We start from the raw sequence: 144,179 nt of genomic DNA on the forward strand, positions 1-144,179 counted from the left end.
ACTAGGCCCATCCACCACTGAGTACCCCTTGGGCATAATGGTTGAAAGCAAGGCAAAGTGGGTGCAGGCCTGAGCACACTGCCTGGCTTAAAAATGGCCCCTTGACCCACACCACATGGCCAGGCCCTACCTGTACCAGGCCTCAAGATGGCCCCCACCCACATGGCCAGGCCCCAACACCACCCCAAAAAGTCGAAAAACACTCAAAAATCACCACAATCCCATGCCATCCATGCCCTCAATGATGTTTAAATTCAAGACACCCCAGAGACAGACTAGGCCCATGCTCCACTGAGTAGCCCTGGGCATATAGATCGAAAGCAAGGCAAAGTGGGTACAGGCCTGAGCACACTGCCTGGCTTAAAAATGGCCCCTTGACCCCCACCACATGGCCAGGCGCTGCCTGTACCAGGCCTCAAGATGACCCCCACCCACATGTCCAGGCCCCAACACCACCCCAAAAAGTCGAAACACACTAAAAAATCACCACAATCCCATGCCATCCATGCCCTCAATGATGTTTAAATTCAAGACACCCCAGAGAAAGACTAGGCCCATGCACCACTGAGTACCCCTGGGCATAATGGTTGAAAGCAAGGCAAAGTGGGTGCAGGCCTGAGCACACTGTCTGGCTTAAAAATGGCCCCTTGGCCCCCACCACATGGCCAGGCCCTGCCTTTACCAGGCCTCAAGATGGCCCCCACCCACATGGCCAGGCCCCAACACCACCCCAAAAAGTCGAAAAACACTCAGAAATCACCACAATCCCATGCCATCCATGCCCTCAATGATGTTTAAATTCAAGACACCCCAGAGAAAGACTAGGCCCATGCACCACTGAGTACCCCTTGGGCATAATGGTTGAAAGCAAGGCAAAGTGGGTGCAGGCCTGAGCACACTGCCTGGCTTAAAAATCGCCCCTTGACCCCCACCACATGGCCAGGCCCTGCCTGTACCAGGCCTCAAGATGGCCCCCACCCACATGGCCAGGCCCCAACACCACCCCAAAAAGTCGAAAAACACTCAAAAATCACCACAATCCCATGCCATCCATGCCCTCAATGATGTTCAAATTCAAGACACCCCAGAGAAAAACTAGGCCCATGCACCACTGAGTAGCCCTGGGCATAATGGTTGAAAGCAAGGCAAAGTGGGTGCAGGACTGAGCACACTGCCTGGCTTAAAAATGGCCCCTTGACCCCCACCACATGGCCAGGCCCTGCCTGTGCCAGGCCTCAAGATGGCCCCCACCCACATGGCCAGGCCCCAACACCACCCCAAAAAGTCGAAAAACACTCAAAAATCACCGCAATCCCATGCCATCCATGCCCTCAATGATGTTTAAATTCAAGACACCCCACAGAAAGACTAGGCCCATGCACCACTCACTACACCTGGGCCTACTGGCTAGTGAGGCTTTACAGGAAACCTAAAATTAAAAAAAAAATCAACATATAACAGTGAGCTAAAGTTCCATGACATAAATGAGAATTAAGTTAAAAAACAAATCACAGAAACAGTTGTATCATGCACCCATGACTAACCCTGGGCCTACTGGATACTGTGGCTACCCACCACAATATATATTTTGTTAAAGTTGTGAAAAAAGTTTTAGAACTGTCGTTGCCTCAACTGCAATGCCCCAAACAAACAACACCAACTTACTTGTAAAATGTCAATGCCAAAAGTGATCCAAACTCCAAAGTCCAAAAACTCCTCAAATACAAATCCAGCAGCAGTCACAGAAAGTAATCCTTCCAGCTCAACAGCCAAGTGAAAAGTGACCAGTACATGCACAAAGCACTGGGAGGAGCCTGCTGGACAGGAACAGGAAGTTGGAGACTCTGAGGCACTTCCTTCCTCCCACCCCATCCCAAAAAATGGACTCCTGCACCAAAAAGTGCAGTCAAATGTCAATCTGAGGAGTTATTCTGATCAAAATCATCATTTTCAAAAGGTTCATGCTTCCTGCGGTGGATTTCTTGTGCGGAATTGCAATTTTTGCAATTTCAGAACGAGAGCTGTTCAAATCTCCCGCCGGAAGTCAGCTGCGCTCTGTCGCTTGCTTTTATGATGTACTTGCGTTGTCAAACTCTCGTCGTGCAAGAAGGCAAGCCGCGATAACGTAATTGTGTTCGAAAAACTCTCGCGCGATCACGCAGCAAGATCGAAAATGGCGCCGCACACGCAAAACCTAAAGAAAAACAACTCGGCGGACTCAGAATCACGGTAAGACAACGCCGGGCGCACAATATTGTTTTTTTCAAGCGCGACCAAGCAAAATAATTCGTAGCTTGTGAATTTGCGGATTATTGGGTATATTTGCGCAATTCCTAGATCGCGAAATCATCAAAAATCCGCAAATTCGCCCGCGAAACGGATTTTACGCCCATGCTTAGTGGCTGTATGAGTCCTTGAGCTCGGGTGACTGCTCAAAGTCTTTACGGCTACATTAGCTGTGGTGACTCTTCAGTGGCTTTGCGAGTCCATGAGTCTGGGTGACTCCTTGAAGCCTTTATGAGTCCATGTGCTCGGGCGACTCCTAAGACTCTTCATGAGTCCATAAGCTCGGGTGACTCCTCAGAGGCTTTACGAGTCCATGAGCTTGGAATCCATGAGCTCGGGTGACGAACCGGCTAAGCTAACTCCAATGTTTATCCCTCCCAGGGTTCTGTAAGCCCCTGCGAAGTGGGGGCTTAATAGTCAAGGAAAATGGGATTCTCAGGCAGGCCTGCAGTGAGAGGATGTGGCCTGGACTAAACGCTTGGCTCTGCGGTCTGCAGCAGGGTGGAAGGCAGCCACCCAAGTCAGCACCTTGAGCCCACGGTATGGTGGTGACAGTCAGTACCCAAGGCAGGGTGGCTGCAGGCCTGGTGTAGACTCTCTTGCTCCCGTCCTGGGTTTGGGATAAATAGCCAAGACCTGCCCTGGATGAAGGCCCGTCCCCTGGGGCGCTTAACTGGAACACGAGCCAGGGAGAGCTCAGAGAAGCCCTCAGCAGATTCCTCAGCCCAATCTCAAATGGCAGCGACTGTCGATGTCCTGCGCCACCTAGAAGGTACCGTCGGCAGGCCCCAGTGCAAGGCTTAGCATTCTCCTAAGAAATCAAGTACCACAAATTTTCCTGGGTGACTTTAATCTCTACTGGAACAATGCAAATGATAATGGTGTAGGATGTCTTAAAGCATTTCTGGCAGACCAGGACTTATTCCAATTCTGTGACAGTCCAACTCACAACAAGGGAGAGACACTGGACCTCATCATAGCAAAAACGAGCATCGTCTCATTAAAATCCATCACTCCTTGCGACTGGACTGACCATCACAGCATCTTCTTCTCCATCAATATCGAGGTTACTCGAAAAAGGAGTCAAGCATCAAAAACAAAACAATGGAAAAGGAACTTACAGAACATCAACTCCATCATCCTGGTAAACCGATGCAACTCAGCCCTGACCCCCACATCTGACATGGAGGATATCCATGACATCATAGCCTTTTACAATTCCACGATGCTTGAAATCTTGGACTCTACAGCACCCCTCCAAGAAAAAAATATTTCCAAACCTTTGTTCAATGACTCCTTGAGCTCGGAGCGATGCAAGCTAAGAGCTGCTGAACGATTATGGAAATAAGCACCCACCGACGTTAACCTACTGCATCTTAGAACATTAAGGAACTTATACAACAAGAAGATTCTAAAGGCCAAGGCAGACTTTTTCAGAACCCAGCTGAACCAAGCAATCAACCATCAAAAAAAACTCTTCGAAATCCTCAAGCAACAAGATCGCAACACGGCTAACTCTACGGATCTAAACGACCTGGATACACCATCCTGCGATGAGCTTGCTGACTTCTTCTGTGAAAAGATAAAGGCCATAGAGATCGACATCCAATCTAAGAAGGCCCTCCAACAGCCGGTGGCCCTTGATGCTAAGGGATTTTCACAACTCAAGGTCCTTTTCAGTTCTCCAGGGGAAGTCACAAAAAACAATGCCTCCTGGAACACCTTCGCGCCAGTCTCTGAACAATCTTTGAACAAAAAATCTATAACACTCTTCTAGCAATCAATCCCTCCAATCACTTCTCTGACCCCCTTCCTCCTGCCCTATTCAAAATTATAAAAACATCCATCCTACCACTATGGGCAAAAATTGTAAACGCCTCTCTAAGACAAGGCTCCATACCAGACTGTCTTAATATAGAGCAGGTTACACCTATACTAAAGAAATCTGATGCCATCCCATCAGATCTCAACAACTACCGCCCTATATTATCCAACATCCCCTCTTTGGCGAAACGGCTGGAGAAATGTGTACAAATATATTGAGAATTACAATGTCCCAGACAATCACCAATCTGTTTCCCGTTAAGGTCACAGAACAGAATCTGTACTCACCCACATATTGGATGACATACTAAAAATGCTTGACCGCAACAAATCCTGCCTAATGATACTTCTTGACTTATCCTCCGCCTTCGAAACGTTTAAACATGATAACCTAATGTCCCTATTGGAAGGAAGGATGGACCTCTCGGGCCCAGTGTTACATTGGTTCTCCTCCTTCCTTAATAACAGAACACAAAGAATCAATATGAAGAATTCTCTCTCAGCCCTCTGTGGTCAACATAGACATTCCCTAGGGCTCAGCTCTATTACCTATTCTTTTCAACCTACTAATGGAACCTCTGGCAAATGCATTGAATTCAGCAAATATCCTATATCACCTGTATGCGGACAACACCCAACTGTATTTGAAAATCTCCACTCCAGAAGACTTCATCTCCCTCAACGTTATTCTACAGAACACGCAAAGTTGGCTCACGAACAACCACCTCATGCTTAAATACAAAAAAACAGAATTAATTCTCATCTCCCCCCCCCAATCACACACCAAAGATAGAACAATGGTTGAAACACCTAACCTCCATTGACTGTGCTCCCCTCATCATTGACTCTACGAAATCCCTGGGATTCACGATAGACAAACACCTGAATATGCAGTCACACATCACTAATGCCAACAAGTGAGCCAATCACCAGATAAGTTCACTAAGGAAACTTAAACCCTTCCTCCCTCGGACCGACCTAAAAATGACAGTGCAAGCAGCCTTAGTGCTACCAAGATTAAACTATGGAAGCACCACTCTTTGCGGTCTCCTCAAATACAAGCTGGCTCCACTGAGGGCTTCTCTTAAAGCTGCAGCAAGATTGGTATCAGGATCTAAAAGAAAAAGACACATTTCTCTGACGTTGAAAGCGCTGAACTGGCTGCCCTATGAGGCTAGAATACAACAAAAGGTTGCATGCATTTCCTATAAAGCACTACAGATTTGGAACTCCTTACCTCTAGTGGTACGGGGAATCTCTTCCTTTACCGGCTTAAAAAAAGAAGTAAAAATACTCCTAATGAATAAATTCACGTCCTAAGACTTGACTCTATGCTGACATCGAGTCACCGATATGATCCTTGATCACTGGCTACCTTTTGTGGATTGAAAGAGAACATTATTTGTTTATTTCCTCAATACTGACCTAAGGCTCAATAACTGTATGTAACATAATGTTCTGTTGCCCTCTAGGATCATCATATGTTGTCCACTGGTCACCTATGTTATCTTATACTATTTACCTCTTTTGTAAGTAATGATGAATATCAAATGCGTTTATACGACCTCCTTTCGTATGTCTTCATAACTATATTCTGTAAAGCATAGAAAGCATCGCAATGGACCGCACACCGCTAGCCCCTCCTCCGGATCGCCCCTCGGGACTCTGGTACATGGAGTTCTTGAGTGGTTCACACCAGTGGGTGCAAGTAGGTACTTGTTGAACTGATGATCTCTAGACCCGATACATGTCCCGGGTTTTTGGATATCGCCCGAGACATGGCTCGGGTTTCGGGATAACTTCCCTCATCAGTAGAGAAAATAGTTAGGGGTGGAAGAGAAGGCCGCCAAACAACCGTCAATGGCCTCGATGCCCGAACCGGCACGCAGGTGCGTCGTCCAGGAGCCCGTCGGCTCAAAGCTCAAGGGAGCCAATTTGTAGAAACCATCGCAATGGACCGCACACCGCTAGCCCCTCCTCCGGATCGCCCCTCGGGACTCTGGTACATGGAGTTCTTGAGTGGTTCACCCCAGTGGGTGCAAGTAGGTACTTGTTGAACTGATGATCTCTAGACCCGATACATGTCCCGGGTTTTTGGATATCGCCCGAGACATGGCTCGGGTTTCGGGATAACTTCCCTCATCAGTAGAGAAAATAGTTAGGGGTGGAAGAGAAGGCCGCCAAACAACCGTCAATGGCCTCGATGCCCGACCCGGCACGCAGGTGCGTCGTTCAGGAGCCCGTCGGCTCAAAGCTCAAGGGAGCCAATTTGTAGAAACCATCGCAATGGACCGCACACCGCTAGCCCCTCCTCCAGATCGCCCCTCGGGACTCTGGTACATGGAGTTCTTGAGTGGTTCACCCCAGTGGGTGCAAGAAGGTACTTGTTGAACTGATGATCTCTAGACCCGATACATGTCCCGGGCTTTTGGATATCGCCCGAGACATGGCTCGGGTTTCGGGATAACTTCCCTCATCAGTAGAGAAAATAGTTAGGGGTGGAAGAGAAGGCCGCCAAACAACCGTCAATGGCCTCGATGCCCGAACCGGCACGCAGGTGCGTCGTCCAGGAGCCCGTCGGCTCAAAGCTCAAGAGAGCCAATTTGTAGAAACCATCGCAATGGACCGCACACCGCTAGCCCCTCCTCCGGATCGCCCCTCGGGACTCTGGTACATGGAGTTCTTGAGTGGTTCACCCCAGTGGGTGCAAGTAGGTACTTGTTGAACTGATGATCTCTAGACCCGATACATGTCCCGGGTTTTTGGATATCGCCCGAGACATGGCTCGGGTTTCGGGATAACTTCCCTCATCAGTAGAGAAAATAGTTAGGGGTGGAAGAGAAGGCCGCCAAACAACCGTCAATGGCCTCGATGCCCGAACCGGCACGCAGGTGCGTTGTCCAGGAGCCCGTCGGCTCAAAGCTCAAGGGAGCCAATTTGTAGAAACCATCGCAATGGACCGCACACCGCTAGCCCCTCCTCCGGATCGCCCCTCGGGACTCTGGTACATGGAGTTCTTGAGTGGTTCACCCCAGTGGGTGCAAGTAGGTACTTGTTGAACTGATGATCTCTAGACCCGATACATGTCCTGGGTTTTTGGATATCGCCCGAGACATGGCTCGGGTTTCGGGATAACTTCCCTCATCAGTAGAGAAAATAGTTAGGGGTGGTAGAGAAGGCCGCCAAACAACCGTCAATGGCCTCGATGCCCGAACCGGCACGCAGGTGCGTCGTCCAGGAGCCCGTCGGCTCAAAGCTCAAGGGAGCCAATTTGCAGAAACCATCGCAATGGACCGCACACCGCTAGCCCCTCCTCCGGATCGCCCCTCGGGACTCTGGTACATGGAGTTCTTGAGTGGTTCACCCCAGTGGGTGCAAGTAGGTACTTGTTGAACTGATGATCTCTAGACCCGATACATGTCCCGGGTTTTTGGATATCGCCCGAGACATGGCTCGGGTTTCGGGATAACTTCCCTCATCAGTAGAGAAAATAGTTAGGGGTGGAAGGGAAGGCCGCCAAACAACCGTCAATGGCCTCGATGCCCGAACCGGCACGCAGGTGCGTCGTCCAGGAGCCCGTCGGCTCAAAGCTCAAGGGAGCCAATTTGTAGAAACCATCGCAATGGACCGCACACCGCTAGCCCCTCCTCCGGATCGGCCCTCGGGACTCTGGTACATGGAGTTCTTGAGTGGTTCACCCCAGTGGGTGCAAGTAGGTACTTGTTGAACTGATGATCTCTAGACCCGATACATGTCCCGGGTTTTTGGATATCGCCCGAGACATGGCTCGGGGTTCGGGATAACTTCCCTCATCAGTAGAGAAAATAGTTAGGGGTGGAAGAGAAGGCCGCCAACCAACCGTCAATGGCCTCGATGCCCGAACCGGCACGCAGGTGCGTCGTCCAGGAGCCCGTCGGCTCAAAGCTCAAGGGAGCCAATTTGTAGAAACCATCGCAATGGACCGCACACCGCTAGCCCCTCCTCCGGATCGCCCGTCGGGACTCTGGTACATGGAGTTCTTGAGTGGTTCACCCCAGTGGGTGCAAGTAGGTACTTGTTGAACTGATGATCTCTAGACCCGATACATGTCCCGGGTTTTTGGATATCGCCCGAGACATGGCTCGGGTTTCGGGATAACTTCCCTCATCAGTAGAGAAAATAGTTAGGGGTGGAAGAGAAGGCCGCCAAACAACCGTCAATGGCCTCGATGCCCGAACCGGCACGCAGGTGCGTCGTCCAGGAGCCCGTCGGCTCAAAGCTCAAGGGAGCCAATTTGTAGAAACCATCGCAATGGACCGCACACCGCTAGCCCCTCCTCCGGATCGCCCCTCAGGACTCTGGTACATGGAGTTCTTGAGTGGTTCACCCCAGTGGGTGCAAGTAGGTACTTGTTGAACTGATGATCTCTAGACCCGATACATGTCCCGGGTTTTTGGATATCGCCCGAGACATGGCTCGGGTTTCGGGATAACTTCCCTCATCAGTAGAGAAAATAGTTAGGGGTGGAAGAGAAGGCCGCCAAACAACCGTCAATGGCCTCGATGCCCGAACCGGCACGCAGGTGCGTCGTCCAGGAGCCCGTCGGCTCAAAGCTCAAGGGAGCCAATTTGTAGAAACCATCGCAATGGACCGCACACCGCTAGCCCCTCCTCCGGATCGCCCCTCGGGACTCTGGTACATGGAGTTCTTGAGTGGTTCACCCCAGTGGGTGCAAGTAGGTACTTGTTGAACTGATGATCTCTAGACCCGATACATGTCCCGGGTTTTTGGATATCGCCCGAGACATGGCTCGGGTTTCGGGATAACTTCCCTCATCAGTAGAGAAAATAGTTAGGGGTGGAAGAGAAGGCCGCCAAACAACCGTCAATGGCCTCGATGCCCGAACCGGCACGCAGGTGCGTCGTCCAGGAGCCCGTCGGCTCAAAGCTCAAGGGAGCCAATTTGTAGAAACCATCGCAATGGACCGCACACCGCTAGCCCCTCCTCCGGATCGCCCCTCGGGACTCTGGTACATGGAGTTCTTGAGTGGTTCACCCCAGTGGGTGCAAGTAGGTACTTGTTGAACTGATGATCTCTAGACCCGATACATGTCCCGGGTTTTTGGATATCGCCCGAGACATGGCTCGGGTTTTGGGATAACTTCCCTCATCAGTAGAGAAAATAGTTAGGGGTGGAAGAGAAGGCCGCCAAACAACCGTCAATGGCCTCGATGCCCGAACCGGCACGCAGGTGCGTCGTCCAGGAGCCCGTCGGCTCAAAGCTCAAGGGAGCCAATTTGTAGAAACCATCGCAATGGACCGCACACCGCTAGCCCCTCCTCCGGATCGCCCCTCGGGACTCTGGTACATGGAGTTCTTGAGTGGTTCACCCCAGTGGGTGCAAGTAGGTACTTGTTGAACTGATGATCTCTAGACCCGATACATGTCCCGGGTTTTTGGATATCGCCCGAGACATGGCTCGGGTTTTGGGATAACTTCCCTCATCAGTAGAGAAAATAGTTAGGGGTGGAAGAGAAGGCCGCCAAACAACCGTCAATGGCCTCGATGCCCGAACCGGCACGCAGGTGCGTCGTCCAGGAGCCCGTCGGCTCAAAGCTCAAGGGAGCCAATTTGTAGAAACCATCGCAATGGACCGCACACCGCTAGCCCCTCCTCCGGATCGCCCCTCGGGACTCTGGTACATGGAGTTCTTGAGTGGTTCACCCCAGTGGGTGCAAGTAGGTACTTGTTGAACTGATGATCTCTAGACCCGATACATGTCCCGGGTTTTTGGATATCGCCCGAGACATGGCTCGGGTTTCGGGATAACTTCCCTTATCAGTAGAGAAAATAGTTAGGGGTGGAAGAGAAGGCCGCCAAACAACCGTCAATGGCCTCGATGCCCGAACCGGCACGCAGGTGCGTCGTCCAGGAGCCCGTCGGCTCAAAGCTCAAGGGAGCCAATTTGTAGAAACCATCGCAATGGACCGCACACCGCTAGCCCCTCCTCCGGATCGCCCCTCGGGACTCTGGTACATGGAGTTCTTGAGTGGTTCACCCCAGTGGGTGCAAGTAGGTACTTGTTGAACTGATGATCTCTAGACCCGATACATGTCCCGGGTTTTTGGATATCGCCCGAGACATTGCTCGGGTTTCGGGATAACTTCCCTCATCAGTAGAGAAAATAGTTAGGGGTGGAAGAGAAGGCCGCCAAACAACCGTCAAAGGTCCTCGACGCCGGAACCGAAGTCATCCCGAAACCTGAGCCATGTCTCGGGCGACATCCAAAAACCCGGGACATGGATCGGGTCTAGAGATCATCAGTCTTACAAGTACTTACTTGCACCCACTTGGGTGAACCACTCTTCTACACCAAGTACCAGAATCCCAAGGGGCGACCCGGAGGAGGGGCTAGCGGAGTGCGGTCCATTGCTTCTGTTTCTACAAAATGGCTCCCTTGAGCCTTGAGCCGACGGGCTCCTGGACTACGCACCTGCGTGCCGGTTTGGGCAACAAGGCCTTTGACGGTTGTTTGGCGGCCTTCTCTTCCACCCCTAAACCATTTCTCTACTGATGAGGGAAGTCATCCCGAAACCCGAGCCATGTCTCGGGCGACATCCAAAAACCCGGGACATGGATCGGGTCTAGAGATCATCAGTCTTACAAGTACTTACTTGCACCCACTTGGGTGAACCACTCTTCTACACCAAGTACCAGAATCCCAAGGGGCGACCCGGAGGAGGGGCTAGCGGAGTGCAGTCCATTGCTTCTGTTTCTACAAAATGGCTCCCTTGAGCCTTGAGCCGACGGGCTCCTGGACTACGCACCTGCGTGCTGGTTTGGGCAACAAGGCCTTTGACGGTTGTTTGGCGGCCTTCTCTTCCACCCCTAAACCATTTCTCTACTGATGAGGGAAGTCATCCCGAAACCCGAGCCATGTCTCGGGCGACATCCAAAAACCCGGGACATGGATCGGGTCTAGAGATCATCAGTCTTACAAGTACTTACTTGCACCCACTTGGGTGAACCACTCTTCTACACCAAGTACCAGAATCCCAAGGGGCGACCCGGAGGAGGGGCTAGCGGAGTGCGGTCCATTGCTTCTATATTCTGAAAAGCGCTCTGATACCCTCGTGGGTTACGTTCACGCTATATTAAACCTTATAAATAAATAAATAAAATAAATGAGCGGAGCCTGGCAAAGGGTAAGTGGCAGGCCTCTATGCCCGCTCCCCCCTCTTACAGCAGACAGGGAGGGAGGCTGTGGTTGCGCCCTCGGTCAGTACCCAGCAGGGTCCGAGCTCCATGCGCCGGCCCCTTTGTGCCACCAAACGGGTAGAGGGGGGAAATGGCTCAGCGGTCATGGACAGGGGGACTGCATGGGGATGGGTATGGTCCAGAGCATAGTTGGGCCTCTTTGGCGACTGTGGGCTGCTTGGGTGGAAACACCTGGCCGTGGCCCCGGTCGGAGCTTCTGAGCAACAGGACGTAAATGTAAATGTAAATTGATACTTGTATAGCGCACTACTCACCCACAAGGGTCTCAAGGTGCTTGTACAAATACCACTGTGGAACCCATCCTGGCTTTCCCTGTGAGGCGTCCACTCCTGGGCACCCCTAAGGTGGAGGCCAGGCATCCTTAGCGTTGTGGGGGCCGTTGTGGAGATTATGCAAGCTATTGCCCAGAGTTGCAGAGTGGGACTCCATGATTGGAATAGGCACCAAGGCGAGAATTATCAGGTCCGTGGAATTTTGAGCCCAAGACCCGCCAAGGCGGGGAATTGAACCCTGGTCCCGGGCTAGACCTCTGCATCAGGGTCTGCCGCTCTAACCATTGAGCCACACTTCTCCACGTGGCTCTGCAGGGTCAGGGAGCCAGCAGGCCAGGGTCTGGAAAAGGAAAGCAGGCAACATGCAGGCGTTGCTGACAGTGTTGGAATGTTGTAAAATCTCACCGGGTCGATTTCAGCATATTTCAGTGGGGCCCAACTCCTTGGCAGGCCACCCTGTGAAATGAGTGAATGGGCGCCATCTACTCATGTGTATACTCTAACTTGTGCCCCAGGTGCCAGCACATAATATTTATTTTTCAGTGTTTTTTCCAATACTTGTGCTGTTGCTTTCACTGTTCTGCTAAACACTGTATTAGCATTCCCATGTCTTTATCCAAAGAGTGTTAATGTAGCATAATGTGCAGATTATTTGGTTTTCCGCAGATTGAGAAGTAGCTGTTACCTTGTAGGTCATTGCTATTTAAAGCAGCCAAGCTACAGGTTAAGTGATAGCAGAGTTCTGGGGGCACTAAAATGACGATGTTGTAAGCAAGCAGCTGTGCACTGTAGCTGCTTTTTTAGTGGACTGCTCTTCTTTAAGTCTGCTTTTTAATATTTACTGCATGCTGTAAGGCTTTGAGGAAATATAACAGTGCAATAAAGCAGTATTACTGTTACAACCATTGAATTGGACAGGTTTTTTAAATGCAGTTTTACAGAGCGCGGACTTGACCCAAAGGTATTGGAGCACTTTATATCAGCACCAGTTAAATTACATAAGGTCACATTCAATCTTTATTATTATTATTTTTTTTTTTTAAGGACAGGGAGATTAAGTGATTTGCCCAGAATCAGAGGATGTTGAGGCGACGGTGAGACTCGAACCTGGTTCCACAGCTCCAAAGTCAGCAGCCCTGGCACATGCTATTTTACATACTAAAAACCCACCTGAGATTTTTCAGAGGGATTATACACTTCTTCAGAGGGAAGGATGCTTATTTAACCCCTTTGACGCTCATGATGAGAGTTACCCCTGTCGTACGCTCATGACGAGCTGAGCTCGTCATGTAACGCAGGTTTTTTTTAAACTCAGCGCACAGCGGGAAAACGGCCCGCGCGCATGAGGTTAAAATGATCGACGAGTTCGCAGATCAATAGTCAGGGACAATGGAATTATGTGGCAGGGGATGGTCAAATTATGCAGTAGGGTTGAGTAAATTACGCGGCAAGGAAAGGCAAATTATGTGGCTTTATGCAGCACATTTTGTGATAGTATTACTTCATTTTTTTGTCAATTTTAAACTTGTTAACACTGTTGTTAAATTAGATGCACCTCACTGCACCAGTTTAACACCCATATATAGCAATAAGCTACAAAAGGGTGCCCAGTCAACCTTTGCAGAAGACCTTCCACTGCGCAGCAACGTGTGGCGGCTGCGATTTTACTAACATTTGAAAGGTTTGAGCCAGCAACTAAATTTAAATTGTGTTAGAATCTGCAGAGTATGCAGCAGATGATGCATTATGTGACAATTTGAACAAATCTGCAATTATGCGAAAATCGCCGCGGCCTCACAATCGTTTAATTGCAGCGGCCCCGATGTTATTTAAAGACACAGACGCTTAGCATGGCAGTAAACACAAAGAAAGGACAGTGGCTAGATCCCATTTCTTTTGTCTTATTTTTGTGTTTGCTTACGTACTCGACGCATGCGCTTCAAAACGAGAGCAGGCGAGCGTGGCATTATGACGTTTGCCTGATCTGGGGACGTCTGTCGTTGCCCCGCCCCGTTCTCCGGAGCTGCGCTTGCGCAGTGTCAGTGTACTTTTGCTTGCTCGGGCAGTGCTGGTCGGAGCCGTGGTCCGGGCTCATGTGTTCGCCTCACCGGGGCAGGCATGGAGAAGACGGCCAACGTGCTGCTGCGGGTGCCCGGCCTGGCTCTGCTGGACCTGCTCTACCGCTGGGACGTGCACAGCTTCCCGGGGTCCCTGCGAGGCCAGCAACCGCCCCTGCTGCAGGCCAGGGCCGTCTGGGCACTCTACTACCTGGGTGAGGCGCTGTCATTGGGGGCGAGAGGGTTTACAACCCGGGGAGTGGAGGGCTGGCAGCACCTGTGAGACCTACCTGGGAGGAGGCATAGTAGCAGGTGTGACCTGCAGCTCTGATGACACCTACCCGTGAAGGGGCACCGTGCTTAGAGGGACCTGTTGCACTGATGACACCCACATGGGAAGGGGCCAGTGCCTAGATGGACCTGCAGTTCACTGATGACACCCGCCTGGGAAGGGGCACAGTGCCTAGAGGGACCTGCAGCACTGATGACACCTACCTGTGAATAGACATAGTACCTGGGGTGACCTGCAGCTCCGATGACACCTACCTGGGAAGAGGCATAGTCCCTGGAGGGAATTGTAACACTAGGGAGACATACCTGGGAAGAGACACTGTGCCTGGGGGGGCCTGTAGCACACGTGAGACCTGCCTGGGAGAATGCACAGTGCCTGGGGAGATCTGTGGCAATGAAGAGACCTACCAGGGAAGAGGCACAGCATCTGGGTAGACTTCTAGCACCAGGGACAGCTACCTCGGAAGAGGCACCGTGTTTGGGGAGACTTTTAGCTTTGGTGAAATCTACTAGAGAAGAAGCACAGTGCCTGGTGGACGTGCAGCAGCAATGAGATCTACCTGGGAAGAGGCACTGTGCCTGGAGAGATTTGGCGCACCAGCGAGATCTACCTGGGAAGGGGCATGGTTCCTAGGGTAACCTGTAGCCCCAGTGAAACCTACCTGTGAAGAGGCAAAGTACCTGGGGGGACTTGTAGCACTGATGCGATTTACCTGGGAAGAGTCATATGCCTGGGGACACCTGTAGCACCAGGAAGACCTATCTGGGAAGGGGCATACTAGCGGGTGAGACTTGTATCACTGATGCGATCTACCTGGGACGAGGCACTGTGCCTGGGGTGAATTGCTTCACCAATGAAACCTACCTGTGAAGAGACATAGTATCTGGGGAGATCTGTAGCATCTGTGAGACCTACATGGGATGAGTGCCTGGTGAGACTTGTAGCACTGGGAAGAGGCACAGTGCCTGGTAAGACTTGTAGCACCAGTAAGATCTACCTTGGGGAACGGGCATAGTACCTGGGTAGACTTATAGAGCCAAAGACCTATTGGGGATATAGGACAAGGTGGAGGAAAACTGTCGCCTCTGAAGATGCGGAGGAAACAGCTTATATCTGCAAAAAGGGATGAAGAGAATTTTCAATTGGGAGAGCAACAGCTGCTACTATAGAGAGGTATTTGCAAAGTGAGATGGGGAGTCCTCTTCAGAGGGGATGGGTTTGTGCTGCTTGGTGAGGGTGCTGTTTCTAAAAGAAAATGGGAACCTTGTAACTGGGGGGAACTGTAATTTACTACATGGGGCGAGGTTGCTTTTTAGGCTTGGGTTTTGACTGAACAATGCAGCAGCAACACATATATATTGCTATCAATATATACATTTGGTTTTGGGTCCATCTCTTTCACCTGTGCGGTTTTGTGTGGAAAGCCTTTTTCAGTCATTGGTTTGAAACTTTGTCAATCAGAATTTGACATGCCCCACTCGAGTTTTCATTTCTCACCTAATGTTATTGGCAGTTTGAATGTTTCCTTCCACCTCCACTCGCGTGATTGCATTGAATTTCATGAAGGAATACTTTACAACTACAACCCTCTTCCCGTTCCTGCTTGCTCCCTCCTCAGTCGAATTGTAATGTGCTATTGCTGCTTGCTTTAGCAAATTACACTACGATCTAGTGACTTTGCAAGTGCTTTTTTTTTGCAATACCGAGAGAGATCATATGATGCAATGTAGAGTGGAATCTATGTGAAGGGCACTCTTCTATGTGGGAAAGGGTACATCTATATTTGTGGGGGGGAAGAACATCTACCTGCGAGTGATACTATCTTTAAAGTGTGAGGGGGCATCTATCAGGTAGACGTGAAATCTTTTACAAGCAAAAGGGAGAGAAACCTTTACCTTTGGAGAACTGGATTTTCAACAAGGCCTGGCATGGCAGCATGTCCTGCCCTGCCGATGCAGTGTACTTAACATTTGTATACAAGCAGATGCAAAGACCCTGGAAATAAATACTGGATTTCTGATGAAATATTAGCAAGCTATTCAGAAGAAAGTTTAAGGGTTTACTGCATAGAATGATTTACTTTGGCCAGAAAATATACAAATACATTGACTGCAGATGGCTCCATCTGTCAACAAAATAGCAATTCCTAACCACCTCAAGTAAGGTCGTGTCCGTATTTATGTTGCACTATAATTTGCATGCCTACTAAAGGTTTTACTACAGATGTTTGAATTCCCACTTCAAATATAAACAATCAGACGTTTTGCTTTGTGCACATTATTTAGTTGTTTTGAACCCTGCTGGTCTGTCTGCAGTAACCAATAGGTTGAAGAGGAATTGTGTTGAAAATCGGTTGATAGAAATTGTTTTCTGGACGAAAACCTAATTTAAGTGGCACATCTGGAATGTTAGGCTTGGTGTTGTCCTATAGTATAAGTGTTTTGGTATTTTTAATCAAGAACTACACTGTATAGAAATGACACTGATATTGTAAGAGGGAATGCTCGTAGGCTGTAATTGGTCTTTGTAGGTTTAGTGGCATTTACAAAGGGTACTCGTTTAGAGTTTTGCTTAAAGTTGTAAGTGGAAAGAAGCCCCGATTGCTTTATGTGGAATGTCCACACTGTAATTAAAGTTTGAGCTCAATTCTGAATGATTTGAAGGGAAGTGTGCTTGACAGCTTGCTCTGTATTGGAAGGGACATGTGTGGAACTGCGTCTGTTGCTTGAGCGCTACATTCAGTTGCTAGGACTAGAATTTGTATTCATACCGGTTATAATATTTAGTTTAGTTATTTAAAGAATCAATTTAATGGACAGTCTGGGGCAATCACATGCTCCCTTCATATAACGATTTAGTGTAGAATAAAACATATACTCATGTTTCAATATTCACAGAAGATAATAAAAACTGTATCTCACTTGCCTCAAACTAGATTGATCTATTTTCTCTTTATTTAATTTAACAATACTAAGGTAAAATCGTCAGCAAATAAACATTAGAGAAAGAGGATATTTTGCACGGTGACGTATGATGAACTAAGTAGGAGTAACCAGTGTTTGGGAAGAACCACTCACATTTTCAATATTTTGTAATAAATCAGTGAGCAGAGAAATGCATTGTCGCACTTCAGTGTGGTGCACACCGATTGGAGATATCTGGAGCTGCAGACTACTTGAACTCTGCGACCATTAAAAAACAAAAATAAAAAGGTGCTCTGTTGCAACAGAGTAAATTATTTCTTAGCTTTTTAGGTCGAGCCTAGGAAACGCATGTGCTGTCTCTTTGAGACATGCTGTTTCACTCTGTGGGCTTACAGCCCACCCCTTGCCTTTTTCTTCAACCCTTCGATTGCTCTTCAAAAATGCTTGCTTGCTATTAGTTCTACTTCCTCTTTGTCCCACCTTGTTGTGTTTTGTTTCATCCCACGGTGACCCGCCCAATTTCTGGTATGTTTATGCTTCTGTGCTTGTTTCATTTTGGGGGCTATTTTTTTCTTCGTTTCCTGCTTGTGGTTGTCTGTGTCTGCACTCATCCCCGCCTCGCCACACGTCAGTCCTTGGTTGTGTTTGTTAATCCATCTCAGCCGAAGGGCAGGACAGAGTTTGGAAGTGTTGTTTTTGACTCCGTACAGAGTGAGTATAAACTTGTACGTCTGTTATTATTGCAAGTGCTTCACCCATTGGCTTTGCGCAACGTGATTAAATGCCATACCGCATCGATTCTGCAACCAAAATGTTTAAAAGCCCACTAAATGCCTGAGAAGTTTTCAACAGTTCTCCAATAGACAAAGGTACACTGGAAAGAAAATATTTAGCAACTGGTGGTGTCGCAGAGATCACTCTGGAAGCACAGCCTGTGGGCATTACGGGGGGGAGGTGTAGCGGCTCTATAACGGGGCAGTGGACTGATACGTACGCGCCGGAGCTGCCGACCATGGAACTGGAATCTGGTTTGAGCCTCTGCGTCGGCTCAACATCATGTGATTCTGGGCAAATCACTTAATCTTCCCTTGCATTAAAAACACATGAATGTGTATTGTAACTGGTGTAAACAAACAGGAGAGGGAAGGTAGAGTAGTTCAGAAGGATTTGTACTCCACAAGCTAATTCGTATAAACAAAAGGAATCCTCCTTGAAATGACAGGGAAGTGTTCACCACAGTGGTATGGGAGCACTTAGTGTTTCTTAAAATACCCCTCAGACACCAAAAGGCCCCTTGGTGTCATGCTTCGTCATAGGGGTCTTCGCACCCCTCTAGCGGGATGCGGCGTGCTGCGACCTACGACTACGCGGGAGCACTTTTAGTTTTTTGACTATATGTGGTGCATGTGAGTGGGTATGTTTATTATGTGAGTGGTGGGATTTAAGTGAAGTAGTTAAAAAGTACCTGGCTTGTGGGTGTAGTAGAACATTTTTTTATTCATGGCCCTGGGCTGGTACTATTAAAAGAAGTGAAGTGCGAGGTGTGTATTGTTGTGAATATGGACAACACCTCATGTGTGCGTCGACATGTTTCGGAGGCAAAGCTCCTTCTTCAGGACAGGGGCACAACTTCCCCACCTTACTCACGTTTCACTAATGGTTTACAGATGTATTAATGTGATTAACAAAAGTGAAGAAAAAACTATAAATATGTGCAGGTATATATAGGCTATTATGTGCCTACAGCAGTTCAGCTCAAGTAAGTGCAAATTGCATGACCTGAGGAAAAAAAAGAAAAGAAAATTATGGTCTCCCTTATCCAGGGTAGCTCAAACGGGTGCATTCACCTGGAACAAACCATCCAGCTTAATTAGCCCTTTGGAAAAAAAACACTTACAAGACATACAACATAGATAACCTATAAAAAATGCAGAGGTTTGAATCATACTTATGTAATTGTGCTTGCTTGCTTCATGAGCATTCAGAACGTCTGGGGGGGGTAACTGCTACTGTGCAGTCTAGATGGAAGACATGTAGGTTTCAAGGTGGGGCATTACTTACTTAAGCTGCCACAATAATCATGTTGTTACACATCATACTCACAAACTTTTTAACTACTTCACTTAAATCCCACCACTCACATAATAAACATACCCACTCACATGCACCACTATAGTCAAAAAACTAAAAGTGCTCCCGCGTAGTCGTAGGTCGCAGCACGCCGCATCCCGCTAGAGGGGTGCGAAGACCCCTATGATGAAGCATGACACCAAGGGGCCTTTTGGTGTGGGAGGGGTATTTTAAGAAACACTAAGTGCTCCCATACCACTGTGGTGAACACTTCCCTGTCATTTCAAGGAGGATTCTTTTTGTTTATAAGTATTTTAACTGGTGCTCATATAAAATGCTCCAATTCTTTCAGATCTAGTTCGCGCCACATACAACATCAAAAAAATGCAGATATGGGGGCCTGTTCCCATTAGTTTCACCACCGACAGCTCCAAATAACTTCCCCGGCATCTTCCAGACTTGCTGTAGGCTGCTTAATCCTCAGGTCTGTTTTTGATCCTACATTATAATTACTCTCAATATCTGCTTCAGGAAGTTATGAATTTCTTTTTTTATATGTAGCCAGTCAGACATCCGGGCCCTCCCTAACTTGAATGTTCGCTTCTCACTGTAATTCGGACAACACGTTTTACTCATTGACAAAAGGCACATCACAAGCACTCAGTGCAGATGGTACAGCAATAGCATGTTTATATTTTGTTGCAACTTGTCAGCTCCTCACTCACCTTTTTAGGTCTCGCCTGTTGTCGATGCGCATGCGCATCGAGCAAAGCGAGACTATTGCGAGTTATCCACACTTTATCTGCACTGCAAGGAATCGTGGCGATTCCTTGCAGTGCCCGTGAGTTTTAAGGTCAATGCGCATGCGCATTAAGCTTATGCGCATGCGCATTGACCTTAAAAGTCACGGGCGCGTGCACGTCCGTCTCCTAACAACACACACACACCCTCTCCCCCGCTCCGCCCCCTCCCGCCGTGTCGCATTTCTCTTTCTCCTCCCCCTCCCCTCTCTCCCCTCCGTCTCGGTTCACACACACCCTCTCCCCCGCTCCGCCCCCTCCCCGCCAACACCGCCTCGCGAGCTCGTCATTCCAAACCCGCCCTCCCCCGCCTGAGAACGGCATGGCACAGTGGTAAACAGAATACCCAGTAACACGTATTCATGCTCGGGCGGCACTTCCTCCATGTTCACCACCCAAACACATCCTGATGGGGCCCTTAACCAGAAGGCATCAACAATCTTTCCTTTCTGCTTCCAACGCCAATTGCACCTACAACGAATCCGGATCTTGCATAAGGTCCCCCCGCCCCTCCCCCTCTGCTCTCAATACCTCAATCCAGAGCGCCATTTAAGTCCGCCATAATAAGCCGTGCTGCGCTTACTGGGTCAAGGGAAAAAGCACAAAGATGCCTTGTTTGTTTCGCTCCGAGGGACAGGGAGCCGCCACAGAGACCAGAACCAGCGTCAGAGAAGGAAAGCCTTCCAGATCTTCAACCATGGTAGTCGATTCACCGATGCTGTACACACGTCCCTAACAACGTCATTTCAGGCGGACACCATCATACATGACAGCACCAAAACAAAAGAGAAGGCAGCATTCGTTGTCCCGCTAAGCACCACCTTTTGTCCGTCCAGGCAGCCGCTCAATGCAAACACCTCCCAGTGCCATGTAAAGCCACCCCCAACAACACAAAGGAAAACCCGGATATACAAGCAGAATCCACTGTGAGACACTGGCCTGCCCGCCCATGTGACACATCAGCAGCCCAACATCAAACAAACGCCAGAACACGTCAGACAGCCCACAGATGATTAAACACAACTGATTTATCTGCACGTCATGCAAGGCCATCGCAACATAACGCCCTTCGGCCCACACACACATCTATCTAACCCCAGTGCTTAATTCGATTATAAAAATTGAAAGTGTAACTCCAAAAGTTTTTCTTAAGAGATCGCTGCTTAATACCAAGGCTGCTTACTCTGGATTCTACCTCACGCCTCTTCCTTCCACTCCTGTGACGATCTCAATCGTGCAGGGTTTGCCATTTTTGCTTTCTTTGTTTTCTGCATTTCTGACTCCTGCTCTGGGTCAAAGTCTGATGACAGAACCTCAACCCCTCACCCTCAATCACTCACCCACACTCACCCTCACCCACCCTCACCCACCCTCACTCACCCTCACTCACCCTCACTCACCCTCACCCTCACTCACCCTCACTCACCCTCACCCTCACTCACCCTCACCCTCAACCCCTCACTCACCCTCACTCACCCTCACTCACCCTCAACCCCTCACCCTCACCCACCCTCAACCCCTCACCCACCCTCAACCCCTCACTCACCCTCAACCCCTCACTCACCCTCACTCACCCTCAACCCCTCACTCACCCTCACTCACCCTCAACTCCTCACCCACCCTCAACCCCTCACCCTCACTCACCCTCAACCCCTCACTCACCCTCACTCACCCTCAACCCCTCACTCACCCTCACTCACCCTCAACCCCTCACTCACCCTCACTCACCCTCACTCACCCTCACCCTCACTCACCCTCACTCACCCTCACCCACCCTCACCCTCTCACTCACCCTCACTCACCCTCAACCCCTCACCCTCACCCACCCTCAACCCCTCACCCACCCTCAACCCCTCACCCTCACTCACCCTCAACCCCTCACTCACCCTCACTCACCCTCAACCCCTCACTCACCCTCACTCACCCTCAACTCCTCACCCACCCTCAACCCCTCACCCTCACTCACCCTCAACCCCTCACTCACCCTCACTCACCCTCAACCCCTCACTCACCCTCACTCACCCTCAACCCCTCACTCACCCTCACCCTCAACCCCTCACTCCCCCTCACTCACCCTCACCCTCACTCACCCTCAACCCCTCACCCACCCTCAACCCCTCACCCACCCTCAACCCCTCACCCTCACTCACCCTCAACCCCTCACCCTCACTCACCCTCAACGCCTCACTCACCCTCACTCACCCTCAACCCCTCACTCACCCTCAACCCCTCACTCACCCTCACTCACCCTCACCCTCAACCCCTCACTCACCCTCACTCACCCTCAACCCCTCTCACCCTCACTCACCCTCAACCTCACCCTCACTCACCCTCACCCTCACCCTCAACCCCTCACTCCCCCTCACTCACCCTCACCCTCACTCACCCTCAACCCCTCACCCACCCTCAACCCCTCACTCACCCTCAACCCCTCACCCTCACTCACCCTCAACCCCTCACCCTCACTCACCCTCAACGCCTCACTCACCCTCACTCACCCTCAACCCCTCACTCACCCTCAACCCCTCACTCACCCTCACTCACCCTCACCCTCAACCCCTCACTCACCCTCACTCACCCTCAACCCCTCACCCTCACTCACCCTCAACCTCATGCTAAAGATTTACAAAAAAACCCATAAACAATTCTAAAAGCACTAACTCTAATGCTGCGAGACCTATTGCATTTCTAATGCTTGTTAAGAGTTCCGCTGCTGTGTGCTTAACTCTCCCCTGGCCTACATCTGGTAGATGCATAGTGCTGCGCAGGAGTAGTAAATCTGCGCTGGAGGTATGTGTGTCTTAGAAGGGTGCAGTACAGGATAGAGTAGTATATGTTTGATAAGTGCATGTACTGAGTGTGTGTAAGCCTGCATGGAATACGTTACATGAGATATAGAGCGATGCAGTGCATGTGCAAGGAAAGCATGTGCTGGGTGTATATGTGCCTGTCTGGAGTACAATATGAAGGGTGAAGTGTTGTGCAGCACGCACATGGTGAGTGTGTGTATTTGCAGATAGAACTCCCTGATACACTATAGAAAAGCTTCAGTACTGAACAATGTGCGAAGACTGCATGTTTGTGTGTCTCTGTAGCAGGGCCAATGTATGGATGTAACAGTGCTGGTTTGCAAATGTGCTGTGAATGTACACGAAGTGCAAGTGTGTCTGCAATGGTACATTACTTGAAGGACATGGTGAGTGTGTGTGTCTGTGTCTGTAGCAGGGACAATGCATGGATGTAACAGTGCTGGTCTGTAAACGTGCAGTGAATGTACACTGAGTGCAAGTTTGTCTGCAATGGTACATTACTTTTAGGACAGTGGATTACATGGATTGGGGAGTACAGGATCCCCTTACTCCTCCCCCACCCGCCCACTCACACAGAGGCCGATTTGTGTATTGCTCTATTCCTGTGATCTGAGTGGGACACACACTGGAGGAATGGAGGGAGAGACTCCCTTTAAATTTGAGAAGACTGCTTTTTGATTCATTGGTAGATCATAAGGAAGACCCCTGAACACATCTCAGGAAGGAGATGGGGCTGATAAGGGAATTATAAAGCATAGGCTGGGAGCCTGGGATGAACATTTCGATGCAAATATCACTGCGGCTGACATCCAGGTATGAACTCTGGTCGCTTCCATGAACGGTATTGCGGGTCAATCAGCTTGCTGTGAATGAAATGCGTTCAAGGGGAAAGAAGAAAAAGAGACGTACCTACTTTAAAATAATAAGACCTCAACATAAAACTTCAAAGACTCGGACCCTAAATTACATTTTGGTGTATGGAAATGGACGATAAGAAGGGGAGGTTGAGATGCCAAACTGTGTAATCTGATACGCAGTCAGACAGACTGTATGTGGAGGGGAAGCTCTGGAAGATATCTGCCTGTGGTACCAACTGGGGGCAGAGGCCTGCTAGTCTCCCTGCTGGGTCAGAGGACATCACATAGGGAAACCAAGACCCACTGGCCTGGAGACTTGAGCACCAGCACTTGCCTGCTGCTTGCCAAGACGAGTGCCCTGTGAGTAAGAGTAAGAGACTTGCCATACTCGTACAGCCACGTTGCAGTGACTTTGTATGCCAGAAGGGCCACAGGTAAAAGTTGCTACTAGGAGATCGCTGAGACTTTTAATCACAGTGGTAGAGGCGTTTTCACTCGGAGTCTGTGCCTGTTCTGTAAAGTAGCAACAAAAAGAAATACACTGTTCCCCAAGAGAGAGTGTTAAACTAAGTAACCAAGCGGAAAAAGCAGCAAGGGGGGGGAACAGTTCCCCTTTCGGAACTGAAACCCTCACAAACCCAGCAAGCTAGGTGTTGTGCTTCATCATATGGGTTTTGCTCCTCGTTTGACTGGTGCTGCAATGTCTAACGGGCACCCATAGAGGGGCTCTTTATCGGAGATCTTTTGTTCCTGCCAGTTGGTGCATGTGGGTATAGGGGCTTCAGGGAAAGCGTAGACGTGTGTGCAAGTGGTGAAGATTAAAAAAGGTTAGTGAATCCACGGCAATCTTTATTGGTGTGGTTCACCACCTTGCTAAAAACAGTGAGGCGAAGATACACGCTGGTGCAATGATCCAGCAGTGTGTGTTCTACCTAAAGGTCAACATGTTTCATGCTATGAGAGCAATTCGTCAGGACCTACAATGAAATAGTGCTACACAGTGGGGAAGGGGCGAATACTACCTTCCTCTTGAGGTAGGAGCGCAGGCCGGAAGGTCCTGCTCTGTCTAGGTCGGACTTAAGAAAGAGCGACAAAAAGGGATAAGAGTTAACCTCAGTGTGCGCTGTGGTCAGTGAAGGTCACCACAGCTCGGTTACAGTGTATAACACAGTGAACATGGGGTAGGGAAATACCCACTCTGTTCAGTCTAATAAAATTAGTAAAGTAATTAAAGGTTAAAAATTGCATAGGCAATTGGTACGAATAAATTTTAGGTTACTGTAAATGGTGACATCAATCGAAAAAGATAAACTGTTACTAGATAATCTCACCCTATTAAGGCCCAGAAATGGCGTCACCGGTCTTCTCTAGTGTGCTGGCACCAAGGTGGAAGGTACCTTAATGGGAAGGGGAGATAAGATCAGAGTCAGGGTCAATGGCTATGCTGATTAGTAGCTGTGTGCAAACTGCAACAAAGGGGCATCATTATGTTCGCCCCGGTTGCGAAAAACCAACCCTACATTGCTCATGTGGAAGGTATCAGAGGGTACGTCTCATGAGATGCTCTCTGAGCGGTCCCGGATAGCAGTAGAGGACCCGTGCGTGACCAAGCAGATCCAAGGGGACTGCCGGGGGCCGCACACTGAACTCATGGTGCAAACGCTCCAGATCGATGCATCCTAAGGACGTGACTACCATGTACTCACGGAACAATAGAAGGTGGCATGTCGCGTTCGTGAAGCACCTAGAGTGCCACCCTCGTATATGTGCGGCGCAGGTATGGCAGCAGCACCAGTGTTACAAGCCAAAACCCCCCACGGAGGGCCCTCTTACCTGTTCGTTGTCCAGACCACACCGAATAACCTACCCGCACGTCAGGGTCAGGAAGAAGCCGGGGCTGTGTGCCATTCGATTTCCGAGTCTTAAAGCTGTTCGCGCAGGAGCTCCCGTGACCCCTTGTCACGTGGAAGGGGTGTGTGTGTGTGTGTGTGTGTGTGTGTGTGTGTGTGTGTGTGTGTGTGCGCGCGCGCGTGCGCGTGTGAGGACTGCGCGGATCTGGAGGCGAGGCCGGCATGGCGATGCTCCGATGTAACGTCAATCTGCGCTAAGAATGAATGCGGCGGCCATATTGTAGTGTGTATGGTGCCGCTGGGGAAGTCATCAGTAGCCTCAACCAAATTACAAAACCACAATGACTCTATGCGAAGGTGGCTTCTCGGAAAGAGAATGCCATTACATATGACATTACCAGGGAAGGGTAATAGATGCCTAACAGAATGTGTAGGTTCTAAGTTAATGAGGTTGGTACGTGGGACCGCAGAAAAAATGGCGGTCATTGCAACAGGGGGACAAGGGTCTACTCAGCGGGCCAAGGGGAGACGGGCAATTCTTATGGAAGTAAGCCTGTCTACGGAAGTAGTGGCTTATCTCTGCCTGTTGGATGAGGTGGGATAAGTGTCCAGGATGTGCAGGGACAGCAGTGGGCCAGGTCTCAAGGGCCAACGTCAGTCGTGGGTATCAAGTAAGGGACGCCCCTCTTTGGGGATGGAGAGAGGTCCCTGTAGCATCGGCACAGACTACTTTGCCCTAAGTCAAGAGATGCACATCTGCACTAATAACCACAATGGTGCAACCAGAGGAGGATGTAAAACATTCAGGTCCTAGTTAAACAACTCCAGGGGTTAGTCATTAAGGCCATTGGTATCAGTGGCTAAACGGTGGACCCACCTCTGCTCTATCCTGAAGAGCGCCTGTTGAGTTGTCTGTTGATGTGCTTACAGTACCGTCCACCGAATGCTATCTGCTGAGTGATTCATTTCCATACAATGGTTGTAGAGCTTTGTGTGTGTTTTGTGGCACATATGTTGCTCCTGTGTTCAGTGATACGCAACTTGACCTGCCTCATGGTTATGCCTACATATCTCTTCCCGCACGGGCACGTGAGTTGATAAACACACCTAGATGTGTTGCAGTTGATGTGTCGCTTGTGGCGCCACGTAAAGGTGTCAGAGAGTATTAACTCCTTACTAGGGCTGGTTAGGTTGCATACAGAGTAACCGCCACAGGGAAAGTGACCTATTCTGTAAAGTACCACAGCAACCTTGTATGCCACGAGGGGCTGCCGGTACCAACTTTGCCAAGAAGTTTTGGGCAGTTGCCTGAGGAAAAGACTGAGGCTGGGTTCGCTGGATCGAGCCCGCACATTGAGAGAGCTGCCCCTGACTGACTTCTGAGGACTGCATCCTCGCTGGGCTCTAGTCGGGCCCTGAAGGAAGGATTCCCCCACCCTCGCTTGGGAAGTTCGACTTACGGGAACATTCTGGTAGCTTGTGCCGCAGGGTCCTTTTATTTCCCGATTTCTCTGAGCAGGATCAGAAGTTGTGGGTGCTTGTGCTGAGTGCACTTGCTGCAACACTGAATGCTTCTGTGCTGCAGGAGCACGTAAGACTTGAGCTGGGTCTGTTGGGCCCCGGGAACTAGCTGCTAATCGTGCTGCGTCACCATTCACGCTTTTGACTAATTCCTAAAGAGTCAAAGGGGAACTCTTGAGTATGGTCTAATAGTGAGCATTCCCTGGATGTGGCCACCAGGGAATGGGAAATAGCCCTGAGCACTTTATAAGTAAGAGGGTGGGACATAGATTTACCTGACCACTACCAGAGCCCTGACCTCTAGGGGATTGTGTTGTTGCTCGTGCATATTGATATTCCTTTGCATGTGTAGAGTTAGAAATACAATACGACTTTTTTTTATAAAAACATTGATTTATGTCAAGTCAAGTCAAAACATTTATATAGCGCACTACATACCCAGAGGGTTTCAAGGCGCTTAGGAAGGGGAGGAGGATTATTTGTCAAATATCCACGTTTTAAGCTGCTTTCTGAACGCTAGGTGATTCTGGGTGAGGCGAAGGTAAGCTGGGAGTGAGTTCCATGTTTTGGCAGCCAGGTATGAGAAGGATCTGCCTCCCATGGAGGTCTTGTTGATGCGAGGTACAGTGGCGAAGGCTTGGCTGGAAGAGCGAAGTTGGCGGGAGGGGGTATAAAAGGACAGTCGAGAGTTGAGGCACTCTGGTCCGATGTCGTAGAGTGATTTGTGTGCGTGGGTAAGCAGTCGGAAAGTAATCCTCTTATTGACGGGTAGCCAGTGGAGGTCTTTAAGGTGACCAGAGATGTGTTCGTTGCGTGGGATGTCTAGTATGAGCCTGGCTGAGGCGTTTTGGATTCGTTGTAGTTTCTTCTGGAGTTTTGCGGTAGTACCTGCGTAGAGGGTGTTTCCGTAGTCCAGTCGGCTCGTGACCAGAGCGTGGGTGACTGTTTTCCTTGTTTCGGAGGGGATCCAGCGAAATGTTTTTCTGAGCATGCGAAGAATGTTAAAGCAGGAAGAGGATACGGCGCTGACTTGTCTGTTCATTGAGAGTGAAGAATCCAGGATGACGCCTAGGTTCCGTGCGTGGTCTGTCGGGATGGGTGCTTTTCCGAGGGCTTCCGGCCACCAAGAGTCGTCCCATGCAGAGGGGGATTTACCTAAGATGAGGACTTCTGTTTTGTCTGAGTTCAGTTTCAGACGGCTTTGTTTCATCCATTCGGCGACTTCTTTCATTCCCTCGTGTAGGTTAGTTTTGGCGGTGCTGGGGTCCTTGGTGAGAGATAGGATCAGTTGAGTGTCATCCGCGTAAGAGATGATGTTGAGGTTGTGTTGGCGGGCGATGGCCGCGAGGGGGCTCATGTATACGTTGAAAAGGGTGGGACTGAGTGAGGATCCTTGTGGTACGCCGCAGATGATTTCAGAGGCCTCGGACTTGAATGGTGGGAGGCGGACTCTCTGGGTTCTTCCGGTGAGGAACGAGGTGATCCATTCCAGTGCCTTTCCTTGGATTCCGATGTTTCTGAGGCGTTGTAAAAGGGTGCTGTGGCAGACTGTGTCGAAGGCTGCAGAGAGGTCGAGGAGGATGAGGGCGACTGTGTCTCCATTGTCCAGTAGAGTTCGAATGTCGTCTGTTGCTGCGATGAGGGCGGTCTCAGTGCTGTGTTTGGCTCGGAAGCCAGATTGTGAGGGGTCGAGTGATTTGTTGGCTTCGAGGAAGGTGGCGAGCTGGTTGTTGACAGCTTTCTCGATGACTTTGGCCGGGAATGGAAGAAGCGAGATGGGGCGGTAGTTTTTGAGTTCGGTGGGGTCTGCTGTTGGTTTTTTCAGAAGGGCGGTGAGTTCAGCGTGTTTCCAGTCTTCTGGGAAGGTAGCGGAGTTGAAGGAGCAGTTGATGACGTCTCGGAGGTGCGGAGCTATGACGGAGTCTGCTTTGTTGAAGATGTGGTGAGGGCATGGGTCTGTGGGGGATCCAGAGTGGATGGAATTCATCAGGCGGATGGTGTCCTCAGTGGAGATTGGGTTCCAGGCGTTAAGGGTGTTAACGGGGGGAAGATGGTCAGCTGATGGTAGGGTGGGTTGGCTTCCGGGTTGGTTGTCAAAGCTGTTGTGGATGTCAGCAATCTTGTTGTGGAAAAAAGAGGCTAGGGAATCGCAGAGGGTTTGAGAGGGGGTGATGTCGTTGGAGTTGGCCGAGGGGTTGGAAAATTCCTTGACAATGTTGAAAAGTTCCTTGCTGTTGTGGGCGTTGTTGTCAAGTCGATCTTTGAATGCTGTTTTCTTGGCTTTTCGGATCAGTTGGTGGTGAGTACGGATGTTTGTACTGTGTGCACTCTGAGTTAATTGTAGTTGTGTTCACTCACCTGTACCTACACTCACCCCCTCTGTCCCTTGAGGTAGCCTTTGACTTCTCGTCCTCAGTGATAGTTGTGAGTCAAATGCAGAAGGGGTACTTGGCCCTTATGCTCAGGATCATTAGTAGGTCTGGCTCAAGACAGGATTAAACTTCCTCAACCACCACAGTTGGGCCCTGTTGCCCTTGCATGCACCATGGCCCCCTGAAAAGGGTTCTGACACAACTTCTTAATGTTCGTTATAGCAGACATCCATCACAATTTCCCCCCTTGGATCAAACCTGATTTCCTTTAGCCTTCCATTTATTAAAAACAGCGTGATTTACTTTGAATTTTTTGGAAATAGTTCTCACTACACCAGATAAAAATCCATGCACAAGCTTTAGTTGTCTGCACCGTCTCCCTTCACCCAGTGCAGGATTGAAAAGTGAACGCTTGGTGGGTTAATGTGGTAATCCCCTAATGACCGAAGATCATTGGGGGCTAAATTAGGCCATTGGGTGCATTTTTGCAGCACAACTTACCAGAAATAATCTGTAATGCCTTAGATCTTTCATAACTTGATTGTGGGGCACTTGTATGATATTCAAATTCTCCTCGAGGTGATCAGTGAGCTGGGCCTATCCCCCAGAAGGGGTTTGGCAGTGGGTGGATCAAGCCTGTGGTCCTCTGCTATGTAGCCTGAAAATTCACGGAAAATGACGCGAAGGCTGGATTTGATATGTCCTTTGTCCACAATAATTGATTTTATAAGTCAAAGGGGGTTTAAAAAGTCAAAGGTACTCAAGATAATTATTCTACCAGCTCAGGATATATCACAGTAGACAGAAGCATTAGTTTTCTGCAGGGGTAAGTTGTGCAAGTGATTGGAAACACAGCAGATAAACATTTGTGCTGCATCCGTAAAGCAGTGCCAGTCATAATGTTTATGCTATTAAAAATGATACCAGTTTTAATTACTATCCAAATGTATAATGTACATTGTTACTGTGCAGTCAAGTTATTAGCTCCTGAAAAGTTGCCAAGTCACCATTTGCCGGGTCTAAGCATTTCAAGATATTCAGTGGGCATCTAATAAACAATATGCTGCTCATTACTACAGCTGGCTAGGAGCGCTGCTCCGATTCACCAGATTCTGTTTCGTATCCTGGCTAGCCTCTTAGATTCCATGTTGCTATGCCAGTGTTTCTATTGCACGTGCATCCTCTGCACCTCCACTCACCCTTGAATGTATCTTGATGTCCTTCACCCTCCCCTCCTCTTTCCCGCCTTCATTACCTATCTACTTCCCCCAGCTCCTTCCCCCCTTCCCTGAATCTTTCGCCTTGCTAGCTTTTCCCCTTTCGTATTTGTGCTTATTGTTTATCTCGACCATACAAGTAACCATGTTGCCATGCTCTAATAACTGTGTAACCTTTGTAACGATGTAAGCTGTAACTATGATCTGATGCTCATGAAAAGCGTTCTGATACCTCCGGGTCTAGCCAGCGCTATAAAACATTTTAAATAAATAAAATAAATACTGGTTTCTACTCGGCTAAGCGCGCGGAAGCGCGTTCTCGCCAGAGACCTTTTGTCGGCGTGTCTGCTTTCCAGGAGACAATCCTGGCCGCGCGCATCTCCTTGGAGGCGATTTAAAACTGCCATGCGCACAAGTACGAGCGCTCAATTGACTTTGTTGCAAGTTTCTTGCAATGCGCGTTTAGAGTGCGGCAATGCGCATTTAGAGTGCGGTTAAACGTGTAACTTTCAGTTTCTTTTAAGCAGCGTGTTTGATGGCATGATCGAAAATGCGGTGAATGTTAGCGAAGCCTACATGCAGGTGGTCGCTTTATTTAGGCTCTCAGGAGCTAAGCAACTACTGTCAAAGACTCCTTTCTTTCTCAAACGTTTGTAGTTCTTTGGCGGGTGAAATTGTCAATTTTAGCAGGAAATTTGAGTATTTCTTTTATTTTGAACTAAGTCTATTTTTTTTGAATTGTCAGCCGTATATTCGAATCTTATGACAACTAGACATTGAGGTAGGTGCATGCCACGTTTAACAAACTAGTGTTGGTCTCTGTTGTACTTCACTGTATTCACGTGCGAAACCAGGAATAGGATAGTGGAGGAATTGCATTGGAACAGACCACCGAGTTGAAAGTTGGTTACTTGAATTAATTGACAGGCTGCAGGTTACGAGTTCTGATCCTCTCCCTCTATTTTATGTACTTCAGAAGGTCGGTACATTGGGTATAAAAATGGAAAATAGTAGCACCAGTTATACTAGACGAGGGCTGTATAAAATACACACTATTATTTGCATGTGTCTGGCGCTGCAGCTCGGAGCCTACGTGACTAAAAATAGAGTGCTCCTCTTTCCCCTCTACACTAATGATCGAAAATGCTCCATATCGTAAGGTGTTCACATGCATGTGCATACACAGAGAGACACACACACAAACACACACGAGCGCCCACGCACGCACGCACCCACACATACAGAGAACCCACCCCCGCCGTCGCATACACACACACACACACACGCGCACACACACACACACACACACGTGCACCAAGCGCCCGCCCCCCCCCCGGGCCCACTTACCGCCACTCCGGACTTCAGCCGCCACCGCGGGGCTCTCCCTCGGGCATGGGAGCCCCGCGTCACCAGCACTGCTTCTCTCAGTGGGCGCGTGCACGGGCTTCCAAAGCCGGAAGTCCCGCCCCTCGGAAAGTTTCGGTTTCGCTCACGTCTGAATCGCTGGGGGCGTGTGGTGAGTACCCTTCGTTTAGAACGTGCTCTTCGCCAAGGATATCGTTGCTCTTATCAAAGCTTGTTGATATTTACTTTTTGAGGCACCATGAGTTTAACTTGCCAGAACCCCTTGCATTTCTTGTTTTTGGGGAGGTTTAAACGATGAACTGGCCACAGTTGATTTGGGGATACCCGAGATCTCTGCAGAAGGCACTGAACCCCACCCCAGGCTGCCGTGTTTGGCACTTTGAATCTGACAGCCACGCTTCAGTTGTTTTTGTTCAACTGTACAAAGCTGTCTGGCATGACACTGCTCTCTTTAAATATAAATATGCATTTTTCTGAAGAGGAATTTGAGACTGTGGAGATTTTAAGGGCTCTAGATTTGGGAAGATCAGGAAACTGGCTTGCCCAAGATCACACAGTTTGTTCAAGTGGCGCTTCCGAAATTTCACCAGGTATCACCTGGTTCCACAAATGTATCCAAATGTCACATCTTTCCCCGTGAGGCTTGTTTACCCAGACACATGGCCTATCCTTGTCTGAACCCCCAGACGCTCCGAGTCTTACCATGTGCGACTGTCACATGCGAGCGGCCTCGCGTTCTTTCACAGGGTGACCGGCTTCTATTTATGGGAGCGTTAAGTGCCGCTAACACCCCTGACCTGCAGACCCCTGAACATAAGACGCCCAGGCTGGGCATAAGAAACGGGGGCAGGGAAGGGTCACGCTGGGATGGGTATTTGTGTGGCGAGGTCCTGGCCCCAGTCCGTCCTTGAAGAAACGCAGAGACGGAGGGCAGCTGGCATTTGAGGATTCTCAAGGTTTAATTGAAGGTTGGCAGGGCTGGGGCAGAGTCATGCACAGACTGGCACACCAGTTATTTATAGTGCTTAGAAACTATGCTGGTGGCACTAAGTGCTGGTCCTAGCAACCTTTGACCAAACCTCATGTTTGATTGCGAATGTGGTTTTTGCCACATTTTCCGCATAATTATTTTTAATCACTTTTGTTGAGAAAATTCTTTAATTGCATGGGCAGGGTGCCTCAAAACACGAGAACCACGAGACGGCAAGCAGTGGGCAACTGTACACCAAACAAATGGCTATGCGCTTCAGCACGTGCGTCTGTGCACGTAACACGCACACAGGTGCATCAAATAGTCTATCCAAGACCAGCCAATATCCAGTATAAACCATAAACTGCATAAAGTAGCATCTGTTATTTACAGCGCTTAGTAAACAGCACAAGTGTGGTATATAGTGCTATGCAAAACAAGGAGTTATAATTATCTCTAAATGCATTGGTCTACTCCACGTACAGGCCACTCTGCGAGATAACCGACCTCTAAACCATGCCAAAAATACCAGCCACCCACCAATCCCAGAACCGAGGCGAAGCTATTGGCAATGTAAATGACAATGCCATTTATTGATGATTTAAAAAAAAAAGTAATGAGCAATGCCAATAGCTCTACCTTTAATGATGCCGAGACCATTGCATTGTAAATGCTTGTTGGTTTACCTACAGACATTACTTTATCCCCACGCACGTGCGCAGTTCATGTTTTTTTTAAAGATCTATCTTCTATTTCTCCTTGGATGCTTTGTCTGTTTGACTCTGGTCTTTCGTGTTACATTTGTGGAAGGTTTAGCTCGGAGCCACAGTGCCCTTTTTAACCTTGCAGAAGCAGTGGGAGTGCGTGCAGCTGATCAGTACTTACCAGAGCAGCGTGGCGCCTGGGCTGTTGTTCACAGCTTGGGAGCAGCAGTGTCTTGGCAGGGGTTGGCATGTATGTGACTTTGCCCTAGTCTTCTCTATCTGTGACCATTGGATGAACCCACATAAGAGGTTGGTTCTTGGACATCTACGTGGTCTTTCCAGTTGACTGCATACTCTGAATCATTGAAGAAGCAGGTTTTTCCTGTTACAACTTGTTGTTTGCAAAGGGCTCTGTTGTCATAAAGTGTGCCGGGCTGTGCAAACCTGCATGACTAACCCTGCAGGAAGCAGATTTGTAGCTTGTGGGCAGGTGAAAGGAAGGAGTCCAGTCTTCCGGTAAGAGTAGCACACATGGGTGGTTTTGTATTGAGCTCGGAAGGAATGTGACTTAAAGGTGAAAAGCGATACCTCAGAGCCTCAACTGGAGGTAGAGCAGAGCAGCCATTCTTTTAAGAATTTCTGCTAGAGCAGAGCCTTATCACCCATTCAGGGTCCGTATTACAGAAACCATTTTTCCCCCTCTACCAAAGATCAGTAAATCTATTCCTGATCTGTTTTCCTAATCAATCCAGGTGATTGGAACTTTGTTTTAAGATACCTGGGGCCGTATTACCGATGTCTGCACTAATTGTTGCTGTGCTCCAGGGTATGCACCCGACGCATTACAGAGGACCGGTCTGTTATACCGTCGTGATGTTGGCGCAGACTTTGAACTCTGTGTTTCTGTGCGCATATTGTATTGACTCACATAATATTTTGGCGCACAGCGACAATTAGCGCTGGTGCAGTCATCGGTAATACGGCCCCTGCAACGCAAGTGACAGACCCAGCGGGTCAAGTACGCCCTCTGCGCTCTAGCTAAGCGCGCATCTCACGATGGCCTCTGATGCTGCCACTGAACGCATGAAGGAAGTGGTCATCTCTTAAACTTCATAATGCATTGCATGGCGGCTCGGTCAGCGCCCTGTTTGTGGCTTCCAACCACTCATTTCCTTAAAAAGATCAGTGTATTGGGCTTGAAATAAATGTACTTAAACTTTAAGGGACATTTCTTCAGCTGCTGTGCGCATACTGAGCCCACATTAATTCCTGGTCTTTCTGACCCCGCCCCCACCCAAAGGCGCTTAACAGATTTAGCTAGTTATATCTGCAAATGACAAGCACACAGTCGACCTACATGCATGTTTTTAAAATGTGTGTTTTGTGTGGTTTACATATCTCATACTAGGCTGACGGAGAGCCCAATATTGGAACATAAAAATAAATCTGCTTTTGTGGGTCTGAAATGCTATAGCTAACCAATATTATGAGACATGGAAGTAAACAAATGAAAAAGTAAACCCAAAACATACACTACATTTGTAAACAAAAAGCTATAAAATGGGGCAGCACGTACGTCTTGTCTGAAGATGGAGAGGGCAAAACGTAGGAAGAGCGGAAGCTGCATCACACTGCGCACCTCAGATCGGTGACGTGAACGTTGTGCAGCTGAAGCATTGTAGAGACACTTAAAGCCTCAAATAACTACCCCTGAATTACATTTTTTGAAACTCTCTACATTAAAATGCTGTAAGTGTAGAACATTTGGAATACATTGTACCTTTCTGCTCTCTTGCGGTTGTTGCTGACAGCTGCTATGTCTGAGCTGGTGTCCTTGTAGGCCCCAGTTTCGCATAATCAGTCAAGCCCTGCGTGAGATTCGCATCAGTGATTGTTATTTCATTAAAACACATACTAATAATGTAGTTTCCCTTAAAGCAACACTAATTTATAAGTGATGCCAACACACAATTGATGGCCTTGCATAAGGTTCACTCTGATGTCTATGCAACAGGCTGATGACTGCACCTTCATAAGTTAGTTTTTAGAACCTCTTCGTAAAGCTCTTGCCTAGAACATTATTCTGCACGTTTCTTGCCCTAGGGGTGTCCAATCTACCCTGGGTGTACCTGCCACACACACAGCAGTATTTTCATGATTGGATTGAGGCGCAGCCATCATAGCACTCTCTCTTTTTATCAGCTAATATCTTTCTTTCCAGCCTCACTAGACAGAGGAGTTACTTATTGTTGGGCAGAACCCAAAAACTGTCAGTAGATAACTTCAGAACACATAAATGATTCAAGTATAAGGAACAACATTTTTCATGACATCCCCATCACTCCTATGTAATGTTTAGCTCTTGGTTTCCTCTTTGTTAAAGTGTATTTCTTTTTCTTTGCATTGTGTCGGCTGGATTAGAGATTTGTAGTGATCATGAACTCTAGTGGTGGTTGGAACTCGCGTAATGGCGCAGAGTTACAGAAAAAATCTGCGAAATTCCACAAAATTCTGCCAACGAGCTGAAAATATGCTGCACGTTCTGCAATGTAGCACGGGCAGCACTGAAAATCCGCATGAATGGCACCAAGCTCACTTGTAAGCTCGCATTCTGGATCCTCTTGTTCTTGCGAGGCGCAAATGGCAGAATAATTCTGCCACCCACTGATTGGTGGAATTTAGCTGGAATTTCGGGTTGCAAGTGTAACGTGGAGTTATTGAAATTCTGCCCAGGCCTAATAGATTCCTGTCCTGGGTATTGAGTTTTCCATGCAGTACTTCACAAAACTTTAAATCTCACTATCTTTATCTTGAAAAAAATATTTTTTTTCTTATTCTTCAATTTTTCAGATGACATTCTGCAATGCATGAATGCTTTATGTATGTTTGTGTTCTATAGATTTAAACAATTTCTTAATGCGTCAAACTAGAATTTTAGAGGCAGGTGATCTTCAGCCAGTTTCTGAACATATGCTGAGATCCTTACAAAAATAAATCCCCATTTTTTTCATTCGGTACAGAAATGGCTCCGCTCTCACTAATGCAGGGCAGAGATTTGGTGAGTTTCCCATGACTATTGAAACCCGCAGCACTCTTGCAGTCCTTAATTCCGGGATAGCACCCTAGAATCCATATCTGAGCAGACCCACTGGTGTGTACGTTTACATTTTCACTATGGAATTCCCACTTTTCAACGTTTGTTTCACATAAATATCATATTCTGCAGTCCGCTAATGACAAAGACTGACATCTCGATGCTCTGCGCTCGGATATAGTGTTTGCTCTACTTAAGCATTATCACTGACCTTCATGTGATATGCCCATGATAGCAAGCTCCACGTCGAGTTACGGGTGGCTGTGATTTGGTATGGTGGTTCCTTTGCTGCATCCACTGCTAACCTTGAATTTATTAAAGACTGAGGCCCGTTTGCTGTTACTCCTCTTGTAACTCCTCAAATCCACATACCTGTCTGGCCCCTAAAGAAGGGTGCCTGTGTGTACCTTCTATTCATACCCGTTTCCACAGACCTGTCCTTCTCAGATGGTGCCGCATCTCTTTTTCTACCCACTGAAATAGCTATTCACTTGTCTAAGCATAGATATAGATGAAAATTTATTTGTACCTGGTTTTAAATCTTCTGTCTTTCCAAATATTGATAATGTGTTAATCTGTAGCGATGCAAGAGTGTTGCTTTTGCTACTTTAAGACTGTTTTTCGATGGGTTATTAATATGTTGACACTCGTTTCTTTTCAGGTCATGTGATGTGTGTGGTGTTGCTCATGCTCCCTGTTCGATACCTGGTGAAGTTGTACGTGTATCTCCTTACTTTAATGCTTCTGTACGTTGGGCACCAAACATCAAGGTGAGTTTTTCAAGCCGTCAGCACATTTTGATCTTTCAGTCTGTGAAACTCTTGCCCATTGAGTCTGAGGTCGTGTTTTGTATTTTGTATTCTCTTTTCTTTTTTACATTTCTTTATTGTTTTTTCACAAAACCTAAGAGTAAAACAGCCAACAAAATGGGCCCAAACCCTTACATTTTCGCCTGGGTTGGAGTGACAGATACGAGGCAGTCCTCTGTACCCCAATTTCCTGCAAAACGAACCGGAGATCTTGAGCATAGTGTAGTTAACGTACAATAAAGTCACGTTTGGATTAGTTCCTCAGGTGACACTATGTCTCAGTTATAGGAAATAATAAAGTTGTTAGCGTTCACAGGTTGTTAGGATTACAACAATTCAGTATACACTAATCATTCCTGGTGTCCGTTCCCTTCTCAGGTCATCTTTGGTCATTGTTCGCATCCAGTTTTGTTATATATGTGTCCCAGATGGTGTGAACTGGCCCCCCTTCACCCAAGAGTCAGGCCTTGGTAATGGCATCTGATTCTGCCGTAACCCAATTCAACAAATTCCCTTAGCCAGAGCTTTGTTTCTGGCACAACACTGGCCTTCCAGGACATTGCTATCTGCTGCTTAAAAAGCACCAGGGCCAACTCAATGAGCCTACAGATAGATCCGTCTTCTTTTGTTTTGGGTCTTATACACAGAAGGTAAGTAAGTAAGTTTATTTGCATAGTTAATAAAACCCATTGCAATACAAAAACCAAGTCAAAACAATTCTGCATACAATATTAAAAAGATATTTAATAATTTACATCTTTTTTTCTTTTTAAAACCAATACTGTAACTTGATAACATTCCACTGGCCAAGCAGTTTTTTGATTCAGCTCATGCTGTTAGTGGTCGAGTTATTTAGTTAAAGTCCACTACTTCCCGTCACTCCTTCTGCCAGAGATCAATAACGGTGCTTCTAAATATTTAGAGTACTTAAACTGTTTAATCAAGTGCTTTAGTGCCAAGCCCAGTGGGAACAAGTAAAAGGACTGTCCTCATTTGAGCTTCCATGATAGAATTGCTGTTTTATTTGGATGCTGTCCTGTACTAGATTGATTCTGGTGCTGGCATTTTCTTTTCCACTACCCTCATGAACTTCCCCCGGCTGCAGTTCAACTGTGGGTCATTCGGGGCAAAACAGGCAAGGACTGCTTGTCTTCTGGAGCGTACCTCTCGTTGATTGAAATGGCGTTTTAGCAGTAGTTTTCGTTCTTCCAAGAGTTCTTTACAGGCAGATAACAGATGCAGCAGGTCTTCTGGGACTGAGCCGCATAAGCGGCAGGAGGAGCCCTTCTTCTCCTTTTGCCAATGCGTAAAATACTGAATGCAGGGTAACAGGCCAAGTCTGTACTTCAGGAACTTCATTTTAGTAGTTTTGGTGTAACCCAAGTCAAGATAATTCTGAGCTGCTGACATGGAGTACGTGTTCAGGGTCATCCACTCTTGACCTTTTCGAGAGGGATGCCTTGTCCTCGACCCACTAGAGGTATTTGACTGTTTTCCAGACCAATTTTTTTTGAGTGTTAAGTTATTTATTGAAGTATCCCAGAGTTGGTTTAGGCCAGTATTGGCCAGACTGCTTTTGAGGTATTTGGCAGCTAGTGAGGCGTCTTTTTGCTGTATCTCCTACTATAGATATTCATTTAGAGTTCCTTGGTTGGATTTCCGCACTTTGTCCCTGGTGATTATGTACACCCCCTGTCTTGCCAAAGACTGTTTCTAAATACCAAACTCTAGCCGGTTTTGCTCTGGTAAAGTTTGTTTGGGCAAACCAAGAATAACCCTGTGTGCAGCTACAACTGTGTTGTCAAGAGTTTTTGCATATCTTCCTTTCTGAGCTTCACTTATGTAGGTAATTGTTGGCAGAAGTTTGGCACGTATCACTTTTGCCAAGGGCAGGAGTGACGGACCAGTTAATTTGCTGTTTAATACTTACCCAGAAGGCATTATTTTGGGGTGAGGATTTTTATACGATCTACTAATTCTGAGAGAAACACTGCCATTTCCCTCCACGCTTGTCAAAGTATCTGGTAGTATGTGTGAGGAAGAAAGGGGTATCCCCGACTAGAGTTCCTAATTCGGGATAGGTATAAATTTTGGAAGAAAAGTAATTAGGAACTGGTTTAAAGAGGTGGGCAAAGACGGACAATTGACAGCAGGAACTATCAAAGTACAAGAAGTGTAATGCAAAATTGTGACTTATTTTATTTTATTCAAATATTATTCTAATACAAAACATCATTATTTTATTATAAATAGTTGTCATGTGCATATCTCCACTATATATGTGACTTATCAATCTACATATATACACATATTATTGCATTTTATGCATATTTAAGAGTAGTTCATTTATACTAGAGAGTGGAGTAGTGTATTGTTTCAGCACACTGTACATAAAAACATGGCTAGGTATGTCATCTACGCGCGTTTCGGCTGAGGGCCTTCATCAGGGAGCCATGTGAGTATCCAAATGGACCTGTATTATTTGACTGATTTTCATGGGCCTTGTGTAAAATAAATTAATGCTTCGATATTATTGAGCTGTAGAGATGGTCTTGTTAAATTACAGGATTTACGCGTTTCAGGCGCAGGGGAAATATTACGTCGGTAGCCTGTAGGGTGGGCTCATAAATTCTTTGGCTGGGAGTCTTTTGGACGTTTCTTGTTTTATTGACAATCTTTAAGTTGCGTCCACTGTATTTTGTAGTTGGGGGTCTGTAGACTTCTAGTGGCGCTGACAGTCTTTAGACCGTGTCCACTCTGTCTTCACTGGGGGTCTATGGACTTCTATAATTTAGTTGGCTGTCATGTTGTAGTCAATGCGAGGACAATCTGATAGTTGTCTCTCATTCGTATTCCGATCGTGGGGTCTGTCGGCATCTAACCCGGAGATGCCAAGGGTCCAAGCCTTGGCCCCTCCGGGTTAGATGCCGACAGACAACTATCAGATTGTCCTCGCATTGACTACAACATGACAAAAGACTCCCAGCCAAAGAATTTATGAGCCCACCCTACAGGCTACCGACGTAATATTTCCCCAGCGCCTGAAACGCGTAAATCCTGTAATTTAACAAGACCATCTCTACAGCTCAATAATATCGAAGCACTAATTTATTTTACACAAGGCCCATGAAAATCAGTCAAATAATACAGGTCCATTTGGATACTCACATGGCTCCCTGATGAAGGCCCTCAGCCGAAACGCGCATAGATGACATACCTAGCCATGTTTTTATGTACAGTGTGCTGAAACAATACACTACTCCACTCTCTAGTATAAATGAACTACTCTTAAATATGTATAAAATGCAATAATATGTGTATATATGTAGATTGATAAGTCACATATATAGTGGAGATATGCACATGACAACTATTTATAATAAAATAATGATGTTTTGTATTAGAATAATATTTGAATAAAATAAAATAAAAGTCACAATTTTGCATTACACTTCTTGTACTTTGATAGTTCCTGCTGTCAATTGTCCGTCTTTGCCCACCTCTTTAAACCAGTTCCTAATTAAAGTATCTGGTAGTACCACACTATGCGGTAGAAACCGGCATCCTGAGGGAGACATCTCGGTCACTTAGATGAAGCCCCTGGAAACATACAGTGAATGTGCCTCATTGTCTGAGAAGTCCGGTGTGAGTAATTGAATTGTGTATTGCAGAATCATTGATTTCTAGGGACTTCCTTTGCTTGATGATTAGCACCCAACAATTTCTTATCTGTCAGTTCAGTTCCAAGATCTGCTGCCCACTTAGCTTTAGCCGGCACTTCTGTTGCTTTTCTCGTGTGTTAGTATAATTTGTAATGACAGTGATGTTTTTGGCTCCACATGTCCCTGCGCCCAGAGGGTGGTGATGGCTTGGTGTATATTATTGTATTCTAAGAATTGGCCCACCGGTATCCCATCCGTGCCTCAGGTCACACTGTCTTTCTGACATACAGTTTCCATGTCTGGTGCTTTTAAGCAAAAGCTGGATCAGGACTGGTTTTGGCATTGGTAGGGTACGCTCAGCAAATGATGCTCCTCAGTACCTGTCGCAACCATCGTGATTAGCTTGTTGGTGAGTTTTCTACATCGTCTCCACACAAAGGTCCAGTGGCCATGTAGTATCGTGAGGCTATTATCCTCATATTTACAGGTATTGCCTGGGCCAGACTGTAGGTGAATTTTACTCCTGCTTCCAGTCTGCAACAACACCGATTGCATCAAGTGACATGTGACATCTGGCAATACATGCTTCCCTGTGCATGCCAAAGATGTTGATCCACTGCCTGTCAATCCAGTCTTCACCATAGGTAATGTTTTGTTAAAATGAGGGAAGGCAGCAAAGACATTCACCCACATGGTGAAGTGTTTTTCTGTGTCTTCCTTTTTTATCTGGGCAGGCTGTGTGTGATAGGTTGCTGTTGTCTTTCACCTGTAATGGATGTGGCAGTAGTATTTTTATGGCATGTTTTTGAAGCCTTGTTGAAATAAGTATTTTATATAACTTGAACCTAAAAGTACTGTTTGTTTTTAGTTGTAAAGGGGTAATTAATAAATATACATATTTAGACATTCGAAATATTTCACCTTTTTCATATTTTTTCATAAGTTGTGTTAGTGTTAATGCTTGCACTGCTGTCCCAGTGATTGCCCATGTGCGGTACATGCTGGACTCCAATGCTTGAGGGGGGTACATTTGAGCCTATTTTCAGTAGTGCTTCTGTAGTGGATGCCGGTGTAATTTTCATGAATGGCAATTGCCTTAATCTTTTGTGGGTGTCTTTTAGTATTTGCACTGCCTCCTAAAGCCCCCTCCTTAAATGTCCTTTAACCACACCTACAGACTAGTAGATAGTCCCCATTTTCCAGCAACTCAGACTTGTCCCTCTCACATTTACTACAAAAAGGTTTCTCAATGTTCTAATTTGTCTACACCCTTGATGGAGAAATCTGCCCTTAAGAGCTAGGACAGGCGTAGCTCACTGGACAGAGATTGTGAATAGGAAGCTTCGGTGTAGATCTCTTGGTGGATATCTGTGAACAGCATTTGCGTGTACATAAAGTAGTACTAATGGAGTGCTATTTCCCGTACTCGCACATTCTTTTGTGAGTTGGCCTGTATCTTTTGCTTTGTGGTGCTGGTAAATAAAGTCTGTATTTTTAAGCTATATTAGACTTTTGCTCTGCATTTCTCCATGGTAACCTTCTGTTCTTCTTTCCACCTATTTAGGGATTACATCAGGCAAGAAATGGAGTCCGAGTATCATGGGGCTGTATACAGTGATAGCATCGCACTTCACCGCATCCTCACAGCGCTGACAGGTGAGATGGCGACCTAGGGGACTTTGTGTAATAACTTGGAATTCTCATATTGGCAGCAAAGTATTCTGTTCTTCATTTGAGGGGGTCAGTAAAAAAGAATGATAGTTTAATCGAATGTTCAAATGTAAGGTATCTTTCACTATAGTGTGATTGAAAACTGCACAATATAAAACTCGCCTGATTAGCAAAACAATCTATTTATTTTAGGTGGGTAGATAATGAAATAATATAACGGGAAAGGAATTTTCTGTGGTCCTATACAGAACATTACAGCAAAAACAATGGTGTGCAGTCATTATTTATTGTATTTATATACGTGATTTGTAGAGCACATGGCTACCTAAAAAGTTTTTCCAGTGCCAACCTCCTCACTAAACAAAGGCAGCCAAGGATAACTGTTAAAGAACCGGTGGAAACATCCATGTTTGGAGCAATTTTCAGAAAGCTGTCAGCGGTTTGAAGACGCTTCAGTGATTTGTGGCAAGGTGTTCTACAACTTTGGACCCAGATACGCAAATGCCAAACACCTTGACAGGAAATCTTGATTCTAGGAACCACTGCCAGGTCCTGATGGCTAGAGCCGAGCAAGATTTTGGGTGTATACCAAGACACCAATGATCTCCGATACATTGGCCCTGGTTTGCAAAGACACTTCTTCATATAGCATAAGGCTTTGAATTGAACCCAACATTCAGTTGGCATCCAGTTAAGAGTATTTAACATACTGAATCTGGGTGGGTGAAGAAGCCGAGCTGCCACATTTTGTACGGTCTGAAGCCATTTATGCAGCGATTTTGCAGCACCCTTGTATAAGACATTGCTATAGTCCAGTCTGGAGATTACCAGAGCATGGACTACAGTTCTTTGAGTGTGGACAAGGAGGCATATCAAGATGTCCCTTAACCACTTTAGGATGCCTAAGCAAGTGCCAGCTATTTTAAGAATCTCGTGGCTCATAGACAACGTATCATTGAGCCATACACCCAGATTGTTTTACCACATGAACAGGTGAAGGAGTGATACTCATAGTTGATGGCCACAGACCAGGACCGCATGGGTGAGGGTGGTTGCCCAGCAGCAAAACCTCCATCTTGTCCCCATTAAGGTTTAGTGATAAGAAAGTAAAGAGGTTGAGGTCCTATTGAGAGTGAGGAATGGAAGCACATGGGTTTTTGTGCCTCATGGGAATGTGACGTAGAAGAATTGTCAGATTGTGCATGTGTGAAATGGCAGAAAGCCTGTTTCAATCTTGGGACATTAATTGTGGAGAGTCTTAGGCAAGAGAAGAAGAAGAGTTTTATGCAAATTGTTATGTTCTACAGATTGTTTATGGTGCGCTAATCGCCGTGAGGGTATTCAGGCGCCTTGAAGGTGGGTAGGCGGTGGTCTCCTTGGAGATTATTTGATAAGCTAGGTCTCTTGCGGAACTCAACAAGTGATTAAGAGACTCTTGTGTGCTGTAGGAGATCATTACATGCTTTGGGTTAGATGCATGAGAATGTGCGACCTCCTGCTCTCCTGTTGTGTGTGCGGGGTATGTGCGACAGTTGGAGTCTGGCTGAGCAGAGGTGTCTGAATGGTTGGGGGAAGTGTATATGGCTGTTGAGATAGGCAGGACTATTTTGTTTAGTGCTTTGTATGTGTGAGGAATTTGAATGAGTGTGTTTTGTGTATGGGGAGCTAGTGGAGTTTCCTGAGGCGTGGTGTAATGTGGATGCTGTGCTGTAAGTAACTCACCACCCCTTGTTGTAAATATTTTTGTCCACCCTAAGCGTGGAAGGGTATTCTCAGATGTGAGACCCTTGCTCATTGCACCATCAGGATTCAAGCAAACCGGGCCGAAGACGGCTGTAATGCCAGAAACCGGTCCCCGGGAGCTTGTTTCCTTCCCAGTGTAAGAATTGGCTTCTGTAGTTTGGTTTGCCCTGTTCCCATCATGCACTGGGACAGGAGCAGACTAATTTGCATACAGCCAGGTTCTGAAACTGGGATGGTGCAGTGAGCTAAAAAACGGTGTTGGATCTAGCCCTGATCTCTTGACTGGGTGAGAGCTTTCTGCTTAATTCAGAGACTCTGTCCCTCACCACCCCTTGTTGTAAATATTTTTGTCCACCCTAAGCGTGGAAGGGTATTCTCAGATGTGAGACCCTTGCTCATTGCACCATCAGGATTCAAGCAAACCGGGCCGAAGACGGCTGTAATGCCAGAAACCGGTCCCCGGGAGCTTGTTTCCTTCCCAGTGTAAGAATTGGCTTCTGTAGTTTGGTTTGCCCTGTTCCCATCATGCACTGGGACAGGAGCAGACTAATTGGCATACAGCCAGGTTCTGAAACTGGGATGGTGCAGTGAGCTAAAAAACGGTGTTGGATCTAGCCCTGATCTCTTGACTGGGTGAGAGCTTTCTGCTTAATTCAGAGACTCTGTCCCTCACCACCCCTTGTTGTAAATATTTTTGTCCACCCTAAGCGTGGAAGGGTATTCTCAGATGTGAGACCCTTGCTCATTGCACCATCAGGATTCAAGCAAACCGGGCCGAAGACGGCTGTAATGCCAGAAACCGGTCCCCGGGAGCTTGTTTCCTTCCCAGTGTAAGAATTGGCTTCTGTAGTTTGGTTTGCCCTGTTCCCATCATGCACTGGGACAGGAGCAGACTAATTTGCATACAGCCAGGTTCTGAAACTGGGATGGTGCAGTGAGCTAAAAAACGGTGTTGGATCTAGCCCTGATCTCTTGACTGGGTGAGAGCTTTCTGCTTAATTCAGAGACTCTGTCCCTCACCACCCCTTGTTGTAAATATTTTTGTCCACCCTAAGCGTGGAAGGGTATTCTCAGATGTGAGACCCTTGCTCATTGCACCATCAGGATTCAAGCAAACCGGGCCGAAGACGGCTGTAATGCCAGAAACCGGTCCCCGGGAGCTTGTTTCCTTCCCAGTGTAAGAATTGGCTTCTGTAGTTTGGTTTGCCCTGTTCCCATCATGCACTGGGACCGGAGCAGACTAATTTGCATACAGCCAGGTTCTGAAACTGGGATGGTGCAGTGAGCTAAAAAACGGTGTTGGATCTAGCCCTGATCTCTTGACTGGGTGAGAGCTTTCTGCTTAATTCAGAGACTCTGTCCCTCACCACCCCTTGTTGTAAATATTTTTGTCCACCCTAAGCGTGGAAGGGTATTCTCAGATGTGAGACCCTTGCTCATTGCACCATCAGGATTCAAGCAAACCGGGCCGAAGACGGCTGTAATGCCAGAAACCGGTCCCCGGGAGCTTGTTTCCTTCCCAGTGTAAGAATTGGCTTCTGTAGTTTGGTTTGCCCTGTTCCCATCATGCACTGGGACAGGAGCAGACTAATTTGCATACAGCCAGGTTCTGAAACTGGGATGGTGCAGTGAGCTAAAAAACGGTGTTGGATCTAGCCCTGATCTCTTGACTGGGTGAGAGCTTTCTGCTTAATTCAGAGACTCTGTCCCTCACCACCCCTTGTTGTAAATATTTTTGTCCACCCTAAGCGTGGAAGGGTATTCTCAGATGTGAGACCCTTGCTCATTGCACCATCAGGATTCAAGCAAACCGGGCCGAAGACGGCTGTAATGCCAGAAACCGGTCCCCGGGAGCTTGTTTCCTTCCCAGTGTAAGAATTGGCTTCTGTAGTTTGGTTTGCCCTGTTCCCATCATGCACTGGGACAGGAGCAGACTAATTGGCATACAGCCAGGTTCTGAAACTGGGATGGTGCAGTGAGCTAAAAAACGGTGTTGGATCTAGCCCTGATCTCTTGACTGGGTGAGAGCTTTCTGCTTAATTCAGAGACTCTGTCCCTCACCACCCCTTGTTGTAAATATTTTTGTCCACCCTAAGCGTGGAAGGGTATTCTCAGATGTGAGACCCTTGCTCATTGCACCATCAGGATTCAAGCAAACCGGGCCGAAGACGGCTGTAATGCCAGAAACCGGTCCCCGGGAGCTTGTTTCCTTCCCAGTGTAAGAATTGGCTTCTGTAGTTTGGTTTGCCCTGTTCCCATCATGCACTGGGACAGGAGCAGACTAATTTGCATACAGCCAGGTTCTGAAACTGGGATGGTGCAGTGAGCTAAAAAACGGTGTTGGATCTAGCCCTGATCTCTTGACTGGGTGAGAGCTTTCTGCTTAATTCAGAGACTCTGTCCCTCACCACCCCTTGTTGTAAATATTTTTGTCCACCCTAAGCGTGGAAGGGTATTCTCAGATGTGAGACCCTTGCTCATTGCACCATCAGGATTCAAGCAAACCGGGCCGAAGACGGCTGTAATGCCAGAAACCGGTCCCCGGGAGCTTGTTTCCTTCCCAGTGTAAGAATTGGCTTCTGTAGTTTGGTTTGCCCTGTTCCCATCATGCACTGGGACAGGAGCAGACTAATTTGCATACAGCCAGGTTCTGAAACTGGGATGGTGCAGTGAGCTAAAAAACGGTGTTGGATCTAGCCCTGATCTCTTGACTGGGTGAGAGCTTTCTGCTTAATTCAGAGACTCTGTCCCTCACCACCCCTTGTTGTAAATATTTTTGTCCACCCTAAGCGTGGAAGGGTATTCTCAGATGTGAGACCCTTGCTCATTGCACCATCAGGATTCAAGCAAACCGGGCCGAAGACGGCTGTAATGCCAGAAACCGGTCCCCGGGAGCTTGTTTCCTTCCCAGTGTAAGAATTGGCTTCTGTAGTTTGGTTTGCCCTGTTCCCATCATGCACTGGGACAGGAGCAGACTAATTTGCATACAGCCAGGTTCTGAAACTGGGATGGTGCAGTGAGCTAAAAAACGGTGTTGGATCTAGCCCTGATCTCTTGACTGGGTGAGAGCTTTCTGCTTAATTCAGAGACTCTGTCCCTCACCACCCCTTGTTGTAAATATTTTTGTCCACCCTAAGCGTGGAAGGGTATTCTCAGATGTGAGACCCTTGCTCATTGCACCATCAGGATTCAAGCAAACCGGGCCGAAGACGGCTGTAATGCCAGAAACCGGTCCCCGGGAGCTTGTTTCCTTCCCAGTGTAAGAATTGGCTTCTGTAGTTTGGTTTGCCCTGTTCCCATCATGCACTGGGACAGGAGCAGACTAATTTGCATACAGCCAGGTTCTGAAACTGGGATGGTGCAGTGAGCTAAAAAACGGTGTTGGATCTAGCCCTGATCTCTTGACTGGGTGAGAGCTTTCTGCTTAATTCAGAGACTCTGTCCCTCACCACCCCTTGTTGTAAATATTTTTGTCCACCCTAAGCGTGGAAGGGTATTCTCAGATGTGAGACCCTTGCTCATTGCACCATCAGGATTCAAGCAAACCGGGCCGAAGACGGCTGTAATGCCAGAAACCGGTCCCCGGGAGCTTGTTTCCTTCCCAGTGTAAGAATTGGCTTCTGTAGTTTGGTTTGCCCTGTTCCCATCATGCACTGGGACAGGAGCAGACTAATTTGCATACAGCCAGGTTCTGAAACTGGGATGGTGCAGTGAGCTAAAAAACGGTGTTGGATCTAGCCCTGATCTCTTGACTGGGTGAGAGCTTTCTGCTTAATTCAGAGACTCTGTCCCTCACCACCCCTTGTTGTAAATATTTTTGTCCACCCTAAGCGTGGAAGGGTATTCTCAGATGTGAGACCCTTGCTCATTGCACCATCAGGATTCAAGCAAACCGGGCCGAAGACGGCTGTAATGCCAGAAACCGGTCCCCGGGAGCTTGTTTCCTTCCCAGTGTAAGAATTGGCTTCTGTAGTTTGGTTTGCCCTGTTCCCATCATGCACTGGGACAGGAGCAGACTAATTTGCATACAGCCAGGTTCTGAAACTGGGATGGTGCAGTGAGCTAAAAAACGGTGTTGGATCTAGCCCTGATCTCTTGACTGGGTGAGAGCTTTCTGCTTAATTCAGAGACTCTGTCCCTCACCACCCCTTGTTGTAAATATGTGCTGTAAGTCAAGGCTGAGTCTGGCCACTGCATTCTGGGCAGTGTGGAGTCTGTTCAGGAGTTGTTTGATGATTCCAGTGTATAGTGTGTTGCCATAGTCAAGTCAGCTGGTTATGAGGGCCTGTGTGACCATTATTCTGTTGTTATCTGGTCGCCGCTTGAAGATTTTTGACGGCATCCTCAGGATATGGAGGCAGGTTGTGCAAACTGAGATGATGTGGGTCATCATGTTGAGCTTGTTTCTTGCTTGGGCAGTAGGGGATGGTGTGGGACCTAAGTCTGCCAGCCACCAAGTGGAATCCCACCATGAGGTCGTCTTACTGAAAATCACTACTTCGGTCTTGTCCGAGTTCAAATTGAAGGAGTTGGACTTTATCCAGGTGGCCACTCCGGTCATGCTGGCCGAGAAGTTGATTCTTGTTCTGGTTGTTTGTGAGGGACAATATTAGTTGCGTATCATCTGTGTAGGAGAGTATGTTGATTCAGTGCGTACTAATGATAGTGGCCAGTGGAGTCATTTAGATGTTAAACAGAGACAGGCTTAGTGAAGATCCTTGGACTCCACAGATGGGGCTCCTGGCTTCCAAAGTGTAAGGTGGCATGTGGACTTTTAGGGGTTCAACCGGTTAGGTACGAGCACGTCCAGGTGAGTGCGCGTCCTTGGATGGCGTTCTCTTACAGTCTTCTGAACAGGGCGGAGTGGAAGATTGGAGATCGTGTTGAAAGCCGCTGAGAGGTTGAGCAGTATGGAGTCCGCTCTTTCCCCTCTGTCAATGATCATCCTCCTGTATTCTTTTGGTGCGATGAGGGCTATCATGGTGCTATGTTTGGGTCTTTAGGAGTGTGTTGACTGCTGCATGTTTCCAGGCTTCTGGGAAGGTAGAGATGGAGGTGTTTAGGATGCAGGCGAGAGTTTTGCTGATCAACAAGGCCCAATTTTGCCGATGTGGTGGGGGACCTGGTCCACCGGGGCCCCAGAGTGTATGGTTCTTATGATGGTAGCCATCTCTCTGTGGTAATTGGGTTCCATGTGGTCATGGCATTTTCTGTGTCTAGATGGAAGACCGGTGGCTGGTGGCGAGGCTGCTGGCGTTTGGTTGCGGGTCGAAATGGTTGTAGATAGTTGCGATTTTGTTACTGAAATCACATAGGACTTGAATGGGTGTGATGTAGGCGGTGGCTGCTGGGGCGGTGAAGTCCTCGATGATTGCAAAGATCTCCTTGTTGCTGTTGGAGGGCCTTCTTCTTTGTTTCTCTGATTAGTTGGTGGTGCAAATTTGTAGGTGATCTTGTCCGATTTATTTCTGGTTAAGACTTCATTTTTGTTCCAGTTGTTTCAGTATCTCTTTGTTGATTGGAGTTCCTCTATGTACTAGTTAGCCTGCTTTCAAGCCATTGTAGGAAACTGGGTTCTTGTAGCAGTCTCCCCCTTCCCCCCTGACTTTTTGCCTGGTATCTGTCAGGCCTCCGCTAGTCTTACCATAGTCTGGCGGGGCGATCTCGCAGAGATGACATGAGCATTCACCACTGTCCCTGGTAGAGGCTGACCCTGACAAGGATGTAGATGAAACCGGGGGAAGATGCCCAGAAAACAAAGGATGGGTGGTGGACAGAATGGAAAGGTGACCTCTGGTGCCTTGTTACCCCTGGAGAGATGCCACCTGGAATGGGAGAGCAGGGAAGGGTTATCACCAATGAAACATACACACCCTCACTCTCTTCCTGAACACAATCTAAACATTCATCAGCATAATCACCTTGTGAAAGGCACTCAGGAATATCATAGCAAGGTCAGCAGGCCATCAACATAGACTGTAAAGCATATAGCGCTCCTGCGCGTGGACCACCAGAAAACAAGCAAGCACTCCTGCGCCCAGTAACTTGGAAGCCCAGCAAGCGCTCTTGCTCATGGAATAGTCAAGGAATCAAACAAAGTAAATTAGCGCTCCTGTGCATGAAAGGACAAGAAAACCAAGCAAGTGCTCCTGCTCTATGAAAACCCCAAAATTAAACTAGCGCTCCTGCGCATGGAAGGACAAGAAAACCAGGCAAGTGCTCCTGCGCTATGATTACCCCCAAAAGTAAATTAGTGCTCCTGCGCATAGAAGGACAAGACAAAGTAAGCGCTCCTGCTCATGAAAACCCTCAAAGTATCTTTAGCGCTCCTGTGCACCCTGGCACCCAGCAAGCATTCAGGTGAGAGGAGTCCAAGAGTAGCCAAGCGATCCTGCTCTGATCTCTAGGTCGCGAGGTCCGACCACAGAGAGTAGCAGGAAGAATAGGAATAGCAAAGTACCTTTTTGAAGCCGAGCGTGAGTCTCAGTCTGGAAAGTCACTGAAGCGGAGGTTCGGAAACGTCCTGAGCCGAAGGCATTAATCCAAAGCACGGACGCAACTGAAACCGCGCTGGTTATGCGGATTTCCCGGATGTGCCGTGATTAAGGTGACATCCCCTACCTTATAGAGAGGTTCGGTCTGACTGCGGCTATCTGCCTTTTCTTTTTGGTCTCCTTTGCTTTAGCCAATTCAAAACATGCTTGTTGCCAGAGATAACAAAGGAGGGCATGATAGGCCTAGACTGAAGGAAAAGGACTTTCTTGTGGCTTCTCCCAGGGAACTGTGTGTGGATGGCCCCCAAGGAGACAAAAAAAGGTGACATGCCTATGGCGGAATGCTTGCTGTTGTTGTAGGCGTATTCCACCATCCACAGGACCTCCGACCATTCCTTCTCTACCGACAACAAGAAGCAGCGAAGGTATTGTTCCATGGTCTGGTTCGTCCTCTCTGCCCGGCCATCAGTCTTGGGGTGGTAAGCAGACGATAAGCGCACTTCCATGTCCATAGTGCCACAGACATTGTTCCAGAACTTAGACACAAATTGGAAGCCTCTGTCCGTGATCACCACAGATAGGATGCCGTGCATCCTGACTATGTTATACATGAAGACCACATCCAACTTGGCCGCTGAGGGTCGTTTCTTCAGAGGTACGAAATGTGCCATTTTGGTAAGGTGATCCACAATGGTAAGGATAGTGGTATATCCTTCATGGGTCCTTGGTAACTCAACAACCAAGTCCATGTAGACGGTGTGCCAGGGATACGGTGGTACAGGGATAGGATGTAGCAGTCCTACCGAAGGCTGAGCAGTGTTTTTTCCCTGAGCGCAAACAGCACATCGATTTTATGTAGGTGTGAACATCAGTACCCATTGAGTGCCACCAGAAATGTCGTTGTAGCAGGTCTAGGGTTTTAGCATGTCCTGGGTGGTCGGACAGCTCGTGGTCAGGACACATAGAAAGTGCTTATTGTCGGTGTTCCATCGTCGGTAGGTAGAAGCGGTCTCCCTTGTATAGGTATCCGTTCTGTGCGGTGATACCCTCGAGCTCCCCTATCCATGACGCGGTGTCTTTCTGTTCTAAGTCGTCATGGAGACGAGAGAGAAAGGCCGATGTAAGGACCACCCCTTGAAAACAGTGTTCAGGAATTATGGGCGTGGACTCGGCCACCGGCGTGGTCTCCACTGTTTCCTCAAGCCGGGACAACGCGTCGGCCTTGGCGTTTTCTCTGCAGGGTCAGTAAGTGATGAGAAAGGAGTATTTGTTGAAGAACAGAGTCCAACGTAACTGCCTGGAGGTGAGTGCTCGAGCTGAACGAAGGAACTGCAGGTTAGATGGTCACTGGGTGCTTAGCGTCCTTCATATAATGCAGCTACTCCTCAAACGTGGCTTTGATGGCTAAACAGTTCACGGTCTGATATAATGTAATTATGTTCTGCTGGTAGCAATTTCCTTGAGTAGAAGGCCACTGGGTGCAATATGCCTGTTTCTGCGTTTCTCTAAGAGAGCACACCCCCCAGGGCATCTTGTGAGGCATCGGCCTCCACTATGAATGGCTGTTTGGCCTCGGGTGTACCAGAATGGGTGCCGTGGTGAACCTTGTTTTCAGTTCTCGGAAGGCTTGTTCGGCCGTGTGGTCCCACTGGAACTGGGCTCATTTCCGTAAAAACCGGGTGATGGGAGTGACCAAGGCGGAGAAATCCACAATGAAGCGGCGATAGTAATTTGCAAATCCTAGGAACCTCTGGATGTGTTTCACAGAGCTGGGAGATGGACATTGCAGTATCGCCTCCACTTTTTTGTTATCCATTTGCATACCCGCAGGGGTGATAATGTGTCCCAGGAATTCAACGGAAGTGGTGTGGAAAACTCTTTTCTAGTTTCACGTACAATCCATGCTGTTGTAGTCGTTGTAGGATGGTGCGTACATGATGAAAGTGCTCGGGTATGTTTTTAGGAAAAAATCAGGATGTCGTCTATGTAGACTACGCAAAACAGATCAGCACTCCCTCAGCACTTCATCGATGAAGTACTGGAAAGCAGCTGGAGTGTTGCAGAGTCCGAAAGGCATGACCTGGTACTCGAAGAGGCCGTATTTGGTTCAGAAAGCGGTCTTCCATTCGTCATCCTTCCGGACTCTGACGAGGTGGTAAGCTCTGCACAGGTCCAACTTAGTATATATAAGTTGGCGTCCTTCACCTGGTCCAGCAGATTGGATATCAAGGGCAAGGGGTATCGATTTAAAAATTTTTTTTTTTTTTTTTTTACCGTAATGTCATTCATTGCCCTAAAATCGATGCACGTTCATAGATCCCCCTCCTTCTTAGCCACGAAGAAGAGAGGAGATGACACAGGCGATCTGGAATTGCGTATAAACCCATTAATCGGGTATTTGTCTAGGTAGTTGTAAGGGAATAAATACGGCTACAAGCAAGCGTGGAGCCTGGTATTATATCGATCCTGCAGTCAAAGCTGCGATGCGGAGGAAGTGTGTTCGCTCCTTTTTTGTTGAACACGGTTGCAAAGTCCGAGTAGTCTTCGGGCACTTCTCCTTGGGAGATCATGCCCATTCCAGTCAGGGGTAAGGCATGGGCATGTACCTCCATGGTGCCCAGGGTGTTTGTCTGTAGGTAACAAGATGCAGAACAGTGAGCCGAATCAAGTGACATAAACCTCGATGCCCAATCAATACGGGGATTGTGATACCCCAACCAAGGAAGGCCTAATATCAACCGAAACTGGGGTGCATCGATCACGTCGAAAGCGATGACTTCAGTGTTGTCGTTATCAAACGTCATCCTCAAGTCCTCAGTCTGAAAGCTGATAAGACCATATGTATGTCCGTGCCATCCACTGCTTTTACTGTTTCGGGCTTCTCCTTTTGTACCGTGGCCATACCCAGATCCGTCATGTATTAAGTGTCAATGAAATTACCGGTGGCTCGTGAGTCGATAAGTGCTGTCACCTGTCATCTCTGGCCTGAAAGAGTGTCTAGTGTGACGTTCACACCCAAATGACGGTTGTTGACACACAGGGAAGGGGTCGGGGTTTTGAAATGCGAAGAACCCAGTATGCGGACCCCAAAGTCTACTGGGTTTCCTTGTTTCCCGGTCTGTCTCCTTTGGTGATTGGAAGTGCAAACGGTTTCCTCCCTCTTGGTCCGTTTGGTTTTACTGGGCATTCTCGGACGAAGTTCCCACTTTTACCACACTACAACCACTGGTTCTGTTTCCTTCTCTTTTCCCGTTCTTCCCTGGAAAGGGGCCCCCGGAAACCGCCGATCTGCATCGGTTCAGGGGTTTCAGGAGACGAAGCTGCTTCCTCAGTGTTTCTTTCTTTGTACGCTAGGAGTCGGGAGTCACTTCCTTTGATTTTCTCGGTCTTGTGCTCTTGCACACGGAAATTGAGCTTAACGACCAGATCAATAAAGGGACCAATTTCATCTGGGGGTTCCGGTATCTGAGAAAGCAGATTCTTAAGCTCATCACATAGGCTTCAGTAGAATACGGACATCTTTTTGGTTTCTTGCCAATGTGCTTCGATGACCAACCTACTGAACACAGTGATGTAGTGTAGCAGGTCTGAGTTGCCCTGTCTCAGACCAAGGAGTACGTTGTCCACTGCTTGCAAACATCTTTCACATGGTCTCCTTGAACACCGGCAGGTTGTACAGCATGGGGTCATCGTTCTCCACCAAAGATATGGACCACTGGAAAGCATCACCATCCAAGTAGGATAGTATGAACACTACCTTGGATGCATCATGTGGAAAGGCTGATGCTCGGGCCATGAAGTGTAAGTGAAACTGATTCAGGAAGACACTGTATTTGGTGCTATCCCCATAAAAGAGCTCTGGTGGTGCTAACTGTACAGTGTGAGGTGCTATCACCTATATGGGTGCGACATGGGAGGCATGTGAGGCAGGACTACCAGGATTAAACAAAGGTGGCCTGAATAGCCCTTCCTGCCTAACCCTCATGGAAGGAGACGGACCCCCAGGCCCTGTGATACCGCCTACCACCTGGTTCCATAACAAACACTGTTATGTCCTGCCGCTGGCTAAGGTTTTCTGCTTGCATGCTAGTAAGCATGGCCGCTATGTCCTGGAGGGTGATCTCAGAATCGCTCATGTCACCCGGGCAAGATAATCGACTTGGGCTTTGGATTCTGTCAGGACCCCGCTAGTCTTACTGTAGTCTGGCGGGGCAATCTCGCAGAGATGACATGAGCATCCACCACCATCTCCACCTACCCCTGGTAAAGGCTGACACTAACAAGGATATAGATGAAACCGGGGGAAGATGCCAAGAAAACAAAGGATGGGTGGTGGACAGAATGGAAAGGTGACCTCTGGTTCCTTGTTACCCCTGGAGAGATGCCACCTGGAATGGGGGAGCAGGGAAGGGTTATTACCAATGAAACATACACACCCTCACTCTCTTCCTGAACACAATCTAAAGATTCATCAGCATAATCACCTTGTGAAAGGCACTCAGGAATATCATAGCAAGGTCAGCAGGCCATCAACGTAGACTGTAAAGCATATATCGCTCCTACGTGTGGACCACCAGAAAACAAGCAAGCGCTTTTGTGCACAGTAAACCTGGAAGCCCAGCAAGTGCTCTTGCTCATGGAATAGTCAAGGAAACAAACAAAGTAACTTAGCGCTCCTGTGCATGAAAGGACAAGAAAACCAAGCAAGTGCTCCTGCACTATGAAAACCCCCAAAAGTAAATTAGCGCTTTTGCGCATGGAAGGACAAGACAAGTAAGCGCTCCTGCGCATGAAAACCCCCAAAGTATCTTTAGCACTCCTGCGCACCCTGGCACCCAGCAAGCTTTCAGATGAGAGGAGTCCAAGAGTAACTTAGCGTTCCTGCTCTGATCTCTAGGTCCGACCACAGAGAGTAGCAGGAAGAATAGGAATAGCAAAGTACCTTTTTGAAGCAGAGACGCGCCGAGCGCGAGTCTCAGTCTGGAAAGTCACTGAAGCGGGGGTTCAGGAACGTCTTGAGCCGAAGGCATTAATCAAAGCACGGACGCAACGGGAACTGCGCTGGTTATGCGGATTTCCCGGATGCGCCGTGATTAAGGCGACTTCAGCTACCGGTTCCTGGAAGCTAGATCGCTGACCTTATTCCCCACACCAAGGGCGGATTCTGCAATCGTTTGGGGATTCGGGGAGCCGGAACCGTGACAGTATCAGATTGAACTTTGAAAGTGTACTGGGTCCCTGCTAACCAGGCCGCCAGTGTTCCTTCCCTAAAAACTGTGCCATTGTGTTCATACCGAATGCAACTATCTTTTAGCACGCTCTAAGTTCCTAGTAAATGTTATCAAGGGCCTGAGATACTAGAGAGGGTTCCTAAGTTTAGCAAAACGAATAGTGCATACCTTAGTGACCTCTCACCAAACACATGCAAGACTGCCACTGCAGGCTGCTTGTTTTGATGCAGATAAAAGTGAATATATGATATGTCACACATCCCTATGTGCTATGTCCCCTAACACTGCATGTAGTTTTCGTAAGCCACCCCTACAGCAAACCTTCCAACCCACATTGATTCCAGTGTAGGATTTATTAATACATGCAATCGGAGGGCACCTTAGATGTGTCCCCTGAAAACCTACCAGCCTCTGGTGTTGGCTGACTTGTCTCTATCAGTCTGCCACAGGTGACAGCTTTCTGACGTCCTAGGGTGAGAGCCTTTTGCTCATAGGAGTTCAGGAACAAAGCCTGCACATGTGGAGGGCGTCTCACCTCATCCCAGAGTATACCCTGCTGATTAGCCTTTCTGTGTTGGCTAACTTGAAAGAAGCTGCCACCTCTGAAGTGCGATTCTGGCTCCCCTCACAGGAGAGGAAGCTGACCCCCTTTGTCCAGGTCCCTTTGGCACCTGGACAAGTTGGAAAATCAAGTATGCGTGCCACCCCCAGGCTAGTACCACCCCTAAGGTGGTCTAAATTGAGGTGGACAAGATGTTTCAGAGGTAGCCGTCTTTGTGTTTTCAACCTTAAGCCTTCTTGGACAGGGTTATGCCAACTTCCCACAAGAAGTGATCATATAGGGGGGGCGTAGTGACCCGAATGGTCAGTAGACCGTTGGCTACTACCTAAGGCTGCAAAATTTAGTATTTAGGAGAGCGCCTGGCACCAGGGTAGCAGATCCTGATGACCAAAGAAGAGAGAGGACACCGAAGAGCCACAAAAGTAGTGAAGAGAGAAGAAGCAGCTCACCTGGTACCAGCCCATCCAGCCTGTCTGCGTCCCTCATTGAAAACTGCTCCACAGTTGACACTTCTTGCAGCTGTTGACTCCAGAAACTTGGAATGACTGCTTGCCTTCGATAAAGAACCAAGACTTGCTTTGGACCAGCGGAACTGTTCCCTGCATCTTGCAGCAACTCCAAAGAAAGGACTCTGAGGCCTCCAGAACCACCAAAACCCGACAACTGCACCCGTCTCTCCAACCAGAGTGTAAGTGGGCCAGTGGTGCCAGCCAGGTCCACTAGCCCTCCAGAGTCCATTGTGGTTTCACCCCTCTTGGACATTCCGTCGCTTGAAGCCTCTGTACGCAGGCCCCCTCTACCGCAACTGCTCCGGTAAAGAAAAACTTGATACCTAAGGACACCTCTCCACCCTGAGCCGTGAAAAAGAGCAGCAAAAGTGCCCCTCGTTCCCGAGCATCGTGAGGCGTGAGCCCCTCTGTTAGTTCAGCCCAACTGGCCTCCCAGTCAAGGTCCACATCCTCTTTTTACTGCGACTGTTCTCCATAGAATGGGTACCTAATGCTGTTTACACCCTCTGCAACAGGCTGCACTCGTGCCGCTCATGGTGTTCTGCTGCCGCTGTACCACACCCTCCTTAACTGCTGGAAAAGGGTCCCATAAGTCGCTGTACTATATCTATTGCAGAATTTGTTCTTCCTTCCATAGGATAACATTTCAGAACTCCGAAATTGCCCTGTGTCCACTTTCTGAGCTGAAAAGAATTCCTATTTAAAAACGTACTTATGATTTTTCTCAGATGCCTAAACCTATACAAAAATACTTGCCATTTTTTATAAATTGGTGTGGCTCTCCTTGAGTCGTGTGCGTCATTTATTGGTCACTGTGTTTATTTGCAGATGTCTTGCACTCCTCTAAGTTAAGCCTAAGGCTTGTTAGAATAGAAAAATATGCTTCTGTATTGTTCACGTAGAGTTAGCATTCGCAGCACCATTTTATGTACAACCTCCATTTTAAGTCAAAAGCAAAACTAATCATTTGCCATTTCCAAGAAACGGCCTTCCCCAGGTTATGTTTCTCCAAAGCTGAGTTCTGATTTGTTAATGAATACACTGCTCCTATTAACGCATGTCTTGCTTGTTAGATGTACACCTTCTCCCACTTGTCTAGCGGCGGGTACAGGCACAATGACTTGAGTAAAAGATAATGCCCCCGGCCTTAGAATCGAAAATTACTCCTTTGTAATTTACTGTCCAGCTGCAGCTGCAGCTGCTTGGAAAATTCCATGGTGGGTGTGCTTTCATTGGTTTCGAGGTGTACATAATGTATTGTTATGCTTGCTGATGTCAGTCCCTCTGCAGCACTTCTAAGTGATTAGGCAGACCGGGCTCCACTCTGAGTGTGTTAGAATAAACAAGTATTGGTTTGTATTCTCTACTGTCTGACCGACTCTTCAATTAGTTAGGAAGGCTGATAGGTGGTTGTGAGTGACCCGGGTGACCCTATTTGGGCCATTTCCTTCAGGCTGCCCACATTCATTTTTGTTAGGCACGGGCAGATTAACCCTTTCGATGCTGATGACGAGCTCAGCTCGTCATCACCCACGGGTGTCGTGTGCTGATGACGAGCTGAGCTCGTCATGAACAATGGGGTACACTATGGGCCAGCACAGGAGGGGAAAACGCCCAGCAGCCATGTGGTTAAGTGATTTGCCTAGAATCACAGGATGTTTATCTGTTAGGGGGTAGTGTGGTCACACTACCCCCTAACAGATAAACATCCTGTGATTCTAGGCAAATCACTTAATCTGCCCGTGCCTAACAAAAATGAATGTGTGTCCTCATGTAACTTAACTGGTCCTATGTTAAGCGCTCTGATACTCCATTCGGGTCAAGTTCGCGCTATATAAAACTCTGCAAAAAAAAAAAAAGACCCTGTCCACTCATAAGGGAACCCCTGGACTCTTTACACAATATATCAGATTGTTGATATATCACATAAAGAGCCAACTTCCTACAGTCATTCCTTGCCTTCAGCAGCCACCTTTTCCACACGGGCCATATATGAATGAAGACTGCTTGAGTCACACAAGTTCCTTGCCTAGTTGATTTCCTAATAATGTTCTGATGCTATAGCTAGTCTTGACCGGACACTGGACAATAAAGCATTTTTGCTCAGTCTCTATACCTCTCCAGCATTTTATCTTGTCGCTCGTGAGCATTATACATTTTGCCCACCAGTAGTTTTGCTTGGCTGCCTCATCTTGTGTGCAGACCTGAGGGATGAATCATATGAGGCTTGTTTGGGTTTTGCTTTCTTCACGAGTAAGAGTGTACATACTTTGATAAAACTATTTCTCTTTCCGGGTTTGCAGGTCAAGTAATCATGAGCACACTCTGTTCCCTCTTGATGAAGACTAGACATGCATGGCTCTTCTCAGCGCCCATGCTCCCTCTGATAGCGCGTCTCTGTGGCATCCCCCTTCAAACTCTCCCAGTGGTGAATACCTTTGCCACCATCCTCACCAGTCTGGAGGTGTTGTATGTGGTGGCGGTCAACTTGTTTGTGCCGTTGAAGCTTGCCAAGACTGCATGCATGGAGGTGATGCAGGTAAGGCATTTACTCTGGAGCTTGTTCACTGCGTTCCTACTGGCTCTGCCTGTCTGGACCTGCATTGCCCCTTGCCCTGCCACTATTGAAAGGAGAAAGTTGTCATGTGTTCCAGGTTGTCCTTCTCTGTGTCTAGCATGACACCTGGCCATTTTACTGCACAACAGGGACTGTGTAATTGTAAAATTGAAGGCTGTTATTCAATAACATTTTTGAGTCCCTTTGAATTTGAAGATTGTTGTCAAGTGCAGACTGCAAAAAATATGGATAGATATTAATGTGGTCATGAATACCCACACATGGAAGACTTGATGTCTTTCCCTCCCCACACACCTTTGCCTAAAAAGACTTGTAGTATTGCTTTTGTAGATGGAATGGGGCTGCATTTCCCAACGTGTTTTTTGCAGAGATAGTAACAACAATTAAATAACCAAATAAAAATCTCACTTTGTGGGACTAGGTTTTGAGAGTTCTGTAAGCAGCTATGCCATGTTCTGCTTCATGCTCCCCACCACTTATTGTTGGTTGTGCTACTCTGTGCCCATCTTTCTGCTTCCTTATTACTTTGTTAAATTATGCCATTCCTGGCCTTCCATTCTGTGCCATGCCAACAGTTCTGATGGTCGCTTCATGCTCTCTCTGCTGCATCATACACCGTGCTCATCTGAAAGTAGTTTTTTCTATGGCTGATGTGTTTTTGTATGGTCTGGTGTGTAACCAAGGTTTCCTCTTTGCAGGTGCTGGAAGTGTACAGACTGGTAGCTTTGGGAATGATGCTCTGGACCCACTTGGCTGTCCCCCTTCTTTTCCTAGTGTTCTGGCTGGTGTTGTACACCTTTCAGGTCTACTTCTTCCTGACGTCGCGCAACAGCAAGCTCACCCAGCAGGGACTGCTCTTCATCTTCCTGAACAGGTATCAAGCTGCCATAGCAAAAAAGAGGGCAAAGAGCACATCTGTGCATTAGTAAGGGCTGACCTTGTGCATGGAATGTATTAACTTTGACTACCGCCTCTGGTGCTGCATGCGTTTTGTAGAAGATTATTTTGGGAAAGGAAGTGGGGTCTTATGAAGCAAGCTTCTTTTAGTATTTAGTGAACTGATTCAATCCATGAGTCTTCGCATTTTAGGCTAGAACAATAATGAGCAGGCCTGCGACAGGAAACACTGCTCCCTATGTTGGTTCGTAAAGCTTCGTACGTTTGCATTCTATTCACAGGCGTTTGCCATGCCCATATGTGGAGTGGAGTGAAGCCATTCTCATCCTCTCTGAATCTCAGATTTGTCTACTTATAACTTTAATGAAACTTTTTGTTTTGGTATATTGTCATCGTGTTTTTCAGCACTTTCTCTCCGCTATCCCCACAGGTGTTCGTCATAGTGTTGGTTTCATAGAAATGACCATCTTATTTATTAGCTTAAATTTTTTTCTTTGGCTACAAAAGGCAAATTACTCTAAATGAGAAATAATTTTGTCTATAGTAGGTGGGAACACTCGCAAATTATGTATGTATTAATTTTTAATGTACCATTGAAATGTAAAAGCATACATTAACAAACACAGGTGTGTAGGTAGACTATAAAGCAAACAATGCTAAAATGTTCACAAATGTATTGGGTTTATTTTTAGTTTAGTGCTGTGCATGGCTTCAAACTTGTCAGCAAGAAGAAGGGAAATCTCTTGATCGAGGATTACGATTTCAACAATTACTTTCCAGTTTCCATGTGAATGGTTTGATTTGATGGATAAAATACTCAAGATGATGGACGGAATGTTGCACAATGGCAAAACATTCACCCCCAGTCACAGATCTGGGTATGCTCAGACGTGAGTCCCGTGCTCTCCATGCCACTGGAATCAAGCTATCCTGGTTGATGAGGGCTGAAAGCCCGAAACCGGTCCTAGGATGCTTGTTTCTAGTCCAGGGGGACCTGGCCTGGCAGTTCGGGCTGGACTGTTCCCATGTGGCACAGGGTCAAGACTGATTTGCATATGGCTGGGTTCAAACTGGAATGGCGAGCAAAAAAACGATGGATTTAGGCCCAGATCTCTGTACTGGGGTGAATGTATGACATTGTTCTGCATTCTGTCCATCTACTGTTGTTTTTGCATTTGTTTTTTGATTTGATGATGTCACCATTGAAGATTGAACTACCCCTTGCGTATGGTCCCAAATGATTAAACTATCATCTACTTCATAGATCACGTGAAATCACAAATTAGTGATGTGGTTAAAAATATCATTTTCCAACAACCAATACTTTGAAAAAAAAATTACCACTTCCTCAAAGCAACCATTGAATAGAACTAATCTGTGCTGGGTAATGATGCAGCTGGATTGCTCCAAATACATTTACAAGTAACAAAACGTGACCCACTAAGAGACTGGAAGAGTGTTTGACTGAAGTCCAACCTGTGTGCGTCTCAGGGTCACTCCGTATCGCTTTTGAGAAGAAACCTTGAGTGGGCTTCCTGGCCTGGACACATATGTCTCATACAGATTACCTTGCCGGAAACTGCACAGACACTTTTGGTGCCCGTCTGAGAGCACGCAGTATTGGCACTCTTATGGCACTCTTTAGCATTAAGGGTGTTGACACACTGGTGCCTGCCAATTATGTGTTTCTCTCTCTTTTTTTTTTTTTTACTTTGAGCACTTGTGATCCTTCTTCAGAGTCTTAACTTTGATGCATTACACCTCAGGTTCTACAAGCACATTGAGTAACCAGATCTATTGCATCTCCAGCAGGGTCATGCTTACGCAGCTTCACTTGACGCCAGGAATGTCTAAAATTCTGGTCACCATCTACATAGACTGTGTAGATATTTCTCTGTGCCAATCCGTTACAGCCAGAGCTGGGAATCTTGCTAGGGTGCCTCCTGCCCAGAGTGGGCTAAGCCATTCCTTCAAAGACCTCTTATTAGTGACCCGACAACTGTCATGGAGGTTATACTTAGAGATTCAGCAGAATTTCGCATTCCTATATTTAAAAAAAAAAGATTTTGGAAATGCCATTGGCTTGTTCCTTCCTTGAACCCGCTATGGGCCTATCCCTTGCTCTTCCTATCACTAAAAACATTTCAAGCAAATGCACCAGAGCCTGATGCCATTTTTCTACAGGTTAATCATTCCTTTTCTGATACTGAAGAGGATCGCTTCTTTCACTTCGTGGTTTTCAGACCAAGAGTCATCACACATTTGTCATAGAAAAGTAATTGTGTGATTTCTCCCTCTGGGGATCCATCAAACTTCTAAACGCCTACTTGCCCAGAGATGAAGAAAAGCCCTTCGGCTTGTGAGTAAAACTGTACGGTGCCCTACGAAATAATAAGCATCGTCTGCTATGCGGCTGACTTATGGTCTGATTTCGAGTTTGGTGGATGGGCAGGCTGTCACAAACATGATGGATATCCTGTCCACGGTATTACAACTGTAATAAAATATTTTTTTGTATTAAGGCTGATAGGGTATCCGTCATGTCTGTGACAGAGTACCCATTTACTAAACTATAAATCAGCCCGTTGGTTGCTATAAGTACCCGCAGGGTCTTCCATGCCAAGATACTCTTGGTTATGACTCTGAGCTGTGAAGCTAGATGCCCAGTTCACGGTGCCAGGGCTTCCTTTCTAAGGCACTTCTCCATGTTGATGCCAGGCTATTGAACAAGAGCAAAAGAAAACGCAGAAGTGGAGTACTTGGATTAATGAGTTTGGAAGCCTCATACAGTAGATTCTCATCTCCTACTGGCACCAGCTTCAACTGCATTGATCTATCTGGCAAAGATCCCATAAGAATCAGAAGTACGGCCATTGGAAATAGCTGATCAGTCTCACGCCACTGAAAAGCAATAACTCTCACCCTAGCCTTCTAATATGAAACATACTGGCTGAGGAAATCAGTAGCAATCACCATCCTTTTTTAGACCGTTTCAAAAATTATCTTGCATGATTCCACTTTTAGTTTTTAGTGGACCACTAAACATGCCACCCCAAATGAAGTCCAGGCGCAGTTGTCCAAACCAGCTTCTAAGGTGCACTTACTGTTCGAGGCAGATAACCTGCTTGAAAGAGTACCCACATTTCAAAATGGCAAAGGAATAGATTCATATTAAATCTTAGTACCAAGAAATCCAGGGGAAGAACTTGGATCTATTCTCCTTTTGAGAACCGTGATCAAAAAGACAAATGCTTGAACAATGTCTCTACTGTTTTTTCTGCACACTGGATCAATTTTTATCTTGATAGCTGTGAGAAGTTGGCCCGATATGCAACGTTCGCTATTCTAGCGACCGCTATGTATCGTTCCAACGACCCTTATGGTGTTTGGTTGTAAGTCAACCTATAGACCAGCTATCCTAGTAGCGTGGATACGAGCAGTCTAAGGCTAAAGACTCGAGAGGGCGCGTTAAGCCAGCTGTTTACCACACATGTACCCCTTGAACACCCAGTGAAAGGACACCACACAAGTGTTATGAAAATAAACAGTATATTTATTAAGAATCACAACAGCCCTGTACTCTTTATGAGGACAGGGTACTAAGCACAAACCAAATCTCTTTAGCAAATACTTCAAGTGCACAGTTAAAACAAGTGTCCGAGGACACGGAAAGGTTAAGGTCTCGGGCGGACCCGATAAGGCAAGTTGGAAGCGAGGGACTCGGGACCCTAGAGTAAAGAGGCTATGCAGGCACCGAAATGCCGAGTTACCTAGCCACGAGGGCTGCGGCTGCACAAGTCTTACAGGCGTCGGGGTCTTCGCTGACGAGCCAGGAGCCGGAAGAAAAGGAGTTGCTGGCCGGCGACCAGTGATGAATAGTTCGTAGAGATCCAAGCCTGGATCGGAGATTGATGAAACCTGAAAGCAGAGGGGACCAAGTTCGTACTACTAGCCAGTAGTCAGAGGGTACCAGGAAGGCACCGGTTGGCCGTCACCTCGACCAGGTGAGTGGGCGACGCTAGGCTCTGCAGTCTCACGGACCAGGAGGCGTTGTCGGCGACCACGGTGGAGGTGCGAGCTGTCCCACGAAGGATGATGCTGTCGGCGTCGCTGGGCCCAGGAAGGGGCAACAAGCCTTGGCAAATCTCAGGGCCACGTGGTCAAGTCAAGTCATAAAATTTGTATAGCGCACTACATACCCAGAGGGTTTCAAGGCGCTTAGGAAGGGGAGGAGGATTATTTATCAAATATCCACGTTTTAAGCAGCTTTCTGAACGCCAGGTGGTTCTGAGTGAGGCGAAGGTAAGCGGGGAGTGAGTTCCATGTTTTAGCAGCCAGGTATGAAAAGGATCTGCCTCCCATGGTGGTCTTGTTGATGCGAGGTACAGTGGCGAAGGCTTGGCTGGAAGAGCGGAGTTGGCGGGAGGGGGTGTAGAAGGACAGTCGAGAGTTGAGGCAATCTGGTCCTATGTCGTAGAGTGATTTGTGTGCGTGGGTAAGCAGTCGGAAAGTGATCCTCTTATTGACGGGTAGCCAGTGGAGGTCTTTAAGGTGACCAGAGATGTGTTCGTTGCGTGGGATGTCTAATATGAGCCTGGCTGAGGCGTTTTGTATTCGTTGTAGTTTCTTCTGGAGTTTAGCGGTGGTACCTGCGTAGAGGGTGTTTCCGTAGTCCAGTCGGCTCGTTACTAGAGCGTGGGTGACTGTTTTCCTTGTTTCGGAGGGGATCCAGCGAAATGTTTTTCTGAGCATGCGAAGAATGTTAAAGCAGGAAGAGGATACGGCGTTGACTTGTCTGTTCATTGAGAGTGAAGAATCCAGGATGACGCCAAGGTTCCGTGCGTGGTCTGTCGGGATGGGTGCTTTTCCGAGGGCTTCCGGCCACCAGGAGTCGTCCCATGCAGAGGGGGATGTACCTAAGATGAGGACTTCTGTTTTGTCTGAGTTCAGTTTCAGACGGCTTTGTTTCATCCATTCGGCGACTTCTTTCATTCCTTCGTGTAAGTTAGTTTTGGCGGTGCTGGGGTCCTTGGTGAGAGAGAGGATCAGTTGAGTGTCATCCGCGTAAGAGATGATGTTGAGGTTGTGTTGGCGGGCGATGGCCGCGAGGGGGCTCATGTATACGTTGAAGAGGGTGGGACTGAGTGAGGATCCTTGAGGTACGCCGCAGATGACTTCAGATGCCTCGGACTTGAATGGTGGGAGGCGGACTCTCTGGGTTCTTCCGGTGAGGAACGAGGTGATCCAATCGAGTGCTTTTCCTTGGATTCCGGTGTTTCTGAGGCGTTGTAGAAGGGTGCTGTGGCAGACTGTGTCGAATGCTGCAGAGAGGTCGAGGAGGATGAGGGCGACTGTGTCACCATTGTCCAGTAGAGTTCGATTGTCGTCTGTTGCTGCGATGAGGGCGGTCTCGGTGCTGTGTTTGGCTCGGAAGCCAGATTGTGAGGGGTCGAGGGATTTGTTGGCTTCGAGGAAGGCGGCGAGCTGGTTGTTGACGGCTTTCTCGATGACTTTGGCCGGGAATGGAAGAAGCGAGATGGGGCGGTAGTTTTTGAGTTCGGTGGGGTCTGCTGTAGGTTTTTTCAGAAGGGCGGTGAGTTCCGCGTGTTTCCAGACTTCTGGGAAGGTGGCGGAGTTGAAGGAGCAGTTGATGACGTCTCGGAGGTGCGGTGCTATGACGGAGTCTGCTTTGTTGAAGATGTGGTGAGGGCAAGGGTCTGTGGGGGATCCAGAGTGGATGGAATTCATCAGGCGAATGGTGTCCTCAGTGGAGATTGGGTTCCAGGCGTTAAGGGTGTTTACGGGGGGAAGATGGTCAGCAGATGGTAGGGTGGGTTGGCTTCCGGGTTGGTTGTCAAAGCTGTTGTGGATGTCAGCAATCTTGTTGTGGAAAAACGAGGCTAGGGAGTTGCAGAGGGTTTGAGAGGGGGTGATGTCGTTGGAGTTGGCCGAGGGGTTGGAAAATTCCTTGACGATGTTGAAAAGTTCCTTGCTGTTGTGGGCGTTGTTGTCAAGTCGATCCTTGAATGCTGTTTTCTTGGCTTTTCGGATCAGTTGGTGGTGAGTGCGGGTGGCGCTTTTGAAGGCGTCCTTGTTGCTGGTGGATGGGTCTTTTTTCCAGGCCTTTTCAAGGGAGCGGCATAGTTTCTTGGATTTCTTGAGATCATCGTTGAACCATGAGGCCTTCTTGTTGCCAGGTTTGCTTTGACGTTTTTTCAGTGGTGCTAAGGTGTCGGCGGTGTTGGATAACCACAGGGTGAAGTTGGCGGCGGCTTCGTTTGCGTTAGAAGAGTGGGCTGGGGAGTTTAGAAGGAGCGATGCGGAGATCTGGTCCGTGGTGATTTTGTTCCAGTTTCTTAGCAGAGTTGGTTGGAGGTGGTTGGTGGGTTTTGGTTTGTTGTAGGTGAAGTGAACGCAGCTGTGGTCAGTCCAGAGGAGATCCGTAGTGTGGTTGAAGGAGACATGATTGCTGGAGGTGAAGATGGGGTCGAGTGTATGACCTGCAATGTGGGTGGGGGAAGTGACCAGTTGTTTAAGTCCAAGGTTGGCGAGGTTGTCCAAGAGGGTGGCGGTGTTGCGGTCGTTGATCTTTTCAAGGTGAAAGTTGAGGTCTCCCAGAAGGATGTAGTCTTTGGAGGGGAGCGCGTGTGGGGTGATGAAGTCCGTGATGTCTTCACTGAATTTTGCGCGGGGTCCTGGTGGCCTGTAGAGGAGGGTGCCTCTGAGAGTTGTCTTGGGGTCGATGTGGATCTGGAAGTGAAGGTGTTCGGAGTTGGCGAGGTTGGCGTCAGAGCTGGTAGAGATGCGGATGGATTTCTTATGGACGATGGCTATTCCTCCTCCTGTGTGGTCGGTGCGGTCCTTGCGTGTGATCTTATAGTCAACAGGGATAGCGATGGTGATGTCTGGGGCGGAGGAAGCGTTCATCCATGTTTCCGTTAGGAAGGCGACGTCTGGAGAGATGGTGTCTAGTAGGTTCCAAAGGTCAATGGCGTGCCTGTGGACCGATCGGGTGTTGAGAAGGATGCATTGTAGGTGGTTGGGGTCGGGAGTCTGTGGTGTGGTCGTAGCGGTGATGTTGTCGGTGCTGCAGAATTTGCAGGAGTGGCATGAGAATGGGCCATGGGTGCGACCAGGAGCGGCTTGGACGCAGTTGGGAGCGCGACCGGGGTTAAGGGCTAGGAGAGTGGCGGCATCGTAGGTAATTCGGGAGGGCAGGGGAGCGCGAGGGGCAGGGGGTCTGGCGCTGGGCGCGGTCCAGGCGCGGACGGGCGTAGACGGGCTTACCTTTGGCGCACCTTCGGCGTGGCCGTAGCGCGTGGACGCTGCGCGTGGGACCATCTGCCATAAATGGACAGTGGAGGGGGCGGAGCGTGGGAGGGTCAGCAGGGAGGCGGGATCAGAGAGGCGGGTCAGGGGAGAGCAAAGCACCAAATGGCGGGATGAAAGTGAAAACAAACAGCGAAGGCACGAAACAATGCTCGCCAACAAGCTATCAGGGGCACTTAAATCCTGCACAATGTGTACACTTCAAGCGCTATCCACAGAGCAACCAACCTTGGAAGCGTTACACAACACAGATGTAAAGAGAAAATACACAGCGCTAATTCAGTGAGCACAGTTGCGATTCCTAAGCGCTACACGCTAATGATATACAAAGTGTAATAAGACTAGTGAAAGAAGCACAGAGCGTGAGGCAGATGATATAAATGCAGTTTCAAAGGCTCTGCAGGAGCGAGAGCTTCAAAGCGCGACTATGCACAGAGCGCGAGGCAGCTGATACAATTAGGTTTCTAAAGCGCTTCCAAAATGAGGGCTTCAAAGCGCTGCTATGCCGTCTGAGGCTACGATACCAGGTGCAGTCGGGAGGTCGAGGGTGAAAGAGGCTTCAGCTGCGGGCTGTAAGGGCTGCAGATAGATCGAGCAGGGAGCGTGGGGGAGCAGCCGTTCCGGACAGAATCCAGGCGGTTACAGCTGGGCTTGGGCTGAGGGGAGTCAGCTATTCGTGTGTGGGAGGGTCAGCAGGGAGGCGGGATCAGAGAGGCGGGTCAGGGGAGAGCAAAGCACCAAATGGCGGGATGAAAGTGAAAACAAACAGCGAAGGCACGAAACAATGCTCGCCAACAAGCTATCAGGGGCACTTAAATCCTGCACAATGTGTACACTTCAAGCGCTATCCACAGAGCAACCAACCTTGGAAGCGTTACACAACACAGATGTAAAGAGAAAATACACAGCGCTAATTCAGTGAGCACAGTTGCGATTCCTAAGCGCTACACGCTAATGATATACAAAGTGTAATAAGACTAGTGAAAGAAGCACAGAGCGTGAGGCAGATGATATAAATGCAGTTTCAAAGGCTCTGCAGGAGCGAGAGCTTCAAAGCGCGACTATGCACAGAGCGCGAGGCAGCTGATACAATTAGGTTTCTAAAGCGCTTCCAAAATGAGGGCTTCAAAGCGCTGCTATGCCGTCTGAGGCTACGATACCAGGTGCAGTCGGGAGGTCGAGGGTGAAAGAGGCTTCAGCTGCGGGCTGTAAGGGCTGCAGATAGATCGAGCAGGGAGCGTGGGGGAGCAGCCGTTCCGGACAGAATGGCGTCTTGAGTGGACCAGCAGGGTCCGGGGTGCTTCTCGAAAAGATGGAAGCAAGGGCCAGTCTGGAGCAACCAGACCAGCAGTGATGTTTGTCGGTCGTCGTCAAGGAAGGACACAAGCCAGCGGCTAGTGACCAGACAACGTGCTGAGCAGCGAGCAGAAGGGCCCCACGCAGATCGTGGAGATACTGGGAGACTGCACTTCGGAGCTGGAGCGGCTCAGGGTCGGGGCTTCTCGGACCCCAGAGCACTCACCAGAGAGTTACCTCGATGGTCGTGCTGGTTTTAAGAGCGTGCAGGTTCTGATGATGGCCGGTCCCTCGAGGTCTCGTCGCACCCACAGATCACAGCTGAGCTGATGACGTGGGTAGAGGTCAGAGGTGCCAGGGAAGCCGGTTCTCGTCGAGCTGGGCCGTCGGATTCCTTGAGGAAGGACTTACAGCAAACCGCAGAGTTCTTAGATGGTGCCCGCTGATTCAGGGTGACTACTCCTTAGTCACAAGGGAGAAATCTTGAGAAGAGTCTTGAAGTCCTTTCGTAGAAAGTATTCTTGATTCAAAGATGATCTAATTTGGAAGGGTCCCCGCTCCGGCCTTTATCCTAAAGGAAGGGGTGGGTACATGACTAGGTCCTGCCCTAAGGGTGGGACCAGGAAGGGGGGTAGTTACACCCCTCTCCCCTGCCGGACTTTCCCCAGGCCAGGGCTGTCGCCCCTGGAACTGGTTCTAACCGGCAGATGCGTAGTGAGCACCGGGGTGCCACTCCGCAGTCACCTTCTCGCAAAAGCCCTACCTACCCAGAATACACAAACCCTGTCTGGGACGGTGCGAACACCGCCCTCGACAGGAAACCCTTTGTCCAAGCGCTCCTCGCTGGAAGGACTCCCAGCAGCAGGAGGTCAGACTCGTGTCTGTGGTGGCAGCATCCATTTTGTGGAGCTGAGGCTTTCGTTAACTTTAACCGGGGTTCACAGTTACGTACATGTCGTGTCCCTCTAGAAGGGCGGAATGCTAACCCCGTCACCAGGGTTGGTGAGAGGGCAGCACCCCGATTCGTATGACACCTTACTCGACATGTCTTGATAACGCGACACCGTAGTTACCGATGTGGCACGCGTTATCATGGAACAGCCATTGGGTCTTGATTCCGCAAGCTGCAACCGGGCTCGGCTCGGGCCAGAACCTAGTTCACACGAGCCCATGCACTCTGCCTTCAGGATTGTCAAGGCCTGCCTTAGGAGTGACTGATAGGAACTCGAGTGTCCATTGTATGGTTAGATATAGGGCTACTATATCTAAAGCAAAGTGTGATTACACGACTTCGCCCCAGCTGTCATGCAGCCAGTTGTGTCAAATTTAGGAGGCCAGCCAGGGGTGGCATAATACATGCTGCAGCCCCTGACGGCCCTGGGTACACCTATGCCCTGAGTTACAGGGTCTGATAAGGTGGCCCAGTACCAATTGGAAATGTACCTAGGGTACATGGAATCCATTTTAAAGAGAGAGCAGTAGGCCTGGGGTCCTGATTGGCAGGGCCCCAGGTCGACTATGTCCAAAACCAGCTAAAACACAGGGCAAAAAGTTGGGGGCAACCATAGTCAGGATGTACCTTCCTACAATAGCCTTCATATATATATCATATTCATATTTCCATATTCTCATCTCAGAGGAATATTTGAAGTCCTTCAGGTTTGTGGTGAACAACTCATATCTTTTTTTTCCTTCTCACGCATTTTTCATGGCGGTAGTAGGCTAACTGTGGAAGATAAATCTCTAGATCTATCCTTACCGTATGACACTGTTTAAATCTCCAAATAAACTGTGGCAAACCCACTTGTCTCCCAGTGCTGAGAATACAGTTCTTGGGAACTGTTTCAGTCGTGGATGCTCTTAACTGTTTTATTTGGAGGGGGCTAAGCTCTATTTTTGAGATTTGACTACTGCAGCCAGGAAAAGATTGATGCCCACTGTAGTTTTATCATACCACATGTGTGACTGCACGTACGACTGCTCCAAGAACGTTTGAAAAATTAATAGTGTTGTAGTTTGGGAGACTCCCGACATTGACCTCCAACAGGAGAGCGATTATAGTTCATAGACTGGTGAAGATTGTGTCCCTTGTTGAGTGAATAAGTGAAATGGACGACCTGTTGATCCGATACCTGGTTCGAGAAGCAAAGTACTTGGCATTTGAACATGCTAGCACTGAAGGCTTTCAGTGAAGCCATCAAATCCTTGTTGACAAACGAAGTTCTCCTTGTGAGACACAGGTCCCTCCCAGTTTACCACCTAAACTGATCTCGTGGCTAACCAATTTGCCACTGAACTCTACCTCGCAGATGCAATAATGAGATCTAGCTCAGAAGAAATCTGCGCACACTCCAGGGATATCTCCATAAAAAACATTCAAACTGAATTGCCACTGAGGGTGTACATCGTTATTAACAAAAAAACAATATGTACAACAAAATTAGGATGGATCACAAAATTGAAGTTGAAAATGGGGATCAGAAAGGACATCAGATTACTTGCCCTTAGTCATCCTTTTTCATATTTTAATCAATGTGATTTGCTTACCCACTGTGAGCAACACCTTGCATGGCATCAAGCAGTTGTTCACTTTCCTTCAAGTCCTCCTTTACAGCATTGACCACTGAATACATGTGTATTTATTGTAATGCAACTACTGCACTATTGACAAAGTTAAGGAATGCATTTAATTTATTTAGGCCATGGGTGTATTTTACATGAAGTTTCTCAGACTTCATACCAAGGGAACACTTTTTGTTTTTTGTCAAAGTTCCAGCTCAGCATTTTTTCCCATCGTGTTTCATGTACAAGCAGAGTATCCCCTTAGTCAGCTGCCCTCAGCCTGTCAGATTCTCTCTGGCCTTCAAGTACAAGAGTTGTGCCACAACTACTGATTTGCCAGGCCTCATTGGTTGCCACAAAGTCGTAGAGCTGAACACATTATGGGAACGATACAAATAAAATATCACATATTCAGCCCGGGCCATTAAGCAGTTGTATCTTTTTCCCATTTCACAGCACTTCTGTATTTATCTGTGATTGAATTTCAGACTGCAGGTGGAGGGAATTTGGAGACTGTGGCATAGTCTATGATAATGGTGAGAACGTAGCCCAGGCCAGAGGATGTGACCATCCTGAGGTCCACACAGCTAAATATCCTCCCTCATAGCCTATCAATATTTTACATCAAAATCTGATTCTTCTCAATTATTCTTATACATTTATTCACAACAGTGACATTGAACCAAAAGATTTTCTATTGTCTTTATTTTTTGCATACCTTCAGGTATTTTAGATCATTTCAATTTTCCATATTCTTATTTTATATATATATTTTTTCCCTTTTGTTCATTCAAAGTACGAAAAAGATACACAATCATTACAATCAATATTCTGTAAACAAATCTATACAATAGAAAAACAGAAAACCCTTGGATTAGCTTCATTAAATACACACATACCATACCCATTCACACACAAACGCTCACAGAACCTCATGCAACTTGCATCTGTACACAGTAGTTGTTACAAGTGAACAAATATTAAAGGTCAGAGCACAAGGCTCAACACAGGGTCGACAAGCGTTTTGGTGGTGTAGGATGGCTTAGACTACCTTCATCAGGACCTTTTCAGATACCCGCATATAATTTACAACTCCCAGGGGACCTTAAGTACACACAAAGAAATAAAAAAGGTCTGACTGTTGGCATAGTAGGTTAAAGCATTAATTGAGGACTTCGCGCATGAATCTCATTGTTGGGCGCCATGTCTCCACAAACCAACACCTCATCTGGTGTCTCTTCCATACTTTATCTCCCAGATGCTACACTGTCAGTTCTATCTCAGTTTATTCATTTAAGACGTTTTCTATAGGGCTGGCCAGACCCAGGGGTATCGGAGCGCTTTAGAGTAGGTACATAACCTATAATCGTCAGATACAAAATAGAAGAGCGACATCAACAGACTAGCGCCAAAATAAAGAGCAACACATTGTAGTGCAGGACATGGTTGCCTTCAGGGTTCTTTGGAGTCTTAGGGCTGGGGCAGAGCTCGATGCTTGCTATCTGCCCCATGCTATCTACTTCCTAGGGAGCTGTTGAGGAACAGGGTTTTGAGTTGGCTTTTGAATTCTACAAAGGAGGGAATGGTTCTGATGTGAGGGGGAATGGAGTTCGAAATTTTAAGAGCGCTTCTGGTGAAAGATCGATCCGCAGTTTTTTTCTTCTAGTTTTAGGTGGGATGAGTAGGAGGGAGTTTTAGCTTCTCAGGTTCCTGGACTGGCCGGCTTTTATGAGTTTTTTTCGCCAGGTACTCCGGTTTGCCAGTGTGAAGGGCTTTATGGGTGAGGCAGGCTGTTCTGAAGCTAATCTGCATTTCGACTGGAAGCCACTTAAATTCCTTGAGTGAAGGGTAGATATGATCGAATTTCTTGATACCGGTGATCATTCTGGCGGCCGCATGTAACATTGTTTTGATGGGAGCCAGATGTGATTTTGGAATTCCTGCGAGGACTGCATTCCCATAGTCCAGTCTTGACAGTACCAGAGAATGGGTGGCCTGTTTGAGATAATTTGTCGGAATTTAGGGTTTTATTTTCTTCAGTAGTCTGAGGTTAAGGAACGTACTTTTGGCCGCATTCTTAATATTTCTCATCATGTTCAGTTTTGGGTCTAGGGTGATGCCTAGAGATTTGACAGAGTCTGCTAGAGTGAGATTCCCGTTGAGCGCATCGATGGCCTTTAACCATTCTGCGATTTGGGGGTTATCTTCCTTATTCGAGATGAGGAGTGTCTCAGTCTTATCAGTATCTAGTTTCAGATGGTTGTTTGTCAGCCAGCGTTGAACATCTTTCAGGACATCATTAAGTCTTTGTATGTCTTTGAGAGAGTTAGTTTCCAGATAGATCTGAGTATCATCCGCGTAGAGATGGAAGCGGAAGTTGGCTTTTCTGAGAAGTTTGGAGAGAGGTTCCATGTAGATGTTATAGAGTTTAGGTGAGAGCACCGAGCCTTGAGGGACGCCTTTGTTGACTTGCTGGAGTTCGAAAATGAAGTTTTAGATTTTTATTTTTGTGTGCGGTTTTGAAGAAAGGAGGAGAAGCGTCTGAGGACTACCTCGCCAAGACCAGCTCTTACTTGGAGAGCCCTTATGAGAAGTTTGTGATCAACAGTATCAAATGCTGCCGCGAAGGTCAAGGAGAATGAAGAGGCAGCATTGGCCAGAGTCTACTGATCTATGTATATCATCCATTATGTTGAGAATCGCAGTTTCTGTGCTCTGAAGCCAGACTGGCGGGGATCCAGGAGGTTTATGTTGTCCAGATGCTGGGTTAGTTGAGGTAGTACGCTTCTTTCTAGTCTTTTTGAGAGAAGGGGAAGGTTTGAAACAGGTCTAAAATTCTTCAGATCTGTCACATCCAGGCCGGGTTTTTTCAACAGGGTTGTGAATTGACCCAGTCAGGAACCACTCCGTTTTTCAGGGAGCTATTTATGATCATGTTCCAAATCTGTGCAAAGGCGTGCTACATTTTTTCAGTCTGTAGGGAAGGAATGGGGTCTAGGACATTAGCTGAGGGTTTGAAGGTGGAGATCAACGTGATTATCTCAGTTTCTTGAACTGGGCGGAAACTAAGCCAGGAATTTGGAGTGGAACCAGGAGAAAGATCAGGTGACCCAGCCGCGATGTTCTTCATGAGGTGCTTGTTGTTGACGTCCAGTGAGAGTTCGATTTTTGTGATCTTGTCGTTGACTAAGTTGTCGCATAGTTCTTTGGACGCCTGCACAGAGGACGACACCGGCTTGGAGGTTTGTTGTCTGATAATGCTATAGAGCTCCCTGGGTCTGTTTTTGGCACTATCCAGCGCTGAGCATAGAAGGCTGGATTTCTTGTTTTTGATGTGGTTATTGTACTTCCTACGGGCTGATTTGAGTTGATCGCGGAGGATGGAGGTTGGGTTATTTCTCCACTTTCTTTCTTTGGCTCTTAGTTTTCTCCTTTCGGAGTTGAGGTCGAAGTTGAACCATGATCTGGATGGGATGGCTCGGCTCTTTTTAGGCTTTAGGGGAGCTACTTTGTCAAGCATGGATACTAGCTTGGCATTGTAAGAAACTGTGAGTTCGTTAGTGGAGAGGTGGTTATTGGTGTCGGGGAGAAGTGAGCTTATCTGTTCTTCGAGAACCCCCAAGGGAACCTGATAGAAGTTTCTCAGCCATTTGGGGGGGTCTTGCAGAGGTGATTGGGAGAGAGTAAGTTGGTTGATATGAAATAGGATCATGTGGTGGTCTGACCAGTCGACGGGGAGTATGTGATTGATAGTGATTGTGTTTCTTTGAGCAATGATGGCATCCAAGGTGGCTCCTTTGTAGTGCTTCTCCTCTGTGCAGCACTGGATTAGATTGTTATCACAGAGGAGACTGGATAGCGACTGGATTAGCGGGTTGTTGGTCTCATTCCACCGTAGGTTTAGGTCGCCAAGAATTAGATTATTGGTATCACTGAGTGCACCCTAAGCTATCAGATCGGATAGTTGTTCTCCGAATGCGGCGGTTTTACCTGGAGGATGATAGAGAAGGTGACAAAGTAAAGAACCATTATCTTTGTTCTTGATGATGTATGAGAGACATTCAAATGTGTTGTAGTCGTATGCATTTATTTCCGTGATGACCATGTTATCTTTGTGGATGATAGCAACCCCTCCCCCTTGCTAGTCTTTTCTGTCTTTGTTGATGAGGGAGAAGCCCGGGGGTACAAGCATGTCTAAGCAGGGTGGGGATAGCTCATTGAGCCAGGTCTCCGTGAGGAACGCAATATCAATGTCATGCGAGAGGATGGCCTCTGGTAGTTCAGTTGCATGCAAAGAGGCCGACGTGCAATTGATCAGTAAGCAATTGGTGAAAATCTTTGTTGCTGGCTTTCTTTTCTTTGGGCGCCCTAGGTATGGTGGTAAGGACAGGCGGTCTCGAGGGTTTTGTGCAGGGAAGGTCTTTTCGGAGACCTGTGATTACTTGGATTTTGGATTTAGGGGAGTCAAAGGGGGGGGGGGGTCGTAAGAAGAGGCTAGAATGGCTGCTTCGTTGTCGGACGTGGCTGCTTCTGTACTAGTGGGTCTTGAGGTCAGGGGTTTTGTATCTGTATTTGAGCGATTCTGAGTCCTAAATGGAAGTACTGCGATTCTTGAGGCTTTTTGCGGCCAGGGTTCCGTTACCCTTCTAGGGGGTCTCTGAGGCTGAGTTTCAAGTGTTTCTGAGGGCCAGGAGGAGCTCTTGTGGCTATTGGTGTTGGCAGTGGGGTGAACCCAGGGAGGAGATTGCTGGGATCTGTGTGCTTTACCTAGGTTGGAGAGGATTTCTGTTAGGCCCCGGGAGATCGTGTCTATCTGGTTTTCAAGTGACGAGAGTCGCTGCGCCATAGTGATGTGGGAGGGGGTAACGGCATCTAGGGATTCGTCTTGTGTGGTGTAGGTCGGGTTGAGGGAGTGTTGTCTCTTATTTGTTGTGTAGGACAGGTTGCCCCTTTTTGAAATCATGGGAGGGAGGTTGATTGGGTCATGGAATGAATTAAGAGTATCTGAGATCTGTGAGGCAACTAGTGAGGTTAGGGGTCACTGTCGGCGGGGCTTGTTCGTGAGGTTGCAGAGGGTGGGGAATTTGTGTTTTCCTTAGGGAGTTGCGGAATATGCTTGGTAGGGGTACTGTGTTGAGTGGAGGCTCGGGGGAGCTGTGCGGTGGGGGCATGTGGTGGTGTGGATTGAGTTTCCTGTTGTGGCCGATTAGCTGTTGGCAGGAGGGATCGAAGTGAGGTGAAGAGGGAGTCCAAAGCTTCAAGGTTGGCTGTAGCTGTAGGCGAGCGTTGGGTTGAGGCGAGGCAGGTGGGGGAGAGCGGATTGAAGTGAGGGGAAGAGGGAGTCAAAAGCTTCAAGGTTCTCATTGTTTGCGTGAATGAGGACAGTGCTGTTAGTGTAGATGGTCACGGATGTGATCCCTCTTCTAGACGAGCGATTAGGGAGCAGGGATGTTAATTTGCAGCTGTGTGGTATGGATGTGGTTTTGGCGATATAAAGTTGCGTTCTGAGCGTGGAGATACAGTCTTCTGGTCTGTCCGTGTGGAAAATTAGGTCCATCTTAATCGGACCTTTGGAAGAGGAGTGGTAGATGTATGTAAATAGGGTTTCTCTGTGTTGTCGGATTAGTTTCTGTTTGAAGTTTCGTCTCATTTTAGCAGAGAGGGGGGAAGTTAAAAGTGTATGAGTTCGGGCTATGGGGTTTTAGGTGTGTAGGTAGGGATTGGGTGGGTGGGTTGGCGAGTCCGGAGCCAAAGTTGGGGGTACTGTGTGCAGGGGGGAATAACGTCACTGAAAGGGAGTATGCAGGAGGTGGAGAGACAGGTAAAGCAAATCAGCCGAGAGTGAGTTGGATGTTGGGTTAAAGGTTACCGTAGGTGTCTGATTTAGGCCTGTTATGAGTTATAGTCGGGACTCCGGTGGTCGTGTGACGCCATCTAAGGCCGGGGAGGGTCCTGAGGGGGGTAGTATTTCCGAGTAGGTCTAGTGTTCTAATTTCAGGAATCATCTTTGTGCATGGAGCGGGTCGGTGGTATCTACTTGTGCAGGGCCCTTGCTGTAAACTTAAGAGTTGGTCTGAGGGTCGGTATCGATATCGAGTGCCTCTGCTCAGGGAAGAGGTGATGTAAAGGTGAGGTGCAGCGTTCTACTGCACAACCGGCCACCTTAACCCAGGGCACCTGAATGTTTGGTGCACACTCCTCTTTTCAGCACCATCGGAACTGTCATAACTCTCCCCTCCAAGCACAAGGCATCTGGCTCAAGCGCAAAACCTGACCACTCGGTGTGGTTCTCCTGTAATGCCCTACTCCACCGGTTCTTTGACCTTTGGACTTCTATGGACTGCCAATGAAAAACAAATGTAAGACGGGGGCCCCCACCTAAGCAATGTCTACGATTTGAGCCTCAAAATACACAAAAATTCATAAATATGTATACATAAAACAAATACTCTCATATTGACATTTTATTTAATTCACAAATTAAAAAAAGTGAAAATCAAAATATCTGAAAGAGACTTGTTGGTGATAGATTCCTTACCTTAGAATATCCCCAGGCGTCAGACTGGATCCGGAAAGCTTTCATCAGCAGTACCCCTGCTCGACGGATGGTGGCGTTGTGTGGCTCCGTGTCAGTCGGTGGCGTCGTAGGCGCCGAGATGACGTCACAGAGACTACTTAGGCGCCACCCATGTGCGCTGACCTCAGTTCTTTCTTTTTCTGCATCAGCAACACAGATCCTGTTAGAGCACATACCCTAGTCACTTTTTGACTATACTTTTGAGACTTTTGTCTCCCTTTTTTGAATCTTTGACTCCTGGTGCCACGTAGGGATGCCTGGGTTTAAATCCTGCGGCGGCCTTTCGCCGTACAATGTCGGTGGACGACCCCCATTGGCGTCTGTCTCTACTGTCCTGGTCATGTTCTGACTGCCTGGCCATGGCTCCGAAGGCCTTACGGGAGTGGTCCCGTAAGCTGCTGGAGACCCGGCAGTCTTCTCAGCGCCGTTCAAGGTCCAGGGGTCGATCAAGGGCTCGATCGCGTAGCCATCATCATCGCTCCTCAGGGTCGAATTCTTCACTCTCTGAATTGGGTAAGATACGTCACAAGAAGAAGTCGAAGAAGCGTTTCCACTCTCCGACGTCCCCTCCCCCCTCGTCGGTCTCCAGACGCAGATGAGGGGGCCGGGGATTCCACCGCGTGGCTCCTTTGGAACCTGTGAGTCCCGCGGCCTACCCACCTTATCCGGTTCCGTCTGCGACTACTGCCCAGGTGCAAGCTTTTCGTGCAGCCATGGACCTCCTCTTCAGGCCTCGGGCTCCCACCGGCGTGCCTTTGGGACCCGCGGTCCCAGTTGAGGGCCCTCCCTTGCCGCCGCCGGCTCCAGCGCCGCAGAGACCTCTGCCGGCTTCCCGCGGCTCCGATCCTGGTGCCGCAGTTAGTTCAGTTTGGAACTCTCTCCCTCTCCCTCTTCGAGACAATAGCAACCGTATGTCCTTTAGAAAGGCTTTGAAAACTCACTTGTTTGCCAAGACCTGCTGAACTACCCTGAGCTCGCCTTAAGCAATCAGTCACAAGCGCTGCGAGGCCTCCGGGTAGATCTGCGCTATACAAGTGTAATTTTTCATTTCATTTCAGTTTGTTCCACCACCGCCTTTGCCTGGTTTTCTGGACAATTTTGCCCCTAATTGGGACCCTAATTGGGACAGTTTTAGTAAGGATGATCCACCAGCTCCTGGGCCTAATTGCCTCCTGCATCTTGCTAGTGCAACATGCTAGATGGCATATGCGGGCTCTGCAGTGGGACCTGAAGTTCCAGTGGGCGCACAGCATCAGGGCAACCTGTCCCATCACGTCCAGATCTCTGAGGGCACTGCACGACAATTGCAGTGGTGGCCCACAAATTGCGATTGGGTCAATGGCAGATCCCTCTCCCTTCCCCAACTGGAGCACACAGTGGTGACGGATACGTCCCTCCTGAGATGGGGCGGCCACATGGGAGAGGCGGAGATCAGAGGCCTCTGGTCTCTGGGGGAGTTCCGGCTCCATATCAACCTTTTGGAGCTTCGGGCGATCCGACTTGCACTGAAAGCATTCCTTCCCTCTGTCCGGGGAAGTGTAGTGCAGGTGTTCACGGACAACACCACTGCCATGTGGTACTGCAACAAACAGAGCAGGGTGGGGTCGTGGACCCTATGTCAGGAGGCTCTCCGCCTCTAGACATGGCTGGAACATCAAGGCATTACCTTGGTGGTTCAACACCTTGCAGGTTCTCTGAACGCCAGGGCGGACGAACTCAGCCGCCGGTGCATGATGGATCACAAATTGCATCTGAACTCTGACGTGGCGCATGGTCTCTTTCTGCAGTGGGGAGAGCCTTGGTTAGATCTTTTCGCCACGTTGAAATTTCCAAGGCGTCACTCGCTCTGCGACGCTTTTTATCACGAGTGGAGCTGCAGTCTGTTGTACCCCTTTCCCCTTATACCACTTCTGCCTAGAGTGCTGAAGAAGATTCGGCGCGACCAGGCCCAAGTCATCCTTGTGGCTCTGGATTGGGCACGTAGATACTGGTATCCCGAGCTACTCAGCATGGCGATCGATCCCCCGATCTGACTGCCTCTACGTGAGGATCTTCTGTCGCAGCAGCAGGGGGCGGTGCTCCACCCGCACCTGCCCAGTGTCCACCTCTATGCGTGGAGATTGAGCTGCGACAGTTGACCGCTTTCGACCTTCCTTCTGAAGTCTGTGATATTATTCTGGCAGCCAGGCGTCCCTCCACTAAGACGGTATATGCCTGCAGGTGGAACAAATTTGTGGCATGGTGCACAGCAAAGGCTGTGGATCCCCTTTCTGCCCCTCTTTCCAAGGACCTTCTGTACCTTCTCTCTTTGGCCCATCGGGGCTCGGCTCTGGGCACTATCAACGGTTATTTCTCGGCCATTTCCACCTTTCTGCGGCTTCCAGATCAGCCTTCTCTTGTTAAATCCCCGGTTGTTAATCGCTTCCTGAAAGGCATTACACACACGTTTCCTCCCGTGCCTTTCATAATGCCTCAATGGGTCTTAAATCTTGTCTTGACCTATCTGATGTGCGCTCCCTTTGAGCTACTTCATAACTGTCCCTTACGTCTTCTCACTCTAAAGAAGGCTTTCCTGGTAGCTATCACCACTGCCAGAAAAGCTCCAGGCTCTGTCTTCTAAACCTCCTTTTCTCTCTGTACATCCAGACAAAGTGGTTTTAAGGACGCGTCCTTCTTTCTTGCCAAAGGTTGTCACGCCCTTCCACATCGGGCAGACCATCACTTTGCCCACCTTCTTTCCACCTCCGCATCCTTCAACAGACAAAGAGAGGCTCCACCATCTGGACCCAAAACGCTTGCTCTCGTTCTATCTGAAGCTCACGCAACAGTTCCGGGTGGATGACAAAAAAGGTCAGATCGTGCACAAACGGACCATCTCTCGGTGGGTCGTTCTGTGCCTCAAAGCATGTTACTCATTGTGTAAGAAGGAGCCTCCTTTGGCGATGCGTGCCCATTCTACCCTGACACGGTGTTACCTTGCAGGACATCTGTCAGGCAGCTACGTGGACCTCACTGCACACATTTACCAAGCATTATTGCCTTGACAGTCAAGTCTGGAGAGACTGCTTCTTTGGCCGTTCTGTTCTCCTTGACTTTCTGATGTGATCTTGTTCGCAGACCCACCACCGGGGTTGGTATTGCTGGGGTATCTATTGTAAGGTAAGGAATCTATCACTAACATGTCTCTTTCAGATGCACAAGTTTCTTATTTGTGCAACAATATATCTGTTAGAGACATTAGTTAGTAATAGATTCCTTACTGCCTCACCCATCCTCCCCATTCTGCGAACTGATTTCTTGGGTTAAAGTCATCCCTTTCAGGGCCCTAGTTTCATGGCACCAGTGGTAAGTTTCTTGCATGGCTCTGCGTCCCTAGCGCGGAAAGTTGTGTACAGAACTGATGTTAGCTCGCATGGGTGGCGCCTAAGTAGTCTCCGTGATGTCATCTCGGTACCTACGACGCCAGCGATGAACGCGGAGCCGTACGATGCCACCTTCCGACGCACACATGTACTGCAGACGTAAACTTTCCGGATCCAGTCTGACGCCTGGGGATATTCTGAGGTAAGGAATCTATCACTAACTAATGTCTCTTACAGATGTATCGTTACACAAGTAAGTAACGTGCTTTAATGGGAAGGCTGCAGCTTTTCAAAATTGTTTTATTTCTAAAAGAGAAAGCAGTATGCTAGACTCCAACATCAAATTCATGTTCTTGCTGCTAACGCAGGCCCTCTTTTTGTCGGTACAAACTAGAACTGCTTCAGTTGAGGCTGCCAGCCGTCCATACTAGATTCATTTTGCAGTACTTGCATGTTAAAGATTTCAATTTAATTTTTGCTTCCAATTCTGAATTCCTTCACCTTTAGAGAGTGTTTTGAACGTTCATTGTTCGATGTTTCTTGTGTATTTGTGTGTGTGTATATGTATGTATCTGTGTGTGTGTATATGTTAGAAATAGAATCTCTGGTTGGCTAAGGCTTGCACCAAAGCCAGGCAGAGACCACCACTGTAGTTAGGGCAAGGGAGTTACACCCCAAAGATAACCCCTGCTCACCCCCTTGCTAGCTTGGCTCGAGCGGTCAGGCTTATCCCGGAGGCAATGTGTAAAGCATTTGCGCACGCACACAACAGCAACAACATCCCAGGCACACTACAAAAGGAACTCCACACAAGGTTATATCAAAAATACCCTTTGTGTTCTCAAAACACATTAGAATAGTAATCGCATTTTGTACACAGTGCCAACTAGCATTGGGCAATATTTACAAGGGATTATGTACACCTGACAGGGCCACATGGACCACTATCAGAACCATCACAAGGTGAACTTGGTAAAAGTAAAATAGGTCATAAAACGTACAACCAGTAAACCGTGGTAATCACTGTACTTTGCATCAGTCTGTGACATAAACTACTTTATGCACAGTATCCCACAAGTCTAAATACATTAGACCCTAACCACCTAAGTATAAATCACACTAGGGGCGTAAATCACACAGGGAAGTATAATCTCCCCAACACAAACCAAAAGAGGTAAACAACCTCATAATCATAAACCATATTTAGAGGTATCAAATAGGGTGGCTACGTTGGCGCAGAAAAAGGTCAGGTCGTGCACAAACGGACGATTCTGTACACAATACATTTCCTAGCATCAAAATCACATTAGCACATAAATTACATTAGGGCCTGACGCCCTATGAATGTAATAATGCCCCTGGCCAACTGGCAATCTCAAAAAGGGGCTCAAATGCCCTATGTCCACAAAGTCAGGGCTGCTTCCTAGGCAGCGAAAGTCAAATGTGCGCCACTGCTCAAAATCTAAACGTTGCAGCTGCCCACTACTTGCTGGGCAGCTGAGAAGGATAACAGAAGAAGAATAACAGGGCGGCCTTAGCGATGCAGCTGGCACTAAGTGCTGCGCAGCTGGGGAAGCCTGGCACCTCTGTGCCACTTCTGTCCCTCTCAGGGACTCTCTCCAGCATTGCGCCTAAACGGTGCAGCTGCCCACTACTTGCTGGGCAGCTGTAGAAGATAGAATGCGGCATGGGCTCTCACTGGTCCTCAACCACTGGCGCGTTAAATGAGGTGTCCCTGGGAGCCACTCAGGCTCTGAAAGTAATGGGGCCCAAAAAAATGTGGAATCCACTCGGGCTCTAGAAATCAAATATGCGGGCCGTTGGAACCATCTGGTTCTGAAAATAACTCTGCCCCCGTGGAGCACACTGGATCAGTAGATACTCATGCCACCAAATAATGAAGACGCACTTGCCCCCACACTGGGGCACGGAACAAGGGGCCAGGGGCCCCTCTGGCCCTCTATAATAGAAGCAGGGGCCCCCCTGGTCTCTTGATGTGCCATGGGTAGCAAAGGTAGGGCGGCCCGCTCTCTGGTGGGACCGCTCCGGGTCAGTGCCTCAACCGGCGCCACCCCGCCCCCCTCGAGCCCTCAGTCACCGGCTCTGGGGGCAGGACTCTGGTCTCCTCTCGCAGGGGACTCCTCCCTCTGAATGCGGCGGGGGCAGGCACCGGCAATGTGCCTCTGGCCCCCTCCGCCGGATTCCTCAATGATGGCAGCATGCGCCACGCTTCACCCGGTCCCCCGTCTCGGGTCCGGGATTTCAGGATTGAGCCAGCAAGGCTCCAGGCTGCCTCCTTCTCCTGCGGGGCTTCCCATCGCTCATGCGAGCCCCGCAACTCTTGCTCCTTCTTCCGGCCCCGCCCAGGTCACAGGCAGACTTGCCTGACTTCCGGGCGGCCGTGGCTGGGCAGCGAGACTCGGCAGCAACTTCCCCGGGGTAAAAATGAGAGGTAGGCTCCCTCTTTACATGACAAATAGCAACCGGTATGGGCACCCGCTCCATCCATTAAAAATGAAGACGCAGGGTGGGCACCTGATCGAGTAAATACACTCAAGCGGACATAATGCAGGATGGGCCCCTGCACAATCAAAGTGAAAAGGAGCGGGGTGGGCACCCGCAAGAGCGCATAAGGCAGGTGGGAATCCCTACGCTGGGGATTCCCTCTAAAAGTGCTGCAGCATCAGCACTGCGCCGCCCGCACGCTTTCCTGGGTGAAAAATAAAAGAAAGGCAGCACAGAGCTTCCAGGGCGCAAAAGGGGGCTGCCAAAGTCTTTCCAAGGTCCAGGAAATAACAAGCAAGGTAACAGGGTCCCAGACAAAGAGTCCTCCAGGCATCCAGGGGCAGGACACAGGGAAGCGGCAGCGGGGATGTTTCAAAATAAAAACCCAGACATCACGCAACCTCCGCAGAAACCGATGGTAGAGGTCAGAAGCACCTTGACTAATCAATACATGAAACCTGAAAAGCTCTATGAAAGGGAAATATGCAAATGGTGGGAGGGTACCTGTCTTCAAAGTTATATAGAGGTACAACAAGTCCCAAGAGGTCTGCGTATTTTTACTGTCCTGGCATATGAAAACCCGGACCCCCTGTTGCTGGAGGCAAAACATTGGTACAGAATCTGAAGTAACTGAAGGAGAACAGTCAGGTGAAGAATTAGCAGGCCCCTCTGGAACATCAATGAAGACCCCTTTTCAGCAGGAATTCAACATCATCAGACAGAATTGCCTGAGGGGCGGGAAGAACAAACCCCCAGAAGAGGCCGGCAAACCAGAAGGGGCGGTTGGAAGGGGAAGAGCAAAACCAACAACGACGAGAGTAACAAGGAGCAAAAGAAGAGCCAGATGGTAGAAGAACAAGACCATCTGACCATATTGAATCTCTCGAATAAAGTTCTAACACCCTGTGAAGAGTCTGTACTCAAGCTAGGACTCACCTTTTGCCCAAACGATCGCATGGAATATACCCAAACAAGAATAGACTTATTCAAATTCATACGCAAAATGAAATTACACAGATACCATAAGATTAAACCTACTCCAAAGGAAATAAAGCTCCTAAATATCAGTCAAAGACAAATGGTTCTTTTAAATGTAAATGATTTAACAGCATTAGAACTACTAGAAAGTCTACAATGAGAAAGTTCCATGGAAAGTCCTGCAACCCCCACCTCATTGACTCAGAGACTATCCAGAGTTGAGATTGAGCAACAGGCGCCGAGCAGTGGTTTGAAACCAACCTCCAAATTCCTACCACAGATGCCCTCGGATGCCATAGACACCTTCTCGGATTTGATCACCCATGAAGCACGGATAGTAATTCTCCTTAAAAGCATGTCAGAAATGATGAAATTCTGGTGCTGAACACTGCCAGACAAATATAAACCAGACAGGCGCTAAACCATACTCTTGTTCTTTCATCGGAACCAAAACCACGAAAATCAGAGGACCGAAAAGAGTTGCAGGACAACCAGTGGGAGAGCTAACGGATGCTGTCTTCAAGTCTTGTGGAGGTTGCAAAGTTGTAAATGTGCATAACGCTGTAGGACTGACTATGGTGCTTTACCGGGTATTTAAGGATCTTTAAAACTGGGAAGTACATGCACAACAGCCGAGAACCTGGGATAGGGTAGAGGTACATGTCGGTCAGATACCTTCAGTGGAAAAGGTATGGAATCCCTTGGAACTTATTGAAACGTTACATCTATGTGAGCAGGTGAAAAGGACGAGGGTGCAAGAGAGGGTACTCCCCATAAACTTTCCTGTGTTGTTTAGGAGTTTTGAGGGTTATTAGGGCATTTATAAGGTGGTACTGGGGATGTCCGAAGAAAACTCACTCAGCTATTCAATGATATTTTCCAGAGAAGGGCGCGCAGTGATTGTCCCTGTTCTCAGCCTCAAGTATACAAGGTTCTGCCTCTGCAGGAAGCCAGTGATTGACCCATGCAGGAGCTAAATAAAGTTTTTTATACAACTACTTTTAGGGGTTAATTGAGAATGTACACTGAACGAGTCTTTTGTCTAATTCATGAGAAAAATAATTTTGCTTCACCTAATAAGACCATAAAAATCCTGATAATAAAAGTTGAAGTAACACCTGAGCCCTCATCATTGTGTCCGATTGTGATGCAGGGATACTGCACAAAAATCTGAGAAGTACACGTTAAGTTTCCTGAAATGGGGACTAACTGGCTAGACCTGGCAAAGTCTGGTTCTTTTTCTATGGTTCTTCAGCCCACACCTCCCCTCCGATCCCTTGGACAAATCTTCTGACATTATCGGACTGCTCAAGAGCAGGCAGAAGAGGTTAACCCGAGGAGCAGGGACATAGGATTTGGGTTGGTGAGGGCTAGTTAAGGTCTTTTCTCTAGTGGGTGTTGGCCAGGGCCAGGCTGTACATCTGCCACTTCTCAGATACCTCCTGCGGATCAGCATCTTGTGAAACTGGACCCCGTTTCTTAACCTTGGGATCATTCGCTCTGGAGTTTCTGCCCGGCCTGTATTGTCTCAGGGCAGTATCCCTCAGGAGTTAGTGTGCTTCTGCGACACAGCCACATGTAATGAGGGCCCTAGTGTAAGAGACAACTATGGCTGAAATACAAAGCCTTTTAAGTCATCATTTTCATAAATACTAGGGATCAGGAATCACACTGCCTGATCTAGCCTGATGATGGAATAAAGCTGAACACTTTTTGCAGGGATTGTATAGGGGTGTCTGTGTGCTGTGCATTTGTTGATCTGTGTTCTGTTTATGGTCCATTGAGATTTACTGCCGTTTATTCTCTTTTTCTATTTTCCAGTGTTGCTGAGTGCTGCGCTACGCCTTACTCCCTCATTGGACTGACCTTTACTGTCTCCTACCTTGCTCTGGGCTTGCTCAATCTCTGCAAGTTTTACCTGGTGGGTTTTAGTGCCTTCCAGAATGGCAATGTGATGCACAGGTGAGTGCGCTCTCATCAGGCATTCTTCACTCCTCGTCCCACCATTCACTCCCATTGGAAACCCGTTCTTCCAGAAGTGCTGCGCGTATTGGTTTCGGTATTTGCTTTTGCACACTGTCTTTCAAGCGGTGTTGTTTCGCTGTCTGTTCTGGCATTGAAGTATGGGTTCCTTGTCTCTTGGTGCTTTTGGTGTTGCTGATACAGGAGGGTGCGTCTCGGATATACAGCCTTGAGTTGCTGAGTTGGCTTAGCTGCCTTGACATGGACCCCCGTATGTTCGCTTCGGCTACCCCTAGGATTGGAAAGAGACGCACACAGTGGCAACAGCATAGGAAGAAGCAGAAACTGCCAGTGCCGCTGATGGTTGTTCCATGCAGCTGTTCCTCTGAACCATGTTTAATAGGCCTGGACAGCTTCTCGTTCATGAGCATGGTCCTTTTAGTAGTAGTACTATACATACACACGTGTGCGTATCCATGCTGTGCTTGTCAGCGCCAAAGTTCACATTTTTGTATCTATACAATTCTCTGTTGTGCACTGAGTGTAATGTGTTTGTAATTAACTGATTAGTTAGATATCAGTATTTTATGCTGATTAGGTTCAGTGCAAGCAATTTAATTTTTTTTCTGAATGAATATCTTGAGGCGTAATCTTTTGGAGCGTGATGAAAGGAGACTGGTAGTCATTGTATGTTGTTTGGGTGGGTATTTAGAAGTATATGGCATAATCTTCTCTGGGGTTTGCGGTACTCCTTTCTACTGTGTGAATAGTTTAGTTTGTCCGAGCTATGGATGTGCTGTGTGCCTGGGAACTAAAGGGCTGTGGAGTCTGTGTATGGGAAAGCCATTCCTGTTGTTTATCAGTAAAAGATGGAGAGACGGGGATTCTCTTCTGTGGGTGAAACCCTGGAGTGTTTGGGTAAAGTGAGTGCTTGATGTGTGACTCTGGCCATTCTCTGAGGGTAGTTGGGTGTCGGTGCACACTGTAAGCATACATGTACTGTCATGGGTTAACGGGTGAACTTGGTATTGGGTTGTTAGCAATAGATAAGCAAGACTGCTCTTCCCTGGTCTAATGCTGTGGTCCTTAACCTTTTGACACCTGTGGGCCCCCGCTTAATCATTTCTGCATCCAGAAGATCCAACTGAAATTAGATCTGGAGGCCCCCACGGAGTCATTACTGAGTGCCGGGGACAAATATATAAAAAACACTTTTAATAGGCAGGTTGGATCGTTTCTAAAATCAACTGAGGCCACTGATCATCGGTACTATATTCTGTTTGATTCGCTGCGCTCACGAATCAATCTAAGGAAAACCGCCTCCATGCAAGTAACAAATAGATGGATGTATTTGTATTCAGTGTTTATAATGAGTGACCCATAATGTAGGATCCTTCCATCTACAGGGGAGTCACAGAAGGGGTGACCCTGCTGCTTCTGGCCCTCCAGACTGGACTGCTCGATCTTCAGGTTCTCCAGCGAACCTTCCTCCTCAGCATCATCCTGTTCATCGTCGTGACGTCAACCTTGCAGTCCATGATTGAAATCACGGACCCCATCGTGCTGTCACTGGGCGCGTCTCGCAACAGGTAAAACATAAACATTTCCTCAAAATGAGGGCAGTGAAGAGGGAGCAGGAGATCACCCACTTGCTTAATGCAGGAAGATGTAGTAAGGCCTTCAGGTGGGGGGTAGGACCTCGCGAGGAAACGGAAGCAAGGATGTCTAGGTGTAAAACAAGGAGGAAGTCCTGAATGGGTGATCTGGTAATCTATTATCACTGGTCTTACACAGAATGAGTAAAACCCTCTCCAGAGTGCATCTAAGAGAGCATCCCTTAGTCTATCCAGCTGTGAAAGCAGCCTCTCCTCTAGATGAACAGTCTAGCTATGTTACAAGTGGACAGTACAGCTAAGAGGGGAGAAGAATGTACTGCACCTTTCTGCATGTTCAGTGTTTAGGGTCTCTGAGACTGTGCAGTAGTATTGAATGTAAATTTGAGGCCTGCCATTCCTGTAGGTTGGCCCAGTTATGCTTGGAAGGAAAGGATTCACATAGGTTGTGACTGCATTTTATGTGTTTCTTTTTACTGCCCCTGTCTTCATTTTAAAGGGTCTAAAAGATAACTGATCTAGTGTCCCACCTTTTGGTTTTTCCCCCAGGAGTCCTTGGAAGCATATCCGTGGCGTTAGTATGTGTCTCTTCCTGTTGATTTTCCCCTCGTTTATGGCATACAAAATATCCCGCTTCTTCCACATGGATTTCTGGTTGCTTATTCTGGTCTCCAGCTGCATGCTTACCTCCCTGCAGGTGAGGCTATTGTCCATACCTTAACTATTGTAGTTGGTTACCACTATCTGGATGCTTATTTACGCTGATTTCATTCTATTATGTCAATGTTTGTTTTTGATTCTAACATTTGCCTCCAGCCTAGAGTGACACGCTTCTCGTCTGTTCCTTGAAGATGAGTATTTGTCTTTTTTATGGACTTGTCTTTGAAGGATTAAAGTGTGCTGGAGACTCTTATTGGAGCTGAACTCTCTGAATCCTGGTCCTTGGAGTTTGAGCTCTGAGAATCTCTTATCTTTGGTGTCAGCCAGAGCGCTGTATGTTCAATAGTCAAGATCCTATTAATGTTTGCCAACTCTTCCTGCAGGTGATGGGAACCATCTTTATCTACGCCCTGTTCATGGTCGAGCTGTTCCAGGACAACCCCTTGGAGAAGATGGACGAGATCATTTATTACGTCAACGCTGTGAGCAGGGTGCTGGAGTTCCTGGTGGCCGTCTGTGTGGTTGGATATGGCACATGGGAGTCCCTTTTTGGTGAATGGAGCTGGATGGGCGCCTCGGTCATTATCATACACTCCTACTTGAACGTCTGGCTGCGGGCCCAGTCAGGCTGGAAGAGTTTTCTGCTGCGGAGGGAAGCTGCCAAAAAGATCAACTCTCTTCCTAATGCCACCAAAGAGCAGCTGTTTGCTCACAACGACGTGTGTGCAATCTGCTTTCAGGTAACCACAGCATCTTGTAAAGCAGCTCCTCTTGACCCCAACAGACCCTCAATCAGTAAGTGTAAAGCGCAGATTGTCACCTGTGAGGGTATCCAGGTACTGGGTTGGTAGGCTCAGTGGAAAAGCCAGGTTTTGAGTCTCTTCCTGAAGTCCGCTATTAAGGCTGATGTTCGGAGGTGGGGGAGGGCGTTCCAGGACTTAGCGGCAAGGTAGAAGAAGGAACAGCCTCCTCTGTGGCTGTGTAGCATACTTTATAGAATTAATTTAAAACTTGTAAGCTGTATTTGTTTTTAATTGCTTTTAACATATATTTTGTGTTGCAGGTAGTGGTACAGTTTTCCCTGAGTTGGTCCTTAGTTACTTTTGTTGCTCTTCATACTTCCTCAGAGACCACCCATCCGTGAATCCGCGACCTGCTCTAATTTTGATTAAGGGTAGATATTTGAGACGTGAGCAACAATTGTAGGGAGATTGACGCCGATGCTCCCAATATTAACCATCTGGCATTTGTGTCATCACATCTTTTTTTCTTCTACCGATCCTGTCACAATTCAGGAATATATAATTTGATCTAAACATTATTTCAGTCCCACTCCTGGTTCCACCGGTGGTTGGTAAATAGAACATGTTGCTGTCACCTTTTGATATCCCAGCTCTGTGTAAACTGGCTTGCATTAACCACTGGCTGGGGCTAATTTTAGAAATGTTGCTGTTTCGAGTGCAGCTACGTTAAACCTGCCAATGTATACCTCATTTGTTGGTAGCATTAATCAGTATCCCACCCTTAGTAGAGTAAATGGCTAGGAAATCCTTGTCCATGTAAATTGAAAGAGGATTGTTGTGTTGTGTAGCTTTGAAGACATAATATCCTTGGGCTAAGACATCTGAAGTTCCTATTACCTGAGACCTCCGGTTCTGTTTCACTTCAAAGTGGGATTATACACTTTTCTCCTTTAATATTGGGAGACTAACGGCTTTCTGTTATTTTAATGATCTGGGGAAATATAGGCTGCCTTTACCTGCTGGACCTTGGGAATTTTGTTTATGTCAATCTGTCTCTCCTGTCCACAAGGATGCAGTTCTTCATTGCTATGACACTTTTATTTATTTAGTTTTTATTTGGCACACAGGTCATAGACATTTGGTTACTCTGTTTTTTCATGCCTGGTGTGTAAAAGCTTTCCACATGAATATAAAAGTCACTGAATCTTGAAGCTTCATGATGCCTCCTCATGTGCACCATGATGGTTGATATGGTTATCAAGAAATTAGATGCTTTACATGAATTAAATTGCCCAGACAGAGGCACGCATTTGAATTACAAGAGCTGTGATATGTAGTACCAGGTAGAACATGTGGAAAGGAAGCTGGTGCATCTCAGTCGTGAGTCTCAGGCAGTTAAAGATCACGAGGACGGTCTAATTTTATGAGTTACCACATACCACCATACCCGTTCTTGATAATCCTCCAACAGAATCTGATCTAAATGTGTTAGAAACCACCCCTTTCTCTAAGATCCTGTGACATCTTCTAAGAATAAAGTCATTTCAACGTTATAATTAGAAATTTGGGGTTCTCAAGTAAATATGCTCCCACTCCCTCACTCAAGCTTACATCTTACGGCATTTGTTCAAATAAAGCCAACTCTTCTTCCTGTCGGGAAGTGGGTCAGTGGATGATTGCAGCAGTGTTTTACAATTTAGAAATGGTTTATTGCTGTCATTGTTGGGCTTCTGGATGCCAGTGATGGAATCACTTTATTTGTCTGAGATCCTGTTGCTTTTGTGAGAGTTGGGGGGGGGGGGTTGTAGAGGGATGCAAGGCTCTCTCAGGGAACTTGATTTTCTGTAATATCTTTTTGAACTTGTGTATCACTCTTTTGTTGGAGTTTGTCTTAAGTGTACCAAGGTGGTGAAAGTTGGTCTCTGTTGGTTTCTTTTTTTCTTTTTAACTGAAAGGATCTTTTTGATCAATGGTTCAATAATTATTGTGAAAGGGATGATGGTATGGGCATCTTAAGTAGGCGTGGAGAGGGTAAAGTTTGAAACAGACCACAGGGAGTTTTTAAGTTTGCTGTGATTATGGATGGTTTAGGTTAACTTTTATACGATGGCCCAAGACCCACAGGTTGTGTTCATGTTGCTAATGGGAACCAACATACACTGGGATTAACCAGATGGTCAGACCAATGTAGGGGGATTGTAGTGCCACAGAGCAAGGAAGGGCAAACTTGGCCAGGTCAAGATTATCGCATAGTTATTGGACTCTGTGATACATGAAGATAGATTAATTTGATGCGATGCCAGTCACTGCACTTCCTTTGTGGTTCAGTCTCTGAGATAGGTGTTGTTGAAGTGAGAGATGGTGAAATTGAGAACCTAGGAATTCATTCCTTGATGTGGCTAGTTTATGAATGGGGATGAAATGTAATTTTGAAGAAAATTAGTGGGAGGTTAATCTGTTAGCCAGTTGGGGGATGAGGCAGATGGAGGTAGCAAAACCTTCAGTGATTGGAAAGGGGATACTTTTTAATGTAAAAGCTACCTCAAATGAAGATGTTGATGGAGGTATTACTGCAAGTGACGTATAGTCTTGGTACTGATGGCAAAGTACTGAAATTGCCATAATCAAGCTGATCTGGACATGTATTTGATGGTGGCCAGTTAATCCTCCTTCACACATGTAACTTTACTAGTTACCTCAGGATCTTATTGCTAAGCTAGTTGCATTTCTGTTTGTCTGACTGTCATATGCTATGTGAGATCCTCACCCCTGGTTTGGACATCCGATGTTCTTACCTGTCTAAGTCTCACTATTGTGTTGAACACAGAACTCTTGGTGTACACGTATTGTTACGTCTTGTCATACATTCTGTTGGAGTTTAAAATCAAACTTAGTATGTTAAACTAACAATGCTTGGATTGCTACTACATACCACCGCCTTTTAATCCGGAAAGGTGGGGATGCTCCTGAACAGTAACATTGTGGATAGAATTATTTTATTTGTGTCTAACACAAGATTGCAACTGTATCTTCAGAGAATGTTGTTCACGCTTCCTGAAGGAAAGACCTTCATGTTTCTGCACTCACCTCGTTCACACAAGTTATTTAAGGCCACTGTTCAGACATTCACTTTATCTGCTCAATAGAAAAATACCTGTAATCTTATTTGGGTTTGATATTTTGGAAGCTAGCTACATCTTAAGAATTCTAGAACTGTCTAATGCTGTGGCCCTTAATCATTTCTGGAACCAGAAGACCCCCACGAATCAATGTTGGAATCCGGAGATTCCCTCAGAGCCATTACTAGAAGCCAAGGACAAATATTGAAAGAAAAAAAAAATACATGTTCGGGGAATGTGAACTGTAGATCACATGCTTTGCATACTCCTGCCATTTAGTGTTTGGTACGGATGTTTGCAAGTTGTTTATCTTTGAAGAAGTCTTTTCCAGTCACAAGGTAGGTGACTCCTCCTTTCAGTGATAGTGTGCATGGCCATCAACTCCATTGTTAGATTGTTTTCCCGCAGAGGGTGAGAACGGAGTTAGTAAGTAAAGAATAGAGTTGTCCATGCGTATGTATGTAGAATAAGATGTACAGTTACAGGTACCCGGAGAGGCGGGTGGGCGCATGTGAATCTACAGCTGTACATGCGAAGAACAGATGTTAACTGGGTGGGTAACATCCTTTCGAGGCATGTGAGCTGTAGATCACATGGCTTGCATAGATTATACAGCAATATTCTTCCAAAGCGGTAGCTAACCTGTAGCTGTTGGAGTTGTCGGAAACAGTGTTTTAAGTACTGCCTGGCCCACATTAGCTTGTTGACTCGCTAACACATCTACACAATTGTGTTTGGTGAATGTGTGTGGTGTAGACTATGTTTCAGCTTTACAAATGTCAACTATGGGGATGTTTCCCAAGAAAGCCATAGGAGCCCCATTTTGCGAGTGGCATGCGTTCTAGGGGGTATAGTTAAAGTTATTTTTCCTTTTGCATAACAAGTTTGAATGCATTTAACAATCCACATGGCATGACTTGGATTTGGGATTGCCCTTGTGTGGTGGTGCAAAAGCAACAAAAAGTTGTTTGCTTTTACAAAAGGATTTTGTTCTTTCAATGTAATATAAAAGGGCACTTCTTTCAATGTAATATAAAAGGGCACTTCTGACATCGAAGGTGTGTAGAGCTTGTTCTGCCATTGAATCAGGTTGAGGAAAGAATACTGGTAATTCAACCAACTGATTTATATGAAAGGCAGAACCTACCTTACGTAGAAACTTTGGCTTAGTACAAAGAACTACTTTGTCTCTGTGAAGTTGGAAAAAAGGTTTTTCTATGGTTAGTACATGTAGTTCACCGACTCTCCTCGGTGATGTGATTGCAATGAGGAAAGCAGTCTTCCAGGAGACTCATATTTATACATGGGTTCAAAAGGTGGCCCCATTAATCTTGTGGGGACTGTGTTAGGATCCACACTGGGGCAGGTGGAAGTCTTGGTTATACAATTCTCTTAAGTCCTTCCATGAAAGCTTTGATTACTGGCACTCTGAAAAGTGATAAATGTTGCCTATTTTGTAAATACCCAGCTATTGCAGCGAGATGTAGTCTGATAGAAGTGTATGCCAATCCTTATCGAAGTGTATGCCAATCCTGAGTGTAACAGGTAACAAATATTTTGTATTGAAGCATCAAGAGGATTTATGTTGTTGTTATTGCAATAGATAACAAAACTTTTCCAATTAGCTGCATAACAGGCTCTTGTAGTAGGCCTTTGGGCCTCTCTGATAATGTTCATACAGTCTGGTGGTAGATTTAGATAACCAACTCTATGATTTCAGGAGCCAGATCGCGAGTTTAAGTTATTTGGGATTTGCGTATCTGATTTCTCCATGGCTCTGTATGAGGAGACTGGATATGAGGTGTAGCTTTTGATGTGGAACTAGTGAGCGCTCCAACAGGGTTGTGAACCACGGTTGACGGGCCCATGTGGGAGATACTAGGATCAGTGTGAGGGATGTTTGTCTGAGTTTCCGAACCACTAATGGAATGAGTGGGAGAGGCGGAAAAGCGTAGGCAAATATCCCTGAGTAGTTTATCCATAGTGCATTGCCTTTGGAGAGTGGGTGTGGGTACATGGAGGGGAAGTTTGGGCATTTTGCGTTTTGGTGTGGGGTAAAAAGATCTATTTGAGGGATTCCCCAACTTTGAAAGTATGGTAGGAGAAATCGAGGATGGAGTTCCATTCGTGTATTTGCTGTTCTGTCTGCTGAGAAGATCAGCAATCTGATTGTTCACTCCTGGGATGTGTTCCGCTATGAGATAGATTTTGTAGAGAATGGCCCACCTTCAAATGTCTTGGCCAGTTGAAGTGTGCCCCCCTCCCCCCTGTTTTTGTATGTAATGCGTAGCGGTCATGTTGTTGGTACAAACTAGGACAGTTTTGCCGACCAGGTGAGTCTGAAGTGCTTTGAGCGCCTGAAACACTGTTAGCAGCTCTAGATGGTTTATGTGGAGAGTTGTTTGCTGTTGACTCCACAGGCCTTGCACTCTGTGGTGTCGAAGATGAGGCCCCCAGCCAGTGAGGGATGCATCCGCTGTTAGCATTGTCTGTGGAACTGTGTCTATGAAGGGCCTTCTTTTTGTTACATTTTGTCTGTTCCACCACTGCAGAGAGTGATGACTACGCCACTTACCAACACTAGATCGGTTAACAGACCCCGCGATTGGTTCCACTGACTCGACAAGCATTCTTGTAGGGGACGCATTTGAAGCCTGGTATGGGGAAAGATCATGATGCAAGATGCCATCATTTCCAGTAGTTGCATATACACTTGAGCTCTTGGCTCCCATGCTGTCTCCGGCCAAGTCTTCTCTGAAGAGGTCCGGAACGAAACTTGTGCGCTGGCTGTGCCTGTCGTGACGTCAAACCAGACGGTCGCAATGCGTTTCTTCCATCAGAAAGTCCTAGACGCATCACAGTCCTGTTCGCTGTGCTCTGGAGACAAGCACAGGTTGCACACTTCGTGTGAGTCGGTGCGCAGAAACTTTACGTGGCACCGAGGGCAGAATTTAAATGGAGTCCATTCCATCTACTATGAGGCGGACTGACGCGGCTAGGCCCGACGGCCTTCCACAAGCTACCCTATAGAAAGAAGGTTTTTTCAGTAAATATGATATGCAGAGAATGGATTACGCAACTGTAAACAGTACCTTTGAGTGTAAGTCCCTTACACACCAAGGGAATCTGGAAAAACTGTGTCGGACCGGAGCGCAGTTATTTTTTGTCCGAACTTGTTGGCAGTAAAAAACCATCTAACAATGGAGTCGAGGCTCATGCACACTATCACCGAAAGGAGGAGTCGCCTACCTTGTGACTGGAAAAGACTTCTTTGAAGAAAAATAACTTGCAAACATCTGGACCCAACACTAGATGGCAGGAGTATGCAAAGCATGTGAATCTACAGCTGTACATGCCAAGAACAGATGTTCACTGGGTAAGTAACATTATCCTTTAATAAGAAGGTTGGAACATTTCTAAAAGCAGTTGAGGCCACTCATCATCCTTACTCTATTTAGTTTGATGTGCTACTCCCACAAATCCATCTATAGATACTAATTTCATTTTTGGGCTCCATATTCAAATTCCTTCACATTTACAGCGTTCTAAAATTTTCAGTTGTACGTTTTGCTTCTTTATTTATATAAACTTTATGAATCTTTTAATATTTAATTTTCTAAGCAGTTGCTGTCCTCGTCAGTAGGCTTTGCTGACCACAGGTTTAGAACCACTGGTCTAATGCACCTGCACTCCATAAACTTAGCTTTTCTGGGCCAGTTTAGAGACCACATTCTACAATGTCTTTGGTTCTTAAATGTATTTGGCAATCTCAGTCGAAGATGCCTCTTTATCAGATTTGGCGACAAATGTCTTGACAAACTCTGTACTGGGAGTCACCGAAGTGCTTATGCTGAAGCCTTATTATAAGATGGGGAAACTTCAATGGTTTGTTTTTTCTCAAATGAGAACGAGTGCTCTCTGATTTTGGGTAGTATGATTGAGTCAGTGTTTCTGCTTTTGTCTTTCATTTCTCTTATTCTGACATACGTTCTGTATAGTATTGGCTTCTTTTTTGTGCAGGTGACTTTTCCCTGAGCATTCTTAATTGGGTGATCTTTCGTTACAGTAGTCTCATTTTTAGTTTATGGTTTAAGCAACTGTTTTTCTACAATTCCTATTTTACGTAGTATCTGTTCTGTTCATTCAGAGAAGTGTTTCAAGTTCCTGTTCCGGGTCCTAGTGTTCTCTGGCAGTTTCTTGTGTTTAGCGTCATGCTGTAGTAATTTTACTTGCACTTTGTTTGGAGCTGGTCATTTCCCTAGCTGGCCCCTGGTTTGATAATTTTGCCTAACACTGCTGGACATGTCTGCCACATTTTCTCCCAGGATGGTCTTTCTGTCTTATTCGTTTGAAAATAAAGTGTATTGTAGTTTTAACGTTTGAAGACAGGGTGGGGGGGTGGGTGTCCTTCAGGAGGAGGTTGCTCCTCTGTGTACGGTGTGTGTTATCGGATGGATGGATGGATGAATGTGTAAGTTATTAAATGAGTCCTTTGTAGAGTGCCCTACTGCAGGTTGCTGCCTATTGTTCTGAGATGCGTTTTACCCCCTCGCGCATTTTCAAGCTTGAAGACCATCAACTTTGTCTTTTGATTGACGATGGCATAGATTCTACCCCTGATTACCAGCTATTTGTAAAATGGTAGGTCTAGTTTGTTGTAGAACATGTATTGCATCATTGGTTTATTGTGACTTTTTACCCTTTCTAACTTCCATTGTCTCCTATACAACTGCCAGCACTGATGACTGTCTAAATGTGTGATTTTGTTTTAAAGAGCAAACTGAGTTCCTTTTTATATTCTATTTTGTCTCCCATCTGATGATTTTTGCTAAACATGCTTTGAGGCAGAGCTTTATCCTCTCTGCACAGCCAACGTACAAAACTACTTTTGTGTTCTCACTTTCTGACCCATGAAATCAAGGTATGCCTGTGTTTCTTGACTTCCATCAGGAGCTGACAATATTTTTGTGCTTTTCTCTTGCAGGAAATGAGTGTTGCGGTGATCACTACCTGTGGACACTTTTTCCATGCCGGCTGTCTCCGCAAGTGGCTGTATGTTCAAGATACGTGTCCCATGTGTCATCAGCAGGTCAATCCGCCGTCCCCCGAGAGAGGCCATGGAGAGTCCAATGGAGATGAGGAAAGAGAGGAGCAAGCAAGAGGGCAAGAAGCCAGTGGGGCTGAACCTGCAATTGGGAAGGCGGGCGCTTCACCCCAAGACACTGAGGGACCACCTCATGCAGCTGAAAATGTAGAGCCTTCTCCAGAAACTGGTGAGGAGATGGACATCCTGGAGTGGAACGATGCTGCAGCCGCTGCCGTACCGGAAATAAATCCCCCTAATCGTGGAAGTACAGGCGTGTGTAATGAAGGTTGCCGACAGTGTACCCATGCCACTGTACAGCGAACATCGGATGTGTTTACTGGTTTGGTTAAAATCTCACAAGAGTTTTTAAGTAAGGAAACTGTGGATCAGGAGTGTGACTTATCTGCTACTGGAGACGGCGGTATTTACACACATGATACGGGTATGCATCAAAAACGTAAGACTCAATTGCCTTCCAAAGATACCTTTAGTAGAACTCAACCAGGAAACGTGGAAACAGATACTTGGGTTCTGAGTGCCTTAAGACAGACTGAGCACAATTGTTCTCAGGATGCACTGGGCCCGGTTAGATTCCACGAAGAACATTGTGGCAATGGTGGATTAGTTCCTGATGCAAGAGAAACATGGGTGCAAATGAGTGGCCTGAAAGGAGTGACAAATGACCGTATTCTGCAGAACCCCGCACAGCACACGGACGTCGACCCTTCGTAGCACTTACAACTTTCTTTCATGTCAACCTATTGTCCGTGTCTTTTTCTTACCACGCACAGGTGAATTAAATATGATGACCTGGCCATAGACTAAGTTGTGTTCCCTCGCACTAGAGTACCTCTGAGTACGAGGACAGGAGGCGCAGAGAAGATACAGCCCAGCGTGCTGGAGGAGCCTTCTGCTGGTGAGGGCAGCGAAAGGGAGGGAACTATTGCCAAGTGTTTCTTATGCGAGTGACAGCCAGGCGTGCACAGTCATTCTGTGGTTGGTAAAAAGAGGAAATAAAATGATGGGAAAAGGTGAATCCTGTTGTAGAGGTGAAACTCCATCGGCTTTCGCATTCTTCCCTATACAGATTGCTGCCCTCTTTATTTTTACAGAAGATAGTGCTGAAAATTATGAAGAATGCTTTCGATTCCATGAACCTCCAGCCAGTGATCTCCAAAAATGAAACCAAAAGCACATTTTTATATTTCTACATTAGACAAAAAAAAGAACATAGTTGTTGCAAGTTTTTGCACTAGGAACGTCTACCAAAAAGGATATTGCCAATTATGGATGTGGAGCCAAAAGACTTGAGTGTGTCTTAATATACACTTTTCTCTGTTCTGTTGCTTAAGTTATAGTATTCAACAGAGGAGCCTCTTAAGTGCTGAACAATTATTGTAGCTACAGGTATCTGACCTCGGTCCAAGCAGTGCAGTGTAGATGAGCTAATAGATGGATCATTCTCAACGGCACGAGAGGTCTCCACTCTTGTTCGATCAGTGTGGTAGGTCGTTGTGCTTTGTTTAGAAAAGAATCAAGTACAGTGTCTCTCATGCAGATGTTTATTTTATATAACTTGCAGATACTTGTGTTAGTAAACTTATGTTGCAGAACATGAGTGCTCACTGCCTGAATTGACTAAAATTGGCCAATTGTAGTAGAAGCATCCTTTTGCCTGCCAAAGTGGTTTACTGTCTTGTATGGACTTCCCTCCCACCCAAAGGTCTAGAATCATTTTTTTGACTCTGTTTATTCCTTGTTTGGTTCTGAATCAAGTTGTCAAGTTATCATTTCGAAACTAATCGAGCCCTCAGCAGGATAGGGAACGTCTGTATTCTTTTATATGACCACTCCTGTGTCATTGAGTGCAGTGTTCTCTTCTGTGTCTACTATTTGGTTGTTTGTACTTAGTTTTCATGGCTGCTCATACAATTTTTGAAAATGACCCACAAGTATTTGTTGCAAGTCTAGCAACTTTCTGGCACTCAGATGTTGTTCTCGGACCATGAGGGCCAATTTTGTAAAAAAAAAAAAGAGAAACATTTTAGGACAGTGTGGTGGGCTGATCTTCTTGCAGATTGTGACAAATCATGTTGTTTTGCTAATTTCACTTTCCTAATCCGAAGAAAAAAATGTAAATTTGCTGTACTTAATTCCTCCCCCCACCATATGGTACCCAGTCATCTTGGTAAACGAGTAGGGATACATGTTTAATGTGAAAGCACTTTTAAACTAGAGTACTGGTTAGGGTTTAAAAAATCATGTGGCCATTGAAGATTTTTGTTAGTTATGATGGGTGAAGTGTAGATGTGAAAGGGAACAAGAAAAGTAGAGTTAATGCATGATGATTATTTTGAATTCAGGGAGGGACAACAGTTGGAGATAATGATGAGTATTGAAGGTTAAGGTTTCTCAGTCTAATCTCATTAGACTGAGAAAGCGGAGTGTGGAAAAAGAAGAGATTGGGGTAGCGTTGGAGATGTGGTCCTTTTCATCTTGTAATGGTCTGGCACTTCGGAGGATGACTGAATTTGACAAATGAGACATTCAAACATAAAATTGTGTGAAGACCATCGTCTAATTTTTTGAATTTGGATTTCAGACTCCGCTTTCCAAGTTTACAAAATGAAGATTTCTAAAATGTTGAATTTATATCAGACTGCCTTCTTCATCTAGGAGCTAAGTGGGTGGTTGCTTGTTTTTTTAGGTTACTGGAGCTCATACAGTGTTTTCTTTTTCTCAGGGCTAAGTAAGGTAAAGTATGGGCTTCTGTGATTTTAGAGCTGTTAATTTATAAACCTGGTCACCATGCTTTCCAGTACATTTTATATGCCCTGCTATGTGTTCTCAGCAAATCACTGTTTTGTGGTGATTTTGAAGCATGGAGGAAAGTCGGCAGTCGGGAGGATGAAGCATCTTGTCGAAACTGAGAAATGTGATGCAAGTAGGCAGACGCTACCAAGGCAGGGCGGCACTTGACCATTGGACCATGGGGGGGAAAAGACCAGAGTATGAACAGAGATTGAGTCTGTGTCTTCCTCAGTTACCAAATGCTTTGGTTGATGTGTGTTCAAATGGAACTCTAAAATCAGAAAACCTAATCCAGTAATGGTAGAACTAGCAGGACTGCCATGATTTGCAGTATAATACAAGGAGGACATATTTCTGTGGTTGATTTTTATGATGTTTGAACTGGAACGCCTTTCATTTCCTCTGTCCAATGGGGCACAGTTTGTGCTTTTGGCACCTGTGGAGGCTGCTAATAATTTAATATGGTTCACCAGTTTGTAAGATCTCAAGGGAACAATTTCTTCTGAGATTGACGCTAGCTTGCGAAACCACTGATCTTATTTTGTACCTTGTAACGAATGAAACATGCACGTTTTTTTATTTCAGGAAGTATGGTCTCTGCTCTTTAAAAAAAGTATTCTAAAGGAGCGTTCGACTACATCAAGTTAGGAAAGGATAATCCTACATTTTAAACACCAAGAGAAGTGGTTTCTGAATCTTTTTTAGTAGCAGACATGGCTGTGTAGCAAAGTTGTGCACAAGTGAAACAAAAGAACAAAGTTCTAATCCCCCAATCACCCTCCTGAAAAAAGCTATGTGAGTTTTGACATAGCTTTAAAATTCTCTGTTTGTATGTGTTTATCTGATGAGCAGTGTGCTGAGAAACAACAAGTAAGTAATGATCGTATCTATGTTACTACACCTTGATAAAGGTTTGCCTTTATAAATGCTTGCTGTAAAATCCTTTGTCCGAACGGTTATACAGAGACTGAGGAGAGCAAGAAGTTTATACCCTAGTATGGGAAGTCTGGTTCATCTGTGAAATTATGAAGCACTTTTTTCACTGTCCAAGCTGTTTTACTGTACCCTCAGAGACCATACAGGTCTCAAAGGTTGTTGTCATCAGAAAGTGGATTACCTGCTCCTTTAAGCGGTCTTCAGCAATATAGATGTAATTACAGATACTACGTTCCAAGTCTCTAAACTTGTCTACATAAAGATGCAAATCACTCACTTCATCAGCAATGCACAGTGAATGGTACTGTTTGCTGAAGTAATTTCAGATGTTAAAAATCGACCTGTTGTATCTGAGAACTTAATTTCACATGTTTCGGCTGCTGTCGACTACAAACACCTTCAGCTGCACTTTTATTTCTTACCAATGAATGAATATGTTTTATTATTCATGAGTTTTATTTAAACTATGTGCACCTTAAGTTAACCATGCAAATATGACAGTACCAGTTCCAAAATACATAATACAATCTGCATTTCAACACCTCAGTTTTTAGAATTACTATTTAGAACTTCCAAATTTCTTAAACTCATTTATCATCCTATATCTCTCTGAAATGCTCCTTGGTTCCCAATTGTATTTTTTCCCCAACTTAGTTGTGCTCATTATACGTTTTGTTTCACCGCTTGGTGTACTGAGAATTCAAAGTATTGGGTCGCAGGCGTGACAAACACAAGCTCATAGCAATCCCAGTCTGCTTCAGGGGATTTTTGAAACCCTCTGCTTCTGGTACTCCTTTTGATTGAGTGCAGTTACCTTTTTTTTTAGTGCTGCAGCAGGTTTTCAGATTAGGTTAGACGTAATTATGAGAATGTAATGTTTAGTGAGAGTAGGCATTGACATCAAATCCACGTACAAGTCATAAAGATAAATATTTGAAAGTATCTTCTGACCTCAGTTTGCACTGAATTTGGGAGTTGTGAGGACTAGATGAAACCACAGAAAAACCCATTCCCCTACTTAAGAGCCTGTGGAATGCTTGGCAGGGGTTGCAACAAGTGCTTTTGTAGAGCGTCCATGTGCAGCTTAGGCTTGGAGCTGGTGGATCTGTTCCTGATCAATCGCCTAAGGTTGCACAGTGCGTACATGTGTTCTTAAGCATTCTAATGGTTGCTCTTTCAATACAGTTTTACCAGCTAATATAACGAGACTGCTTCAATACTGTTTTGTTATGTCATGGACTGGTGCTACTTTTTCTCCATACACAGGTGTTAGTCAAGAGTGGAAACAATGTCATGAAAACACACCATCAGGTCAGGGCACCCTTCCTCCCTTTTAAAGCTGTCAATCAGTTGACCCACGATGCAAGATGAAGCAGTATTTCTATTACATTGAGTTTATAGTGCCTAAGTATGCACTTTGTAAGATATTTTCAGAATTTGAATATTAGTAAAATAGTCAAAGTTTTCTCAACATGATCCATTAATGAGAAAGTGGCAGGTATTTGAACAGAAATACATCTTTAGTATGTACATGAGGGTTTAAACCAGTCCCAGAACCTGAAACATGCTGCAGTAATCATTTTAAGATGTATCGCCTTCTGTTTTGAGTGTTAAGATTAGTGTATGTTTTTACTGTCGGGGCTTTACTTCTAAAGATGCTGACTTTCGAAGATGTGCAATGGCTGAGATGTGCGATCTTACAATTGCATTCAAGAATAATGTATTGTGGCTCACTATTCTCAAAGACCCCCCCCCCCCCCCCCTCCCCATCCTTTGAATGCTTAAGCCACGGTATATTTTTTAGACTGATAATTGAATGGTAGCCAGATATGGGCATCACACTGCTACCTCCTCTTTCATGACAGAAACAGTCACTGGGATCTATTGACAAAGAACAGCAGAGGAGAGCTTGCAGGAGGTTGACCTCTGTCTCGTAGTCGGTCAGAAATGTTAAAATTGGGTAAAGCTGATTTTCTTTATTGCTATGTTTAATAGTAAAGATTATGTTAGAGTAAGCTAGAGTCCCTGCTTCACAGTTACTGTGGTTGATTTATTTTTTCTCATTGGAACACCTCTCATATAGGAAACCCTTGAGAGAATATGGGTAAGATAATATCCCAGTGTTTAATTATTTTTCCCAAAATACGAGATAAAACTCAATGTTTTAAATTCTTAGCATCACTGTGTCTGTTTGCATCCCTCTCTTATCTATAAAGTGTACTTAGAACCTGGTGTTTGTGTACCCCTTGTGTCCAAAACAGTATGGTTTGTTGTATACAGTTCTGCTTGCAGCAGATCTGAAATTGTTCTTCAGTTCATATGTCTCAGGCGGTGGGAAGGCAGAGGTCTATGACCAGCACAAGAACCCGCCACCAATTATGCAATGAGGATGGACTCCTCCTGCCTCACCCAGTCTATTCCAGTGGCGTTATTGTTGAAGGGGTGCCCTAAGTCTACCTGCCACGCAGCTGTTAATCAGTTGCATTATTGTGTAACAATGTATTAAGTGCCTTATTTTCAAAAACGAAGTGTTATGAAAATCTATCAATATTTGCTGAAACTTCCCTGCTGACTGGACCAGGATCCAGTCTTTATTATGCCGCCATGGGAACCCTGATGGAATACCTCACTCAAACTTTTGACTCACTGACTTTGACAATCTCCAGTACAAGGAAGTGTAATATGACAAATTATTGCACAGTTTTTGTTAAATAAATGATTTTGTTTGCTCAGGTCTTGAATATTTGTGAATTCTAGTTTTGCAGCCTTTGGTTATTTTATGTGGGTTAATTCAGAACTCGAACCGCTTGTTACAAGGATTGCGTTCCCATGGTTCGAGAAGCCTCCCTTTAACAATAAAATGAGCCCAACTATGTGTTTTTTTGCACAGGTCCGGTCTTTTCATTTACAAGCTTGCATGTAGTAGCTTGCACTGTGTTGTCAATTGTCCATCAGTTGTAGTCAAAGTACATTTTTTTAGGTTTGTCTTATGAACGCCAAATCCTATCATCTTTTTTTAAAGTATTCATACAGGGGATTCATTGGAATTGGAAGTGTTATTTCTTTTGAGTACCATTCAACTAAAACCTGCTTACATGCTATTTATGTTGTGTTTTAAAAAGTGTCATCTTAACGCCTCCATGTGTGGGTCAGTCAGCATAATTTATGCTAATGTTTGCTAATGTTTCTGCTAGTGTGCCTGCTTCTGTACGGATAGGTAACATTAGATGTTTTGTCTTGACCTGTCTGCAAGAGGTTGTGAGTAAGGAGGTTTACCTCTCATGTCATATCTGTTGCTGCCTGTGCTTACCTTTTTTGCATGTTCATGAAAGTTATGTTAACAGGCTTTATACGTGCACAGCTACTCAGTGTCCCGGTACTAGATCAGGCAGCCTGAACCCACAATACATGTCTACTGGCAGCATTTGCATACATATACATGTTGGCATTTACATCCAAAAGTCTTTACATTTCTTCTATGAGCCACTCTGTTAGGAATTATAACCAGTCCAGCACCAGAGTCACGGGTCACGGAGCAGGAGGGACTCACCGGGCACACTCAGTTGCTGCTGCTGCTGCTGGGCCCACATGCTGTGAGTGCTGCACGCCGCCGTTGCTCTCCACCTGCACGGCCGCCGGCAGACTACAGCTCCCAGCAGTCTGTGAGGGGCATTTCCGGTAGCTACGCGCCCGGAGGCGCAGAAAAAGGACGCGGCTCCCACTGAGGAGCGGGGGGGGACACAGTCCAGTCCAGGACCAGAGTCACGGGTCACGGAGCAGGAGGGACTCACCGGGCACACTCCGTCGCTGCTGCTGCTGCTGGGGCCCACATGCTGTGAGTGCTGCACGTCGCCGTTGCTCTCCACCTGCACGGCCGCCGGCAGACTACAGCTCCCAGCAGCCTGTGAGGGGCATTTCCGGTAGCTACGCACCCGGAGGCGCAGAAAAAGGACGAGGCTCCCTCCGCGTCGCGGGACGCGCGCGGGACAGCGCCGGGCTAAGCCCGGGACAAGGGCGGGACCATCTAAGACCATCATAGGCCAGAGGAGGACGGGACAGGCCACCCCCCCCTGTCCGTGCAGCCTAAAGAGGTAAAAGTACGTGTGTTGAGTTACTTCTAGTCCCAGTAGGTCTATTGCAATTTATACCATGTCTTCTAAGGGGGCCCGAAAAATTCCTACTGTGACAAGGGACACGGCTAAGGGGACGATGATCCAATATCTATCCAAGACAACACCACATACTGTCCAACAACTCGAAAGAACAGAGCGAAAACGACTGTCCACTGACTGTTCCTACTGTGATTCCACCCCCCCACAGTCAGCCGCTGCATTACAAAATCTATCACTCCTGGAGGAACTCAACAGCCTATGCAAATCCACGTATGTTGCTGTTGAGTCTACATCAGAGCATATTAATGCTTCCTATTGCTCTACAGTCTTCACAAGTCACCAGTTCAGAACATTATCCCCAACACACAGAAATCTCCCGGGTACTTCCCCCTGTCCACCTGCTATAGGTAATACGAACCCCAATATGCCCCTCCTGGACCTTGCTGGTAAAAGAAAACAACTCGTGGTTAATCATACAGGTAGCCAAGCAAAGCAGCAAAAACTGTCCGTATCCCCACCTTCACCATCCCAGCTACAAACTATGATCAACTCTGTGATACAACCTATGATAGAAAGAATGAACAATTTTGGGGATCGTGGCAATAGAGGAAATGATCAAGACCAACTCGTTAATCCTAAAAAGTATGGCAGGCCCAAGTCATTTACAGCCCCTATGCGATTCCGTAATGCCTTTAACCACTCCCCAAAGTAACATTAATCAATCCCGTCAGGCAGCCCCAGACATGTTAACCCCACTGACCCAGAAAGTGCAGGCCAATCTAATAACAGCACATAGTAGCTCCCTCGAGACGAAGCCGATCAAAGTCACTATACCAGCCAAAGGGCCACTTCCGGATACAAGGAACATGCCACGGAAATCAAATCATATCCATCTGCCACCGGAGGCAGCCCCGTTTGTGTGTGTCCTTTCTGGCGTGCCTGAGCTTACCAATGGAATATCTGAAAGTCAACAGGAGTTAAGTAACAAGGCACTGTACTGGTTAACTAAGAATAGACCCCTGCCCCCCGACATCGATGGCAGAATACAATGTGTTAGAAGGGTGGGATGGTTGGGCCCGCTTCGAAAACAGAGACCTGGCGATCTGGTGCTGATAAAGTTTAAATATAGTAATGTTGTCCCATACCTACAGACTTGGAAACCACAGTTAGGAGATGGACCTATATACACCTGGGGACTATCTGACTTCTATCCCAGAGAATCACTCCACCCCTATACAAGATTAAGGAAGAGAGTAACTGTGGGTTGGGCCGAAACAGCTCCGGGGTGAGGGGTATCAACACCCAGACTCTGACCTGACCTGATATATTATTTATTTTAGTACTTGACCTCTTTTAAAGATCTTATGCCATAATGTAATTTCTGTGATATGAATGAAATGTAATGGTGTTTATATTCTGTAATGTGCTTTTATGGTTTTTATCTAAAAAATCGAATAAAGCTTAATAATAATAATAATAATAACCTGTTCTAGTTGGCACATCCCAGAACCAAGGGTCCTAATACTCACACCAGGGTAGAGCTGGTGTTCTGATTTGTAGTACAGGGCATTTCTGTGTCAAGATTTAGCTTGTGAGCCTGATCTTTGCTTTTGGCTCTTCACCTCATTCTGCAAGTCCTCTCAGACCCGACCTGCCACGCTCCAAGGAAGCAAGGACACTGTACCAAAGGTCTGAGAAGTTTCAACACTCTAACCACTACAGAACATTCCCTCCACGCAGTGCTGTGGGTTGCTAATTGAAACCGCTGTTGAAGGGATGTGCTACCAGAAATCTAAAGGAAACAAATGCTGATTTCATTGCCCTTGACAGTATGTCTGGCAGTAAAGAGATGTTGTATGGTGATCTGGAGTGTTGCAAGTAAATAGCTTGGGAATGGATATGTATTTGTGGGAAGCTAAGAACTGTAAAATTATATTGGTGTAAGTTGAAAGGTCTAGTGACAGTTTCACGGTCAAGTCAGACCTAAAAATCCATGTAGGTTAATGACTAACCTCTTCCCATCTGTGCTGCTGCCATAGAAAACCGACATAAATTACCTTATCTAAGACACGTTTATAGCATTACAATGTAATGTTTGTGTCCCCGAAAGTTCAAGCTTGGGCAGCTGGTTAAATAAAATAATCACAGCTATATTGAGGGCAAGCACTTTTTTGTTGAAGCACACAATTTCTGCCCAATCAAAACATGTACTGCTGGCTCCCAATGTGGTGGTGAGCCTCAGCTAGGCCTACCAGTGCTAGAGGTTCGCCCTTCTCTGCACAAAGTCCTTAGACCAATAGGAAGAAGTTGGCACGGAAACTGGAATATAAAACAGAGTATTTTTTTAAACCTCATGAGGTGGAACTACATTCACACAATACCCTTCGGTAATGTATGAAGTAGCACACTGAACAGTAGGTGCATGGACCTTTTATACCCACACAGAGGCTCAAAAGAAGGCGGTACAAGTAGGTAAAGAAGGTTTTAGGTACATATAAGGTCCATCAGAAAATGCACAATCAATAAGTGGGAGGAGCTAACAGTTGCTAATTCCAGTAAACACATCCTGACAGTTACAGACTATAGCAGCTGCAAGACAGCTGCAAGCTCAACTGAGCATGTGCAAAGCAGAGGAGGCTAAATATGTCTTGTCACTAGGCAGAGTACAAGAGCAGACGACAGAAAAGTCGGACAGAGAACATGGTGAGCACGTGGTAGCACATGGCACACAAAATGGCTGCCAAATCCAAGATAGCTTCAGCTAGATGCTAACCCCGATCGCTGCCAAATTACAACAGACAACCCTTTTAGCATTAGTTCAAGATATTCGTACATTTGGGGTAATCTAAATATGCATCCTGTACATTGATGTTCATCATCTCAATGACCTCTTTATTTAACAAACGTGTTTTCATTTCTATAACAGTTCTCTTAGCAGGTGTACAAGTAGTGATGCAAATGGAGCAAAGCATAGGACCACATTGTATACATGCACAGCATGTAAATAGTATCGCCAGCAGTATACATAAAATAGTCAATAGTTTCCAGCCCCAAGTCACAAAGAGTGTCCAGAACCAGCTCGGAAAAGTCCATGTACCAGTCTCTGGGTGAATCTCTGCAGCAATTTTATGCAGTTTTGATATTTCATCATATACTGAAGGTGAGTGATCCGGTATATAAACACAACAGCTGCTGCCGATGATGCGACATGCACCACCTCGATCTGCTAGAATCACATCAAGAACCATACGATTTTAGAGTGCTACAATTCTTGCAATTTGCAGTTCTTGTGTAATGTTCCCAAGTGCCATGGCTGTCTGATTGGTAACAGCTTCCACAACACGAGTCAATCGCCTTATCTTTCTACTGTCAATGCAGCACCCACAAAGAAAAACAAGCCCAAATTAAAGTCGACATATTGTTGCAAAGTGATGTCAGTCTGATCAACCTCATATGTACTTATTGTTCTTTTGTATCTGTTCTTAGAGATATCTTTGTGCAGTTTGAAATCACGGTGATACGATGGAGGGGCTCGGAACACAGGCGGTAACAGAAATGATGCATGACACACCCCGGACCATCCAATTGGGAGTTGATAATACCCCTTATTACCACATACGAAATATGTATTATGCAACAATGTGAAACTATTATTAGCACCTTCAATACTTAATGTCACAGTAAACTCACTCCTTCCCACTTCAAGTTTCCCAATACTTTCTATACATAAATCTGCTTTAGCTTTAGTCACAGAAAGTACAAATGGTCCAGTGTTCTTTATAGTTCTTGTGATCGAGAAAACATATGGTGCATAATTATTGTCCGGTCGATACTCTCCCCATTCAGTTCATTTAGCTTGAGGATAACCATCTTCATCAGGGTAACAAACTTTATTAAGATGATAGTTAATCCTTCCAACTGTCTCTTTCTTTGAAGCAATCAAAAGGGCAAACCAAGCTTGACAAGAACCATTGTGTAAAAAGGGAAGAGGAATAAAAGGCGTTCCCCCTTTCTTTTGGTGAGAGCAGATATCATCCCACACACCCAACAGTCGGTGGTATTTGTGGCATTATGCTATGATGCAACATCTGAATAAACGTGCTATTCAGGTAGGATTGTCGATGCTTTTGCTCATGGTAGGGAAGCAAAAAGTAATGATGCTCAACTGGTGCAGGAGTAGTGGCAATTAGCAATTGTCGAACAGGAGCCACTTTCTCTGCAAACAAAGTTATTGCTGCTATATCCACCATAGCAACAACCTATCCTACAGCACAAATCCTCTTCTTATTACCGATCTTAGCAGCAGTTGATCTTTCAGCAGTCATGATCACTTCGTCATTAAAACAATCGTTAGAGTTCTTTGCCCTGGGCAGCCATTGAATTCTTCACCGAGGGTCAAGAAGGGTGTCACTACACAGGACTGATTCTACCCCCCCCCCCCCCCCCTTTGCCACATCGGCACTCCATTTCACCAACCCAGGGCGGTTGCTCAACCCGTCTTTTTCAGCAAAGCAGATTCTTTCCTCGGCCTCAGTTGATATCGCGATACTCCAGGAATCGTGTGGTCCGGGAAGACCCCCTCAGATTCTTCAGGTGAGATAGCATGCCCCTTCTCTGTTTCCAAGATTTCTCGATGATCGGTCAGCACAGCAGGTTCCACCAAGGCAGGTGACAGTCGCTTACAGTGAGTGCTATGGACCCAATTCTTCCTGTTCGTCACTTAAACCGCTGTCCTTGTCGCTAGGAGCACCTGCTTCGGTCCTCGCCACCTCGGTTCCAAACTGTTCGACCTCTCGAACGCTTTTATCATCACATGATCACCAGGTCGGAGTTCGTGGGCCTCACCTGTAAATCTGTCTGGAAGAGCTTCTCGAACCGGTTGATGAATAGAGATCAAACGGTCAGTTAACTGTGCTAAATAATCATTCATCAGAACACAAGGTACATCATGTACGGGGCGTGGTTTTGGAACTCCCCAAATGTTCATTGGTCTTCCAAATACCACTTCATATGGAGTAAGCCCAGATCGTGAATGTGGCACCGATCTTATGGACAACAATGCCAAGGTTAGTGCATCTGGCCATCTCAAAGACAAAGAAGCAAGTATTTTCGCTAGCTTCAATTTCAGCGTAGTGTTATACCTCTCCACCAATCCTGCTGATTGTGGGTGGAAAACTGCATGGAATTTCTGTTTGATTCCTAATCCTTTCAGGACATGTTCAACAACTTGCCCAATAAAATGAGGTCCATTGTCACTCCACAAAAGTTTGCAAACACCATATCTAGGGAAAAACTCTTTTAAAAGTGCCTTCGCTGCAGTAAGAGCTGTATTATCCTTTGTGGGGTATGCCTCTATCCACTTACTGAAGGCACATACCACTACTAGAACATACTTTAAGTTGTTACAGCGTTCAAGTTGAATGTAATCCATTTGCAAAACTTCAAAAGGTGCAGTTGGAGTAGCAAACCCTCCTGTAGGAGTTTGTGTCCCTTTTCCAGGATTATACTGCCAAAAGGTCAAATAATTTGTACTATCCTTTTATCTGTACCGGCAATCTCTGGATGCTCCCAGACTTGCGTAAGCAATTTCGTGCCGACCCATGTGTTATTTGAACCATAGGCTGTAAATAAGCAGCAGGCAATTTCCACTTATTCATCTCTTTGTTGCGCCAACAGCCCTCATCGTCTAACATTCCTTCTTTAGACCATTGCTCAAGTTCTTCCACAGAGGCAGATCTCTATATCTAATACTTCTTCTCTAGCATCATGCCAACGCTCAGCTTGTGATTTCGCTACATACATGGATGTAGTGTTTCATTGCATAACAGTCTCACGAGCTACGCGGTCTGCAAAGGCGTTGCCTTGTCCTGTCTTATCAATCACTTTCTCATGCGCGCTATACTTTACAATAGCTATTTTCTTTGGATATGTAAGTGCAGTCAAAAGATTATGCTCCAATTCTCCGTGCATTATTTGCACCCGTGGGATGTAAGAAAGCCTCTTTCCTGCCAGAGTAGGCCAAAATCATGAGCCACTCCAAAAGCATAGCAGCAATCTGTATAGATGTTCACACACAAATTAGTGCTAAGTTCACACTCTCGTGTCAAAGCTATTAACTCAGTTGCTTGGGCTGACTTCTGTGGTATACGAGCTGTCTCCACTACTGTCTCAAGTGTCGTGATTGCATATGCAGCTGAAGTCGTGCCATCTAGTAACTTCAAATAGGACCCATCAACCCACAGTTCCCCATCTACATCAGAAAGGGTCGTATTTTGCAAATAGATGAGACCCTTTGTTTGTTCCTCAGTAAGGAAGATACAAACGTGAGACTCCTGTGACTGAGCCGGAGTCGCTGGATATGGCATCAAAGTAGCTGGGTTCAGTGTCGCACATCTCTTCAATGTAATGTGAGGGGCTAACAGTGTCAATTCGTATCCTGTCAAGCGAGCACTAGTTAAGTGTTGGGGTTTAGTCTGATTCAAAAGGGCATCAACCGCATGGGGTACTAGCCCCAACAGTTTATGTGACAAAACTATCCCTTCACTCTGACGTATGGACACAGCTGTTGCTGCAACTGAACGAAAGCACCCAGGCAATGCACGAGCAACAGGGTCAAGAACCACTGAAAAATATGCACAGGGACGCTGCTTGTCACCGTGTGTCTGTACTAAAACTGACAATGCACACCCATCTTTCTCGTGTACATAGAGTGTAAAAGCCTTCGTGTAATCTGGAGTGCCTAACACTGGTGCAGAACAAAGAGCTTGTTGTATCTAACGAAAAGCATCCTGACATTCATCTGTCCATGGAAGGGGCATCGGAGTGTCTTTAGTCAAAAGCGCTAGCTAGGGTTTAACAATGTGTGAAAAACCTAATACCCATTGCCTGCAGAACGAGTTCAAACCAATGAATGCACGGACATCTTTCTGGGTAGAAGGCACTGGTGTGTCTAAATTGCTTGTATGCGATCTGGTGTAAGCGCACGCCCCTCCTTAGACAGAAGGTGACCTAAATAGGTAACCTTCGGTCTGCAATATTGCAATTTCTTCAGTGACACTTTATGGTTGTGTGTAGCAAGAAAAGAAAGTAGAGACAAAGTACATTTTTCACACTGCTTAGGCGTATCGGCTGCCAACAAGATGTCATCGACATATTGAATGAGAGCCACTCCTTCCGGCAAAGTTAAGGAGTAAAGTTGTCGTTTCAGTGCTTGACTAAATGCTCGGACTCTCAGTGTACCCTTGAGGAATTCTACAAAATCTGTACAATCGATTATTCAAAGTGAAACCGAACAAATATCGGCTATCAGGATGAATAGGAATCGAGAAGAAAGCTTTCTTCAAATCTATTACAGAAAATGTAGTTGCTGTTGGAAGAACTAAGGTAAGCAATGTCGTTATGTCAGAAACCACAAGGTATTGCGGTACTACAATCTTGTTGTCTTCTCTTAGATCAATAATGAATCTGTAAATCCTAGTGTCAGTGTCTTTTTTCAAAATAGGGAGAATGGGACTGTTGCAAACATTATAAGGAACTTCTTCCAAGACCCCCACTTTAATCAAATCATAGACAATACGTAAAAGGGCTTCTTCGCCTTCTTGAGAAATTTTATATTGAGTCAATCATGGCAATAAAGCGCCCTCCTTGACACTAATATGCACTGGTGGAATAACCATTTGCCCTACATTGGTGTCTGAAGTAGCCCACAAAATACTAGGGAGTGTAGCTAATGCAATGTCCTCTTTAACAATACAGGATGTCTCCATCACGGGGTAGTTGTCATTTAAGATAACCCGTACTCCTTCCGGAGAACATTGTATTGTAGAATACAAGCAAGAACAGGGGATTAAGGCTACTATGCCCGCACTGGTGACAAAATCCCTATAATATACAAATGTGTAGGTGCTGGAGGTCTGGGAACCAATCCCCTAGATCCCAAAATTAGAAAACAAAGAACTTGTTTCACAGGTTAGATTACACAAGGTGACCCCGCACACTTCAACAGTAAATAGTACAAAGTAATGACTTTATATGTGTGGTCACATAGACTCTCCAATTGCTCTCTCGTAGTGCATGCAGTCGTCTGGTGCACTACGAGACGCCGATTCCTTGTTGACGGCCCTTTATGCACTATCTTATCGGATTTTTTGAAAAACGTGGTTTACTTGGAAAACATGATTTCTTTATTCATTTTCTGAAAAATATGAGAATTTCAAGTGGGAAGACCAATTCGAAACCGTACTATACAGAAAACATTTTGAATAAAGCCCTGAAGAAGTCCGGTCACGGACGAAACGCGTTGGCTATTGGTTTTAATCATCAATTGAGAATAAAAGAATCTGTTTACAGAAGAAATTTGACTTTTGGAAATTCTTGGGAGAACAATTGGAGAGTCTATGTGACCACACATATAAAGTCATTACTTTGTACTATTTACTGTTGAAGTGTGCGGGGTCACCTTGGGGAAACACCAATGACATCGATGGGAATACATCGCGGTGCTATTGCACCGCGACGTTTACATCGCATTGTCGTTGGCATCGCAGCATTTTACTGCGCATGCTACAACGGACCGAAGGCATTAACATTGCATGCAATTACAACGCATGCGATGTTAAAATGCCATTACTGCGTACTGCGCAGACACGAAAAATGTACTAAAACGGAGTAGTTATAATGGATTTGATTAATGAGCTAAAAACGGAATTAATCGGAAATGAAACGACCAACAGGAATAACAAATATAGCTTAAATGAACAACGGAAAATGGGAAAATGAAATGAACTTTATAAAAAAGATCTTTGAAAAAATGCGGACGAAATAAAAGATCATTTTGCTTAGAATGGCCGCATCGATGACAGTGAGAGAATGTGGCCTAGAGGGTGGGTGTGCCGACTTAGGTGTGGTCAACAAGGGTTCGATCCTCCTATCAACTCCGAGTAATTAAATTACATTTTTATTACATTACATTTTTAATAATGTATTTGAGATGGATGTGGTAATTTTTATTAGGGATGCATTAAATGGCCAGTTTTAAATTACATTTTTATTCAATTACATTTTTAGTAATGTATTTGGGATGGATGCGATGCAGGACTGTATTACTGGGTGGATGCATGGATGGGTGTATGGAAGGATGCATGGATGGGTGTATACATGGATTGGTGTATGGGTGGATGGATGCATGGATGGGTGTGTATGGATGGATGCATGGATGGGTATGTATGGATGGATGGGTGTATGGAAGGATGCATGGATGGGTGGATACATGGATTGGTGTATGGATGGATGCATGGATGGATGGATGTGACTAATCCATTTATCTTTTTGGCAGCTACAATCACATTAACATTGAATTGATACTATTTCCAGATTTCATGTAGGCGACGGTCAAATTAATGAAAAAAGAAGGGTCTGTGAAAGTTCGAGCATCACATTTATGTGTAGCACTTCCGACTTACTCACTGGGCCTTCGTAGAAGAGTGCAAAAGTTTAAAATTTACAAGCAGTTAAGCAAATCTGGGCAACTTTCACTCCGTTTTCAGTTGCATATATTGGTGTACCTATTTAACCGAATGGCACTGTTTACTATTTCCGATGCCATTTTTTATGTACAAGAATAAGTACTGGTATTCAACCATAGTTCATGCAGACCGAGCACCAACAATTCATACATTACACCTCTGTCAGAAAGCAATCCAAATCACCAATCTTCGTGAATACTTCCTTTGAGGTTCAGCAACATAATTCAATGCAAGACCGCATTTGTGCTAACATTCTTACCAACGTTTAAGACCGCATTTGTGCTAACATTCTTACCAACGTTTAGCCCACAACTTCGGTCGAAGAAGAAACTTTCAAGCATATCAAGCATAGAACTAGGTTCTCCTAAAATATGCTTATGGAAATTGTTCTCCAAGCTTCAGGCCTCGATGTTTCCACGTGGCCAGCTTATAACTCCATAGCTGGCACACATCGGTAGTGGTTTACATATATTGCAGGGTTTGGTTTCTTGTGCAACAAAGTAGAGTCAATAACAATTCTATAAAGGCTATATCGCACATTTCAAGAGGCATTACAAAATGAAGCTATGACAAACCAGTCACTTATTAGCTCACCGTCCGATTTATCAAAGGATTCTGAAATTCTTGTACTAATTTTGGAGAGACAATGGTTAACCGATTATTATGTATGAAACTCACCCCCACAAACCCATTGTCCGAAACTTTTTTTGAACTGTAGGCTCACACATCGCGTTATCATGTCGCGCGATGTTAAATCGCCGATGTGACACGCGATCCAATGAAATTGCCGCATTTGCGGCGCAAATGCTTGCGACTAAATAATGGCCGGTGTAACGGCCGATGCGATGTCGTGGCCGCGATGCAATTGCGCTCGATGGTTCATCATACAACCGTCACCTTGTGTAACATTGTATTGTAGCCCTGAAATATTTGAGCATATCAAGACCCACAATATTGACTGGTGTGTTTGGAGAAAGCAAAAATGGACATGGAGCAGTAAACGTATCAACATAAAATGCAAGCGGTTGGAACCAAGTGTTTGGATAAGGTGCTACGAGTAGCTCCTTTATCAACCAGAAATTGATCAGTAGAACCCAAAACATGTGCTGTAACATAGGGACCCTTCTGATCTATTGGAACTTCAACTGATTCCTTACCCCATCCTAGGCAATCCTATGCATAAACTGAGTTTTTAAAATCGGATGGCACATAACCGGACATTTGATATTGATGTAGTCTGTCAAAAGTGTTAAACCCATCCTGTCCATGCATATTAGAATCAAACCTAGCATGATCATCCGTGCTCCCTCTAGGTCCTGGATATCCTGAACGATTTTGTGTTTGTCCCAGACCACGTGGATACTGCTGAGCCGGACAATCAGAAGCCCAATGTCCAAATCTCCTGCAGTATGCACACTGGTCACCAGACAAATTCGAACGAGTATAAGAGGGGAAGGACAAACCATAAGATCCACGTCCACCTCTAACATTGCCTCCAGAAGGCGGACCATAAGCCTGAGCCAACATAACCTTTGTTTTTAACTCTCGTCTTTTTATAATCACTGCCCTTCGCTTCCAATTTCTGTCGTTCGTCATACTGAGCCATAGTTAAAACAGATACCGGAGAAGAAGTAGTCCATGAACTCTCACTGTCCTTTCGGGTACTAGGTAATCCTGGCTGCAGGTTTGTGACCTATTTATCGACGAACAGATGCCTGCCCGTGTCATCCGTCAATGACAGGTCACTAAAATTGTGGAATGCTTCCTCAAAGCGTGTGAAAAAGTCATAAACTGACTCATCTGCTTTTTGCTTGCAAGACGCTAATACAGTCCAACCTATCTTTTTAGGTGGAATAATCGTTTTTAACTTTACCAATATATCTGCGGGAAGAGCTAAAACGAACTGACACCTTTTCTGTGCAGGTTCCCTTTCTTCATCCATTCTTTCTAAATCTTTCCATAATGCCCCAAAAGTCGCACGATCAACTTTACGCACAGTTCTCCACATATCAGGGGGTAATATCAATCGAAAAAACAGGTCAATATCAGGCAAAGTCATAGTACAAGAGCTAATAGCACCCTCAACTTCCTCATAAAAAGCAGCTGGATTCTTTTGTGCATCAGGTAATGCAGTTTTAAGGGCCATGACATCTGCTCTATTCCAAGGAGTGTAAACCCAATTATAAACAAAATATTCTTTTGCACCAGTAGAATTGTTCTCATCACTAGTTACTGTACCTCTAGGAGGAACATACAAAGGTGCGGCTTCCTGCATAGGTTTTGCATGAATTATCATAGTCTTATCTGTTCCGGGAGTAGAAGCTTGTGCCACGTTAATCCGCGATGTTTGTGCAGCTGCTTCTAATGCCTTTTTCTCCTCTCGCAAACGGACTGCATCAGCACTCACTTTAACCAAATGTCTGATTGTGTCAGCCACCCCAGAGAAGACAAAAAGACCTTCACGCATTTGCTTACAGTCATTTGCTACATCATTGGGCTCTAATTCCTAAGAATATTTCCTAAACTGCTCAGTGACCTCTGCAGCAAATACTTCAGTAAAATATATTTGCTCCCTTTTAAGCCAGTCTTTCATGCCACCTAAAAGTTCAGAAGCAGGGACAATACTAGGAACGGCTTTACGAGCAGCAGATCTAATCTGACGCACGCTTAGTGGTCAACATAGAACGAGTTTCCCGTGCTTTCTCCTAGCGGAGAGCGATCTAGTAAAGAGAATCATCTTGGGGGTTGTGAAGGATAGGATAGAGAGGTCTATGAACAGCGTATTTGCCATTCACCTGTAAATGACGCTCCCTATCTTCTCTCTCTTTCATTTCTTTATTTTTCATTTCTAAAACTTTCGCATGAATGCTCTTACGCTGTTCCTTTTCAATCAAGGCTTGATCACGCTTCATTCTTTCTCCCACATTCGTACACAGTCAAATATGTCTTGCCTAGCCTTTTGCTTAAACATCTGTTGTTCCACATACTGAATCTTTAGCAAATCAAATGACCCTTGCATAGGACAACGCAATTCCAGATCTTTTCGAGTATATTTATTCCATAACGTGCTGTACATTATAGAAGAAATACCATATTTAATATACATATCCCTATTAGGCGTCCCTTCAGGAGGAGCCGGTTGTGCTTCATCAAGTCTCAAACTGGTACCACTACAAAGGCAACACGTCCTACGAAGTGTGCTAGAAGCAGGCATGCCAAAAACAGTGCAGAATATGCAGTATTATATCCAAAGTAGCACTTAAGGTACTCCTGATTGACATGCTGTTCAAATCAATTCAAAACAGAGAAAATTCTCCTCATTACCTGCCTATATAAGTTGCAATTCATATATCAATCACTTACAAATCCAAATTGGCCAATACGATTCCACAAAGCTACAGCAAGCGTCGCAAAAACGACCTTACCAATCCCAGGCGTCAAACCAACAGCAAGTGTTGCATCAAAACAACGCTTACCAATCACTTGGTGTCCAGATTCCAACTGCCAAGTTCTTGAATCGACCAAACGGTCACTGCACGGTGAATCAACAGAAGAGATCTCAGTCGAGGACCGGCGCCACCTGGATGGTCAGATCAGAAAGAGAGGAAAAACGCTGTTGTGAGAAGTTAGCCTGGCATATGATGTCCACTATTCTGCAACAGTCTAAACGACCCTTATTGATGGTGGTTGTAAAGTCTACCTTATAGACAAGCTATCCTAGTGGTAGCATGGACCAGCAGTCTTAGGCTAAGACTTCAGAGAGCAGGTGAAGCGAGCTGTTTTACCAATTATAATCCCTTTAATACCAAATGAAAGGACACCTCACAAGGTATATATCAAATATGTATGTATCTATTTCTAACACAACCCCTCTGCACTCTTTATGAGGTCAGAGATTGAAGTACATCACAAGTTACTCAATTAGCATACGATAAGTTGCACAAATACAGTTATGCCCTAGGGGCCTCACAAACCATATACTAAGCAAGTCGTATAAGAACCACTACAGAAATAGTGAATAGGCCTAGGGCCTAGGGAATCACTGCAGCTACACTAAACAACCAAAGGTTAGTAAGTAGGAGACCCACGGGAGACGTGTGCAGTGTCTAAACACAGTCACGAGTTACCATTGATTTATAATGGAGAACGAAGAAGTTACAAAGTTACACTTCCGGATGGACTACGGTAAAACCATTTACATTTAAAACTAGGACACTTCGAGAGTCAAGACCCACTGGAGCACCGGAGTACTCGTGTTACCTCACCCATGGAAGCCAGGTGCATAGGTGCCTTTTGGTGTCTGGTTTTGTCAATATTTTCTATGGAGATCTGCAAAGAAGTGCTGCAGGTGAGCAGAAGAAAAGTGTCCGGGTGGATCCAAGGTGAAGTGAAGAACCTGAAAGCAGAGGGGACAGAGTCTGGGTCACTAGCCAGTGACCAGGAAGAAACCAGGCGATGTTGCAATGATCTCAGGTGAAGAGGTGAAGCTTGTCTCTGCAGCCACGAGGACCAGGAGGCGTCGACGATGACCAGGAGCTGGTTTCAAGCTGTCCCACGAAGGATCTAGTTGACTGCGGTGTCGGTATCCGGACTGGACCCAACAAGCCTTGGCAAACGCAATCCACACAGCAAGTGAACATTGGCTTTGGTTCAGACCAGCAAGGTCTGAGGGGCTTCTCCTTTGCAGGGAAGCTGGAGCAAGCCTGGAGCAACCAGGAAAGCAGTTTGGTTTCACAGGTTTGTCTTCAGGGGGCTCAATAGCCAGCGGGCTAGCAACCGGAAAGACGTGTTGAGCTGAAATGCAAGGGCGGGCCCCACGCAACACTCGTGGAGTGTGGAGGGCTGAGCTTCGGTGCAAATGGCGCTCGGGTCTAGGGCTTTTCGTACCCCAATGCACAACTGCGAGGGTACCTCGGTAGTCGAGCTGTTAGAAAAATGCAGGATGTCGAGGGTGTCCGGTCCCAAGTCTCTCTTGTCCGCCACAGGTCTCAGCTTTGCTGTGGGTCAGAGAAGTCTGAGAGTCCAGCTCCTGTGTCGCTGAGTCGTCGGGTTCCGGCAGGACCGTCGACAAAGCAGACCGGCAAGTTACTGGTGGTGCCTGTTTGCAAGGGAGATGTCTTCAGTCTTCTAGTCAAAATAGAACGTCGAAGGTCCAAGAGTTCTGTATCAAAGGTTCGTTCCAGGATAATCTAAAGTCCTGGGGACACAGCACCTATCTTTATACTATGAAAATGGGCTGGATTACCTGCTAGGTCCCTCCTAAGGGTGGACCTGGGAAGGGGGTGGTTACACCCTTTTCCCTTTGTCCAGTTTCGCGCCAGAGCGGGGCTGGAGTGCCCCAGCAACTCGTTTGAACTGGGCTATGCATGGAGCACTTTGTGTGCCCCAGGCAGTGTCTGGAAAAGCATCTTTCTATTCAACCCACCCTACCCCAATACACTACAGGCTGTCTGGGGAGGTGCTGGCACCTCCCTCGACAGGTAACCTATTGTCCAGGCCTCCCTTGCTGGAGTTTTGTCAAGCAGCAGGAGGTCAGACTTGTGTCTGTGGCAGCAGCATCCATTTTGTGATGCTGGGGCTCTGTTTAACTTTAACCAGGTAAAGCAGGAACATACATGTCATTTCCCTCTAGAAGGGTGGAAAGCTACCCCCGCCACCAGAATTGGCGGGGGTAGTATTCTAAAGTGTTTTACACCTTACACAACATTTTTTGATAGAGCCAAACCAAAGTTAGCATTAACCGCGAGGATTATAATGCACTTTAGAGTATATGGTATGGCTATATCATAGAACAGCTATAAGGAGATGGTTCCGAAAGCTGCAGAGGGGCTCAGCTCATGCTAGGGCACCCTCTCACATAAAACTAAGCACTCTGCCTCCAGGATTGTCGAGGCCTACAAAAGGAGTGACTTATAGGTGCATATGAGTCTATATATAAGGTAGATATTGATAAACTATATCTAAGTAAGGGGTGATTACACCACCTTACCCAAGCTGAGTGATCAGCCTGTGGTGTCAGTTTGGATGTCCAGCCAGGGGTGGCATAATACATGCTGCAGCCCCTGGTAGGCCTTGGATGCACCTATGCCCTGGGTACCTATGGTACACTATACAGGTGCTCACAAAGGTGACCCAATACCCAATCAGGTATGTACCTAAAGTACATGGTATCAATTTAGAGAGAGAACAGCTGGGCTGTGAGACATTGCCAGAGAGCCGCTTACCTACGCTGGAGTTCTGTCTGCAAACTAAAGCCCCTTTTAAACTGCTTGTTCTTGCGCTGTGAGTGCGCCGTGTCCCTGGATGCTGTTTCCCCCCTGCTGACGCCTACAGTTCCACCAAGCGGCCACCGAGCGGGGGGACTACAACCCCCAGAATCCTTGGAGACTCTTCCCCGCCCATCCACGCCCACTTCCGCGCCCGGAGGCGCTAAAAACATCGCTGCTTCCTAGGTCGAGCGGGAGACATTGCCAGAGAGCCGCTTACCTACGCTGGAGTCCTGTCTGCAAACTAAAGCCCATTTTAAGCAGCTTGTTCTTGCGCTGTGAGCGTGCCGTGTCCCTGGTTATTGTTCCCCCCCGCTGCCGCCTACAGTTCCACCAAGCGGCCGCCGAGCGGGGGGGACTACAACCCCCAGAATCCTTGGAGACTCTTCCCTGTCCACCCACGCCCTTTTCCGCACCCGGAGGCGCTAAAAACATTGCTGCTTTCTAGGTGGAACGGGAGACATTGCCAGAGAGCCGCTTACCTACGCTGGAGTCCTGTCTGCAAACTAAAGCCCCTTTTCAGCTGCTTGTTCTTGCGCTGTGAGCGTGCCGTGTCCCTGGTTGCTGTTCCCCCCGCTGCCGCCTACAGTTGCACCAAGCGGCCGCCGAGCGGGGGGACTACAACCCCCAAAATCCTTGGAAACTCTTCCCCGCCCACCCACGCCCACTTCCGCGCCTGGAGGCGCTAAAAACATTGCTGCTTCCTAGGTGGAGCGGGAGACAATGCCAGAGAGCCGCTTACCTACGCTGGAGTCCTATCTGCAAACTAAAGCCCCTTTTAAGCTGCTTGGTCTTGCGCTGTGAGCGCGCCATGTCCCTGGTTGCTGTTCTGAAGAACCAGGTTTTAGAACCCAGCGGCGTCAGGGGAAACGCCAGATGTCTTCGGGTCCACCTGTCTTAGAATACAGAGACACGGGATACTTCTCGGTAACGTCAAAGACCAAATTTATTGGCTGCAACCAGGAACAGAGGTCTACGAAGCACAACACGGATGGTTCGCTAGAGACTGCACAAATTCATAGAGCGGAGCATCGTCTTTTATGCTAAAAATCACATTCCTGGCTAGCATAGATTACATACAAACTGACCAATTGCAGGGTGACATTTCAAACATATCACATGTCGACAATCACACTTTCCGTTGTCCAGCCCACCAGAAATGACGAAGCAAAATCCAACATTCTTGCTCGAACAGGCCGGACGGTCCCATCATAAAAGACCACAACCCAAATCAATAATTAAGCCATAAAGGAAGGAACAGAAGCAGATGAGAAGCAAGATAGAAGGGCGTGTCCGTGTACCATAAACTCAGCAATGTCCAGCTCTTTGATCTCTATCTAACCAGCTGCCTAACAAGGAACTGGCTCAATGAAGTTAGCCTCGGGCAAGGGAGTCAGTTCGGTCAGGTCACTCAGGAGTCAACTAAGGTGTACGTGTCCCAAAGACTCGTTCGGCCGTAGTCATCGGCCTATGTGAGGGCAACCACACAAAATGGCTGCTGTACACAAAATGGAACCCAAAGGTTCGAACGGAATCTATGAATACGTAGTGTTCCCATTGATCGTTTATCACGAAAACACTCGCACATACCGCACTCGTGATTTGCGGTCCGCTGACACCAAAATTGTCTATATCTGACGACTTTCATCGAACGGGTTCAGAACCACGGAACCACAGACCCTCCTTTTGCCCTTACATAGGCAACAAACCCAAACCAATGTCAGTCTGAATCCAGGTCTATATTCATTAGATCATAAAGATGTTGCTGTAGCATCATCCTAGTACTTAGCAACTCTCTCTGGACAGGTCTCCTCGCACACGAAGTAGCACAAAAGCCACATATCGCAGGAGCACACTGTACACAGAGGCAGAACAGGAAAAGGATAGCTAAGATAATCCCAATGACCATCAGAATCTTCCATCCCCACGTGGATAACAATACCCAAAACCATCCCATCAACGACCAATCTCCCTCGTCTATATGTACAGACTCTGAGATCTTATGTAGCCTGGAAATGGCCTAGAAAACTGTCCGAGCATTGTCTGGAATGAAAACGCAGCAGCTCGATTGAATCAATTTACATACCCCACCTCTATCTGCAAGTATGACATCTAGCGCAACTCTGTTCTGAAGAGTCATAAGGCGATCCGACTGGAGCTCAGCAGTCAAGTTACTAAGGGCACCGGCAGTTTCAACTATGGTGGATTCAACCACTCTCGTCAACTGTCGAATGTTTCTACTGTTAGCCATAGGTCCCCAGAACGGCAGAAAACCCTTAAAGAAATCTCCCAATTCTTGTCCTGCTGTATCTTCCTTACTGAAGACACCTCTAGCAACTCTCGTCTTATGGTAATCTGCCGCAGCTGTATATGTGGGAGGCAATAGGAATGAAACAAAACATGTGCCCGAAAAGTCAGGGGGCAACCATGTGGATGCTTTATCGTAACAGATGAAATAGGTATCCTTAGCTGCTAAGAAAGCTGGGGAAGTCTGAGACGCAAACACAAAATTCTCAGTGCAGACACTCTTCCCTAACTGAGCTCTCGGATTGTTGCCATTACCTTGCAGACAATAATGACCCTAATGGGGCACTATCCAAATCGGAAGGGGTTTCTTAGCTTGCTGGTTAACACTCAGACTAACTCCGTATCCAGTAACGTTCCAACCAATGTATGCTTGTGTCTCATCTCTCGGGATAGTCTCATAGGAATCTATTCCTCTAACCATATCCACTATACCCTTGACCAGATCACCAGTCTTTGGACTATCTTTCACGGAACGTTGGGGGTAGACTCCATGAGCATAAATGAACATCGTTCTGTATGCCCAAATAGAATCATTGTAGCTAAAAGGCAAAACCAAATACGGAATACCTTTATCGGTCGTATGGGGCATGAGGCCACAAACCCAACAGTTAGTCGTGTTCATTACTAGCTGGTGTTGATGCAGGAGTTGAACAAAGGAATTGAAAGAGAAACCTTATGATGGAAATCAGACAAGTGACGTAACAACGACAAGGTTGCCTCTCTACAAACCTCTTCATTGTCAGCAGCAACTAACAAATCGTCAACATACTGAATAAGAGCAGCACCATCAGGTAAAACAAGCAAATCAAGTTGCGTTTTCAAAGCTTGACTATAGATTGAAGGACTCTCACAGTAGCTTTGAGGAGCGCGTTTAAACCGGAACCAAGAGAAACCAAAAATATCCCTACTCTCCACGGCAATCGGGATGCTGAAGAAAGCATTCTTCAAATCAATCACCGAAAGCCACGTGGCTGTAGCCGGGTTAAAAGTCAGTAAAGCGGTGATATCAGGCACAACAGGAAATTGCGGAACTACAATCTTATTCACCTCACGGAGATCGATCACAAACCTATATACAGGAGGCTGTGAAGAATCAGTCCTTTTCAGAACAGGCAAATCCGGACTATTGCACACATTACCTCTCGTTTCCTCAATCACACCTTTCTCAATCAGATCATAAATGATCGCCAAAAGTGCTCTTTCACCATCACTGGAAATCCAATATTGGGGAATACGTGGCAATCTAGCATTCGCTTTCAACGTCACAACATGTGGCGGAATCTCTAGGAGACCCCCATCATCAGGACCAGTAGCCCAAAGCGAATCAGGGAGAGAAGACAATTCAGGTGGAAGTCGATCTTTAGACAAATACATCGGAGAGATCACTCTCTTTCCCAATGTAAGCTGTACTCCTGAAGGAGAACAATGTAGCGTCGCATATAATCTCTTCATCAAATCCAATCCTAACAAGTTCTCACCACAACCTGTCGTCAGAATGAGGGGTGCTTCAAATTCACAAGGTCCAACAGAAATAGACAATGGACTAGAAATCAGATTCGTAACCGGGGCGCCAGAAAAACCTACTGAAACATTCGTTAAGCCAGACAACGGTGCGCCAGGGAGTTTAGAGTGCATAATAGAACTCTTCGCAGCACCAGTATCCAACAGAAAAGGTTCTGACACACCTGATGTAATCACTTCAACATAAGGTCCACTCTGATCTACTGGAACTAAAACAACTCCCTCTCTTTGTCTATGGCTGTCCTAGCAATCATTACCATCCATATTCTCACCTTCGACGTAATAATCGTCCGCATAGTACTGAGCCGTCCTAACAGATGCACCATTCTGCTGATCAAAGCTATTCATAGAGCTCTGCGGAGGCAAAGAACGTGCATTCTGAGGAAACACACCACGTCCTCTACCTCTAGTCAAGTCAAGAGATTTATATAGCGCACTACATACCCAGAGGGTCTCAAGGCGCTTGAAGAAGGGTGGGGAATTACTTGTCGAATATCCACGTTTTAAGTTGCTTTCTGAATGCTAGGTGGTTCTGAGTAAGGCGAAGGTGAGTGGGAAGTGAGTTCCAGGTTTTAGCTGCCAGGTAGGAGAAGGATCTACCTCCCATGGTGGTTTTGTTGATGCGAGGTACAGTGGCAAGGGCTTGGTTGGAGGATCGTAGCTGGCGGGAGGGGGTGTAGAAGGACAGTCGTGTGTTGAGGCATTCGGGTCCAAGTTCGTAAAGTGCTTTGTGTGCGTGGGTTAGGAGACGGAAAGTAATCCTCTTATTGACGGGGAGCCAGTGGAGGTTTTTCAGGTGACCAGAGATGTGTTCTTTACGCGGGATGTCTAATATGAGCCTGGCTGAAGTGTTCTGGATGCGTTGGAGTTTTTTCTGGAGTTTTGCGGTGGTACCGGCGTATAGGGTGTTTCCGTAGTCCAGGCGGCTCGTGACCAGTGCGTGGGTGACTGTTTTTCTAGTTTCGGTGGGGATCCAACGAAATGTTTTTTTGAGCATGCGAAGAATGTTGAAGCAAGATGAAGAAACGGCGTTGACTTGTCTGTTCATCGAGAGTGAGGAATCCAGGATGACGCCCAGGTTCCGTGCGTGGTCCGTCGGGATGGGTGCTTTTCCAAGGGCCTCTGGCCGCCAAGAGTCATCCCAGGCGGAGGGGGAGGTGCCTAGGATGAGGACTTCTGTTTTTTCTGAGTTCAGTTTCAGACGGCTGTGCTTCATCCATTCGGCTACTTCTTTCATTCCTTCATGCAGGTTGGTTTTGGCAGTGTTAGGGTCTCTGGTGAGTGATAGGATCAGTTGAGTGTCATCGGCGTAGGAGATGATGTTGAGGTTGTGTTGGCGTGCGATGACCGCGAGGGGGCTCATGTATACGTTGAAGAGGGTGGGGCTGAGTGAAGATCCTTGTGGTACGCCGCAGATGACTTCAGTGGCCTCTGACTTGAATGGTGGAAGGCGGACTCTCTGGGTTCTTCCGGTGAGGAACGAGGTGATCCATTCCAGTGCTTTTCCTTGGATTCCGACGTTTCTGAGGCGCTGTAAAAGGGTGCTATGACAGACTGTGTCGAAGGCTGCGGAGAGGTTGAGGAGGATGAGGGCGACTGTGTCTCCATTGTCCAGTAGAGTTCGAATGTCGTCTGTTGATGCGATGAGGGCGGTTTCAGTGCTGTGTTTGGCTCGGAAGCCGGACTGTGAGGAGTCGAGGGATTTGTTGGTTTCGAGGAAGGCGGCAAGCTGGTTGTTGACCGCTTTCTCGATGACTTTGGCCGGGAATGGAAGGAGCGAGATAGGGCGGTAGTTTTTGAGTTCGGTGGGGTCAGCTGTGGGTTTTTTCAGAAGGGCGCTGAGTTCGGCATATTTCCAACTTTCCGGGAAGGTTGCGGAGTTGAGGGAGCAATTGATGACGTCTCGGAGGTGTGGTGCTATAATGGAGTCTGCTTTGTTAAAGATGTGGTGAGGGCATGGGTCTGTGGGGGATCCTGAGTGGATAGAGTTCATCAGACGGATGGTGTCCTCAGTGGAGATTGGGTTCCAGTCATTGAGGATGTTCAAGGGGGGTAGGGGTCCTGCAGAGGGTTGGGTGGGTTGGTCTTCGGGTCGGTTGTCGAAGCTGTTGTGGATGTCTGCAATTTTGTTGTGGAAGAATGAGGCTAGGGAGTCGCAGAGGGCTTGAGAGGGGGTGATGTCGTTGGAGTTGGCTGAGGGGTTGGTAAATTCCTTGACGATGTTGAATAATTCCTTGCTGTTGTGGGCGTTGCTATCTAGTCGGTCCTTGAAAGCGGCTTTCTTGGCATTCCGGATCAGTTGGTGGTGTATGCGGGTGGCGTTTTTGAAGGCGTCCTTGGTGCTGGTGTTTGGGTCTTTTTTCCAGGCCTTCTCAAGGGAGCGACAGAGTTTCTTGGATTTCTTAAGATCATCGTTGAACCAGGAGGCCTTCTTGCTGCCTAGTTTGATTTGTCGTTTTTTCAGTGGTGCTAGGATGTCGGCGCTGTTGGATAACCATTGGGTGAAGTTAGTGGCTGCTTGGTCGGGGTTTGAGGAGTGGGCGGGGGGTTTTGAAGAAGCGATGAAGAGATCTGGTCGATGGTGATTTTGTTCCAGTTTCTTCGCAGAGTGGGTTGGGGATGGTTGTTGGATGTGGACTTGTTGTAGGTAAAGTGAACGCAGCTGTTGTCAGTCCAGAGGAGAACTGTGGTGTGGCTGAAGGAGACATGTTTGCTGGAGGTGAAGATAGGGTTGAGTGTGTGACCAGCGATGTGGGTGGGGGTAGTGACAAGTTGTTTAAGTCCGAGGTTGGCGAGGTTGTCCAAAAGGGTGGTGGTGTTGCGGTCGTTGTTCTTTTCAAGGTGAAAGTTGAGGTCTCCCAAAAGGATGTAATCCTCGGAGGGGAGCGCGTGTGGAGTGATGAAGTCCGTGATGTCTTCACTAAATTGTGCGCGGGGTCCTGGTGGCCTGTAGAGGAGGGTGCCTCTGAGTGTGGTCTTGGGGTCGATGTGGATCTGGAAGAGAAGGTGTTCAGTGTTGGCGAGATTGACGTCTGAGCTGGTTGAGATGCAGATGGATTTCTTATGGACGATAGCGATGCCTCCTCCTGTTTGGCCGGTACGGTCCTTGCGAATAATCTTATAGCCTTCCGGGATGGCAATGGTGATGTCTGGGGCTGATGTGGCGTTCATCCATGTTTCTGTTAGGAAGGCGACGTCCGGAGAGATGGTGTCTAGTAGATTCCAGAGGTCGATGGCGTGCCTGTGGACTGAGCGGGTGTTGAGCAGGATGCATTGTAGGTGGTTGGGGTCGGATATCTGTTGTGTGATCGTAGATGAGGAGTTGTTCTTGGTGCCATTAAACTTGCAGGAGTTGCAAGAGAAGGGTCCATGGGTGTGTCTAGGAGCTTGCTGAACGCTTCGACCTCTCACACCAGAAGCACCATTCACGCGCTGTAACAGAATCGGACAATTACTCTTAAAATGACACTCTTTGCAATACGCACACTGGTCCGGGCCTAAGGGAAAACGCTGTTGAGAATACTCGAACCTTTGCGAGTTTCTCTGATATTGCTGAGGTTGCTGATAATAGCGCTGATTATTACGAGGCGGATAAACTTTAGTCTTCAATTCCTTAGTTTTCCTATCCGCTTTCTCTATCTCATCCTTATTTCTATTCTCATAGTACTGGGCAGTAGCCAAAATCTGCGCTGACGTAGAAACAGCCCAAGCACTCTCAGAATCCTTCAACTTATTACACAATTCGGGAAGCAAATTATGAACAAACTTGTCAACGAACAACCGTTGACCACCTTCTGTACTCATGTCTTGACCACTATGGTCGATAAACGTCTCTTCAAATCTGGTGAAAAATTCGGACACACTTTCGTCTTTCTTCTGCTTGCATGCGGACAACTTGTCAAAATTGACATCAAAGTCTTCATATAATTAATAATCCTACCAGGGAGATCAACAATCACATCCTTAGGTTTAGCACCACCTACTTGTCTAGCATCTGCAGCTCTAAGATTATTCCATGTATCACCTAATTCCTGTGCATGATCCGTGTGACGAATCAATCCCCATATAGGCTGTGGAACTACATTCCCAAACAACATATCTATATCGGCTAGATTCATAATACATGAATCCGCAGTCTGAGACAATTCCTTATAATACCCTGCAGGATTTTTACGTGGATCAGGCAAAGTCTGTTTAAGGGCTAAAACTTCAGCACGCTTCCACGGAACATGTACCAAGACACGCTGGAAGTGTGGCGGAACAGGTGGATTAGCAGCTGCATCACCTGGCCGCCAAACTGGAGGAACCTCTCGCATCAGATATTGTCGCGCCTTTCTCCTAACTGAAGAATCGGGCTCGAACAATCGCTGAGAAGGAGATTCATTCCTAAACGACAACAACGTCCCAACTGCTTTCTCAACGTCAAAACCCACAAGACTTCCTTTCGCAAACTCTGCTCGTATACGAAACAACTCAGACGGAACTTGTCCAAAATCAACATTTTCCCATTCTTCACGAAGGAAAGAACACATCATATCAAAGACATATCTTTGTTTCAGTCCTTCTCATTGTCAGAAAACATCCATAACACACTAAAGATCATAGTGACAAGGATAAGTAATCCATTTACGCGCCAAGTGATCTAACACTGTCCGTCCATCAGGACCAGGCAATTGACTATGCAATTGCTTATGCTCTGCAACAGGAGACATACCCAATGAACCAAGAAGAGGAGAAAAAAAATCAGCAACAGTATCAGTCATTCTCTGTCGAACAGAAGGAGAAGTTGACAAAAGAACACGAGTCGAAGCAGACTGAGAAGAACCCAAAGTAGGAACAGTAACAGGAGGAGTAAACAATACAGGCGTAGGAGTAGCAGACGAAGGAGGTAGTAAAGTTGGCGGCCCTTGAGAAGGCTGCGCCAAAGGAATAGAAGCCAACGGAAAAGAAGCTGGCTGTTGAGGAATCACAGGTGGCACAACAACCGGAGGTTGCGCAACAACAACTGGCGGAGGTGCTGTAGCACTCTGCACATAAGGGGGTGGCAAACTCAATAAGTGCGACATTAAAGAATCTTTCACAAGATCTTTCTTTTCTTCTTGCTGTTGAAGTGACAGAGCTTGATAGCACTTGTCTACCTCTAGTTTACGTTGCCTAAGCAACTGTTCGCTTTCTTGTTCTTCTTCATTATCCCTAAACTGTATAGCAGCTTGCACCATTGACATACCTCGCTCTCTTTTATTTCGCTTTGCTAACTTAATTTCTTTCTGTTTGGCTTCATTTCGCCATAAGCGGAAAGAGTCAAACATTGCTGGCCGGGCTTTCTTCTTGAACAGTTTAACTTCGAGATTATCTAGAATCTCACTTTCAAAGCTACCATAACGGGGCCACTTAGGACACCGTCTTTCCTGGTATATTTGATCCATACTTCATTATACATGATGGGGCCCACTCCATGTTTTACGTAGAGCTCATAGGTCGGAGTTCCAATCGGAGGAACCGGACACGAATCCTCCAATCGGGAATCCCTAGTACAACCACAACCAAATATCTTTCCAAGTCTGCTAAGACCAGGCATCTTCGCTCACTAGTCTAGCTTCAAACTTCAAGGGAATACCAAAAACGATAGTCTTGCGAATACACGAGTCCCTCGGCTTTGGGGCCTCTAGGTACCAAATCAAAGAATCCCGATGGGATACCAAAACAAAACTAAGGACTGGGAGACGCTCCACTCATACTTAACTGAGATGTCGATGGCGTCACCAGATGACCCGTCTATCGTCTCGCTCTACAAATCGTCTAATGGCTCCAAGACAGGGTGACAGTCAGGGCAGCAGTCCTTCGTAGCCGTCGGAAAGCAGGGAACCTCGCAGCAAAGACTTTCGGACCACGACGACATACAGGGGTCGATGAAGTGGCAGGCCTTCCTCCAGAATTTTCACACAAAGCTCCTCACGATCTTCAGGCTTGGACCGGTACCGCTGAAGTCGCCCTACGCTGGGCACCAACTGAAGAACCAAGTTTTAGAACCCAGCGGCGCCAGGGGAAACGCCCGATGTCCTCGGGTCCACCTGTCTTAGAATACAGAGACACGGGATACTTCTCGGTGACGTCAAAGACCAAATTTATTGGCTGCAACCAGGAACAGAGGTCAATGAAGCACAACACGGGTGGTTCGCTAGAGACTGCACAAATTCATAAAGCAGAGCATCGTCTTTTATGCTAAAAATCACATTGCTGGCTAGCATTGATTACATACAAACTGACCAATTGCAGGGTGACATTTCAAACATATCGCATGTCGACAATCCCACTTTCCGTTGTCCAGCCCACTAGAAATGACGAAGCAAAATCCAACATTTTTGCTCGAACAGGCCGGACGGACCCATCATAAAAGACCACAACCCAAATCAATAATTAAGCCATAAAGGAAGGAACAGAAGCAGATGAGAAGCAAGATAGAAGGGCGTGTGCATGTACCATAAACTCAGCAATGTCCTGCTCTTTGATCTCTATCTGACCAGCTGCCTAACAAGGAACTGGCTCAACAAAGTTAGCTTTGGGCAAGGGAGTCAGTTCGGTCAGGTCACTCAGGAGTCAACTAAGGTGTACGTGTCCCAAAGACTCGTTCGGCCGTAGTCATCGGCCTATGTGAGGGCAACCACACAAAATGGCTGCCGTACACAAAATGGAACCCGAAGGTTCGAACGGAATCTATGAATACGTAGTGTTCCCATTGATCGTTTATTACGAAAACACTTGCACATACCGCACTCGTGATTTGCGGTCCGCTGACACCAAAATCGTCTATATCCGAAGACTTTCATCGAACGGGTTCAGAACCACGGAACCACAGAACCACAGTCCCCCCCCGCTGCCGCCTACAGTTCCACCAAACGGCCGCCGAGCGGGGGGACTACAACCCCCAGAATCCTTGGAGACTCTTCGACGCCCGCACCCGGAGGCGGTTAAAACATCGCTGCTTCCTCCGCGTCGCGGGACTAGCCAGGCTAAGCCCGGGCCAAGGGCGGGCCCGTCACAGCCCGAAGCAGGCTGGGCTGGGCCACCCCACTTCCATCTTCAACCTGGACTTTATCGTAAGACTTTACATCTTTCACTGCCCTATTTAAATGTCTGTGTTCACCCGTGACATTTGATTTGGACACGCAGTTAAGCCTAGATTGTATTGAAAATATTTGCTAGTTGAAGACGGGGTTAAAATGTCACATAAAGGGGGGAATGTTACTGGTACCCTGGACCAGTTCTTAACCAGGGCCAGATCAGCGGTGGAAAAAAAAATCGCCATGGCTGAGCATCGCCTCTCTTTGGAACCCCTTCTAAATAAACGTTCCTCCTTGGGCCCCATAGCAATAGCTACCTCCCCAACGATACATGGGAGTCTAACCCCCAATGTCGGGACCACTGGGGGAATCAGAACAGCCCGTTCAATCGAGGCGTCTCCAAACTTAAATATTATCAGGGAGAATAGCCATACTGACTCAAGCCTGGAATTACGCCTAGATATTACATCTAACGAGTCTCTAATGCTTCTTCCAATAAAACCTAAAGAAAACGTAAAATCAGTGGTAATAGCCCAAGGGCAAGGCTCCATAAACAAAAGGAAACGCAGTGGGACGAGACAGAGGGGAAGATGCCCAAAAATCGCAAAAATTGATAAAACCCCCAAAACCTCCAAAAGTGGAGTTAAACAGCCAGAAGATCCCTTACCCCCGACGTTCACACCGACTAGTACCCCCTCACTGAACGTTTTAACAGCAGAAAAATCTGTTTCCCCTTTATCACTTTTCTCATACAACGAGGGGCTGATGGACAAAGTTGAACATCTCATGAAATCCCTAATGGCCCCACTTTTTAAAAGGGTAAAGCGGGTTTGTGAAAAGATTGATCACTTAGAGCAAGTAACGATATCTAGCTCCAATACGCTAAGGCAACTTGCGGATGGTATCCAAAACAAGGCCATGGAATGCCAAACATGTCCCAGAGCCCAAAATAGTGTTTCCAATAACATAACCCAGTCACCAACTGCCCCCAGACCTTTAGCTGCCCAACAAATGAATCACACTGAGAAGAATGGTAGGATTTCTCGGAGGGACTTGAGGGAGGTCGAAGGCGAGGGTGTGCAAATAGGTGAGAGTGGTTCACTTAAGGTAACAGAACATGTGGGACAGGAGAATACAAATATCCATGCAGGTAAGGACTTACCCATAGCTCCTAAAGCAAAGAGGATATTCCCTCATATTGACCTACCTCCACAATCGGCTCCATACACTGTAGTGCTAGCTGGTGTCCTGGAGTTAGGCAGAGAAAAATCTGAAACTTATCCCGAGCTAAGAAACAAAGATGCCTACTGGCTAAACAACAACAGGCCACTCCCCTTAAACGTCAGTGGGGAAATCATATTTGCCAGGAGATTAAGTTGGGTGGGACACCGAAGAAAAGATCTCCTGGGGGACTGCATTGTCATCAATTTCAGGGACAGATGGGTGGTTCACCACATATGTAACTGGCCTATTCACTTTGTTGAAAGTGGAATCCACACTAAAGATTTGAGTTTTTTCTATCCTCAATGCCCCCGCCCACCATCAACAGTCGTGGGTCACGGGGGTGTATTGAATATGGAATTGCTGGAGGGGACTAGACCTAGATATAACATCCCGACTTTCAAGTACTTTGACAAGCTCTCTGAGCTGGAGAGGGTGGACTGACTTGAGTCTGAGGGCTCCATTACAAATGCAATGCCTAACACCTATGCCCCTACTGAACATCTAGTCAATTCGGATCAAGGCATTACTGATAGTGAAGAGACTTTGCCCACTATGACCCAGTTTTGTCACTATGAAGAAAGTATGGGCCTAGACTCTGAAAATCTAATCAATCAGGAAAATCCCTCCCTGAAAATATTATATTGGAACGTTGCTGGCTTGGGTGCTAAGGTGGTGAATGACATCTGGCTTGATTTTGCCCATAATTTCAGTATCTTGTGTCTGCAAGAAACATGGGCAACATCTGAAATACATATAGAGGGATATAAAACATACTTTTCCCCCGCACGACCATCACCCTCTGGCAAAGCAAAAGGTGGACTGACCATCTTTGTGTCCATTACTTTGCAGATCATGAAAATAATTCCCATTAAAATGGAAGTAAATTTCCAAATACTCGCTCTACATCAGAGTAAAACTAACGCTCTCTTAATTATGAATTTCTACAATAATCTTCTCCCAGATGACCTAATAAAAACCATAAAAGACATAGTTTTTACCCTCCATGACCTATTAAACAAAGCCACTAAGGAAGTGGTAATAATATGGGGAGGGGACTTTAATCAAATCTTATGCAATCATAGTATAAATACACTCTGTGTTGTTGTGGATGAACACGATAACCCGGTAACCCATTTCCCTCACACTCTAGTTGGGGACTGCTTGCACAAACCTTTTTGTGGTTTAGACCTTGCCCTTGTCAATGATATGGTAAATCCAACCATACCTCTTATTCCGACCTTCAATGGTAGAGGAAGGTTAAGTATAATATATTTATTTTTATGTCCTCCAAAGCTGGACCCCAAATATTGAATTGTAAGACCCACGACATCATCATTAGTGATCACTATCCAAATAGCATCACTTTAAAAATTCCATAGAAATGTCCCAGGTATGATATTATGAGAATTCTTGGTCAAAATAACCTGACACTAGATAAAATAAATGGTTATTCACTCAAGTGGGAAAAAGTGGACCCGTTGGATGTCACTGTGAGATTGGTCAGAAATTCAAGATCACTGATCGATAAATGTCTCCATCCTGCTACCACCAAAGAGGGCGTTATGTCTAATTTCGCAACACTATTAAAATCAATAAAGGAAATTCTATTTGTTAAACTGAAAACTAGTAAATTCAGATCTAACGGATGGTTTGATAGTAGTAGCACAAATGCCTACCAGAATCTGAAAGTAGCTTTACACAAAAAGGATAGAGACTCAAAGGAAATCGTTACTCTCAGGAAGGCTTATACCCAGGTCTTAAAACGCAGGAAGGAGAAATTGAAAAAGGATCTCTGGGATCAATTGCACAAATCTTGTTCCCTGACCCTGAGGGATAGTGCCTCCTTCTGGAAGGTCGTTAAGTCGCCATTTCTATCAGACTCAAAGGCTAAACCTAGTCTTGACGTTGCGATTGATGAGCACCTGTGAGTTGAATATTTTGAGCTGATATTCGGCCTCCCACTAATCGCAACACAAACTACCCCAGTTTTGACTATTCCTAGCCCAAAACTGAATCCCTTCCCGTTAGCCATACACATATCCCATGAGGAGGTAGAGCTTGCAATGTTGGCTAGCAGGAATGGAAAGGCTCAAGGCCCTGACGATGTTCTAATTGATCTTTTTAATTTTAGAATGGATTTATGGTCCCCAATTTTAACTAGGGTTCTTCAAGCATCATGTGCCCTGGGGCTCATTGACTCTTGGTCCCAATCAATTCTTGTCCCCATTTTTAAAAAAGGGGACCGACAATTACCCTTGTGTTACCGGCCTATTTCACTGTTGGACTCGCTCGGGAAAGTGGCTGGTCCTAGAGCGTCTTCAGCAGTGGGCGTCCGATAACAAAGTTCTATCCGATATGCAATTTGGGTTTCGAGAGGGTTTGGGTACCAGAGAGCAAGCCCTTAATTTGTCTCTCTTAATAGGCAAAAATGTAAATGCGAAAGGGGGACTCTATATATGGCGTATGCCGAGTTTTCGGCAGCTTTCGACTGCGTCAGCCACACCAAGCTGTGGACCATTTTGGCGGACATGGGAGTAGAGGAGTCTCTCGTAATTTTCCTATGTGAGCTATACTCAGACGCTACAGCTAGAGTCAGGTATGGTGTGGGAGGGGAATTAACAAAGTCATTCAGAGTAGAGAGGCGAGCAAGGCAGGGCTGCCTCCTGGCCCCGTTTTTATTTAATCTTTACACTAACGGCCTGGAACAAGCCATGGTTATAGCGTGCCAGGACCTCCCCACCATTAACAAACGCCCAATACCAGTGTTACTCTATGCGGATGACGCCGTGATTCTAGCCCGTACTCCCAGGGTACTACAGCGAGCACTCGTGAGATATTGTACCTTTATGGCCAACCTGGACTTGAAGATCAATCTTAAAAAAACTTTTGTTATGTCCGCTGGTTCTAAGATTAAGAACATAAAGGCAATTTACATTGATAAGCAAAAACTCGAGAGCACTATTACTTATACGTACTTGGGCATCGTTTTTGATCATAAATCCACCTGGAAGTACGCTATTGAGTATAGGAAACTGTCCTTTATGAGACAGTTGCTTTTGTCAATTTTGCAAATAAATTGGGTAGACGGCCTCCGGCTGAGCTTATAGAGATCTATAGGGCAAAATGCTTAGCTACTGTAATTTACAGGGCTGGCGTGTGGGGATATGGGAAGGTTGAAGCGGTCCAAAGGGTAGAAAATAGTTTTGTAAGATTTCTACTCGCAGTCCCGCGGGGCACATCGACATATGCATGCCATTTGGAAGTGGGCCTGTCTTATTTAACAGATATAATTAAAATCCAACCCCTTCTTCTATGGCACCGCATTTGGTCTAGTAGTGAAACTACTCTCTGCCAAAGGTTCATACAGGATTGCATATCCTTAGACAATGCCCATAAGATTGGATGGATTGCATATATTAGGAAATTCCTCATTGACATGAATATGTTACAATACTATCATTCCCCCACTTCAATTACTGTTTTGCCGAGAAAACTGTCTAAAAAAAGCTTGTTTAGCTCATCTAGAATCCCTGAGGCTGTCTAGTGAGGTAACCAAAGTGACAGTCCAACACTCGCTACTAATTCAAACAACCATGACGGTCCAGCCATACCTAACTTTCAATTTTTCAGGTTATCAAAGATTCTTATTAACTAGGTTCAGGTTAGATATTTTTAATCCTTTGGTTACTTTCCCTACAACTAATAACTGGGCAAAGTTCTTACAACCCTGTCCTTGCGATGACACCTCCCCCCAATCAACGATTCATACAATAGTGTTTTGTAAATTCTACTACGAGCCAAGGAGAGGCTGGCTCACACCGATTTTAAAAACCATGGGCCTACGAAAGTGCCGTCCCGCCTTTCTCGCCCTGCAATTTCTGGACGCGGAGTGTTTTGCCAAATCGATGGCAAAATTCTTGAGCTTAACTTGGATTAACATGGGGCGCTTATTTTTTTATCACATCATGTTTTTACTGTTAAAGTTTGATATGATTTTATTAGATTTAATTAGTATTTAATCATGCTGCAGCGAACGATTGCTGTTTTTAAAAAAAAATTGTTTAATTACTGATCTTAAAACTAACATAATTTTCTCACCTAAGCACCATGCACTTTAAATACAGTCGTGTTGAAGTGTTGCTCTCCAGAGTCCCACCCTAAAAATTACTGTAATGACTTTTTTCCTGTTATTAGGAGAATTGCCGAAATTGCATGACGCCAAAATGAACTTGTTATCCTTTCGACACTTTACCCTGAAGATCATATTTTTAAATTGTGCTTTTATGTATTTGCAAGTACACTATGCTTTTATGGCTGTTTGATACAACCGAATAAAGTTTAATAAAAAATAAAAAAATTGGGTCTGATTAGCAGGCCCACAGCCACACTAAAGTTGAAAAACCAGAAAATCAGAGCATAAAGTGGGGTTGACCATAGGAAGCAGACCCTACTCTCCTACAGCCGTGGTTTGCTAAGATGCGGGTCTCCTTGGGCAATGATCGTCCGTAACGAGATTCCAATCCTTCATTTCGACCACTCCTTCGGGCATCCGAGTCGCCGATGAGCCCCACTGGTTATAATAATAATAATATAATAATTATTGGGCGCTAATTTGTGGTGGTGATCCTCAGCTTGGCCTACCAGTGCTAGGGGTTCGCTCTTCTCTGCACAGAGTCCTTAGACCAATAGGAAAAAGTTTGCATGGAAACTGGAATATAAAACAGAGTATTTTATTAAACCTCATGAGGTTGAACTACATTCACACAACACCCTTCGGTAATGTATGAAGTAGCACACTGAACAGTAGGTGCATGGACCTTTTATGCCCACACAGGAGCTCAAAAAGAGAAGGCGGTACAAGTACAGAAAGAAGGTTTTAGGTACATATGAGGTCATACAGAAAATGCACAATCAACAAGTGGAAGGAGCTAACAGTTGAAAATTCCAGTAAACACATCCTGACAGTTACAGACTATAGCAGCTGCATAGACCGCTGCAAGCTCAACTGTGTTGTAGACAGAAGGGTTCGACCCATGTGGTCAATGGGACCTGGGTAATAGATTGAAGTATATGAAAGGGTCCCAGACCAGAAAGCACAATAGATAATTAATCTTCACACAGTTACACAAGATCAAAACCGAAAGGTACTTATGGTTGACAGTGTTTTTATTTTCACTGAACCCAGAAAAAACGTATAATGTTTTTACATTCACTAGTATTATGCACAAAAATCAAGTGTGCCCACACAGGGGAGGGGGAGGAGTGCAGAGGGAGGGGTGAGGGGGGGGGGTTTAGGTGTTACAATTAGTTAACATCACTAATCATAAGCACAAATCCACAAGTGAAACCATCATTATCATTGATCCATGAGTGAGAGATCAAGAAAAACACATGTTAAATAAACCATTGTACATGAAACAGAGACTCCTGTAATGATTCTTAATATCAAAATTGGGGTAAGGAGTTCGTATAGGTAGAAGATGGTCTACGTTTCGACCCAAAGGTGTAGGACATTGGATCCTTACTGGAGGGTCTTCATCAGGACGTGAGGGGGTGAAGGAAAAGGTGGGGCCGGGTCCTGACAGCGCAGGTAGACAAAGTCACAAGCCTACTGGGCGTGTTGCGTCTCCAGGCAGGGCCAGTCCGAGTAAATATTAAAGGTGTCTTTTGGTCTTCCTGCCACTTCCAAGGAGACACGCTGAGCCGGCTCCTTGCTGATAGTAATTCACAATCCCCTTTGGACGAGCGCCTGGGATTTTGCCATAATCGCGTTTGAGGGACCTTTTCTGCCGTGCCATCCAGAACGGTTGACCTATTTACCAAAAGACACCTTTAATATTTACTCGGACTGGCCCTGCCTGGAGACGCAACACGCCCAGTAGGCTTGTGACTTTGTCTACCTGCGCTGTCAGGACCCGGCCCCACCTTTTCCTTCACCCCCTCACGTCCTGATGAAGACCCTCCAGTAAGGATCCAATGTCCTACACCTTTGGGTCGAAACGTAGACCATCTTCTACCTATACGAACTCCTTACCCCAATTTTGATATTAAGAATCATTACAGGAGTCTCTGTTTCATGTACAATGGTTTATTTAACATGTGTTTTTCTTGATCTCTCACTCATGGATCAATGATAATGATGGTTTCACTTGTGGATTTGTGCTTATGATTAGTGATGTTAACTAATTGCAAGCTCAACTGAGCATGTGCAAAGCAGAAGAGGCTAAATATGTCTTGTAACTAGGCAGAGTACAAGAGCAGACGACAGAAAAGTAGGACCGAGCACATGGTGAGCACCTAGTAGCACATGGCACACAAAATGGCTGCCAAATCCAAGATGGCTTCAGCTAGATGCTAACCCCGATCGCTGCCAAATTGCAACATCAACTGTTGGGGGAAGTAAATCCACTCTCTAGTGATGATCACACTGGCAACAGCTGCGCTCTCAAGCCAGGCCATATAAAAGGGAATGATTCCTTTAATGTCCTTAACAGCAACTTCTGAAATGAGGTTCCAGCTTGAACTTTCAATTGATGTATTCTCTTCCAGGGGATCCTCCTCAATAGTCATGAGCACTTGAATATTCCCGCCCATTTGCGGGTTCTTCGAAAAATATATAAAATTTATATATGGAAACATATATATATATACAGCTCTAATATAGATATTTTTTTTCAACAATCATTGCCGCTTTCCAGACACAACAGGCTAAGCAATGCTGTAAAATCTTGTCTTTGCACGTATACTAACAAATCAGGAAGACCAAAAGAAACTTAAACTGCTTTTAATGAACAGCAGAAATGTAGTCCTCCAAAGAAAAAGGCAGGTATTATTATCCCATAGGCTGCATTGTAACTTCAATAGCATAGACACTGAAAGCAAATGTAGAGAATCACAAAACTGACACCGTGCCTTTAAGGCAGCCATGACTCCTAGCTTCCTATCATACCTCGGGGTGACAGTAGGTCAGTTGTTCTTTGCGGAGACCCGGAGGTCAGGGCACAAAGAGATGACGATTTTGGAACATTTGCCCGGGGAAGTAGTTAGGTTGCTTATGACTTTGATGAGGATACTCCTGGAAGAGAACTGGGATTACAGGTAAGTAACTTATCCTTCTCGTCCAGGGAATCCTCATCAAAAGTCATAAGCACTTGATTCGAGTAGCAAATGAGTAACATAAAAACAGAAACATCAAAGAATCTAATTCAAATGACTTTAGCATTAAAATAAATTCCTCAAGGAATCGGACACCACGGAGGGGTGGGTCCTAATACCACTCTGTTGTGATGAAAAAAGGTGTATGGTTCTTTGGAACAGAGCGCCTGAATCTCCCTTACTCCATGAGCTGAAGTAATCGCCACCAAAAAAGCGTCTTTCCATGTAAGTTGCTGAAGGGTTGCTTTATGAATACGTTCAAAAGGGGGACCCATCAGTTTGGAAAGAACCAGGTTCAACTCCCAAGGAGGAGAAGGAGGCCAGACAGGGGGGGAAACTTTCTTTAAACCCTGAAGGAAATCCTTAACTACCTGGAGCTGGAAGAAAAGATTAATTTGGAGATTTTCTGTAAGCCGTAATGGCAGCCAAGTGTACCTTAATGGAAGTATACTTCAGACCTGATTTGGCCAAATGCAGGAGATAAGGTAAAATGACCTCCTCTTGCCCCCCTGGTAGGCTGGAAACCATTACGTATACACTACAAATAAAACCTTTTCCACCTGGACACACAGAGAGATTTAGCAGATCCGGGTACCACCACTGCCGAGGCCAGTCTGGTGCTATCAGAATCATTCTCCTCCTGGAGCGTGTCAGTTTGGTTGTTACCTTCGGGATGAGAGGAAGAGGCGGAAAGGCTTAAACAAAGGTTCATGACCAGTCTATCAAAAGGGAATTCCCTATTGATCCTGGTCAGTAAACCCTTGACGCAAAGGCATGGCACTTTTTGTTTAACACGACCGCAAAGAGATCGACAGTTGGATGACCCCGTTGGTGAAAAATGTCCGCCACCACTTCTTTGTTTAATACCCAGTCTTGTTGATCTTCGAAGAGTCCGCCTGTGAATTCTGTTCTCATGGCAGATAGGCGGCTGTCATTGATAGCTGCCTGGCCAGGAGCCAATGCCAGATCACCTGAGCCTCTAGGAAGAGTAGGAAAGAGTGAGTTCCTCCCTGCTTCTTTAGGTAGTACTTGGGGGTCGTGTTGTTCGTTTGTACTAACATTGACCTGGACTGTATTGACGGGTAGAACGCCTTTAGGGCTAGATGTACTGCCCGCAGTTCCAGCATGTTTATATGATATGTTTGTTCTTTGCTTGATCACTTGCCCTGAGTCTGCAGAAGACCTATGTGTGCTCCCCAACCCTGAAGTGAGGCATCTGTGATCAAGGAATGCATTGGGGGAGATTGGTGGAAAGGGACTTCCACCAGGATATTTTTTGATGAGTCCACCAGGGAATGGATGCTTTCGTTGGCTGGATAAGAAGAATCCGGTCTTCCCATTGTGCCCACGTCTGGTCCGATTTGTTTTCCAAGACCTTCTGCAGAGGTCTCGTTCTCAGTCTGGAGTTGGGGACCAGAAAAATACAAGATTCGATCGACCCCAGTAGGGATGCAACTTGCCGAATTGAGTGCTGATGCACTTGAAGGAGATTGCTCTTCAGTTTGATTGATAACAGTCTCTCCTCTGAAGGAAACACTTTTCCTGCGCTGGAGTCCAGAGTAGCCTCTAGGTATTAAATTCTTTGGGTTGGCTGATGGATTAATTTCACCATATGTACATGAAGGCCCAAGCGTTATAGTTAAGTTCCAGGCAGATCCGATAGTTGTTTTTCACCGTTTGAGATGAGCCCTTTAGGAGCCAGTCATTGAGATATGGATAGACGAATAGACCTTGGTGACTTAAAGCAGCAGCTGCCACTGCAATGCATTTTGTGAATACTTGAGGTGCAGATTTCAGGCCGAACTGTAGGACTCTGTACTGATAATGCTTAGAGCCTACCATGAAGCGCAGGAACCTCCGGTGCAATCGGAACATGAAAGTAAGCATCCTAGAGGTCTATTGAGTACATCCAATCCCCTTTCTGAAGATGTGGCTATATTTGATGGAGCGCCAGCATAAGAACATTTTCTTTTTGGATGGCTTTATTGAGGGAACAAAGATCCAGAATAGGCCTGAAACTCTCTTTTTGATCCTTCTTTTGAACTATGAAGTATCTGGAGTATACCTTTTTCCTCATTGTGATTGAGGAACCTCCTCTATGGCCAATTTCTGTATGAGAGTGGTACCTCCCTACGCAACATTGGTAGCTGGTGAGCTCTTGACTTTACTGGGGGAATACACTTTGGGGGAGCATGAAAACGTTGTGCATATCCATTCTGTAGTATTTTCAACACCCCCTGATCGTTTGCTATGTTGCGCCACTCTTTTCACATGTCCAGCTATACTTCCTCCCACTGGAGTGGGCAACGGTGTCTGAGGAAGTGAATGTTCATTGTTTGCCGGTGCTCTTGGGTGTTGCAGAGGACTGTCAGTGCGCTCCTCTATCTCTGGAAGGCTGACGTCCTTGATAGTGAGACTTAAACTGGTGGTACTGCCTTGCGACCAATGAGGGGCTTGAACCCTCCGATGGAACGCCATATGATCGTAAGGCCTGTACCAACATCTGAACTTCTTTTCCCCTAAACCCACAGCTTTAAGAGTGTCCAGTTGACACTTCATCCTGGCCATCTCTTCATCAGTGTGAGAACCGAAAAGGGAATTTCCAGAAAATAGAAGGTTCAGGATGCCCTGTTAGGCTTCTGGTTTTAAGGCTGTAAGTCGGAACCAGGAAAATCTTCTTGCGCATATGCCATGTGAGTATGAGTGAGCAGCTAGAGTCTGCCCATCAGCTGCTACACAGATCATTTGAATAGCAACGAGGACTCCTTCCTGA

General features: G+C 46.5%; 1 protein-coding gene across 1 annotated transcript; it reads left to right on the forward strand.

The window, feature by feature from the left end:
• The first annotated feature begins 13,679 nt into the window (after positions 1-13,679).
• LOC147726022 (RING finger protein 145-like) lies at positions 13,680-104,968 on the forward strand. Its single transcript, XM_086960137.1, has 10 exons — positions 13,680-13,910; positions 37,203-37,311; positions 42,577-42,668; positions 59,526-59,761; positions 60,499-60,674; positions 87,128-87,268; positions 88,675-88,857; positions 89,431-89,578; positions 89,925-90,281; positions 98,388-104,968. The coding sequence occupies exons 1-10, from the start codon at positions 13,757-13,759 to the stop codon at positions 99,219-99,221; spliced, it is 2,430 nt and encodes an 809-aa protein (XP_086816263.1). The 5' UTR covers positions 13,680-13,756; the 3' UTR covers positions 99,222-104,968.
• Positions 104,969-144,179: the final 39,211 nt, after the last annotated feature.

This window comes from Lissotriton vulgaris, chromosome 3_1 (assembly GCF_964263255.1).
Source record: "Lissotriton vulgaris chromosome 3_1, aLisVul1.2, whole genome shotgun sequence".
Taxonomy (NCBI): Eukaryota; Metazoa; Chordata; class Amphibia; order Caudata; family Salamandridae; genus Lissotriton; species Lissotriton vulgaris.

Excerpts from the sequence above, each read along its gene's own strand:
- LOC147726022 (XM_086960137.1), top strand. The coding sequence starts at position 13,757 with ATGGAGAAGACGGCCAACGTGCTGCTGCGGGTGCCCGGCCTGGCTCTG. Across the intron at positions 13,911-37,202 it reads CTGGGCACTCTACTACCTGG|GTCATGTGATGTGTGTGGTG; the intron begins GTGAGGCGCTGT and ends GTTTCTTTTCAG. Across the intron at positions 59,762-60,498 it reads CATGCATGGAGGTGATGCAG|GTGCTGGAAGTGTACAGACT; the intron begins GTAAGGCATTTA and ends TCCTCTTTGCAG.